The sequence below is a fragment of the Drosophila arizonae genome, chromosome 5 (assembly GCF_054131065.1).
Source record: "Drosophila arizonae isolate 15081-1271.41 chromosome 5, UAZ_ARI_1.0, whole genome shotgun sequence".
Classification (NCBI taxonomy): Eukaryota; Metazoa; Arthropoda; class Insecta; order Diptera; family Drosophilidae; genus Drosophila; species Drosophila arizonae.
In genome coordinates this window covers 20,560,497-20,704,675 of record NC_142925.1, presented here as the reverse complement: position 1 = coordinate 20,704,675, position 144,179 = coordinate 20,560,497, and the positions used below count along the sequence as shown (strand labels likewise).

At 40.3% G+C, this 144,179-nt stretch overlaps 5 protein-coding genes across 13 annotated transcripts in view; 3 read left to right on the top strand and 2 right to left on the bottom strand.

Annotated features, from left to right (window-relative positions):
* Positions 1-9,849, top strand: part of LOC108615012 (Enhancer of Polycomb) — a 13,372-nt gene extending 3,523 nt beyond the window's left edge. For all 8 annotated transcript variants that reach the window (XM_089471797.1, XM_089471793.1, XM_089471790.1 and 5 more), the window contains exons 5-11: positions 54-208; positions 279-446; positions 929-1,116; positions 1,177-1,547; positions 2,597-2,721; positions 2,781-6,379; positions 8,513-9,849. In XM_089471797.1, the coding sequence (XP_089327923.1) occupies positions 54-208; positions 279-446; positions 929-1,116; positions 1,177-1,547; positions 2,597-2,721; positions 2,781-6,379; positions 8,513-9,849 (5,943 nt within the window). The remainder of the gene's footprint in view (positions 1-53; positions 209-278; positions 447-928; positions 1,117-1,176; positions 1,548-2,596; positions 2,722-2,780; positions 6,380-8,512) is intronic.
* On the bottom strand, positions 7,034-7,887 carry LOC108615873 (translationally-controlled tumor protein homolog). The gene has a single exon (XM_018010706.2). It carries the CDS (start codon positions 7,644-7,646, stop codon positions 7,128-7,130), a length of 519 nt encoding a protein of 172 aa, XP_017866195.1. The 5' UTR covers positions 7,647-7,887; the 3' UTR covers positions 7,034-7,127.
* Positions 9,850-28,670: 18,821 nt separating the features above from the next.
* Positions 28,671-76,456, top strand: LOC108615011 (homeobox protein invected). 2 transcript variants are annotated; one of them, XM_089470153.1, is made up of 2 exons: positions 28,671-30,418; positions 75,462-76,456. In XM_089470153.1, the coding sequence occupies exons 1-2, from the start codon at positions 29,050-29,052 to the stop codon at positions 75,473-75,475; spliced, it is 1,383 nt and encodes a 460-aa protein (XP_089326279.1). In that variant the 5' UTR covers positions 28,671-29,049; the 3' UTR covers positions 75,476-76,456. The 2 variants fall into 2 exon arrangements, with proteins under 2 accessions (XP_089326279.1, XP_089326278.1); XM_089470152.1 differs by lacking the exon at positions 75,462-76,456 and adding an exon at positions 47,325-47,678.
* A 407-nt stretch (positions 76,457-76,863) lies between these two features.
* On the top strand, positions 76,864-77,673 carry LOC149268755 (homeobox protein E60-like; the record flags this gene model as incomplete). The annotated part of the gene is made up of 2 exons (XM_089470038.1): positions 76,864-77,031; positions 77,118-77,673. Coding segments are annotated over 2 exons (447 nt in total), but the record flags the coding sequence as incomplete, so codon positions are not given.
* Positions 77,674-99,109: 21,436 nt separating this feature from the next.
* en (engrailed) lies at positions 99,110-104,598 on the bottom strand. The gene is made up of 3 exons (XM_089470453.1): positions 102,631-104,598; positions 100,509-100,606; positions 99,110-100,138 (listed from the first exon to the last, which is right to left on the bottom strand). Exons 1-3 carry the CDS (start codon positions 104,072-104,074, stop codon positions 99,890-99,892), a joined length of 1,791 nt encoding a protein of 596 aa, XP_089326579.1. The 5' UTR covers positions 104,075-104,598; the 3' UTR covers positions 99,110-99,889.
* Positions 104,599-144,179: the final 39,581 nt, after the last annotated feature.

The window sequence follows — 144,179 nt, the reverse complement described above, 5'->3', positions numbered from 1 at the left end:
TCGTTTATTTAGAATCTCAAATTTAATATGCTTGCGTCGTTTTGCCTTTGCAGCAACATCCGCTGATACTCACCGTCAAGACGGAGAGCCGACCGGGGGCGAGTTCCAATAATCCCTATCTGGCGTTTCGACGACGCACTGAGAAGATGCAAACACGAAAGAATCGCAAAAACGACGAAGCCTCCTACGAGAAGATGCTTAAGTTGCGGTAATTGGACTCCTTGAGTCTTCCTCTTTGATCTATTTCTAAGCTATTCTCCTTTTTCATTGTGTTTCAGACGCGACCTGCAACGCGCCACAACTATATTGGAAATGGTGCGACGTCGCGAGGAGACAAAGCGAGATCATCTGAAGATGACGGTCAATATCTTTGAGAAACGTGTCGAGATGCGCGACTTTAACGGTGCAGTCTACTCGGAGCTGAATGCCCAATATAAGAACTCGAGGTGCGAATCAGTTCTATGGAACATTACGATATATATATATATATTGCTATTAATGATTATAGCCAGAATGCATTAAAAATAGGAAATCAGCGTGAAATAATTTAGTTGAAATGTCCGTGACAGGCAGAAGTAGGTGTGGCAGGCGTCATAAGAAATATATATATTTTTGATCAACACGACGAACTGAGTCGATATAGCCATATGTCCGTCTGTATACTCGTGTATAGCATAGTAAAAATTTACCTTTCGTTTTTTAACTCCTACAAATCGGTCATTTCATTAAGTGTTTTCTCCATACCTTGGACACCGTAAGCGCTAGAGTAGAAGTAGAGAATGATTAGACTAGTCGGGCAGCCTCGACTGGAGCACTTTTACTTGTCATTATGATCATCAGAAGTTGCTTTGAAGCTGACTTTAATAATGCCACTGGGCAGTTGTAGATGTTAGTAATACTTGAATAATATTTTAACGCTTGCTTTCAGACCCGTATACAATTCATTGTATACGAATCAATACTCACAAGGCGCACCGGCGGCTGGCACAACAGCGAGTGGTGCTCTGCTAGCTGGTGGTGTGCTGTCTCCTGGCATATTGGCAACGGGAGCAAACAGCAACTCGGCCGTCTATGGGCAGGCATCGCAGTACCTGAACACATCGAGTCTGACTATGGGTAAAATATAAAATTTATAAACATTTCGAGTCTGTTCATAATATGTTTATACATTTGCAGAGGGCATCGGCGCTGGCAGTGGCAACGGTAGCAGCAGTCGAAAGGAGAAACGGCCGTATAAGAAGCGCAAACACAAACTTCCGCGCGACAAGCAGCAGCAACAACACCAGCAGCAACAACAACAACAGCAGCAGCAACAACAGTATTTGCCGGGCATGAGCCTGGCGTCTTCAGCGTCGGGCATTTCACCTGCGCATCTGCATCGGCTTAATCGCCAGAGCTCATCGCCGGCAGGCAACGACTCAATTGCGGACAGCGATGAGGACGACTATCTTGCTGTCGGCGCACAGAACGGCAACAAGCTGGGCTCCGAGAGCGAGGAGGAGGCGCCGTTTGCATTTAGACGCAGGCCCAGGTGTAATTACCTGCGGGTAAGTTGACTTAAACCAAGATGGGGCTAAAGGTCAATCCATTTCTAGGATTCAATGGCACGTGCTCAAGATCAGCTTTTGCTTAATCTGTCATAAATCTATCCATAAGAGAGTGCTAAGATTTAATATAAAATGGGAATATTTTTAACCTAGAGTTCTATTCGAATGAATATAGTTTGCAAGAATGCTAGTTGTTGGGGAACATATCTGACATGTTAAACTTGATCTAGTTTTAGAAGTTGATAACGCCATCTATCTTTGTCTATTTCTCAAAGCTCAAATCTTTGCAATAAGTTATTTATAAATTTCAATGAAGGGAATCCAAAATTTGCGTGTTTATAACAGAGAGTACATTTTAGCTTTATGCTCCCATACATATTCAATCCATATATTTTACTGGCTCGCCTCCTGCTTCTTCTGGTATATCCAGGGTATTGTAAGCAGTTACGGATAAATTTCTTATAGATAAAAGATAATTCACATTGATTGCATATAAAAATGAATATGAATATTTAATGAATTCCTGGTTACTTTCAGCGCCTATATGAAGTAAAAGTAACAAGATCAACTTTTTTTTAGAGATAATGTAGTTTTTTTTTTCTTTCTCTCCCGTTCCCTATTTAACTTCTATTTCAAAAGTAAATATTATTTTTTGACAGTTCACAAATTGAAGCAACATGAAGCTTAAATTCACTTAGATTGATTCCTTAATTGAAAACGATTTAAGGTTTAACATAACCATTAAACGATTTGCAATACAGTAAAATCCCGATAAATCGAAATGGCAAGGGTATTGTTTTCTTTTTATTTACACAGAAATTCTAATTATCGTCAATTAAACAGAATGAATTTCTTTCAAGGGGATAGAATTTTTTCGATTTATTGCGATTTTCGATTTAGCGGGTTACAAATTATCAAAATTCGACTGTATTGCATCTTTCGTAACAGCTAGGAACTGTTATATACTCGTATATAACAGATTTAATTTACGTGTATGTGTCATGCATGAAAATAATTCTTAATTCCTTTCTCTTTTGCCTTTTCAACAGACGCGTGCCGTTGACGAAGGTCGCTGGCCCTGGGAAGCGCCCGCTGACGAGGATGCGCCGCCCGGTGCGGCCGGTGGTGTTGACGCTAAATATCGTTATACGCTAACATCGATCAACTATGACAGGTGCGATGGTTTAGTGAATTATATTACTTTGATAATCAATGGTTCATTGTTTTTTGCAGACCACGTTGCATAGGCTTTGCGCGCCGGCGTCTGGGTCGCGGCGGACGTGTGCTGCTTGACCGGGCCAGCACTTGTTACGACGACCTGTGGTCCCAGTTCGACTATACGGTGCTGGACAGTGTTGTGAAGAGCGGCAAGCCCTCGAAGTACGATCATAAACAGCAACTGTCCAAGCCCAGCTCCCCGCCAACCGTAGTTGATCTGCCCACCAGCAAGGCGGATACGGTAACTGGGGATGGCAGCGCAACTCCCGAGGCGGTCCTTAAGGTCGAGCCGGCCAGTGAACAGGTGCTGCCCAAGGAGGAGCGGCAGGAGGATGAGGAGGACAAAGATGATGAAGAAGAGGATGACCTGAGCACAGAGGATGAGAATGTGTCGCGTCTGAACATCTACAGCTCAGCGGTGACGTTGCAACAAAGTCCCTTCGATAAGCGCATGAAACGTCGTCGAATGCATCGCAAGAAGCAACAATTGCGGGAGCAGAATGCCGCGAAGCGTCTGAAGAGCGCTGTGGTGGATAGCGAGGACGGCGTGGCTATGGACGAGGATGCGCCGCGTCTGCTTCCTCTGCCTAGGTCATATTTGCAACGCTTGGCACAGGCACTGCATTCGACGACGACGGCTGCTACGGCGGCAGCGGCAGCGGTAGCGGCAGAGGCAACTGCAGCTGCAGCTGCAACGAAAGCGCAGACGGAAGTGTTAACGGATGCAAATGGGATGAGTTTGGAAAAGCAGCCGCAGCAAGAGCTGGAGGTGAAGCAGGAAGCATGCGATGAGCTGATAGAGCAGTCACGCCATGCGAATCATCAGCACCACCGTTCCAATAATAATAATAATAATAACAACAACAATACCGTGTTTAATAATAACAACAACAACAACAATAGTAGTAGTAGTAGTAATATGAATAAGAATGTTAGCATTAGCGAAAAATTCAATGTGATAAAAGTGGAGGATGAGGATGCGGACGGAGACGATGGGACAACTCGGATTGAGCAGCCAGTGGCCTCCACCTCAGCAGCGGCAGCAGCAGCACGCGCTGCCGAGGCGGCAGCTGCAGCAACAACAACAAATGCAATCGGATCTGCGAATTCAGCGAGCGAGGTCGAGGTCGAGGATGTGGCCAGGACGATAAAGCGCGAACTGATCGATGCCGATGACTCGAATGAGCCGTTGAGCAGCATACGTACAGCAGCTTCAATGCAGAGCAAGCAGCAGCCTCAGGACTTGATGGACGACGATGAGGCCGAGGACGATGTTAACCTGGCACAGCTCAGCAGCATTATAAAGCACACAGCCGTCAAGAAGGAGCTGCAGGCGCAACAGCAACAGCAGCAGAAGAGGCAAAGGCAGGAGGAGAAACAACAGCTGGAGAGCCAAACACGATGCTTCAATCAGATGCCCGATGTCATTCGTCTGCACAATAAGCAACTGCACATTGATGCTGGGGATTTGGATGCGACGGCATCCCTGCCAACGGAGGACGACTGCGAAGCCTATGACTATATGGGCGGACTGTCGCCAACATCTAGCCAACGCCTGGACATCTGCAATGAGCTGCTGTCGGAGATCAGACGCGACTGGCTGCACTTTCGGCCAAAGACGCCCACGGACGAGTTGTCGGACAGCAATCACGAGGACGAGGTCAATGGCAAGCTCTGCGATGCTGCGGTAGTCGACTGGACACAGGACACGCCCATTAGCATCGAGCTGAGCCTGTTGGGCAAATGCAGTGACGACGACGATCCCGCCAGCGAAGCCCACTTCATGAGCACCGCCTTCAAGTACACGGATCTCGACCCGGATGCTCAGCTGCTGCAAACCGCCTACGCGCTGGACTATGCGCGCGACAGCAATCGAAGTCCTGATCACACAAACGGCGACTGCTCCGACACTGGTTCGGGCTTGGGCTCGGGTTCAGGTGAAGGCTCTGCGCTGGAGTTCAATCTCAGCGGCGGCGATTCGCTCAACGACATTAATCTCTTGGGTGACGATCTGGTCAACAATATTCTGCACGAGTGCAGCATGGATGATCCCAAGAATCAGGCCGCCAACTTCTGGAACATCCTTGATGGCGAGGCGGTTGTCGATGATGTCGATGATGACTGCAAGACAACCACCGCCTCCGAACTGAAGCGTACGGCACGCCATCGTGCGCACCATCGCGGCCCATCCGCTCCCCTCGGTAGCTCCAGCTTCAGAACAGCCGATGTGCCGTCCTCCTTCTTTTGTCAAGCACCACCCGTCAAGGAGGAGCCGCCGCCGTCGTCGGAGGCATTGCCAGAAGCCGCACCACCAGAGCACACGCAACCCATCAAGGTGGAACCGGCGGAGGGCATAAGCACACCCTCGATCGTATTGCCACATTCAGCAGAAATCAGCCTATCGACATCCTCGCCCGCCAACGCAATGCCGGTTGGAGCATCAGCTCCTGCTGTGCCAGTGCCAGCACCACAGCTGGTGCCAGCCACACCAACTGCAGCGCCGCTGATTGCAACCAGCACAGCCGCCACCCATCTGCTCAACATACCCGCCCAAATCACAACGCAGCAGCAACAGCATCAACAACAACAGCAACAGCAACAGTTGCCGCAGCAATCGAAGCCTGCCCAGGTGGCTGTGACACAGCAGCTGCTCAATCAGTTTGCCGCCAGCGCGACGCCAGCTGCCACCCAGCTGATTGCGAGGACAGAGTTTGTGAGCAGTGGAACGGCCGTTGGGGATATTGTGACCATAACGCCGCATACGGGCAGCAGTCCGCTGCCGGCGTTGACACCGCAGCAGCAGCAGCTGCAGCATCAGCTGGCGCAGGCGCAGCTGCGCAATGTCACGGTGCAGCAGAGACAGGCGACACCCCAGCACCAACAGCAGCAACAGCAGCAAGTGCAGCAGGTGCAGCAGCAACAACAACAACAGCCGCAACAGTTTCTGCTGCAGATGCAGCGTGATATTGGTGGCTCAGCAGCTGTGATCTCCTCGCAGAGCATTGTGACGTCACGCAGCGGCAACCACATGATCTATACGACAAACAGCGGCGAGATCATGACCGCGGCAGGCCAGGTGGGCGCCCAGAAGGTGACATATGCCATACAGAAGAGCGCCGGTGGCAGCAGCGCCTCCATTGGGCCCAACACGGTCATCACGCTGTCCAACGTCAAGCTGCAGAACGACGACAACTCGGCATCCGCCTCGCAGCCATCGAGTGTCAACATCATCAACACCGCCAGCGGGCAACAGTTGGCGGTGCATAGCATCTCTGGCATACAGCAACAACAGCAGCAGCAGCAACAACAACAGCAGCAACAACTGCAACAGCAGACAACGACCAGCACGCCACTAATTGTGACCACGCGCAACAATAACGCCCACCAGCAGCAACAGCAACAGCAGCAGCATCAACAGCAGCAACAGCAACAGCTCGTGCAGCAACAACAGCAGCAGCCAATTGTTTGGCGGCAGGTGAGCGGCACCAACACGGCGGTGGCCACCACAGCGGTGCTCTCTAGCACCACAGCCGATTCGGCAACAGCTGTGGGCAATAAGATTGTGTGGACGAGCCGAGCCACCCAGAAGCGGCAGAACGGACCCGAAAACACAGGTGAGTGAAGCTGAATTAGCTAATTCAAGCTTGCATTGGGCAATTGCAAAAGTCGACGAATCAGCGAGCGAGTAAAGGATTAACATGAATTGGGCTTTGGGAATATTTCATTAAATTTATATTTATTTATTTTTTTGTATTCATTAAATTATGTTTGGGCTTAGTTTTGAGAAAATCCATTCATTTTATTTCAGTTCATTCATGATGGTTTTCTTCATTTTATTTATTTATATTCATTAATTTTGTTATTTTTATATATTTGTGTTTCACTTCTATTAGTTATCTATTATTTTATATCTATATATTATTCATTTATATTTCTTAAATTGAAAAAAAGAAATCTTTTGGTTCTCTAGCCTTTAGTCATTTAGAATAGTGTAGCATGCTACTTAGGGCACTACTGAAGTCTTCAAGCATTTCAGATTTCCTTTTATGTTTTACCATCTCGCATCTTAGATATTCGCCATATCTTCCATTAGACAGATATGATTTTATTAGTTGGTTATCTATATTATTGAGACTTCATTTTAATGAAATAAAAAGTTACGGTGGTTAAAGCGAAATAAACGTTTATTATCAAATGCTATAATCTGTAAACAGGATAGTTGATAGTAATTGATGATCTTCCCTAAGAGCCTATATAATAAAACTCAGTTATTCCAAGGCAAAGGCCTTAGCAGAAATTTTCTATTAATTTAGCGCACATTGGAATATAATTTTCATATAGTTTCTGCCAAAATAACAGAGCTTAAAGCTTCTCCTCTTGGAGGCCGTGCTTAAAAAACATGAGAACTGGAACGATTTCGCCATCCACTTGGCGATATTCGCACATGGCGACCATGCCATCGATGTCCATTGATTCGCCAGTGAAGAACTGCAGTTCCCTGAATCGCCCGAGAATGTCCTTCATCGCTTTGTTCATGTTGGTCTTCAGGACATCGACTTCTGCCGGAGCAGTCTGCTGCAGATGCTCGAGCACCTTTTTCATGTAGTCCTTGAGGTAGAGCGTGAAGGACTTCTTGTCGGTAAAGGCAAACGACTCCTGCAGTCGATGATTCAATACCACGTCGACGCCGCTTTCGACAGACGCATCGGCGCCCTCGTCCTCCTCCTCAGCCGATGGATTGGCACCGGCCAGCACGATGTTGTCCTGATTGCGTGTAACCAAACTGCCAAATACTTCATAGATAACATCATCGGCCAAATTCATTTTATACGTATCTGTGAACATCTCGTCCCCAGTGAAGATATCCTTGTACACTTTCATTCTGAATGTCCTTGAAGCGTGCGTTACAGGAAGCTGTCAATAAAGCGGACACCAAATATATAAACTATAGATAAGAGAGTTTTGAGAATTTTCTGTGCATGCTACTTAAAAAATACGTATTGTTCTTCTGACATAAAACAAAATGTTCTGAGCTGAAACAGAAAAATGTAAACAAATTAGATCTCCATAGGAAGGGGAGCAGAGTATTCAGATGTGTTCACAAAAATAGCAGAGCGACTGAAGACTTTGTTAAAATTTATTTAATGAGCACAATATTTTGAAAACAATATGAAAGGAATATTGATTAATACTTAGGAATAGATTAACTTAATTAATTTACTAATTTACTTATTTATAAAAATAGTAATAGCTACTTTTAAAGTTGAATAATGATTAACGAAGCAGTAGGAAAGAGAGATACATGAATGAAACATTTGCTATAAGAATTATTAATGAAAAACGAACTATGTAAAATTAGTCTAAGTTCAAATATTAGGTATTACACATAGTTCTCAATGTAACGTGGCATGGATGAATCTCTGGCATCTCTTCAGAGGTATTTGATGCCGATTTGAACAACAGACTCGATGGCAATGCAGTAGCCACATTTCTCTTGACAACGTCCTATAGGAATTCGATTAGCTGCCGATCTGTTTATTAACTGAGCTAACATGATCATGAAATATATATATATTGATTTGACTTTACCTTGATGTTGGCGTAGGTTCGATTAGCTCTCACTCTCTCACCACCCCTTCTTTCTCTCTCACTTCTGATTTGCAATTCTTTGCTCATTTGCACAATGTAGCAGAATTTGACTTACTCTGTATCACTACTGTAATATTTGTTGGGTTTGTATCTTGCAGATATTAACAAACTGCTGCTGAACCGGAAGTTCTCGCAGCGTAAGGTGGGGCAGCAGCAAGTGACGCAGCAGCAGTTCCAGTTAACGAAGCAGCAGCTGCAGCAGCTGGTGCAGCAAGAGGATGAGCTGGTGGCTAGCGGAGCTGGCGAGCAGCTGACATTGCAGGACGGCAGCGATCCACTGCAGCAGCAACAGCAGCAACATCTGCAGCAGCAGCAACAACAACAGCAACATCAGAACCTACAGAAATTCAGCAAGGTGATCAAAATGTCGCCGTTCCCGCTGATTGTGTCGGACCTCAATCTGCAGCAGCAAACGAATCAGCAGCAGCAGCAGCAGAAGCCCAATTCAGCAGCGGCCATTGCGGCGAATCACAACTACAGCCTGCAGCCGGCCACAGCCATAATCACCTCCCAGGCAGGACCGCAGCAGGCCAACAAAATCTTCCTAACCAGCAATAGCAGCGGTGGCAGCGGCGGCAATTTCATCGCCACGGCCAGCGAGCTGCAGGCGGCGGTGGCTGCCAGCAACGCGGGCCAGCAGAAGCTCCACTACAAGGAGCTGCCCAATGCCAATGTCAAGCTGAATTTTGTGAGCACCGCCACAACGGGCAATGCGGCCGACGCACTGGTGACCCAGGCGTCGCAGCAGCTGGGCGCCACCACAGTGGTGCTGAATAAGACAGGCTCACCGCTGCCCACCGCCATTCAGCAGCAGCAGTTGCAGCAGCACCAGAAGCTCAAGACGGGCGGGACGCAGGTGCAGGTGCCGGTCTCGGCTGGGGATAAGCGCGTGCTCTACACGAGCCTGCTGAATGTGAAGCCGTTGCAGAAGAACAACAGCGGCCAGATGCAGATGCAGCTCGGTGCCGCCGGACTGCAGCAGGTGTTGCGTGGACGGCTGAACAACTCGGCGATATTGACGCGAACCCTGCCGCTGGGCACCACGGTGAACAGCACGGGCGGCGGCGGTGGCGGTGGCAGCGGAGGAGGAGGTGGCGTTGGAGGCACTCCGACCACCATACGCCAGCTGGTCAGCAGCAATGTCACGAACAATGTGGGAGCAGCAGCAGCAGTGGCAGCGGATACCATTGGCAAGGAGGTGGGCAAGGTGCATGTGACTGTGGAGCAGGTGATTGCCAGTGCCAACAATGGCGGCGTTGTGTTGCCTACCACCACCAATAATAACAACAACAATAACAACAACAACAGTAATAGTAACAACAACAACACTGCAAATAGCAGCAGCAATAACAACAACAATGGCAGCGGCACAGGCGGAGGCGGCATGAATGCAACAACGAGCAATGTGAACGCAACTCCGACGATAAACAGATGAGACGCGGACGGCAGCTAACATCCAATGACACGTGGAGGCTGTTGCACGCTTAATCTGCCCAGCGGCACCTCGCTCAGCCTGGCGCCATCGGCAGCGGCACCGCGGTCCAGTCCGCTGATGGTGGCCCTGGGTCAGTTGCTGCAGCCGGCGCAGTGCTGCTGTGCCCTCTGCCTGGTGAAGCTGGGCAAGCAGACGTCTGCTTAGAGGAGCAGCGGCTGCTGGTGTTGCTGCTGCTGCAATTACTATATATTACTATATATATATATATACATAGATATTGCATATATCAAGCAGAAACCTACAAATATTCAATGTGAATTATTGCAAATTGTGAGACCCTCCGCCAGCCCCCAAGAGTGGATAATTGTAAAATAAATTGGAAATGGATTGGTATCGGTTCGGATCGTAGGAGGGATCTCAGTGGAGAGAGTGGAGAGTGGAAAGTGGAGTGGAGTGGGGCTGGGCGTTATGATTTATGTAACTCTTATGATTATTATGTAATATGTAACTTGTTTTCGGATAGTTGCTTGCACTTGCATACATACAAAACTAAACTAAACGAAACGAAATGAAACGAAGAGATGAAGTGTGTAAAGGTCGATAATTGAGAAGCCACCAATAACAAAAGTTCGCTTAATTTTAGATATGTGTGTAACGATTCAGGTCTTATTTTCAAGATCGCCTAACCCTAAAGCCTAAATATTAGCATATATGTATAAATACATACATATATATAAATATATATCTATATATATTAAACATAGTAGCGCTCAGCCCTGCATTGAGGAAAGCAACCAGCCAAGCAAACCAACTAAATTAGACTAAACTATACAAAAAATAAATAAAAAATAAAAATCAACAACAGCAACAACAACAACTCATGTGTTAAATAGCGAACTGTAAATATTTGATAATAACTTTGAATGATATAAAGCTAATAAATATGTTAAGTAATACAATACAAAATAATGTTAGTTGGCATCTTAACATGTACACACACACTTAAACACCCACACACACACACACTCACACTTGTACACTCACACACCCACACATTCATGAACCTTTGGCAATTGAGCTTTCCAGCTAAATGTCGTTTCAGAACCACGCGCTTTAGCAATGCTGCCACGCCCACTCGATAGGCGTTGGCAGCGTGCGTTAAAAAAAAAAAAAAAAAACAAAAATAAATAAATAAAAACAAAAATAATAAGAGAAAAAATCTAAACATAAAAAATTAAAGAAAATATGAGAATGTAGTGGAAGGAGTAACATTTTTCAATGTACGTAAATTAAATTAACTTATGCTGTAACAAGAATTAAACTACATTTAGGTATTTTAACTATGAAATACGGAAATGAGAAGCGGATAGAGAGGAGCAGTTGCGAATTCGATAAAGATTTATATGTGAGATCGATTAAGCAAGAGTAATTATGTAAACACACACACACATACCCCCACACACACACACTCACACACAGAAATTACACTATTAATGTATGCTATTATTATTAATATTATTATTATTATTATTTTTATACAAGGTAATATTTTTAATTGTAACTGCAGAAACTTTAATGCTTATGCATTCGGTAAATATTTTAAATCCAAAACAAAATGCGAAAAATTATAATACATATAAATAAATAAATATATATATATATCTACATATATATATATGTATACATAAAATTAATAAACTACAATTAATATGCGTAGCTGTACTTTCTTTAGCGTGTAAACGATTAGCATTGTAAGTGTAAGCGATAATAAATGGAAACACAAAAAAATGCAACTTAAAAATATATATATATAAAGAAAACAAACAAAATTAATAAAAAACGAAAACACAAACAAAAAACAAAAACAAAACAACAGCAACAAAATACATCATTGGAAAAAAGAAAACTCTTTAAAGAACATTTTTGGTTTGTTGATTTCTTTTTGTTGTTTGCATTGGATTTTCATTTAATAAACAATTCTTTCCTTTTCAGTTTATATCATAGAAATATATAATTAAATACGAAAAATGTACGCAAACGACGGCATTTGTGACAAAAAAAGCTTTACACACCGAAATCAACCCCGACTTCCGCTATATAGAAACTTAATGTCTCTTTGGCCCATATTACATGCATACATAGATATTCACTCAGTCACACACACACATAAATACATACAGTTCTTGCATTTGCAGCTGGCTCTGCGTGTTAAATGTGAAGCTTTATTTGCACACTCATACAAACATACACATGAGTCAGGTACTTATGTATGTATGTTATACATGCATGTACATATACATGCAGTTGCAGCTTTTGACTTGGATACGCGAAAAGTGTGAATAAACATGCACACACATACATTCATCTATAGCATATTGAGTGTACAGCTGCACCTACACACACACACGCATGCATATTGTCTATGAGTATGCTGTATGAGAGATAATACAGTCACATACATTTGCAGCTAGTTTGTATGATTATACATCCTTAATATAGAGCTAGTATGTATGTATGTATGTACCACACAAACACATATGAACATCCATACTCACATACATCCATACACACATTACATATATCTATGCATACATCCATACATACATGCATACATACCTTCATCAATTTACAGCGAGTATGTACAAGTATACGTAATGAAACATGAAAATACTGAATACAAACACACAAACAGCCTGCATACATACAAAGCCAGCTACTTACAAATGTAACACATCCACTCAAATATATATATCTATATACATATGTCATATATGTATGGCCATGCATGTTTTGTATAATATACCAAAAACTAAACTACATACAAACAATCTATAACAATGAACGTTTTTAAGACTTAAATACTCAATACACACACACACACACACAACAAATATATATATATAAATATACAGAATATCCATGAAAGGTTATCTTTTTGGATTTCTCGGCTCTAATTCTTCTCCATAAAAATAAATAAAAATGTGATGTTAAAAACTTTATGATTTGAAATTTGCAACTTAAAATACGGGTAAAAAAAAGCAAAGCAAAAATTAAAAAAAAAAAAAACAAACAAGAAATATAGGGAAAAATAATGGTATTTGAATATACATACAAACCTACACGTACATACTCACATATACTTACGGACACTCACACAAACAGACTGTTTAAATATTGTTTAAAAAAATAAAATATATAAAAAATTAATAATAAATAAATAAACAAACGATAAACATAAAATATAGATTTGAACTCTCGTTGTTGCATGTTTTTTTTAAACAAATTTTCTTTCGGTTCTTTTCAGCATCCAAGAAATCAGTATAATCGATCTTAGAGAACATATAGCTTTGATCGGATCCACAAGGGATCTTTTCCAGATTTGATTGATTTGATTTAATCGTTTCCAAGTTTTCACTAGTTGCTCACATACTCAAGTTGTATTTGTATATATGTATATGTATGTATGAGTGTAATGGAAATGATATAAATATATATATATATGTATATCATATTTTTTATATGTACTTAAAACGTTTTTAAGATTCTTCTTTTGCATGGGAAAAATATATATATGAAAATCAAGTAAACAGAAAACCATTTAAGTATAGCTTAAATAAATAAAAAATATATTAAACTAACGAAAACTTAATTTTAATAATTATTTACAGCGAAAAAGAAAACAACATGAATAGAAACTACACAGAGAGTAAAATGCATACACACACACACATACTGACACTCTGGCACACACACACACGTACTCTGACACCCACAAATCAGAAAAATTATATTACACACGCACACATTCAAACACATACCCAGCTCCACATACAAACGTACTCTCACACATTCACACACACAGCCATTATAAAATGTTGCAAATTGTTGTCCGAATCTCAGTTCGAAATTCCGTATATACCCTCCACTCATCCACATACACTCACCCATTCAAGCACTCTCACTCAGAAATAAAGCAAAAATGGATAAAACTCTCTGGAAATTAGAGAGCCGTATGTAAAATTACCAAACGAGTATTAATAGCTTAAATATGCATAGAGTCCTGTATAAAATTCCAACTATACTAAAAAACGGTAATCCATTACGAATATCTGTATATGTATGTGTGCAATCGCTGATTGGCTTTCGAGTTCGGTAAAGCGATTGTTTTCTAGAAGTATATATATATCTATGAATAGTTATTTGTTAGTAAATCAAATAAGAAAACTGGAAACGCTTGTTGTGGTAATTAAGAAAAAAAAAAAAAAAAACAAAAACAAAAACAAAAACATACAAAAAAAAATAAAAAATTAAAAAAAAATAAATTAAACGAAAAAAATATATATAAATATAAATATATATAAATAAATATCTCATATGATAATCTACATAATAGGAAACAAAACTTGGTACACTGTAAAAAATTAAACTAAAGCACAACACTTATAATATATAGTACATATATATATATATATATACACATATATATATATAAATAAAAAATAACAAAAATAAATTAATGTTTATAACAATAACGAACGAACAGCATAAACAATTTTAAATGTTTCTTGCAAACTCTGATCAACAAATTGAAATTAAAAACGAAACAAAAAAAAATAAAAACAAAAACATTTCAATATGCAAAATAAAATCTATGAAAATCGATTTGACACGATTCTGCGGGTTGATTCCCGTTCTCTTGTTTGATTACGAAAATACTGGGATTTTCCGAAAGAACATATTCTTTGGTTTTGATTATGCTCTCGGAGTGACAGAGCAGGATATTATCATAGATTTTAATTCAGAGAAAAGGACATATGTATAAAATGGTATTGTATAATGATGTAATCGGATGTACGTATGAAATTTATATAAGTTAGCTATATGAGATTCTTAGGATATATATTAATTTATTTCGACTGCTTACATCCAGTACTTCTAAGGAAAGGGAACACAAGATGTGAGAGCTCTGATCGCCTGCTAAAATACTCGAATCGGAATCGAAATCAATATCGTAGGTAGAGTAGGAGTTGCTTAGGTATATAGAATAGAAATGAATGCAAAGAGAAAGAGAATATGTGGGAGAGACAAGGTGAGAGACGAGAGCTTTACTTGGAGTCGAAAACGTAGCAGTCAAAGTAAAGTGCATATGGAATGGAAATGAATGCTCAGCTAGCCGAATTTAAATCGGAATCAATATAGTTGGTCGAGTCAGAGTTGCTAGGTATATGTAATGGGAATGGTTGCAAAGAGAATCAGAGAAACGGAGAATAGGTGGGAGAGACAAGGTGAGAGGCAAGTGCTCTAGTCTCCTGCTTAGATATGTAGACGAATCCGAATCGGAATCGAAATCGTAGCAGTAAAAATAAAACGTATAAGGAATGGAAATGAATGCAAAGAAAAGGAGAGGCAAGAAGAATAAGAGAGAAATGCAAGCAGAGATTTGGGGGACAGAGAGAGAGAGAGAGAGAGAGAGAGAGAGCTCTGCTAAGCTAGCCTAATCCGAATTGGAATCGAACTCAAAGTTGCTTTGGCACATGCAAAGCGCTCGCATTTGAACTGCGATTTCGCTTTTTATTCATGCAGTCGAATCAGCGGATCTTGGACAACGCACCTCGCAAGTGAAAAGCTCAAGTTGAGACTGCGGCTTCGAGTGCGACGTTGGTTTTTTGGCTGGCCTAATTGATTTTGGCACGTTAACGAGCCGCAAAGTAAACAAACAGGTTGGCAGCTTGGCGTTTTTATGGCCAGCTGAGTGCTAATTGAGCTCCAGCGCCTAAGACAGGTGCAAATATTCAATTTGAAGCTGGGTTTTCCGCTGTCCATTGACAGATTGGGACAGCTAAGCAACATCTACTTTAGCCACATTGGAAAAAGCCACTTAGAGTGCAGATAAGCAATATCGCAGCAAAAAAGTTGTCAGAGTAAGCAAAAACAGTTAAGTAAGTCGAATTAATTATAATATATATATGGCTAATACATATTCAAGCATTACCTGGATTAATTACTCCGAATCCTACTCTGACTGCTGCTACGCTTCCCGTTCGGACTCTAAGCTACAAGTTGCTCTTATGATGGATTTCAGTTTTTTCTGTTATGCTCGATTTACATTAGAAAATTAGGCACTCAACTCCGAATTCAACATTCCCTATTCTGACTATAGCTCAAGCTGTTTGCTTGTGCTCATTATTTCCCCTTTGTATTCTTATTTTGCTCTCATGATCGATTTCAGCTTCTTCTGCTATGATCGATTTACATTAGGAATTCGAATCCAAGTATAGCTTCACATTCGGACTCTAAGCTGCAAGCTGTTTGCATGAGCTTCTTATCTCTCTAAAATATTTCTGGAATTTCCCCCTTTCCCTCATTTAAATTTGGAAAATTCAAATCGCTATTTTATTATTTCTTTGGTAATATCTCTGGCATTTTGCCTTTTCCCTTCCTCCCCATTCTACTGCTTTTACGATTGAATTACACTCCGAACGTAACTCAGTTTTCTATTCAGCTACGCTTCCGATTCGGATACTAGACTGCTAGCCCATATGTAGTCAGAGTCCATCGAGTATTTTTCCCCAGCGTCTGCTTCTACGAAACTCCGTATCCTCCAGCTCAAACTTCAGCTATATACATATATCATTCGGAGTCAGAGCTGTAAGCCTGTGTTCATTATGCATTATCTCATTATGCCTTCTCTCAGAATTCTGTTCTTCTCTACTTTTTCTTCATCTGCTCTGAGAGAAATTCCGAATCTCATTCGGACTCCAGCTACAGTTAGTTGCCTATGCTCATTATCCATTACCATAAGCCTTTCCCTTTTTCTCCTGCAGCTTCTCTTTCTTTAAAAATCGATTTGCATTCAACACATGCACTCCAATCCGAAAACGAATTTCAATAGCAACTACGATTCCGTTTCCGACTCCTAGCTATAAGCTGTCTCTTCCACTCTCCTTACCTCTTCGTCCACTCGTTCATTTTGGTATTGATTTCCATTTGTTGCGTTTGGCCCAGGCATTTGCTGCAACTGCAACTTCAACTGCAACTGCAACTGGTGTTAAATATTTGAAAGCAGCTTGCGTTGCGTTGCAGTTGTCACTCACTGTTTGTTGTTGTTGTTGTTAGTTGCTATTGTTGTTGTTGTTGCGATCATTCGAAAGAGCAACAGAAGCTCATTTTGTTGTCATGTCGAGGTGTCATGTTGCAATGTACCAACTGCCCCCTGTCACCTGCCCCCTGCCGTTGGCTCAACTCCTGCTGCTTGCCGATAGCCGCTTGCCATTTCCAGTTTTCAGCTTTCCGTTTCCAGCTTCCAGTTTGGAAATTCGTTAACGGTACGTTGACACTCTCATATCAAGATCTGCCCAAGACATAGTACATGTAAATCTCTGACCTTTCGCCTAGCCTCATCTCTCCTCCCCAGCCCCATCCGTTGCTCTTCCTTTCGCAAATTAAATGCGAAGAGTCGCGATTAGCATATGCCCCACAATTGAAATCTCATGCACTGATTAGGCGGCATTAGATCGCAATTAACGAGAGATTTCCCTTAACATATATATACATATATGTAGCTATAAATGTGTATATAACATATGTGTATTTGGGTAATGGCGAGGGTTGCTCCAAACATTGTTTGAAGTTTTTGCTGGGGTATTTTTGGAATTCATTTATTTATTATTTGCTATAATTTTTATAAATAAAAGTTATAAGATACTATTAATATTTTTAAAAATTTAAATTCGAGGGATTCTTCATGCATTTATGGAGTTTATTAAATATCACTGTAATTATTATTATCTCCAGGGGTTTTATTAATTATTTTTTAATTTTGTTAACAATAATAAATTGTTAATTAAATATGACTTTATTAGTTATAATTAAACAAAACAATTTGGATTATCCATCAAGAGTAATACTATTTTCGATAACTATACTATATTATAAATATTAATTACATAAATTTAATAGTATTTATTGATTATGAAAATCAGAATTAAAAGCCTAAAATAATTTTTTAAGATATTTTAAAGGCTTTGAATGCAATTCAATTTATTTGAATAATTTATTTAAATAGAAAGCTTAGTTTTTATGGAAATTTAAAAATCAAATAAAAAATATATACTCAATAAAATTTAAGTTTATCTTTCATCCAATTAAATTTCAATTCTTAATTTATTTCTATTTTAAAATTTTTAATACCATTTCAATTAGTCTATTCACAGATCCTTTAACAATTTAGAATTGAATTGAATTGAATTGCGATTATTACAATTACAACAAGGTTAAGCAGCCCTCGCTGAAATATTTCGCGTATTTGCCATGCATTTCTCTGTGGGTCACAAGTTGCAGTTGGAGCACAATGCCTTGGGGCTTGCCTAATTTGATTGCGAGCCTTAGATTTGTGTGTCTGGGCTGTGGCAAACGTGACTCGAGAGTTTGGGGACTGCAGCGCACCCTCCTTTCGATTTGGATGTCTCTGCGCCTCGCGACTCTCAGCTCTCGGCTCCGCACAAAATTTTCGCTTGTCGTATTTCGCTTTTAATTGGCTACATGACGTGCCAACTAACATGGATTCCAGAATGCAAGACAAGACTCACCTTCCTCAGTCCTGCTACCCCGCTCGGCCCCGCTCTGCCCCGCTCGCTCCATTCTCTTTCGCCTGCTCTCCATATTTTGCACTCAATTCCAGCAGCTCCTCCTCCTCGGTAGCCTGGGCAGCCTGGGAAGGTGTTGCTCAGCTCCATTCGAGTCAGATTTTCACTCGTTTTCTTTTTGGCTTTTTTCTGTTTGCTGTGTTTGTTGATTTTTCATTTGCTGACTGCTTCGTTAAACTTGTCATGAGCTGATTTAAGCCACCTTTGTTAGCAGCTGCTGCCCCTGCAGCGAGTGTGAAATGGAGCTCCATTTCGTTCGCCTGTGTGACAAGTTCAACGAAATTCTTGACTGCTGCAGTTGATTATATAAATTAGAGATGGGTTTATATATGTCTGTATAGCAAATAGTTGTTCAGGAAATTCTGTTAATTCCCGTTCTGAAAGCAATAGAGTATATTGATTTTTAGCTATGTTTATCTAATAGTTACTCTATCTATCTACATTGGAGAGAGATTTTTAGGAAGATCAATTCAGTTATTAATCTAAATGAGTGTTAAGCTAAATAAGTATACGCCCGTTTTGACCGTAATATATTTATGATTAAAAGAATAAGAGTCTTCCATACTTGAGCAGCTGGAATTGTATAATAATATATACAGCTAAATCAGAAAGAAAACTTCTTACAGCTGGAATTATTAATTTACATATAATTGATTCTCTCTATTAATATATATGTACATATAATTCAGAAAAAAAAAAGTTTGCAGATGGAATTATGAACTTACATGTGACAGATCTCCCCTTTAGTCAAATCTATAAAATATATATTTAATTGTTATTAATAAGTTAACTGTTATAAAACTAGGTATAAAAAAGTAATATTAGTATTATCATTTTGTGTCGATTTTATATGTACAGAGCTTATGCAATTTTTAGATGATTTGCATTTGGGTAATCCATTAAACTAAAATACCAATTTTTAAATTAATGAAAAAAATTCCCTAATATTTATCAGTTTGTTGATTTTATTATACTTTATATATTTAATCTAAATGATTTGTAATGCATCAATTTGCCTCCAGAGTTTCTTTTTAAATATTTATTAATTTTCTATAAATAAACGATTATGTTTTTATATATTACATATTTAATGACCTACACAGGGCGATGCCTCAACTTATAGACTTGAAGACAGCAATTCAGAGTTGATTTAAAATACTGTTGAAATGAAATGAAATGAAATGAAACTAATCTTAAAAATTTCACGTTTATCGCATTAAACTAATTTTTTTTTTCTAAAAATTTAATATTTTTTTACGATTCTTAATAATTTAAATTATTTAAATTTTGTTATTAATTTTAAGTATGTTATTTTAGTATTACAATTTTTATAGTTATATATATAAATAATTATTTATTTTATTATTATTATTTTATTTTATTTCACATTTTTCATATTAAATTCATTTCACTTCAATTGCTTTAACTTCTTCACTTAGATTTTTTTTCCTCTTGCCACATATCGATTTGTGTGCAACTTGATTACTCGTTTCTAATTTGTTCTGCCATTCAATGGCTGTCGCTTTGGCTTGGCTGGGGTTCGGCTGTCGAAACTGTCAGCGGCATTTGGCTCAGTGTGCAAACAGCGATGGACTTGTGTTTGATTTCATTCGAGCCATGTTGACACTTTTGGCCAGGCAGCAAAGTTTAAATCAAACTTAAATGAGCTTCGGCTTCGGCAAGTTTGATCGATTTTCGGGGCAGCTCTAAAAACAAAGAGAAGAAGAAGAGTAGAGAAAACCAAATAAGATTTACCAATGATTTGCATGGTGTCAACTGTGGCTGCGACCTCTACTCGAACCGCCATTTTGTAAAGCTTTAATGAGCCAACGACCTGAGTCCGTCGCACAATTAACCGTTAACCGTTAGCCGTTAACCGTTAACCATTATGTGGGGAGCAACATTTTCGCTTAATTGCGAATCGGAGTCGCTTTCATCGCCGGCATTTCGCGCTGAAACTCTCCACATTTCCCATTCCGCGTTCCGTGTTCCCCATTGACCATTCTCCAATCCCCCGATTCCTCCATCCACCATCCCGCATGCCTGATTCCATGTTCCACGTTTCTCATTTCTGTATGCAGCTGCCACGGGGCCGTGGGCCAAACGCTTTGTATTTCAGTTGCGCCACACTGAGCGAAATAATTGAGTCTGTTGGGCAATTAAATGTTAATTAAATTTATTTAAAAAATTTTTAAATATATTTTTTTAAATTTATAATATATACAAATTTATTATAAGTATATAAGAATATAATATGTTCATTATTTAGAAAAATAAGTTAAAAATAAAAATTATTTAAATGGCAAAGACGCTAAATTATATCTAGACTTTGAGGTCTTTTTAAAAAAATTTTGTTTAAGAGCGTTTGCTTTGATTGTTTGCAGTGTTTGCTAAGCTGGCAGCAGCAGCAACTGCAACAGCATCAGCTTTGCCATCAGCATTTAAATTTGCATCTGCATGGCCTCCGAAATGAGTTCGTCATGAACAAATCAATTTTAGGCGCGCATTGAACCGCTTCTTCTTCTCCCAAAGACCGTTAAATGTGGCAAAAATGCAAATTTCCTGCTTATGGCAACGAGCATTCACATCTGTTGCACAGTTCCAGAGAGACAGAGAGAGTGAGAGAGATAGAGATAGAGATAGAGATAGTAACGTCGTCTGACCTTTGGCCCTTTGGCGCTGCTGCTCCTGCTGCATGTCGATGAATGAAAACATTTGTTGCTTTTCTCCGTTCTTGTTGTTTTTGCTGTTGTTGCCGTTGCCCTGTGGCAGGTCGAAGCAGGTGGAAAGATCATCACCATCGCCGTTTGCAATTGTTGGCGTTAATAGTTTTGTTGCTGTTGCATATTTTGCATGCTGATGATTAAATTGCGATAAATTTTGAAGCAAATTGCAATTCGTGTACAACAAATTGCAAAGGCGTCAGCATCTGGCCATCAGATACGTCGGCACAGATAGCCCCATCGACGTGGGCGTGCCAGAGGCTGGGTGAAAGCACTTCCTCACAGACCCACTGCCCGCTCGTCTCTGTCATTGGGCTAGGCAAGCCCCTATCAGCGATATATCAAGTATATATAGCCAATAAGGCGAGGGGGACGGGGAGAGAAGAAGGGCACAAGGGCAGTGCATGCGATGGAAATTGAATGGTTTAAATGGTCATTTCAATGGCTGCAATTTAACAAGCCATAATTAGTTGATTGTTGTATTTACTAAATAAACAAGCAACAACAACAACAATAACATACGACAAGTTTGTTATAAACGCCAACTGACAATTGACATTTGCATAGGCCGCGCTGTCGACGTCGTTGCGACGTCGGTTAAATTGAAAGGACTCCTCGCTGCCTGTTAATACATAAATAAACAGGCGTTACAAACTGCTCACACATACACAGACGGGGAGAGACACACATACGCACACAGCCATCACACACATGTCCATGTCACATGAAATCGGTTGGGCTCTGCCTCTGCCGCTGCCTTTGCTTCGGCCTCTGCCACGGCGCTGCGCTGTCAGCGCTTTCGCTTTGCCTTGTCGGCCATATTGTATTTGCCTCTCTTTGCGCGCGCTCTCTCACTCGCTCGCGCTCTCTCACTCAACTGTGGAGACACCGTTACGATTGCTGCTGTTGCTGCTGCTGCTGCTGCTGCTGTTGCCTCTGTTCCGTGCTATTTATTAACCTTTTATTTAATGCTATTTGCTTAGATGTTTCGCTCGCACGTCGTCCCAACAAATGCTAAAGGCAACTGATGACAGGCCATCGCCTTGCAATTACCCTTACCCACGGCTTGAGGTTGTGGTGCGCTTTTCTGTTCGAGTTGGATTCGGTTGGGCTGGGGCCGGAGCTGTGCCTGGGTTGAGTTGGACGAACTTGTATGTGTGTATGTAATTAGGTGATTGTCTGTCTGGTTCAAATGTCGCGTTTGTTTTCTTGCCTTACGTTTCTTTTATTGCCCCTGCGCCACCTATGCAAATGTATGTATGTATATGTGTATGTGTGTGTGTAACAGTTGGCAAATGGAAATGGAGCGCTTGGCTGATCGTTAAGGCGGAGCGCCAATTGCAACTAATGACAGATGATTGCGGCTGTTGATTGAATGTAAACTGAATGGAGTCGCAGAATGAATGCATTTTCGCATTCCGTATTTCGCATTTCGCATTTTAATTTCCCTTCATTTGTGGCCTGCCTTCATTTAAGCACTATAATTACCATCGACCGTTGAACAGCTTTTCAGGTTCACTCGCACCAATAGGATTGTTGACAATGATCCGAGTGCGTAATTTGCTACGCAAATAATTTCATAAGAGATTTTGCATTGTTACTTTGTTTATTCATTGTATGAATAAATATGATATTTGCCGGAGCTAACAAGTTAGTACACTGCTTATTGGATTATCATGTATGACGCTTATTAGACCGTGCTGTATTCTGATTGGATTGATACCCCTTGGAAAAAACTTGTACTTGTATATTGTGATCCCAAAACTGTGATATTAAACAAATGGAGATTATAGAGCGAAAGGTTTGGATTTGTGATTGGAAAATATTAATTGGATATATAGATTTAAATGCACATTTACTTATTAACTAAAAATAAAGCCAAAGCCAAGTTTATATACATATATTTATTTATATTTTTAAATTCCAGTTTATTTCTTCAAAATATCCAATTATTGATAAAAATTTAATTTTGATTAATCTTAATCTAATTTAAATTAATTCAATTAACCGAAATACAAAGTCTTAGTAAGATAAATGGCATCTAGCTTGAATTTCATCTTATCTTAAATCAGTTATATACAGAGTTATTTCTAGATTAATGTTGTTCAATAGATCAATAAAAGTTTAGAGTGAAACAAATGCTACTAATTGACTCTCCGATATAATAAATTGCCCGAAGCAGAAAAGATATTTGTTAAGATTAATCTAAATTGAATTAGAAAGTGAAAGGTATTGTTGACTTGGGTTTAAGCTCGAGCTACTGCTAACTCAAAACTAGAACCATTATAAAAAAATCTATCTATTATTAATGTAGAAATATTAAAAAATTAATTTGTGGATTTAAAATGGTATAATTCATGGCAGAAATTTCCAAAATTAATGCTACATTATATATAATTTAATATACAATAAAATATATAAGCATAAATCTAAATCATATATTATTATTCATGATTGCATAATTTCCAATTAAATTACTTCCTTTCCAGTTCAATTCGCTCACTCTTTAAACAAACAATTACCTAATTCCCTCCATTTTTGTTCATCTAAAATTTATAAACAAAACCGCCCATTAAAAGTGAACTCGAAAATTACAAATTCCAATTCCATTTGGGTTTTGTTTATAATTGCTTGTAACACACTCCAATTAGATAGCAGATACGCCTGCCCATCTAATTGGAAGCCATTTGTATGGCAAGTGGAAAATCGTTTAGCTGTCAATTACATTTTCACATGGGTTTTTATTGATTTTGCCTTTGGGCTGAATTCGTGTTGGTCGAATTGGAGGGCAATCAACGGCTGTTCATTATCATGTGTTAATTCCAATTAGAGCGGCCATGTTTGTGCGTGCGAGTGTGTGCGTGTGTATTTGTTATTCAAATAGCAATATATGTATAAGCATATTTGGATGTTTGCTTGTCAATGGGCAAGGCAAACATAAATTGAGACAAATGCCCCATGACAAGAAATCAAAGCAAAGCAAAGCAAAGTAAAGCAAAGCAAAGCGAAGCAACGGGGTAAGGGGAGTGCTCCAATAAGATTGCGCAATGCCGACACAAATTATTAATTTGCGCAACAGTTGCAGCCATTTTGTGCTCTGACTTATGACACAGTCATGTCCATTGTTTGCTAAACGGCATTAGACAAACAACAACGTAAACAATCGCGACAATCGGAACAATAAATGCTACGATTCGATTAAAAGATCAGCCGAAACGAGAAGACTGGCAGCAGCAGCAGCAGCAGAAAAAAAATGCAATTCCAATAAGATTGACAATGAGCGGCTGCCTAACGAGCCAGCTGTAGTGAGTGCGAGCGAGAGGGCAGACATGCAGGCAGCAGCCAGGCAGCCAGGCAGAAGTCTGGCTTGTTGTTGCTCTTCTCTTCTCTTATGTTGCTCGTTTGTAAGCAACATACATTTTTGCGCGTCAGCGCCGACAGCGGCTCTCGCTCTCCCGCTCTCTCTCTCACTCTCTTGCTGTGTCTTTCGCACTGTTTGCTTCGCAGCCTCAGCAGACTCCGAGTCGGTGACTGCGCTGCGCTGCGCTTTGTTTAAATAAAAGCCTCTTTAAGTTTATCTATCGGGGCGCATCTAAATTGTGTGGGGAGCCCGTCGCGACTGTGCGATTATGCTATTTGTTGCTGCGACTGCGCAGTCGACAGTCGGCAGCGACTGCCGCGATTCTCTTGTAATGTTTTGCCGGTGCGCTTTTAGTTGATTTTTATACCCTGAACCCATTGAAAATGGGAAATCAGGGTATAATGGTTTTGTTAAAAGTATGTAACAGGCAGAAGGAGGCGTGGCAGACCCCACAAAGTATATATATTCTTGATCAGGGCGACGAGCTGAGTCGATTTGGCCCTGTCCGTCTGTCTGTCCGTCCGTCCGTCCGTCCGTCCGTCCGTCCGTCCGTCCGTCCGTCCGTATGTATGAACGCGTCGATTTCAGAAGATATAAGAGCTAGAGACTTCAAATTTTTTTTAAAATGTCCGTAATTACAGCGCGCATATCAAGTTTATCATTAAAATTCGATAACTCATCCCGATCTTTTTTTATCGATAAAAAACCTTATCGAAAACCAGTTATAAAATTATATCTTCTACACCCTTATTGCTAGAGTCTCCAAATTTTTAATGTATGCTTATATGCAATTTATACAATTTCGGTTTTTGTTAAAATTTACCCCCCACCCTTAAATTCACCCCCTCACCATCACTTTTGTAAAAAGCGTATTTCAAATACTAGAGACTTGGGCTTTGGAATATACACACATATTCACCATATGATTACGCTCTAAAAGTTTCATTAGGATCGTATGTCTACAAAAGAAATTATTTAACAAATAAATTCTCATAATATTGCCCACACCGCAGCGCAGCCCAAGCGCAGTCGCTGCCTACTGCACAGTTAGCAGAGCGCAGGCTTATGCGTGCGTGTGGATGCATGTGTATGTATGTGTGCATAAAAGAAGTGCAGAATGATTAGAATATCAGCTTGGAGGGTTCAGGGTATCTCCTAGTCGAGCAGTCTCGACTGGAGCTTTCTTACTTGTTTATACCCTGAACCCATTGAAAATGGGAAATCAGGGTATAATGGTTTTGTTAAAAGTATGTAACAGGCAGAAGGAGGCGTGGCAGACCCCACAAAGTATATATATTCTTGATCAGGGCGACGAGCTGAGTCGATTTGGCCCTGTCCGTCTGTCTGTCCGTCCGTCCGTCCGTCCGTCCGTCCGTCCGTCCGTCCGTCCGTCCGTCCGTATGTATGAACGCGTCGATTTCAGAAGATATAAGAGCTAGAGACTTCAAATTTTTTGTAAAATGTTCGTAATTACAGCGCGCATATCAAGTTTATCATTAAAAATCGATAACTCATCCCAATCTTTTTTTTATCGATAAAAAACCTTATCGAAAACAAGTTATAAAATTATATCTTCTACACCTTTATTGCTAGAGTCTCCAAATTTTTAATGTATGCTTATATGCAATTTATACAATTTCGGTTTTTGTTAAAATTTACCCCCCACCCTTAAATTCACCCCCTCACCCTCACTTTTGTAAAAAGCATATTTCAAATACTAGAGACTTGTGCTTTGGCAATTACATGCAAATCCATGTTATAATCATAATCTGAAAGTTTCATGAAGATCGTACGTCACTGCCGCCCATGCGTGTTTATGCTTGTGTGTGTATATGTATGTAATTGTTTGTGTATGTGTGTGTGTGTGTGTGTGTGTGTGTATGTGTGTGTATGTATGTGTGTGTATGTATGCCTGTGTGTGCGTGCGTGCGTGCGTGTGTGTGTGTGCGTGTTTCTTGTGTAAGCTGATAGACGCGAAAAATTATTGAAATAGCTATTACTCCAAGGGTTCAGGGGATCTCGTAGTCGAGTAGTCTCGACTAGAGCTTTCTTACTTGTTTTTTTTTTGCTTTCTTGCTTTTGCTTTGGGTCTTTAGGTTGCCGCTGTTGTTGCTGTTGTTGTTGTTGTTGTTGTTACTTATTGCTTGCGTTGTACGCTTCATGTTTTGATTGTATTTATTTTAGTTTGAGTAACTTTACTTTTTGCTGCTGCCGATTCTGCCGCCACTGCCGCTGCTGCTGCCGTCCATTTCTGATGAAGATTTTCTGCGCGATTAACTGGCAAAGATCGCCTTACGCGCGCGCTCTACGCGGCCTCTTTTATGTGAAAAGCGTTTCGTGCGCAAGTTTAATCATGTCTCTTTTCATGGAACGTCGGAACGAGCTGGAACGAGCTGGAGCGGGGCAGCGCTGGTACGGGGTGAGAGCGCCTAATGGCGAACGGTTGAATTTCGCATTGTGCAGACATTTGAGCAATTGCGTTTAATGTTATTCATAATTCGTGTCTAGGGTTTCTCAACTGTTTGTTTGTTTTGGTTTTATTTTATTCGCTTTTTCTTCATCTTTCTTTTAATCGCCGTATAATTGTTGCTTGCCTTTGCTCTCGCACTCTCTCTCTCTTTCTGTCGCTCTGACTGAAATTAAGCTTGATTAATTTGTTGGTTGCGTTATCGACGCGTCGGCATCTGGGGCCCCAGACCGGGGGCCGCGACCTGCGTTCGACTGTGAGCGACTCGGATCGGGGCAACAAAGTTATTAAACTGGATTGGGTGTGCAATTGGGGCGTGGCAGTCGGCCCGGCCAGATAATAAACCGTGGACAGCTTTCGATGGACGGCGGCAAAGCAACTTCGGCGATAAAGTAAATAAGAAAAGAAAAAAAAAAATTGAGAAAGAGGAAAAAACAACACTGGAATTTCTATTTTATGGCCAACGGATGTTGTCTAAAGAGCTAAGAGCAACATTTTAATGGCCCATTTTGAAAGATGAATGCAGATAAGATAAATTTAGCTTATTAATTAGTTGCGTATGTCTATGAGTGTGTGTATGTGTAAGAAAATAATCAAAGTAATTCTAAAGGCTTTTCAACAGTACATTTCAACATAACCTCAATGAAGGCGAAGAGAGTCATTGACTGTAAGTATGTGTGTGAATATGTATGTATGAATTGTATGTACTAGAGCCCAATTAGACAAGCTCACATACACACAGATACATGCATGAGTATTTGTGTATAACTATCATCAACGGTCGATGTGTGAAGCAAAAAAGGCATCAAAAACAATTATGAAATCACAGCAGATGTTGGAAACAAAATTGTGGTGGTGATTTATAAAGCGCAGGGCTAAAAACAGCTACAGCTATAGCTACAGCTACAACAACAGCAACAACAATGACATCAAAAAGCGCAACATTTTTGTTGTCTTTTATTAAAAGAGAAGAAAAACGAAGAATGGAAGCAAATGGAGGCAAAGCATGTGGCATGTGTTACACATACACAAAAGCAAACACACAGACGCACAGGCATTTGTAGATGTGTGCAAAAAGAGGATGGAGTATGCCACTAAAAGGACTGCAGATGCGCAGCCACAAGCAAGAAACTTATGTACGTTGGAGATTTACGACTTAAATGCTGCAGCGCATAATCAAAAAGACAAGCGGAGATGAAGCTGGTATCGAAGCATCCGCAGGAATAGGACCAACAGCAGCAGTAGGAGCAGCGACAGCGGCAGCAGGAGCTGGAAAAAGCAGCGACGCTGGCAGTGCACTTAATTAACAAATATACAAACACTTAACATAACCTCAACTGACAGGCGGTCGGTCAGGCCAGGCAGAGCGTTGTCTGAGCGAGACAACGCTAGTGTAACATTTACCCCACACCCTCGTGCACACACACACATACAAAGTCAGTCGGCAGCTTGCGCAGCTCGCCGTTCATTGGATGTTCGAATTGTGCGAGAGAGCGGTGGAAAAGAGAGCGCACGAGAGCAGTATCTGCGCTCAGTGTGTGTGTGTGTGTGAGTATATGTTTTGTTCTTATTGCCGTTCCGGTTTTGGGCCTGTGGCCTGACTGGCGACTGCTCGCTCTTGCTCATTTTTGCCGTCTCGTTTAGTTGCAAGTTCGCGGGAGCTTCAGTTGGTTCAGCTGACTGGCAGAGCGCACGTAACGGAAACCGGGCGAGAGTTTTTATTGTTTTTTCGAACGTTGAATAGTACTATGTTGAATATTGAATGCCAGACGTGCGTGAGCGCCATCTAGCGGCGAGACGACCTAACGAAACGAAAGTGCTTGTGTGTGTGTGTTTGCCCGTGTGTGCATATCACACCGACTGTGTGCGAGTGTGTGTGTGCGTGTGAACTAATTGTGAATTGTAAATAGCGCAACATCAAAATGCCGACGGCTTTGCAGCCTCTAACCCTGGGCTAGGCGCACGTCTGACGCAGTGAACTGCCATCGAACACTGGCTACACTTATGTCCACGCTGGCCAGCAGCCGCCATCCGACGCTGAATCTGACACTGAAACGCAGCAACGAGAATCAGCATCAGCATCAGGATCAAGAAGCTGTGCCTGCTGCAATGCATCCCGATTGCCTGCCCCTGCCACTGCCCCTAGGTGCAGCTGGTGGCCACGGCAGCAGTCCGCAGCTGCAGAAACCGGACGATGGGGACGAGGACGAAGGCTCAGCCTGCGATGAGCATATGGTGAATATTTTGGATGACCAGGAGGAGCCCAATGACGATGACGATGAGGAGCTGGATGATGCGGCCAGTTGCTGCAGCGAGAACAGCGTCCTCAGCGTGGGCCAGGAGCAATCCCAGGTGGCAGCGGCCCAGGCCAGGCAGCGCCTGCTTATGAGCCAGCTCTATCGCCCGTCGGCCTTCAGCAGCGTGGCCAACAATGTGAATCCTCATGCGCCAGCCGCCGAGGATGCTGCCCATCCCATGCCTGCGCCGGCCAGCTTCCAGGAGGAGTTTCTGCGCAAGTCGCAGCTCTATGCGGAGGAGCTAATGAAGCAGCAGATGCAGCTGATGGCCGCGGCTAGGGTGAACGCGCTCACAGCTGCTGTGATGCCGCTGGGCGGCCTGCGTGGACCCAAGGTCACACAGCAGCTGCAAATGGCCATGGCGGCCATGAGGCCCACGGCCGGACAGGATGCACTGGCTCAATTGACGGCCACGGCGTTGGGCATAGCGCCCGCAACGCATCCGCATCAGCTGCTCATGCAACAGCAGCTGCAGCAGCAGCAGCAACAGCAGACGCAGCAGCAGCAGCAGCATCCAAATCCTTATCAGCCGTTGCAGAGCAATCACAACTACAACAACAACAATAACAACAACAATAATTTGAATGATAATGAACGCGCCTTGAAGTTCAGCATCGACAACATACTCAAAGCGGACTTTGGCTCACGTCTGCAGCAGCGTCTGGCCGCAACGGGCGCCGGCGCTGGCATCGGAGCTGGAACTGGCACCGGAGCAGCGCTGAAGACGCCGCGCAAAAGCCCGAAGCCATTGAATCTGGTGCAGCTGCAGACGCAAACGCAGCCCAGCCTGAGCTTCTCCAGCACCTTGGCCAACATCTGCAGCAATAGCAACGACTCCAACAGCACCGCCACCAGCAGCAGCACCGCCAACAATCCGGCAGCCGTTGACCTGGTCAAGTCGCCCAGTGCCACATCGCCGGCGCCAGCGTCAGCGTCTGCAGCGGCCACAGCAGCCACTGGCAAGGCAGCAGCCGATGATAACGGAACAACTGCGACGGCCACATCCACCAGCTCCACGCCCATTGTGTGGCCCGCTTGGGTCTACTGCACGCGCTACAGCGATCGCCCCAGCTCAGGTGAGTGTCCTTGCAGGGGAAAAGGAATAATATTAAATAAATATAAATGGAGATTGGTGTTTTGAATATGGATGGATATTCCAAGAACTATGCTAACTAAATGTTCTTTGTATAAATTTGATTACGTCTGTTCATAAAGCCTGAAATCTGGAACCAATCCCAGAAAGGAAAGATCTTCTGTCAAATTGAGTCAGATTCTAATAATTAGTTTTACATCAATAGGTCAATAGATCATAGGTCACTTATCTATAATTGCTTCAAGTATTCTATAAAATATAGAATATTTATAAAATATATATAATAATGATGGAATTGATAATCGATAGATATAAATATATAATGTAAATATTTTTATGATACAGCTGAAAGCTATAAACAATTTATATATGAGCAAATCTTTTGATAGGAAATTAGGAGTCATTTTCTATATTTTTGTAAATTTTAAGAAAACACTTTAAATTTTATATGATATGATTTCTGCTTTCATTTTTCATCTCAATATAATCGTTAACTGTTGTATTCAGCTAGATTATCTGCAACACTAAAATGAAATTGAAAATATATATATTAAAGTCTAGTAACGAGCTAATATATGAAATATGTATATAGTTATGTACATGTGTATTAGAAAATCTATAAAATTAGAGAATATTTAATTTCCATGCAGGAATATATTTTAATGTTTTTAATAATCAATTATCAATCATACTGTGAAGAGTTCAATTAAAAGTAAATGATTTTTCTATTCAAAATTGTGCTAAGAGTAATATAAACTTAGCTTTTAGAGTGAAAAGAATATTTAAGAAAAGAATATTATACATTTTTTTTTTTTTTTTTTTTTTTTAAAGTTATTACCACAATAACACTCAAATAAAATCGATTAAATAATAAGCTGTTAGAGTCTAAAGATATTATTCATTGATGCTGCTCAACTACGAACTAACCTCATATTCAAAAGGAGGAATATTTCGATTAGACAAATATAGTCCCTTTCCTCAAACACACACACACACACACACACACGCACACACGGAGGACTGGCAGTCAGACAGATAGATGGACAGGGTGTTGAGTGGGTAGTGTTGAGTGGTTGAGTGGCTCATAAACAGTTGAGCAAACAATGTGGCAACCACAGAGTACGCCGCACCGTATCCAGACAGCGGCGTCAATCTGCAGCTCATTACGTTGCAACCACCAAAAAAAATGAAAGAGGAAGGAAAGGGGCAACTGCCATGACACGCTCACTCCAGCATGGCACACTGCCAACCACCACCACCACCACCAGCACTACCGCACCGCACCCTCGCATCCTCGCCTCATACCCAAGCTACCCAGTTCACATTCGACTTCCTTTAGCCACTCATGAAGTGTTTGCTCGAGTGGTTTTTATGTCCTTATGGCTTATGTAACATAACTTAAGCTCATTATGCGCGTGCCTCTCTCTCTCTCACACACTCTCTCTCTCGCTTTGACACACCCCCTCCTCTGCCCATAATCATGGCACTCATGAATTTAGTTTATGCCACCGCAGGGAATTTTCGGTAATCGTTTGCCTAATAATTTTATGTGGCCAACTAGTGCCTGAGGCACTCGGAACTGAATATTTCCTTTGGCTTTGGGGTTGTTTGCGAGGGTCGTTTCATGTTTAACTTGTCATTTTGTTAGCTTTTCCCATTATCCACGCACAGCTCTCAAGTGGGCGTCACAATAATCAAATAGACTCGGTTTGCTTCTTTCCTTCCTCTTCTTCTTCATTTTTGATACTCTGATATTAATTAATTTTTATTATTATTTATGTTCGCGTTTTAGTGGATAAATAATGCGTAATGAGTAATGAATAATGTGCGTTAGGTAAGCCAGGTAATGAGGTAATGAATCTCTTGATTAGAGTGTAACTAAATTTGAAGATATTCATATGTATGTAAATGAAGAAAGGGAGATGGAGAGATGTGAGATATATATTTATATATACATAGATATATTGAGATATATTTATATATTTAGTATTATTAAGTAATTTATCATCTCTCTTTCTTTCTGTTTCCCTGCCGCTCTTCCTCTTCCTATCTTTCTTGCTGTTTCTGCCTCTCTCTGTCTTTCTCCCTCTCACTATCTCTCTCGCTGTCTCTCCCTCTCTCTCTCTCGCTCTTTCTGTCTCTCTCTCTCCCCCACTTTCCTCTTTCAATAATATATATATATTATACTGGAATGCTGACTTCCTACGCATATCAAAGATATTTAAATATATTGAAATTGTTTTATATACATACAATATATGTATACTCTTATACATAATAAAAAAATTAAAAATGCATTTGATTTAAACTATATATTATAAATTTTTATGTTTCCTAAAATACTTTAGTCTCTTAACACTCTTAGTTTCTTAACACCTTGATTCATTTGGTTATCTGAACTATTTGTCTGTTCGTCTGTCAGTATGTCTGTCTAGATGTGCTTGTCTTCTTCCTTAATATGTAGTATACTATATCATATACAGGTATCATCATCGTATTATATAAAATAGATGTTAATGTTGTTGTCAACACAAACTCTCACTTGCCCCATAGTTCATAGCTCTTAAAAGTTAAAACCCACAGAATTTCATTCTTCTATAATTGCTTGCTTATAATGCTGGACACAGAATATATATATTATCTATATCATATTGTTGAATATACAGTTACTTAGATACAATACATGTATATACATATGAATATATATAGTAATATATAAATAATATTCCCGTGATAAAAGTAATTTATATATTAGTTAAATTTAATTAAAAAAATAATTAATTAATTTAAATTGTGTATATCTATATAACTTAAATGATGACGATTAGTTAGGATAGGGAATGAATACTTTAACCTCGATTCAAAATCCAATTGATATTAGGCTACGTTAAAAATTTAGCTCTTCACTTATGAGTTCATTTTCCATCCCTGACATGCCTGCTGCTTCCATTTTATTCTTAGTTCTATATCAAGGAATATCCAGATCTGTAGTTATTAATAACTGTATTCTTCGCTTCCAAATTGGAGCAGATTCTAGCATATGTACTAGTCCATCACTTTCGTCTAACGAACTTCAACTGTTTCATTCTCGCTGAACTTGTGAAGCATAGTAAACTTTCAAGATGTTACTTAGCCTATTAGACTGATTAATGTGAGCTTCACATTTGACTTCCCGCCCAACTGAGTTCCAGCTACCCATCTGCCTGCCCAGCCCCCTATATATGGCCGCTCACTACGCTACCCCTTTCCCCGTTTGCTGCTCCCTCTCTTATCGCGCATTCAAAGCTAAAAGTTGAGTGCATAAATCGCTTTTGTTTGGGTTTGTCGCGCTCGCTAATTAACCAGAAAATGAAACGTTTTTTCCAACCATTTTGTTGTTGTCTCTTTCAGTTTTTTTAAGGTGTGTTTTGTTGTAAAAATGTATTATGCATTTTATTACAGTGCTTGTTGTTGTTGTTTGCTTGGATTTTTTAAATTTAGCGTGACTAAAACGAGATCTCGATCGCATTGCGGCTCCATAATTTGAATGAATGTTGTAGGCGATGAAGTTGAAGCCGGAGCTAAGAGTTGGAGCTGGATGGAGCTGGGGCTGCAACTGGAGGGGGAGCAGCGAGATTTCAGTTAACAGAAAATAAAACATGAAAAGAGAGAAGGGGAAAAATATTTAAATGCAACTCGAAACATTGAAATAAAAGTCATAAATTTAGAGCTTTTGAAAAATTGCCTTGACTACGACAAGAAAAATTATTAAATTTTATTAAAAGGTGTTAATTTGACAAATTAATGCGGCACATGTGTATGTGTGTGTGCGAGTGGGTGTGCTTATGCGGAATTAGCAGTCGACTGCGCTCATAAAACAGTTATTTATTGCAAAACATTTGAATATTATTTAACGAAAAACTTTAATAATTGCGAGACGGCAATCAAATTTATTGCATGTTGCTAGCTTGCTTCAAATATACTCGAAATAAAATCCTAAAAATAGCAAACTATTTTTATTGGCTAAATTAGCATTGAAGTTGAGCCAATTGCAGTTGCGCCCGATATAGACGCTTAGCCGATATTGATTTATTGTTGCTGCTTGTATACCTTATACTACTTGAATATGGAAATAAGGGGTATAATGTGCTTGTGTTTGCTTATGTAAGATACAGAAGCAGATGATGTAGTCTCTTTAATCTTTAATGTAATCAAATTTCCTGTCCCTTCTAGGGGCTTCTTTTGAGCCTAAATTTGCTTAAAATTCATAACTCTCTCCGCCCGTCCATCTGTCTGTATGACCGTCTTTCTGTCCGCTCGTCTGTTTGTCCGTCCGTCTGTTGTCTCGATCGAATGCTCTCCCGTTTGGCTTCCGTACGTGCTCATCTCTCTATTTGCCCGCTTATCCGCTTGTTCATCCGTTCGTCTGTCCATGCTTCTCGCTCTGTCCGTCTGTCCGTCCGCCCATCCGTCCACCCATCCGCCCAACCGTCCACCCTTCCATTTGTCGTTCAGTCCATCGTCCGCCTCTTTCTTATTTCATAATTTTAGTCTTGCTATATACTTAGCTATAGGAAAAAGCGTCGAATGAATACTATATATACTAGCTCTCTGCCAACTTCAGCATGTCTCCCAATGAGTCACTCCCCCTCTACGCTATTCTTCATTGGCTTTTTAAATGGGTTTTTGTGGACAATTCTTTATGTGTTACAGGGTTAAACATTTCCTAGTTTGGAGTGCGCTGGGAACTTCATTTCATTTTTTCATTGCATTTGCTGGCAGATGTTAGGTTTATATATTTATAATTATATAGCTCAGTGCCTACGAATCGAACCACAAATTGCAGTTGCTGCCAATGACATATATAGAAACGCAATATGCCATTTCATTGGTTAACTAAAAAGTGATCGACCACAAAATGAATGCGACTGGCTTTTGTTGGCCAGCTATCAGAAATATGTTGTTGTCTATAAAAATGTAATGGGCTTATAAATATGCGTTGTCAACACGCTTAAGCTGTTGGCTGCCGCAGCTGCCACACTGTTGCCACTTGCAGCTGAGCCAAGTCGAGCTCCAGCTCTAGCTCCAGCTCCAGCTTCAGTCTCTGCTCGAATCGCGGCAATTTTCGCATTTGTCCGGCACTTGGCGCTCATTTAACAGTAGCCAAACAGCCGCAGCCGTAGCCGGATCGCCACTGAACCATTAAGTAATTTTCAATCTGCCCCAGAACGAGGCACGGCCAACAACAGCAGAACAACAAACATGCGGCTGCTGTGGCTGTGGCTTTAGCTGTGGCTGTGGCTGCCACAACAATGACAACATAAACAAACGAATTTCAATTACCCATCAGCCTTAGCTGCAATTACCTTCAGCTCTCTCTCTCCCTCTCCCTCTCTAACTCTCTGTACTCTCTACACGCCTCAAGAATTTTCCGCGCCACGCAGCTGTAAGTTTTGCCTTTCTGTGCGCATTTTCCCAATGGAAAATTTGCTTAGCAAATTGGCCCCCCAAACGATTTGCTGGCACATCAAACAGCAGCTGAACACGATGAAGACGATGCGTCGTTGGGGAAGAATTCCCATTTGCCAACTCCCCATTAAAACGCTTCGCTTATCGCAATTTTACAATAGTTTAACGAAAATACTTCAAAATGTTTGTAATTTCCCATCGCAAATAGCTCGAAATACCCTGTAAAACAGGGAATGGCTGGAGTAGAGGGGGGCGGGGGGTGTTGCGCGTCAATTGGACGCCGGCTAATAGCACTTCGATTGCGATTGCTTCACGGAATCAATAAGTGGCGCCCGACTATCGATGTGCAAAATCTATTTGTTAGCCCATTTGCAACAACTACATGCAACATTTGGTGGCAAGTGCAAATGTGTGCCGCGCGGCACTTGTGTGAGCCAATTAGTTGGCTCCGTCCATGTGCTTGGACTCCCTCTGTTGCAGTCAGCTGAGCAGACGACATGATGTTGTAGGTGTGTGCGACTAGCAGATACCCTGGAAAGCTGAAGTGCACATTAGAGATTGAGTTGCGATTGGGGAGGAGAGAACACAGTATGTGTAAGTGAGCAAGTGAAATGAAATAAAATTGAAAATTGAAATTGAAATTGAATTGAAAATTGCCCTTGATGAGTCTTAAGAACAGAAATATTTTTGACTGGCGATGCTTTATGTAATCTAAAGGTGCCAAATCGAAAGCGACCAAGGCAATCGAATGAGAATATTGCTATCGTGTCGTCTAGTATTGAGGTGTTTCCAAAGACATCCATTGCCCGGCATTGCTCGAACCACATTACAACAAATTATCCGGGTTGACTTGCATTTATTACCGTATAAAATTGCCTGCGAACAGGCCTCGTCGATTAGAATGGGCCCAAAGCGATATTAGGTCAGTCGAATATGGACAGCTCTGTAGTTATTCCATTATTTCTCCCTCTCCACACATCCCGCTCTTCCTCTCTTTGTTTCAATTTCCTTTAAACTTTTGCAGATATATACATAATATAATAATATATATTTTAACATATTTCTCTATTACAAGAAACTTAGAATCAACTATTATTATGCCATTATTACTATTACTATTATCATGCTAATAAAACTATCCAAGTTCCCTTGTCATTTGCATTTGCAAACTTCAGCAATTCGTAGCTCAATATTTACGACTAATTAGTAAATCCGGCAAATTCAACGTTGACATCAATTAAATGACGTCATAAAGTTCTGTAAATTGTGTCAAAGTTTCGCAATTAATTTCAACCTGGCCAAGTTCTTGTGAAACAATCTACTAAGCTCCTGCTCGAAGCCAACAGAATTTGAAGTCAATTTGCTCTGGGGAGGCCATAGCCATAGGGCGGTAACGACAGCATTTAGTTTGAGGAGGTTTATGACCCAAATGCATACATCAAATATGAATACGAAGCTGTCACGTCATATGATAATCATGATATAGCCATAGAGGCAGAACTCGTCGGGGCTCTAGAAGTCGAGCAACTTCCTTCGGCGGCAGCGCCACAGCGCCTGCCGTAGAAGGCAAATTAAGCCATTGGAGCAGGCAACTTGCGAGTCTAACAATTTGCTGTTATTACTGTTGTTGTTGTTGTTATTGTTGTTTCTGTTGCTGTTGTTGTTGTTGTTATTAAATGAAAATGTTGCGCATTTCCTGACGCACGCTAAAGGCCTTCAACACTCAAACACCTAAAAGGCAGACGGCCTGGCAATAACAACGACTAGCACATGCTCTATCTGGCGGAGACTTTGAATGTGGGCGTGGCCATGTTAGCTCAGCGATTTATGAAGTGACAAAAATTAATTTTTTAACTGTTTAGCTATCGCAGCAGCCGAAGCAGCCGATGCGGCAGCAGTTACTGCAAGAACTGTAACTGGCAACGCCTTTTAAGGCACAACAACAACAACAACTGCAATAACAACAACAACTCTGGCAATAAAACTGTCCGAGTTGGGCCGCACTCCAAATCGAGACCATATCAGCTAGCAAAAATGTCGTTTAAACTGTGCTGTTGACCGCATTTGGTTAATGCGATCTGCAATTGTTGTTGTTGTTGTTGTTTTAGTAGTTGTTGTTGCTGCTGCTATTGCTGCTGTTATTGCATTTGCTGCACAGCTCTGACCCGCAATTGCTGCAGCAAAACATTATTAACTCACGCCGTATAGCTCTTTCCGTCTACCTCCCTCCCTCTCTCTCTCTATCTCCTTCCCTCTCTGTCTTTTTATACCCAGCAGTCACTGGGCACAGTGGGTGTTTAGCTCTAATTGTTATTGGAAATGTTAAGCGGTTTATGTGGTTACATTTTTGATTAGGATTACATTATTTATTGAATAGTGAAGTTATTAAATTAAATATAATTTTTTTTATAATTAAAATATAAAATTAAATACATATCTAATCAAGTTGCGGTTAATAGTGTTTTTATTAAAAATTTACTTCTTGTTTGTTTCTTTTTATAAACCATATAAAATGCTTTTGCTTTTGCTTTAATCAAAGTTAACAAATAATATACATAGATTAACTGTTGTAATATATAACTTAAATAATATGCATATAAATATTTATTTAATGTTAAATGAAATTTTTAAATTATTTATTAAATATTTAACAGTTTCAATTGATTTTCAATGCATTATAATGTTCAACAGAAAAGTTTTTAGGCAGCTCTATTTATCATTTTTTCAAAATTAACAATTTTATTGTTACCTAATGAATTGCTATGTTTCAGCAGCTGAATGAAGTAATAAAAATTGTTTAAAAATCTTATGGAATGAATTTAACATAATAAACATAAATATAAACTGAAGAGGATTAAATTTCTGCATTCAAATAAAGCAGCATCAATTTGAAGTTGAATAAATGCGTACGAATCTGCCCAAGTTTATATTAGTTAATTTGCTTAGCTTACACAATTTTCAAATTTTATTGATAGCTCAACAATTTCAGAATAGTTCCCCGTCTCTAATTATATATAAATTGTATTGAAGTATATATTACTGACTTTACATACAATATCATAATAATAGATATGTGCTTATTACATATTACTAAATGAATATATAATATATATACTGATCATATTATATGTATATGATATATGTTACATATGTATATATATAATTCTATACAAGTTTAAGGTCAAGTGTTCGTATGTATAATTATCAAATTAGCGAGGCTCAACACGCAATTTGTGAGCATTTTACCTGTGTATAACTCTATGAAGAGTCTCCCGGTTTTATCATCAGCAGATTTTGTAATTCACTGCTGGTTCGACTTCACTTTGCTACTCTGCCGAGCTGTAACCAATTCAGAATTGTATGATAGCAGCATCTGCAAAGAGAGCAAAAGTGAGTGAGGCCAGCGTCCAGTTTATCTGCGTTTGCTCAATGGCACTCAGTTCTACACTGAGAGAAAATTGCTCTTCAATTACTAAACAGAGGCGTGTAGGACTGTCTTTTATTATCGATTTGATTTATTTATTTTTGTATTTATTTATTTGGTGTGCTGCTTGTCTGTAAATTGTCAGAATATTTATTATATATTCTAATTTTTGTTTTATTCCATTTATTGATTTTTAATATAAGAGATGCCATTCTTCTTTACCATCGTCAATAAAAATAAGAGCTTGAGAAGCTTAAATCTTAAAATGCTTATAGATAAATATTGATGTTCTAGCTAGGTTTATTTCAGTCAAATCCCATATATTACCAAATCAACTAACGTCAAATATGAAAAACAGCTTCTTAAGTAGTAAATGTTGATAAGAAATCTATTTTTGTACTATATAATCATATCATAATCAATTGCTTAATTCTGGAATTGTATATACACACACATATACACACACATATGCACATCATATTCGAGACTCTATAGAAAATGCTCCTAAAGACAGGCAAAACTTAAAAATATTTTGCGCATATAGAAATAGCCCCTAAAGGGGGCTCAAATTAAACTCGCTGCTATTTACAGGGTATCACCTAATGAATGCCCCATATTTACATAAGCATCGCATGCCTATCAGCTATTATGGAGCATCTTATCGCTCGCAACGCTAGATTAATAATGGGCGTTGCTGTTCGACTCTGGGCTCGGGGCTATCCACCTTATCATTTGCACAATTTCACACTCATGGCCCCAAAATGTGTGTGTGGGGGCCAACGACATGCCGAAATTCCATAGTTGATTTCGTTACTTTATGCGTATACGTAACGTGTTCGCGGCTAAGGCTGGGCGCAGAGAGGCAGCGAGGCAGCGAGGCAGGGATCGTGTACCTTGGGGACCACCCAGACGGGGCACCAGAAAGCCAAAAAGCCAAAAAGCCGAACTCGACGCAAAAGACAAGTTTCCGCATTTGGATTCAGATGAATTCAGATGAATCGCATTGCTGGCATATAAAAATCATTTTTATAACTTCATTTGTGTTAATTTGGAAACGCGCCGCGCTGCGATCGAAATCGAGGGACAGACGGACGGACAGGCGGACGGACGGGCAGACAGTCCGCAAAGACACCACCAAAAAGCTCGAAATGTTTTACGGCTTGCCGTCGATATTTACAGCTGTCAAAATATTTTCTACAAGCAAATGACTTCATTCATCAGCTGCCCAAAGTGGGCAGGGCAGGTATTTCATATTCTCTTATTATTATTCGTGCTCATTTCGTGTGCGATCAATCTTTGGGCCAGTCCGTTCAGTCACTCCGTCAGTCAGTCCGTCAGTCAGTCAGTCAGTCAGTCAGTCAGTCAGTCAGTCAGTTTGCTGGCTGGCATAAACATGCATTAAAAGCCAACAAGCAGACAAATAAACAAATAATCAAAATAAGCCTCATTATGACTACAGACAGCAGGCGAATGCAGCAACAACAACAGCAACAGCAGCAACAACAATAAGTCGGGCAAGAATTTATTGAAAACTAATTAAACCTGACGGCAGCCACAATTCATTTGTTTGTGGCCTTTTAATCGTTTATTTATTACTCAGCCTGCGCTTGGATATGTATCTGTATCTGTATCGCTGTATCTGCAGCTGAGTATCTGTATCTGAGCTGCTTATATATATAACTTTGTAGTATAAAACTGTATAAATCATATATATCAAATCTAATAGATATATATAGATACATATAAGTATAAAGATATATAGATATAAACAGGTCAGATACATATATATTGTATTAGATATAAGTCGATATAGCTGTAAATGTATAATATCTTTTACGTATGAAATTTATATATCAATTAATCTATATTCCTACACATCTATATATCTCTATGTGAAATTCTATCTCTGTCTGTATCTCTATCTCGCACTCGTTTCTGGCTCAGCCTAGCCAAGCTTGCTTTTAATAATGAGCTCATATCAAGATGCTTGATTGCAGATCTTATCCAGTTCTTTTTCTTTACAAATTGATTCTTTATTTATGAATACGAGTATTTGATTATACGCAATCGTATTTCACTTTCAATTGATTTGTTCTCTGAAGTTTTGTTTGAACTCAATTGAATTGCACTGATTCATGAATATAAAATGCTTGGACAGTAAATTGTGTTACTAAAAGCCATATATTTTATGTGTAGCTCTTTAATGGGGCTCAGATGCTAATTGAGTACAATTTGAGAGCCAGCCAAATTAAATATGCAATTTTATTAGCCAAAGCAGACGGCTACAAGTGTTGCCTGAGCTGAGGCCAATATTTTAGCCTTGTCTTAATAAATAGCATCAACTCTAGATTATCATTTATAGATATATGTCGGGAGACTTGAGAGCTTGATAATCGAAACTTCTCTTTGCCTCGCCCCCCAAGCAGAAGATTTGTTGCCAAATTTTAGTGGAGCTGAGCTATAGCCATTAGGCTGAGCTGAGCTGAGTTGAATTGAGTTTAGATATCTTTATAGATCAATCAGTTCCGCTGAGTTTGTTTGCTCTTTGTGGGCAGCTTTAATGTTGCGTGGCGTTAATTGAGGCACATAACTAACACCCTTCGGATCACAGCTTCGAAATGGCTTCGGGCTGAGTGAGAGAAACCTGTACAGGAATTTGTGGCTCTCATTGACATTTTGATGGCTGCTAGCCGTTGGCCATTGCCTTGGCTGAGGCTGCGACTGAGGCTGATGCTGATGTTGTTGGGTCTGATGTGGTTGTCATACAGTTGACATGTCTGTCGTCTGTTGGATGAGGGGGAAAGCTTTGATTATTTTATGCCAGTGAGTGACGGGCGGGCCGGGCAGTCACGACAGCAGGGCTCAGTTCCAGTCACAGTCACAGAGAGTCACAGCGTACAATAACCGGTGACCGATGCCTCCTCGATGCTGCGATGCCTCGATGCTTCGATGCGTGCGTGTGGTCAACCGCATTTGTCAAGTTTAATTGGGAAGCGAGCTGGGCTTTTGGTTGCTTTTTTGATGGTTCTTGGTTTCACTTTTTGCTGTTGTTGTTGTTTCTGCTGCTGCTGCTTTGCATAGCGATCAATATACTCAGCTTCAGTCAGTGTGCCCACATTTGTTGGCATCGGCGTCGGCGTCGACTTGCTTATTGTTTGTTTATTACTTGTTTCGCTTTAATTACTTGTTCGTGGCGATCGTGGGGCGAGCGTCGTGCGGCCCGCAGTAAAACCGATAGTCACACTTATTGGAATTACTGCTTCATTATCATGTGAAATGATTTTGGGCTCCAATTGGAATTGAAATTGGAGTTGGAATTGGTAGTGGAGCTGGAGTTGGCCAACTCATAATCTCTTGACACTTGAGTACCATTCAAAAGAGTTCTTCAGCTGTGTGGCCAAGCGAATTCAAATCAGCTGAGATTAGTGAGAAACAAAGCGCTGCGCGATCGTCGGCCCACGGAAACAAGTTGAAAAGTTGTTGCTGAAATTTGTAGCTGAAGCTACGAAGCTACGAAGCTGATCTCCAAACGGTGTTGCCATCATGCCTCGAGTGCTCTGTAAATATTCGTATTCGTAGCGCACGATAATTGAGAGATTCTAAGTCTTCTTCTCGGAAACGATGCGGCGTGAGTGCCGCAAAGGGGCGCCAATCCACCGGCGGACCAGCAGCTCAACTTGATACAAATGCTCGAATGCATACCAATTGGTGTGCGTATATGTTTGTATGTATGTATTATTAATATGCGTATTGAAAATAGTATTCATACATATATGTAATATGGGCATGATATCATACGCCATACAATCAAGAGTGTTTCTATATATACTATATACAAAGATGTGTAACAGATATTCGATCTATCTATTATATTGTAGAGTTCGGTTATGACGACTCCGCTTATTTATTAACCTTTCTAGCTTATCTATTTAACCTTTTCTACATCTTATATAACATTCAATTCTATGTGAAGCAGCTTGAAAGCAATCCTAAATGTTGTTTAGCGCTGTTCTTTTGAGGCTAGTCTGGTCTAGTCTAGTCTGTTAATAACTAAGCAAAAAGCAGAAAATTAATTACATTGATTTTGCTATTGTTCACGTTCACAAAAAAAAAAAAAACAAAAAAAAAAAAACAAAAAAAAAATTAAAATAAAGAATATATGCTTTTAAAAGATTTTTGAATTTAAATATTGAACATTGAAAGTAACATAATTCACTAATAATATTGACATAAATAATATAATTCATATTAATAAATTTTAAAAGTCCAAAATCCTGTACAAAATTTCCAAATCAACCAACTTTCCTTTTAGATACGAAAGAAGCTTTCAACTTTCCACCTCTAATATAGGAACTCACAGCAATGTCTATATATGAAGAGAGAAGCATGAGTTTTAGTCTGTTAAAATATTGAAATTTATATTATTAAAATTTGTTTTTACATTAGTTAATTAGGTTTCATTTGCTTCGTTAGGCAAAAGCCATCTGAAAGCAAGATCTGGTAAATATCGTAATAATGAGGCAACTTGTATGGCTACTTCAGACACCTTCTAGAACTATCCTGAACAGAGTTCATTGTTGGAAATTGCTGCTTCATTACTGTGCTGCTCCAGCTAAGCTACAACCAGTTGATAATTCAATGTAGTTCAGCTTAAGTAAAGTGCAGCTCCCATATAAGTAATTATATTATGAATGACTGAAATATGAGCCACACTTTCCATATAAATATTTCATTAAATATTATAGAAATCTATTAAACTTTTCCATATATAACAAGTAAGAAAGCTCTAGTCGAGACTGCTCGACTACGAGATCCCCTGAACCCTTGGAGTGCTAGCTATTTCAATAATTTTTCGCGTCTTTCAGCTTACACAAGAAACACACACACATACACAAACACATACACATACAAGCACCCACGCATAAACACGCACGGGCTGCAGTGTGCGCTTACTATGAGAACTTAATTGTTTAATAACTTTTTTTGTGGACGTACGATCTTCATGAAACTTTCAGATTATGATTATAACATGAATATGCATGTAATTGCCGAAGCACAAGTCTCTAGTATTTGAAATACGCGTTTTACAAAAGTGAGGGTGAGGGGGTGAATTTAGAGGTGGGGGGTAAATTTTAACAAAAACCGAAATTGTATAAATTGCATATAAGCATACATTAAAAATTTGGAGACTCTAGCAATAAAGGTGTAGAAGATATAATTTTATAACTGGTTTTCGATAAGGTTTTTCATCGATAAAAAAAGATCGGGATGAGTTATCGAATTTTAATGATAAACTCGATATCCGCGCTGTAATTACGAACATTTTACAAAAAATTTGAAGTCTCTAGCTCTTATATCTTCGGAAATCGACGCGTTCAAACATACGGACAGACGGACAGACGGACAGACAGACAGACGGACAGGGCCAAATCAACTCAGCTCGTCACCCTGATCAAGAATATATATACTTTGTGGGGTCTGCCACGCCTCCTTCTGCCTGTTACATACATTTCAACAAAACCATTATACCCTGATTTCCCATTTTCAATGGGTTCAGGGTATAAAAATCTAAATTTGTCTCTAAAGTTGCGCTGAAACTGAAGGCGTGTTGCCTATTCCCACACATCTATTTAGCTAGAGCCGCTGAGTCGCTTTGTTGGTCTTTTGGCTAATTGCAATCATAATGTCAGGGCGCGATAATGCAGAGGCTGATGACTTAAGCAAGCGCAGTTCCCATAAGGCTATCGGATATTGTCTAACTCTGATCTATATTGTTGCAGCTGGGCGCTGTTGGGCGAGGGGGCATGTGGCATGCGGCATGCGGCATGCGGCATGTGGCATGCTGCGACGACCAGGCGATGGGCGCATAATAAAATTAAGTCAATGCACAAGCAGCAGCAGTCGAGTCGTTCAGCTTTTCAGCCTCATACAAAATTCGCGCTGCTGTGGTTGTTGTTGTTGCTGTAGTAGTTGTTGTTGTTGTTTGGTTGTTGCATGGCTGTTGCCTGGCTGTGGCTGACTGGGACCACCCAAGTTGACAGCGAACACGAACAGCGCTTAAGCTTGTCCAGAGACAGACTCTGCAGTTGGAATCGTAGCCAGAGCCAACGAGGAGCCACTCTAATAAAGCTCGAATGCTGCTGCTGCTGCTGTTGCTGTTCCTGCTGCTGTTGCTGCTGGCTCGTTCGACCACGGTCCACGTTCCAGTGCATACAAAATAAATTTTATTAAGCAGTTAGAAACGAGCATTAATGAAATGCAGCTTGCAGTGGAGAGAGAGAGCGAGTGGGGCAAGTGGTGCAGCTACTGATCCGCAGCGATAACTGCGTACGTTCAGCCAAAGTTGCACGAGTGAGACAGAGTGATAGAGCGAGAGAGTGCGATTCAATTTGCTGGCGTTGTCCTTAGCGTTCTCGAATGATGCTGATATATGTGATCGTGATCGTTGTCGATGTGCTCATTGGGGCTTCATTGCGATTTATGTGCGTAATAATTGTGACAATCACAGTCGAGTCGAGTCCAGCTGCTGACAACTGACAATGATCATCATCATGATTGCGATGATGATCATCTGACTGAACTCTAGTAATTAAATTGCATTTCTGTATCGCCAGCTTCAATTGAAAGAAAGACAGACAACGTTAAAAATTATGCAAAATCAATTGATTAAAATGATGATGAATGATTCATAAATACTGTGATGGATGAGCTGCTAGAGCTAGAGCTCAAATGCCACCCACATCTATAATTAACTGAGTTATATCATTTGTGAAAGTCTGCAAGCTGGGAATTGTGAAAACACTTAACAAAAAAACAAACATCAAAATTCCCAAATGCTAATTAATAAACGAATGATAAATTGTTTAAAATTAATTGAATTAAACAAATCGGCAAATGGGAATATCCCTAATTTAAAATCGACTCTCTCATTGCTCTGCTATTCTAAGTCAGCTGTGATAATTTCGTAATTTTTGATCTATTAGCGCTGATCTATTATAGCCAACACATACACACACACACACACACACACACACATGTACCACATCCAGCTCGTGGCTCGTAGGCTCGTTGAAATTAGTTTCAAAACTCAATTGGCAGTTACGCCTGCTCGACAGCTACGGCGTCTTAGCCCAGTGCCCCGTAGGCCTCAGTAGAGTTGGAATTTTGGTCTTGTTTCGGCTCAAAACGGTGTCAATAAGATTGATGGCTTGAAGCTTTGCAACAGCCCAGCTGAACTGAACTACACAGGCTGAGGCTCAGTTAGACAGAGGCACGTTCATAGATACACAAACACACACACACACATACACATACAGAGAAACAGTGTTGCATTTGAAACTGGCTTCAGCTGAGAGCAAAGCGGACTTGGCTTTGAAATTGCTCTCATATAAATATGTGTGCCTATGTGTGTGTGTCTGTGTGTGTGTGCGCCACTTAACTTTGGTGTCAGTCAGAGCTGGAGCTGGAGCTGTGCTGGAGACGACGATGACGATGTGGACCACACACGCAGGCAAATGTTGATTGCCGACTTGACTGACACTTTTTGATAAGTTGATTAAAATGTTTTTACGCAGCGGCGAGTGCATTGACATTGAGCTGATTTGATTGACTGACTGACTGACTGGCTGGCTGACGCACTGACTGCCTGACTGACAGTCGATTTGGTCTGGCCAGCTGTAAGAATAAAAAGTGTTCCATGGAACGCCGCAGATCGTCGTGCTTCAATTAGTCTGCTAGGCGAGTATCTAGATTCCAGGCTTCTCAGAACTCGAATAGGTTCAATTACCGCGCACCAAGCGCTAAAAGCGATTAAAATCGCGCCGACTTCTGTTCTATATATACATACATATATAAGTACACGTATCTCTATCTGTATCGGTATCTGTATCCGATGGCCAATTGTTTAATTGTAAACTAATGCTGCATGTGCGCGGCAGTGGCTGCGTTTTATTTGTTTATTTTGTTGCCGCTGGTCATTAATGCGAGTTGCCTTTTGCCTCTGTTCTTCTCTTTGCAGGTAATTGGCGCATTCGTTTATTTATTTATTTATTTAATTGGTAATTGTTAATTGTTGATGGTTGATGGTTGATTGTTGATTGTTGATTGTTGAGCCTTCAGCTTCAATTAATTGTGCAACTACAACAACAAATACAACAAAGTAGTTTGACTGCGATTTCCATTCCCATTTGCCATGTAAGTATCTGATTACCTCTGACTGTATCTGAGTATCTATATCTGACTGTATGTGTATGTGAGTATCTATATCTATCTATCTGGATCTGAAACTATTTGTTTCAGCATATACAATCTTTTCTGTATCTGTATCTGTATCTGTATCTGTATCTGTATCTGTCTCTGTATCTGTATCTGTATCTGTATCTGTATCTGTATCTGTATCTGTATCTGTATCTGTATCTGTATCTGTATCTGTATCTGTATCTGTATCTGTATCTGTATCTGTATCTGTATCTGTATCTGTATCTGTATCTGTATCTGTATCTGTATCTGTATCTGTATCTGTATCTGTATCTGTATCTGTATCTGTATCTGTATCTGTATCTGTATCTGTATCTGTATCTGTATCTGTATCTGTATCTGTATCTGTATCTGTATCTGTATCTGTATCTGTATCTGTATCTGTATCTGTATCTGTATCTGTATCTGTATCTGTATCTGTATCTGTATCTGTATCTGTATCTGTATCTGTATCTGTATCTGTATCTGTATCTGTATCTGTATCTGTATCTGTATCTGTAACTGTAACTGTATCTGTATCTGTATCTGTATTTGATTTTGAATCTGTATCTATGTATCTTTATCTATATCTGAGTATCTTTTTCTGTCTCCTATTATCAGCATCTATATCTCTCTCTTTTTTTCTCTCTTTGCTTCTGCATCAGAGCATTTGTAATTGTTCCTAGGCAATTGACTGTTGTCGCAACAATTTAATTGCCTTTTCAAAGGTTAAATTATTTTGTAGTTTATGCTTATATTTGGAATTGATTAATTGCAATTGACTCTACGCCTAAATTGGACACAGACTAAATTCTCAAATTTATTTTTTGTTTGCTCATTTTATTTTCGATTTCGTGCATGACTATAAAAAGTGTCGTGTAAAAAATAAACAGCAATTGAATAAAACAAGCGAGACAATCAGAAATCGGTTAACCGCAAAAAGATGTGTTTAAATATAAATAGATAGATATACAGATGTAGATGTACAGATGTGTGCGTGTGTGTGCAATGAGAATGCATGTAGCGGTGACACTTGTCCAAAATCTGTTCTAATTGCATGCACAGCTACAGTGAAGCTTGGCTAGTACATGTCTATTCCAACTTTTATTGAACTACCATTGATCGTCAGCTAATTAATTTTTTAGTACAGTCAGAGCAAATCATATACATATATAAAGTAGTAAAAAATAAATAAAATAATAATTAAAGTTAAAATATTATCATATATCTTATTTTCTTATAAATAAATATTTTACAGTTAGTGTTTATATTATTGAATAATTATAATTTAATTTATTATTTACTTTTCATTATTATTATTTATCATTTTCTATTTACATTATTTAAATGAATCATTCACTCAGAATTCACTCTATAAGTCAAAAGTTTGTGATTTCATTCGTCTGCTGAGAAAGTTTTGCTGGTAGCACTTAGTGGTGTATTTACTGTACCACAAGCAACAAAATTATGCGAGAACATCTTGTTGACAAGCAACTGATTATTCGATTAATATGATGCCGACAAATCCGCAAACAAAGAAGAAAAGGTACAAACATGCAAGTACTCATGCCCAGCATAGCTGTGGAGAAACCCTCGATCGGGTCCAATCAGAAGAATGTTGTCCATTAACAAGTTGTCCCCAGAGTACTCATGTCCTGTAGTCGGAATTAAATAACAACAACAGAAACCTAAAAAAAAAAAAAAAACATCTGCCTGAGATCTGAGGTCGATGCTTAAAATGGGTCTTTAGTCGTACTAACAGCTTCCTGCTTGCAGAGCTCCATTTGCATTTATACATCGTAATCATATTTTTATTATTCGCAGTTAGTTTTTCAGCATTCGCTGTGGAGTCGGAAAGAGTTGGGGCAATTTAAATGATTTAACTGCCTTTGATTGAAACATTTCATTATCAAGGTAGTCAGTCTCTCTCTCTCTCTCTCTCTCTCTCTTTGGCAGTTTTTGGGGATTTAAATAATTGGATATGCGTGTGGTACTCCGTGTGATGGAGCGGCCGACAGACCCACATTCATCCCTGGCGACGTTCATCTGCATTTAGTTGACGTTCCGCTCAGTTGAGCTCCGCTTCAGACTCACCTGAGCTCAGCATCTCGAGCATCTGCAGCTGGCCTTCAACGCAGCCCGTGGCGCCTGTTTTCGCATATTTTTGGTTTCTGTTGTTTATTTTTATTGTTTTGGGGCTTTCTTGTGGTTAATCTGCTGCTGCTCAAAGGCTGTTCCTCTCATTTGTGGCCTGCACTTACATTTATTTAAATTCCCAGCGCAAGTTTTGATTTTGAGGCTCCAATTGTGGTTGACCTGCAATTATAGATTAGTGAGCGTATTTCTGTGGTTTGCCAGGACTCGTAATACCCTTGCAGAGCTAATGAAAGCTTATAGCTTAAGCTGTTGCCTGAGTGATATATTACTCAATGGCGACGATGTTGATGATGAAATTAGAATCTCAATTCAATTTGGTAATGAGTTGTTAAATTAATGCTAGTGCTCAATGTTCAAATATTGTTAGCTTAAGATTGACGAGAAATGGCTAGAATAAATCATTGTTTTAGATTACATATTATTATTATTGTTACGGCCGAGATGGGACTGATTTGTTTGTAAGAGAAAGTCTAAGCTGATAAAAACTATGCTAGGGTCCGTCTATTGGCGATTTGTGATTAAATGTTTGATTCACCTAGTTAATTAATTTTTTTTTTTTTTTTGCCATATATAAAACTAGTTATGAAGAGAATATAGTATTTTTTCATAAAGTAAATCAATTTGTTTGGTTCACACTTGAAAAAAATATTTTAATTCAATTTGAGCTCGCATTTGCCTACCCAATCGTTAGCAATTTATCTGTTTTCAAAATTAAAAGTATATATATATATAAATTATATATATATATATATATATATATATATATAGTATATATATATATATAGTATATATACATATATATATATATATATATATATATATATATATATATGCTGAAACAAAGGCTGATCTGTGTTTAATTTGTTCTTTTGAAGAATATAGAAAAAAATAGAGAAAACTTGTAAAATATCTCATATCTACATATATCTCTATAAATATCTCTGATATACAAATAATTATTTTATACATATATAAATAAATTTTTAATATAAAATCTCTGTTAATATTTGTATTACCTACAATTTATATTATATATACATTCATTACACAACTTTTTCTGCGCTGCCTTAATCATATTTAATACGATTTTTTTTTAAATATCGAAATAAGTGACTTTCATAATTTTCCTGTGTCTCATTGTCGTTGTTGTTGTAAGCTTATGCCATATTTTTGATAAACAATTTAATGTCTTTTTAATGACACTTTTAATTTATTTATCATATTATTCTTTTTTATTGTATTAATAATTGCTAAACGAGTTGCGTTTAAACATTTTATTTCCACAATTTTGCGAATGGAAACGCGACAGAAATGACAGAAAATAAAAAACAAATACATGTAGTCAAAGAGTTATTTCACTCTGTGTGTGTGTGTGTGTGTGTGTGTGTAGATAATGTTTTATGCTTAATGATGTTGTTGCGCGAATGTTGTGTTGTTGCTGTCGTGTGTCGTGAGTGAGCCAAGACACAGACCCCTAACAGTAAAACGTTGGCCATTCGCCATCTCCTTGCGCAGTTGCCCAGGTGTTGAGACAGCAGCAACAGCAGCAGGTGTGCGTATATGTATATGTACATATATATGTGTGTGTGTGTGTGTGTGTGTGTGTGTAGCTCGTTCTTTCACTTGTTGTTGTTGGTGTTTTGACAAACGCGTTTGTTGGCCATGTTTTTACCATTGGAGCAATTATTATTTATTATTGTTGCCGCAGTCGCTTTTTTACTCGCAGTCGACGAGGCAGGTGTTAATTGTCCAGGTTGAGTTTCGTGAACTGCTGTAGCCGCTCTGTGCACCATTTGTCTCGACTCTCCACTCTCCACTCGCGACTCGACTCGACTTGAGTCGTTTTTTTGGAGTGCTTCAAGCTGCCATCACTCAAGAAACGGGTCACATCTTTAACACGTGTGCAAATGTATTTGAGCAGCAGCAACACACACACACACAGGTAAAATGGCTGCTACCTTTTGGCACCTGTAACTGACAAATCATGCAGTTGCATAACAAACTGCTTTAATGTGTGGCTGTTGTTAAATAACTCTATTAATTGATTGATTGCCGCTTTGTATTGTTGATTTAATCGAGCCGTTTGATCTCAGACAGATCACAGTGTTTAAACTAAATGTAAAGCTGCACTTAACATTGACCTTTAACATGTAGATATTAACATGCAGCTAAGCTGCTGTTAATAGTTCTACGACGTCAGCAGGTGGGAGAATAGAGTTTATGTAGGAGAAGGTTTAGCTTGATTGATCTTCCTCTTCCTCTTGATTGAAGAAGCTTACATTGAAATGTTAACATTAAATTACTCGACTTTATTTTCATAATTCTTTTCGCTCAACTAGTCCAAGTTTCATTTGTAATTCAAATGACCTTCTCATTCAAATGTAAGCACAACAAATCTTGGCTAAATATATATGTGTATATATGTGTGTGTATGCGTGTCTGTGTGTGTGCTTAATGTAAAATCCATCAGCTACACAAAATGCGAGCTGACAGTTTGTTTGTATGCCTAAGCGCTGAATACTCACGGCCAATGGATGGTGTATGGATGGCGTTGGATAGGAGGAGGGAGGAGGGTTTGGGGAGCATGAAACAAGTGCAGGTGAATTCAAGAAGAAGACGAGCAAGCGCAATGTGAATCGCTGGCATGTGGTAAACGGGGCACGCTCAGTGCTGATGCGAAATATACAGCAGTAGAAGAAGTACAAATTCTGAAATACCCTGCAAGTTCTGATTTAGCTTGAGTTAGGCTTCTTTATGTTTCAACAAATATATCAATTTGGGAAAAAAGATTTCTTTGCGTAAGTCTTGATCATTATAATAGTTATGTGAAATATATTTTGTAGCTTTATTTTATAATTTTTTATTAATTTTATAAAATTAATACAAAGATAAGAGATTTATTGATCATTTATATACAAAATGTATATATAAGAAATATTAAAAGAAAGTTCCTTAGGTCTTAAACTCACAAATTTATGGAGTGATTCTTATTAGTTTTTACTGACTAAGAATCCAGTGAAGAAAACATTTCTAAGATTATTATTACATAGACTCTGATATAGATTATATAAAAATATATATTATATTTAAGATTGCTATGCATTTTGTTATATATATACACCCGATACATCTAGATGTTTCTTGTTTTCTTAGTCTTCAATTCAGATATGCCTAAGCGCTTTCTTACCCAACTAAGTAACTGACTTGAGTAGAGATCTCTCAATAATTCAAACAGTTCTTATTATAGTCATCAGAGCTGTTCTGGTAACTAGTTTCCAGGGTATTAAATGCCCATTTGATGGAGCTAGCTAAATGCTCTTTACTCAACTGACAAACGGCGGCAAGTAAACAGAACTGGAAACGCAGGCAGCTGGAACCGCCGGAACGCCGCGCTCAAACCGAACTCGAACGAATCATTGCGCTCCAGTTGAGAGCTCAGCGCGATGCCCACTGGGACTGTAGCTGTAGCTGCAGCGGCGGCCACTAAATTGTGGGCGGCACTCGAGCTGCGTAACAAAATTGTCGTCAATTTGTTGACATTAGTCGGGGCGAGCGGTTGGAGCAGTCCATTGTGGCTGCGGCCATGTGATTATGTGATTATGCCAAACGAGGACTGCGGACTGAGGACTGAGGAGAGAGGCCATATCGCCATACGGTAGCCAAGCGAAATGAGTTATTTTTGTATCTTTAAGGCCAACGGGCAAAGGGGCCAACTAGCCAACTGGCCAGCTAGTGCACTGGCTGGCCAAATGTTTGTCATTAAAAATCCATTAAAACGGGGCGCGCCCGCAACTGTTGTCAAAGCTAGTGGCTCATTCAATAAGTGTTTCGGGCTAACACAGCGTCAGCTTGGCTCAAAAGCTGTTGTCGCTCTCTGTCCCCTTCTTCAACTTCTGGCTAACTGAGTCATGAAGACCACACACACACACACACACACGCCTACTACGACTAGACCTAATTCCTTACACACACATACACATTTTTCATTGTAAACCATTAAATTGTTAAGGGGGGCCACCCACAATGATTCCGTTTGCTGCCTTCAAAGGGCGCCGCTGCTGGCTGAGATTTGTGAAATATTTCACAACATGCGAAATGTGACGCAAAAGATGTCACAGAATGCTGGAAAACACTTAAACCAAAGCTGCATGCTGCATGTCTCTGATGATCTCTCTCTCTCTGTGTGTGAGCTGCGTGTGTGTGTGTGTGCTTGTGTGTGGGGCTCTTTGCATATAAATCATGTAGTCTTCCCCATTTTCGCATTGCAGTTTTCTTTCCAATTAACTAGAAGAGCCAACAGATTGTTTCTGTCTGGGCTCTCAGTTTCCTTTTGGTCTGGCTGCCACCGTTTGCTTGCCATGCCACACAAATCAATCGAAATCGATGCCACAACAACAACAACAACAACAACAGCAACAGCAACAACAATAGCAACAATGCCACAGCCAGGCGCCACACAGACTTAATTAAGTCATCAACCAGAAGGCAGGCTAATTGGAGATCTGTGCCGCGATCACAGTCCAAGCTGATGCTGTGCTCCCTATCTGCCTCTCCCTCGTCCACTCACCATCTCCCTCTACCGTTTCATCTTTGTCTGTGGCTCAGTGACCAAAAGACGCACCCGCAACTGGCGCACACAAGAATCCAATGATGAGCTTCACAAACATCATCATGATCATGTTGATATTCATTCTCCATTGGGTCGTGGTCGATGATTCAGTACGTCAGCGGACCACACACATGTCCACTTCCACCTAGGAGTTCCCTCTCTCTGTGACTCACTGTGTCCAAGCCAAAGTGAAACCAGTCGACGGCTTCGGCCTCAGCTTCAGCTTCAGCTTCGACTTCTACTTCGACTTGAGCTGGGCCTCAGTTGGCGTCAAAGTTTGGCAAATCCGCCAACAATGGGAGCAGCAGCTGAGGCAGCGACGCTGGCAGCAGCAGGACCACCAAGGAAGATCAGTGTAGGCAGCAACTGAAGCTGAGGATGAGGCTGCTTTAGGGGTGGTCTTTGCTCTTCTCTTGCTGTTGCTGTTGTTGTTGTTGTTGTTGTCGCCGTTGTCGTTGCCGTTGTTGTTGCTGTTGTTGTTGCTACTGCTGCCGGCTGTAAATGAAGGCCGCTAACCACAACAACAAAAACAAAACACAAGAGAAAGAAAGAAAGGAACGACAACAACAACAACACTAGTAACAGCACTATGCGACAAAAACAAAAAATTAATTGTCATTTCTTTGTATTTGTTTTTATTGGTTCGTAAGGTTGTAAGCTGTAAACATTAATGCAAGCAGCTTAGTATAATTACACTAGACAAAAGGGATATAAAGTATTTTGCTACTTGAATATTTTCTGCAATAAGAATTTTAATACATACATACATATGAGTAATAATAAAAATAATAATACACATGAATACGCATACCTATTGGAAATATATGTACTTTAAAAATAATACAAATATGTATAAAAACATAGTAATTTTCTTATAAATATTATAAATAATATTTATGTATGAGTTTCCCAAATATAAAAATTTTAATTCAGGTTTTTTATTTTTAAGTCTATTAAACAATGGTAAATGTAATACAAATTACAGTTATTCTCTCTAACCTATTTCTTCTATTTCCTCTACTTCCCATATCTAATTTCCTCTTTACTACTATTCAAATAATATTTTGCAAATAAGTTAAATACAATAAGCATATTATATTATATTATATTGTATTTTGCCATTTAATTTCCCATCGCTTTTTCATTCTTCTTCAATTCTTGGAGATCCCAATTTCAATCACTTTTGTAGCGCAGTGTAATTCACCTGATATCTATAGTTGTTGACGACGCTGCGCTTCTGTTTTTTGTAGCTTTGCTGCTGTTGTCATTCTCGATTGATTGTGGATTAGTTATCGTCGATGTTGTTTTTCTTCTGTTGGGTAGCTTGTTTATGTCGCAGTTGTTGTTGCTGTGGTTGTTGTTGGTTTATTGGGATTTGCATAATGGCATTTGGCAGTTGACATTTTTATTAACTGGTGGGCGCCATTGGCCGCAGCTTACGTTAGCATCAACCCCCGTCCAGATGCGCGCGCCGTAAAGAAGAAGTCGAACTAACCATGCCTGACCACACGCAAGCAGGCGGCCATAAATATTTACCCTCGATTGTAATTACAAAACACCGATAGGCATCTCGCTCTCGCCGTTTGCCGTTCGCCGTTCGTCGTTTGCTGTTAACCGTTCATCGTATTTCGCTCTTCGCCGCGTCGCTCTGCTCGGCTGCTGGTGGGGGTTGCATTCGTAACAATTTGCATTTCAGCGAGCATTTGGGAATTAAAGAAGAACGCGGGCGCCTCGCAGTGCCGCTGCTTTTCATTCCGGCGTTCCCTCTTGGCCGCATATAATTAAGCGAGGCCTCTAAATTGCAAAGCATGCAAAAGGGCAGCCAACTATGAGACGAAGAGACGTCGACTGCGACTGCGACTGCGACTGCCACTGCGACTGAGGCTGCAACTGTGGCTGCAGCGATAGCGGCAGCGGCAGCGGCAGCGGCAGCTGCACTTGGGTGGTCCTCTCGTTGTCAAAATGTGTGGTCTTTATTAATAACAGCGGAGCGACAGGAGCACAGCCAGCGGGTGCTGCAGTGTGTGAGGGTAGGGGTAAGGGCTGTGGGCCAGGGGGCGCTCTGTCGCCAATACAAAACGGATGTGCACTGTGTCCGATTCGAGCAGCAGCAGCAGCAGCAGCAGCAGCCACAGCAAACGCAGAAAACAAGAACAGCAACAACTCGTGTAATCTGCACGCTCTCTCTCTCCACCTAACTCCGTCTCTCTCGCACTCGCGCACTTAGCGCTGTGCTTCGAACATGTTGGAGCCGCATGTTGGACTGAGAGAGCGCGCTTAAACGAAGCAGCGATCAACGCAAATTGACGACTGTTGCTGCTGTTGTTGTTGTTGTTGTTGCTGCTGCTGCTATTGCTGTTGTTGGTTTTGCTGGTTTTTGGGGCTGCCGCGGCATTTACGCCTTTGATTTTTTCCGCTCGAATGGGCAGAAGCTGCAAATTAAAACATTTTTATTTTCTCGTAGTTGTTGCTCCCCTTTTTACAGTTGTTGGCTGTGTCGTCTGTTGCTTGTTGCTTGTTGCTTGCCCGCTTGTCGCTTTGTTTGTTTTTTTAGCGCCTTGATTCTTTGTTTGCTCTGCTGATGACGATCATCAGTTCGCATTAAGTTTAATTTAAGTTGAAATTAGTTCGCTAATGAACTCATCAACAGCGGACTCTTCAGACAGAGACCTGAGTACTGCATAATAAATATATGTATATATGCACGCATACACACATGTATATATACATATATACTTATATAGATGCCAAGATTTGGCGTATTCGATACGACAGTTTTCAGTTCAGCCGCTGATCATGTCAACTGGCAAATGTTAATGTGTTAATTAACGATGCCAAAAACGTTGCTGTGGGTCCACAGCAGCAGCAGCAGCAGCAGCAGCAGCAGAAACAACAATTTCTTTTACATGAACAGATAAACGAATTCGTTGCCAGCAACTGCAACAACAACAACAACAACAACAACTTTCAACATATGGCCAAGAAATGTTAAGCAAAACAAGAACGTATGCTCATATACATATGCATATATACGAATAAAGTCAACTATAAAATACCCTACAATTAAAAATTAAATGAACATGAAAACTAAATTAAATACTGATATATTATACAAAAAAATATAGACGAAAAATATTTATTTCAAAGAATTAATATTACTATTTCGGCATAGAATATATATCAGAAATTTTAGATTTAGATTTGGTTATAAAAAAATCAACTTATTTCCTATTTCATATTCTATGTTAAATTTTTTATTAATTTTGAAGTTGAATTCAACTTTTTTTTCAAATATAACTATAGCCACATATCTCCACATCTCCAGTAGAATAGAGTATGATGCATAAAAACAGTGAATTTTCGACTCAGATTTAAATAACTCAAGCGTATGAAAATAATGTGTGGAGGAAGCTTTTGCTGCAGCTGGCACTTGCTGGTGGCAGGGCCTAAGTAAGACGTCTTCGTCGCGGCTGTAGCAGACGATTGCCCCAGACCCAGAATCAGAAAACTGAGAGAAAGAGAGGGAGAAAGAAGAAGAGACAGAGAAAGAGACAGAGGGACAAAGGCAGACGATCTGGGCACAAGTGTCACCAAGGGCGCAGAGGGGACAGCGGAGAGATGTAGCGAGCTCCGTCTGCTCATATAAATTTCTAGCACGCGTGCGAGTAATTAAGCCCAAAGATGAGACATCTTTTTGTGTCTTGGCTTACACGAGTGCAAGGCACACACGTACACACACACACAGCTACTAGAATTGTATCTGATATCTTATCAGACATGTTCATCGCAAGGGGGGCTTAAGAATTATTGTTATGACGATGCACACATAATTAGTTGTGGTCTGCACCAGAGTGAGGGGAGTGGAGAGCGGGGAGAGTGTATAGAGAGGAGAAGGCATGCGGCATGTGGTTGCCTTAATTGTATGCTAATGGCCTCCAAATGTCAGACCTAAAGTACAATTGCAGTCGATGAGATGAGCGAAGGGAAATTCGTGAATTTAGAATTACAAATATCATAATTATATAATTAATAATTATTTAAGATATATTTAATTTCAATATTTTATATGTATTGGAATAAAGTATAGAGGATAATTAAAATTTGTATTCTATTATATTGAATAAAGATCAAGAATAAGATGTATATATTTTAGATAGATTTACGTAGGTTATCCAAATTTTCTTTGAATGTAGGGAAAGGAAATATTAATTAATATTAATATCGCATTTGACATTAATCATGCATAGTTCTCCAAGTTGATGTATTTCTTTCTTTAATTAACTGTTTACAGTAACTAAAAAAGTTGTCTACATACTGAGTATTTGTCCTCTATGATAACTTTCCAGCCTGCTTGCAATAAATATTCTTACAGACTTCTTTTTGTAAAGGCTCAGAGTATAACTGACGAGGAACTACCCTGACTACCCTGCTTGTCTGTCTTGAATGGCTAATGGCAACTCTAGCTCTCCCAAATTCCAAAAGATTTTTCTATAACTAATGCGAATGTTTTCCATCTATAAAATATTGATATATTTGTTTTTAGTAATCAATTTTCCAGCCAAAGCTAATGCAGCTGTGAATGCGAATAGCTCAAATGTTTCTCTGATTTATGTTGATTGAATATTGCATGGATTTTCCAATTGCTATTTCCACGGCTTGCATTTGGGGCAGGGACGTGGCTGGTGTTATAAATTGCGAACGAAGTGAACTTTCTATGCGAAATTCCCGGCATATTTTATGGCGCTAATTTCTTTATTCATGGCGCCATCAACAACTTTGAGTGGTTGTTGCTCATGTTGTTGTTGTTGTTGTTGTTGTTGTTGCTGTTGTGGCAACACCATTTTCATCAATAAACGCCTCAAATGAAATTTAGCTTCGGTCTGCCTTAATGAGCCCGTTTTACTTCCTCAATGTGGCGGCGCACATTGCGCATGCAGCACATGCAGTTGCCGCAGACAAATTTCGTTGCATGCCACAGAGTCCTGCAGCCATTGTCGACTACTTAATTGCTTGCATAAATTGTTGCAATTTCAATAAAAATGTTGCACAACTGGCCGGATCGATCGGGTTTGGGGCGTATCAATCAATGTGTGAGAGAAACTCAACTCGAGCTGAAACGAAACGAAGCGAAACGAAACGAAATGAAATGAATCGAATGGGCAATGAATTAAACGCTGTACGCTCTGTCCGCTCTGTCTCTCTGTCTCTGCTTGTCTGTTTGCTACTGCAGTTTTGTAATTAATATTCTGTGGCCGTGCAGTCTGCAGATACAACAGCTACTCAGCCACAGATACAGATACAGATACATATTTGTGTAGCAGACACATTTAGCGTGTTAACAAGCAGCTGCCAGTAGCTGCAAAACCAAAACAAATCAAGCAAGTGAGCTCTAGTCGTGGCTGTGCCTGACTAAAAGATGCCCTAAACTGCGCCAACATGGGATGTGAAATTAAATATATATACATATGTAAAGTTAAAGGTAGGATAGACCGACATAGAGGCATACGGATATGCTTAGTTGTAGACAGCATCTAATCCTGCTCAGTACAAAGACTCTACTGCCCGTTACATACATTTGTACAGAGCAAACATACCCTTTATTCCCACTTTTAATGGGTATTAAAACATGTGACAATTGCCAACTTTGAATAATGAATGAGTTCTGAATGGAAAATGTAGCACAATCTGAAATATATTTATACATATAGATATATATATACACATATATATATATACTATATATATCTGTGCAATTATTCATTTAGACTTTTGCGGCAATTGACAAATTTAATTGAAATGTAATTGTTGCAATCGTTGTTGTTGTCGTTGTTGTTTGTTGTCTTTGCCTTTGTCCAGAGAGCTGAATGAATTGCGCATACGCACTGTTGCCCCATGCTCAGCTTAGACAATAGACACAATAGCCAGAATAGCTACACGTGTTTATTCATACGAGGGTTGCTGCAATGATTGTGCATTCTTTAGCGTCTAAACTAAACGCTGGCTTCGGCCTTTCGAGGCGCAACAATTTCGTTGACTGTTCGCTGAATGTTTTGAAAAGCTTTCGCCCTTTTTCGCTTGGGTGCGAACATGACAAAGCGAATCGAATGCTGCTGTCAGGGATTACGCAAATGAAACGCGACGCTTGGCAGCTGCCAATTGATGGCCGGCCATTTATTGTGATACATTTAGTCAACAAGTTGCCACGACTTGGCCAAAACTTAATTAATTTTCCCGTTCACAATCAATGCAAATGAAAAAGAAGGAGCGGGCGAGGGTGACCAAAATGTGGAAGGGCAGAGCAATTTGTATTTGCTTTGCTTAAGAGTTTAATATCATTTCAGAAAGGCGAAAAGTATTTAGAGACTGTATATATATTAAATTTGTTTGTTTTATCTTAAACGAAGTGCAGTCATGTGAGAATAATCAGTTTGGAAAAATCAATTTCAGTTGGTCTGATTAACAAATGTTTGAAGGGTTTTAACTGCAGCTTAATATTGTTTGCTCCATTATATTATGTTTACATATATGAAAGTTATTTTAGAATATTGGTTGATATGAACTGAATAATAGCTCTATTACTGACCATATTTGCTTAAATAGATGGCTTCCTTACAGCCTTACAGATGACTGAAAGCTTATAATTCAAGACGTTCCCAAATGTTTGCTTAAAATTAAAAAAAAATAATAATAATAATTTAATTTAATTTAGTTATGACGGCCTTTTGAAGAAATTAACTAGAATGTAATGATAAATAAACTATTTTTTTAAACATATAAGATTATAGATAAACAGTAAAATTTTTTATAAGAATTGCGTCTAACCAAACTCTTAATACTAAGTCTAATATTCTATTTGATAATTGATAAATAAAATAGAAAGAATAGAATAGAATTCTCTCCAAACATCACGTATTGATAATTCTATACACTCCAATTATATACTTTATACGGAAGCTCAATAAAACCTGCATTAAGCACTTACAATAGATCTAGCTGATTTGCTATTCTAAACACTCCAATATAGGGTATCTCAACGGCATTATTAGCGCACTTACACTTGTTTCTAATTCAATAAAATACTTACACCCTTCAAGCAGTGTTGCCCTTCGGGCTGCCACGTGCGGCAATCAAGTGCTTAAATGGTCTCATGAATGCGGCTTATCTTGTCGACACACGCAGCGAGCTGTGTGTGCATGTGTGTGTTGATGTGTGGGGGTTGCTGGTTGAGGCTGTGTGCTGTGGGGTGCTGGTGGTTGGATTATTGACTCTGTTTATGGCCTTATGATTAGCGTGCAAAATAAACACGACTTACAGCATGTCAAACTGAACAGACATAGAGAAAGAGAGAGGGAGAGAGAGAGAGAGAGAGAGAGAAAATGAGCTGAGGTAAAATGTGTTACATCTAATTTGCGGCTAGGTCACTGCGCAAGGATGCTACAAAAGTGGGCGTGGCCATAATTCAGAGACAAGCATTTAAACTGGCAGCAGCAAAACTCGTTGTCAACTGGAGGCTAATAACTCATTTAAAAGTGGCTGACAACGTTGTTGTTGTTGCTGTTGCTGTTGTCGCTGTTGCAGCTGCAGCCAGCTGCAAGTGCAGCCGCTACTAGCCCCAAGAGCAAAATAACTTAATTTCATAAATGGCCATAGCAAACGGAGCCAATCTCTTGGCTTCCAGTTTCAGAGTCGAGTCGAGTCTAAATGAGTCGGCGTGCGGCTTTTAGCTACCAAATTGCTGCCATGTTGACTGATGCACGTTGTTGGCAACACACACATGCTCACGCATGCACACACATGCACACTCATGCATGTGTCTATTACTAACTTGGCCAATTCGTGTTCTTAATTATGCTACCAACGCTAGTTTTATGGCATTTTTTGCTATGGCTCTTTATATGCAAAAAGCTGTTGTTGTTGTTGTTGCTGCCGTTGCTGTTGTTGTCGTCTGTGCAACATGCAATACAACTGGCGCTGATTGTTGGTTGTAGAACAATTGCTGCCACGAAATTGCTGCCAGTCAACCAATTTGGCTCATGAAAATTATGACGGTGACATATTCATTTTGGCTAATTGAGTTTGTGCAGGTGGAAATGGAGGTGGGGCGTGGTGGGGTGAGGTTGTCAGTTACCTGTATCTGGTATGTAATTGCAGGCAAAGTGAGTCATTAGCTGTGATTTAATGGCCTGTATAAATAATGTGCAAATTGCAAATGGAAAACGAATTCGAATCGACAGCTGAAGATAAGCGACACAAATCTAGATAAATTGTTGAGCAATCTAAGTTTGTGTGATTCGCTCAATTATTTATTAATTGAAGGAGGTCATCAAGATTGAGTGTTAGTTATTGTTAGGAGTAGTCTAAAGAGATATTCTATACACATATTTATTTTATAGCTTTGATAGTTGATATGCCCTTATTCTACAAGTTATATATATTCTTGAATAGAACTTCAATCAGAGCTAAATTATCTATTTGACTATTCTTTGCGCTCACTGACACATTGCCTTATATAAGATACCTATATATAAGATCTAATATATATAATAAATGCTATATTTTGACCTACTTTTCTTTACGGCGTTCTCTTTAAGCTTATTAAAGCTAAGCAGGTAAATTCTCTGAATGAGCACGCAGATTTTAAATATTGATTTAAATTTTGAGCGCGGCATCTTGGCAAAATAAAAATAATCTCATATATACTTGGGAATCAAATAGCTCAAACGTCCTTCAACTTTAAGGTTTAAATTTAAATTATTTGAGCTGAATTTAAAACATTTTTATTTAATTTAGGTTGAGCAATTGAATTAAAGTTAAAGTGCTTAAAATAAAGTTTATACTGAATTTTATTTTATTTAAATTTACATATTTTTCAAAATTAAATAAGTATAAATATATATATTTATATACATATATCTATACCAATATTTCTAAAGCATCACATGAGCCTACATAGCTCACTCGTCAATGTCTGTTTGATGGGTTTTTCAATTTGCACACAGCCAATTAGAAAATTCGAGTTGCACTTTTTATGCGCTTCAAATGCGAACGCTGCGATTCGATTTGCATATTGAAAGCTTAAATAAAGCAAAAACTCAAAGTGAATGCATCAAAAATCAACAAATCGAAAATTGAGCGTCTGCAGACGAAGATACACACACACACACACGCAGTTCGAGAGCTGCCACACCCACACAAATACGCACACAGCCACACACACTTGCAGATATATCCACTCCCGCCTCTCAGAGCTATCAAAGCTGCATGGAAGCTGTCAGCTCGAGTTGAATTTAATTAAATCCTTCATGTCGGCGTGTCTGTTAAAAATAGACAAATGACAGTTTTTCTGATGCAGCCACCCAGCGAATCCCAACCCCAGCCCCAACCCCGACTCCAACCCTTATCCCATCGAGCTAGACAGTGTGATAGTGAGAGGGGGGTGGTGGATAGGCGGTGAGCTAAAGCAAAGGGAAATAAACTTCAGCTCCAATGACAGTTGAAATTGAAGCAGAGATTACGACTGAAATTGAATTGAATTTTTTCAGCTCAGTTTGTGTTTGTTTTTGCTGCTTCTTTTACTTTGTCTTTTTGTTTTGCCTCTTTTTGTTTGTGTTGGTTTTTCCTCTCTTACTAATTACTTAATTAAAGGCGCAATCGGTTGCCATTTAGGAGACGCAGACTTCAACATCAACAAACGATCGATTCAGCTGTTCGAGTAATTAAAAGTCGCCAGCGAGGAGCGTGAGAATTTTAACAAACGAATCGAACCGCAGATCCAATCTATAGGGTCGGCCAGGAATTAGCCTGGCATGCAGCAGGTTGTTTATTTATTAAATACGCTTACGAAGAAGTTACACAGACCTGGACAGGCCGCTGAGCGTTGCTAGAAAACAATTATAGATTCAATTTGTGATAGGCCTAACAGGGTACAGGCTTTGCTCTAAGAGACTAATAGAGATTAATGATATATATACTATATACAATATTTATATATACATCTAGAAGAAAGTTCAAATGCAATTTAGCACTCTAATATAAATAGAGCATTCATTAAGAAGAAATGATGCAAACTACAATTAAGAAAACTATTAGCTAAGATTTGGGCCCCATAATATGATTTCATTTCTATATAAAAAAAATTAAGTGTATGTATGAAGCATAAATATAATATCAATGCTCTATGGTGATAATCGGAAACTAATTTATATTTATATAAAATATATTATATATGAAAAATCTGCCTGATCATCATGATAGGCTGAAAAAAATAGTTTAATATAATTAAAATTATGAAATTTCAATTATTTAGTATTTGCAAATTATTTAATACAATATTTCAAATTAAAAAAAAAAAAACAATTATAATGATATAGATACTGAAAAATTACATTTCATGAGTACTTGCAACTAATATAATATTTCAAATTAAAATAAATAAATAAATAAATAAATGAACAGTATAAAAATTTCATTTGATTAGTATTTGCAATAAATTTTATAATTCAATTTTATGACCTTTTTAGCTTCAACAAGTGTCTTAATATTGTTATATAGTGTATTTAAAAGCATAAAAAATTAATTTTATATTTTATTATAAAGCCTTTATCGATGAATTACTGTGTATGTCTATATACATATATCATAATGAACAGAGGTATAAATTTATTAGTACATTTGATCGGAAAATCAATGTTCTTTTAGAATCTGACTTACCTAGTCAAATCTATTTAGTTCTGCTAGACATATTTTGATATGCAATACAGCAGACTTGGTTCGTTTCTCAATTCCCCTCAAGCTTAGGGTATGATATTGTTCGACTCGTTAGACACACACAATGCCTTGCCCACATTGTGCTCTTTTGTTTCTGTTTTTGCCTGCTCTGACAAGTCAGGCACATTGTAAAGACATCAGACAGGCAGCAGGAAATGGCGCACAAATTGTCAAGTAGCCACGTAAACGATCCACATTCTCCACTCGAAGCACACACACACATATATACTTTTGTACATACATATATCCATATGTATGCATCCTGTATGTGAGCTTCTATGCGCCACTGGCGCCAGCTGCGAATGCCACACACACGCACACACACACGCGCTGACGTCATAAAAACTTTGATAACTTAATTAAGAACAGAAGTTGTGAAGAAGGTCCGCTCGTCGGCATCGACTTCAATCAAGTTTTAGTTATTCGGTCACAGTTCCAAATACAAACAGAGGCGCCTTTTCTCTACTCTCTGATAGCCAAAGACATGCACACACACACACATACATTCGTATATGCTTTTAATTTGGCCAAGAATGCGGTAGGTAAGAATAAACCGAATTCGAAGTGATCGCATCATTTTATCGATAATTTATCAAAAAAAAAAACCGAAAACCCAGTGGCGAATACTTTGGGCCCATAAAAGCAAGAGCTCCGATCCGAGCCCCCTCGCTACAGCCCTGGCATGCGAAACACTCGACGTGTGTGGTCCACTCCGACTGTGGCTCTGGCTCTGGCTCAGTTTTAGACCCAACCTCGACGCGGGCTTTGAAATTAGCATAAGAGCAGACGAACGCAAAGAGCTGAAGATTTTCGTTGGCGTCGTCTCTTTTCAGCAAAGAGCGCCACGCTAAGCCAAGCCGAGTCGAGTTGGATCAGCTGCAAGCCAGAGTCAGGTTGAGAGACCCAGGGGCCAGATCTGGCTGAAGGTTGGCAGCGGGCCATAAATCCGCACGGGCAAAGGCCTCAGCGCCAGCCCCATCCACAGCCTCACACACAGGTGGTCAACATGGGCGGCTCGCCTGATATTTAAAACAATCTGTTGTGCTTTTCAATTACTTTATAGTACACGTACACGATATACGATCGCCATTGACTGAACAAAAAAAAAAAAAAAAAAGAAGGGCCATAAAAATCGCAGGTGCGGAATAATGAGGCTCCATATTTGGATACCAACAAAATGCATATAATTTTTGTATATTTAAACTTATTGGGGTATACAATATATTAGAAATTCTTCACATTTAGAGGCTTAGGCTTTGATCATTGCATTTTTCCAGCCCTGAGCGGCTGGTGGCCTTACTCCTGCTGCGGTTAAATGCGCTCCTGTACTCTGAGCTCTTCTCTGATCATGCGCTCAGCATAAAAACTTATGAGCTCAGCTGTGCTATTAATTGTTTTATTAAGACATTTTCAGATTTAACATGCCTCATACCCTACACTCAGCACAGCCGGTCTGCAACGACTGGTTAAGCAACAGAAAATATAGCTAGATGAGCATAATATTCGACTTCTTGCACAGCTATCAGCAGCACTTAGAGGAGAGATGATTTTGCTTGTCTTTACTTTCCTCACTGATCTACACCCATATACCCTAGCGTCACACTTGCAGCGCATCGGCTGCAGTTCTGAAGCTTCCACTGTGTGTGACCCAGAGCCAAACCCAAGTTCAGACACTGATATTGCTGCCCAGCGCAGTGAGCTCTGGACTGCGGTGGCCTCTGCCCATTTGAGACATTGTCTGCGTCTGCGTCTTCGGCTTCGGCTTCGGCTTTGGCTTTGGCTTCGCTTTCGTCTTGATCATCTTCTGCATCAATGCGCATCATCATGATCGTCGCTCGTCGTGATGATCATTGGGGCTGTGTCGGCGTCTGGTGGGTTTGTTTTGAGCTCATCGGTGTGGTCCTCAAGTGTTTTGCATCTTTGATCCGTGGAAGATTGATGTTAATGTTGGGTGGGCATGGTGTGAACATACTTATTCGCATATTTGTTTTCTTATGACTGCTACTCAGCCATAGGCTTGGTCTGTGCCTTCCATGTGCTGCCCCACACGTCGATCGTAATTAAAATGTGCAGCTTGGGAGCCGCCCCAGCCAGCACAGCTATCAGCATGGAGCGGCGAACGGGCCACTAATAGAGCCATAAAACGAACATTTATCGAACTACAAATTATTTGGAGCTGACGCCATGCCATGGTCCGAACTTCAGCTCTCAGGTGGGTCAAAAGTTGATTGTTGATCGTTGATCGTCGATCGCTGATCAGTGATCGCCGCTTGGGTCGCTCTTCTCGCCTTTAACAATGACTTTGAACGCGTTCGTAATCTTAATATTCATTAGGCAAATAGTCAGAGCATTCGAAATTGGAAGCTCGCGCATCGATCGCTCTCTTTGACTTAATTTTGTGTTTATAGCAACCGATTTTCGACTACCGCAACAAACGCATAAACAAACTGACTTTGGGGTGGTCCCATCCACAAGAACATAAAGATTTGGAGCTCTGATGTGGAGTGCTCATTAGAGTGAAAGTCGGTCAGTCTGCCGCTCAACCGTCGATCAATCAATAAGATGTGCCGATTGAACTCCAATGTAGCTCAGTAAGTTCAGGGAATTATTCAGGGAGCTTGTCAATCAGCTAATATGTCAATCAGTCTATTCATCAGTCATTCATGCAATCAAACAATGAGTGAAATTGTCAGAAAGTCAATCAGAATATGAAGCAATCAATATTTTAGTAAGTCAATCATTCAAGCAGTCATTCAAGCCAATCAGTCACTTTTTCTGTCAGTCAGAAAGGTAAATTTATCTGTCAATCTCATCAATCATTGAGCCCGTCACCTAATCATTCAAACAGTGGCTCGTTAAGTCACTTACGGCCAACCAGTTCGTTAATGAGTCAGACAATTGCTCATTCAATCAGACAGCAATTTCATCTTTATAATTAGTCAATCATACAATTATCAATTATAATTAGTTAATTATATAGTCATTCCATAATGCAATCAATCAGGGAATAAATGTTATTGTCCATCATTGAGCAAACAAGTGTCCTAATTAGTCAGACAATCAATCAATTAATTAGCGGTCATTCACTCAGTCAATCAGAAAGTCGTAAAGTTCTTCCGTAAATCGCAACCAATCGGACAGTGAGTGATTCAGTCAGCCAAGCAATCATAGCCTTAACCAATCACTCTGTAAGTTAATCATCCAGTCAGTCAGTCAATCATTTCGCGGTTTCCCTTCGATTCGAACTTGATCTAATGCCGCATTGCAGTAATCTGTGGGTTAGCGATTGCGTTAATTGAGATCCGTAGATGTGGCGCAGTCGGCGCTAATTTAGTCGAAATATCCATAGAAGCGTAAAATGTTCACACCTCAATTGCAAAAGCTGTGCGACGGGTCTATTAAGCCCGATACTAGATCCAGCAGCACCAACAGCAGCAGCAATACAAATGCCTTCACAGTCACAGATGCAGATACTTTCAGATACTTTGGCTGCTCGATATCGATATCGAAGCGGACCTCCATCTCCATTCAGGCAGCCACTAAGCCAGTAAGCCAACCACCTGATGGCATACGAAGCAGATTCGCTTCAGCCTCCTCGTATCGATTGCAGTTTCTTAATGAAATTGTTTGCTAATATCAGCGGAAAATGCGGTTTACAATTTTTTTCGATGTCGTTAACGTCGTTGCAGTTGCAGTCGCAGTTGCAGTCGCAGTTGCAGTCGCTGTGCGGTCTCACAGGGACCCAATCAATGTTATTCGCATGTATGTGAAATTGAAACCAAAAACCAAATAGATCCGATCCGATACGATCGCAGCACTTACTTACGATCGCGACTCGCCAACTGAAGCGTAAAGGCGTTAGTGTGAAAATTGCAAAGGTTAAATGAAGTTGTTTTCAATCGAATGCGGGTAATCGGGGGCAGGGTAAGCAATTAGCTAGTAAGAGATTAAAAAAGAGAGAGAGAGAGAGAGAGAGAGAGAGAGAGAGAAAGGGAAGCGAGATTTGAACAATTTATTATATTTGTATTTATTATTGTGTATAAATTGTAGGCAGCCTTTTTGAAAGCTTTTCTTATTATGAATACAAGAATATTTATATGATTCATTTATAATAATAAGTATAACTTGACTGTGGCCTTGAGACAGTGAACTTCTTTCCATGCAAACATCAAACTGAGAAAATATTTTGAGGAGTCATAGATATAGTTGAACAAAAATGCATATTAATTATTTATTAACATAAATTAATAATTCGTAGACTATATGAAGCATAACTTTTTAATAAATCTATTTTACTATTAGTCTGGGAGCATTGCAAATGTGAAAGCATTTAGCATTCGAATTGAGGCATGGCCAAACATGACTGTCCTATTTCTCCATATCATCTATCCATCTATAAGTGGAATAGTGATTTATTTAATAATGAAATATATTAAAGATTTAAAATAGATTTCCGCAAAGGAACAATATTATTGTTATCGTGAACGTCAGCGTGTACCGAGTAATTTCTAGTCGGGCAGTATCAGCTTTACCAGTCTTTTATTGCTTACAATTTTATTCAGCTAAACTTTCTGGAATTTGTTTCAAGCAATAAGTTTTATGTAGACTAAAAGTCTATGATATATGCTGTTCAGGCTAATTACCTATGTTAGTTCCAGCGAGTAGCATATCCCGCATATCCAGCATAAATCATAAGTGATTTTTCGATTCGACTTCAGTTGTGTAACATGTTTCTGACGCCTTTCACACAGCGAAGCAGTGCGGTTGATGAAAGGCTCAGCATTGGCCAATTGCTATGCAAAACATGGCCAAAACATGCAAATAGCCCAGCTGCAACAGTCAACAACGCCCAACAGCTAACAACAACAACAATATTGATAAAGCAATTAAAAATATATCTAAATATTTCCATGTGACAGCGCAGATTATGCGCTGGAATGTTGTGTGCGGAAAGGCCGACAAGTTTCAACTTGAGCGTCGTCGGATTAGGCCTAAAAGCCAAGCCATCTTAGCCATTTAGCGTGTTGTATCTATTTTTGATTTGCGCCACGATCCGATTGAGCGATAGACAAACCGTCGACAGTTCGGCTAGCCACCCCCTCTCCGCCGGCCCACAAGCATCGGCAACGGCTTCGGCATCGTTTGTCAACTGCCGACATCCAAATCATCGATAATATATACATAGAAATATATATATTTAGTTCTGGAGAATGTTAGTTGTGTCTGCGACTGCTACTGCGACTGCGACTGCGGCGTGTCAATCATTTCAATTAACGTGCGATCGAATCAATCGTCGTGTCAATCATCATCATCAGTGACAATGGCTGAGGCATTGGTACCGCAATCGCAATGCAATCGCAACCGCAGCGTTAATTTGCCTGTCATGCGATCGCTAGAGCATCGGAGAGAGATAGAAGGGGGTGGACTGCGGGCGTAACAGATAGCAACAGCAAATTGACGCAGTGATTTTTGTGTAGGTGCTAACAGGTAGAAGACAATAGGCCAATGCCGTGGAATGTGCAATAAGAGAGAAGGTTAAGATGAAAGCTGAATCAATTTCATATAAAATGCTTAGGTAGTTGCACGAAACGTCTCGGGATAATATTAGTCTAAGTGATTACATATATTAGTCTCAGAATTGAACAGTAAATGCTTAGTTTAATGGGAACAGATATGGGCAGTGACAGAGTATAAAACAAATGGCTATTTTGTTTTTAAGTAATATACAATTTTACATGAATGCGATTCCCCCGTAGGTAAATAGGTTTAAAAGATGTTTTTATAATATATATTAAACCAATTGCTTACAAAACTTTCTGAATACTGAGCGGATTGAAGAATGTAGTACAAAAGTAGTTGAGAATAATAAGAATAGTTCTTGAAGACACCGTCTACACTTTATGAAGCGTTTAACTTCTGCATTTTAGGCTAGAGTACTTCGAGTACCAAGGTGTCGGGCTTCAGATTTGATAAGCCTTTGAAAAGTTTAAACCTAATTCTCTGTATATATAAATAGATAGCTCACCAAAAATTTATAATATTACTATCTTGAGAGTGGGAGTCAAGATAATTTGATATATTATTATTATCTATTCATATATAATCTGATGCCTGAGAGGGCGAGCTTATTCTGCTATGGCTTATTTATTAAATGCGCGCAAAGATCACGCACTATGGAGATAAGAAGTATACCTTTCACTGTTCCCACGTGGTAGTGTTAATCATTTTGCCGGGCTCCATATGAAGAAAAGTGCATTTAATCAGTCAATACGTTCGTCACATATTTATGGACTGTCATAATGAATCGACTTTCACTTGCGACGCGTAAATTTCCATGGCAACGTGTTGTTTTTATGGCTTATTAATGAGCTGGCCGATCATTAGATTGGGCAACAAGATCCGATATCAGTCGAGAGGCCCCCAACGAGAACAAGAAAATTGAGGCAAAGCCTCGCACCGTCCCGCGTCCCTGCGACACTGTCAAACATATCGCTTACATGGCTCAGTCGCCGCCTGGGCCAAGTTAACCAGCTGCCTCTGGCCGGTTTCTCGCTCACTCTCCCCCTCTCCCTCTCCCTCTCTCTCTTCCTCACTGTCTCTCTCTCTCTCGTTCTGTTGCGGCTCCAGTGTGACGGCTGAGGCTGTGTGTGGCCCGTTAGTTTGAGATCTTTATAAGTCAATTTCAGTCAGTTATGTGTGTGCCAGATGATCTGGCCACATAGTCCTCCAAGCTGACCCATTTAAGACATTCAAATCGGAGTTCGGATATTATGTATTGTATGCTAACTCCCTTGGCATTTAATTGTGCGCTCATTCACGTTGCATCATTGTCGGCTGCCAAAATGGTAACTCATCTGCTTCCAGTCGAGTTCCTTGGCTCGTTTTGGCATTTGCAACTCATGTTAAGCATAAATAAAACAAATGCGCTTATTTTAAACATATGCCCAAATGGACAACGACTCCACTCCACTTCACTCCACTCCACTCCAGTCGAGTTGGACTCGACTTGACTTGGACTCTGAATCGGTTGACTTTTTATACTCATTCACGAAAGTGAATCAGTATATTGGTTTTGTGCAATGTCCGTCTTGCTGTCCGTCCGTCTGTCCGTCTGTCCGTCCGTCCGTCTGTCCGTCTGTCCGTCTGTCCGTATGAACGCAATCTATTTCGGCGCTATTGAAGCTAGAGACTTGAAATTTGGAACACATACTCGTGTATATCTCCGATTTATAAAGTGTTAAAATTTTCCCGATCCGCCCACTAGGGGCGTGGCAAATCGGAAAATGCATTTTCCGATATACCAGAAATCATGTTTGTTGAAGAGCTAGAAAGCTGAAACTTGGTATGTAGGTCCGCGTTGACCACCCAAGATCACGAGCTATGGCGGATATATCTACGCCCATTGGGGGCGTGGCAAATCGGATAAAACTGTATCTCCTAAAGTTGTAAACCTAGAATGCTGAAATTTTGCACGTCAGCTAATGGTATGATTCTATAAAGTCTGAAGATAAATTATAAGTCTACGCCCGTTGGGGGCGTGGCAAATCGGACCTGAAGATATAGTGATTTTTTAAATTCTCCTATATTTTGGACACTATTGATGGCAGAGACCTCAAATTTTGTATATATACTCGGACTGATCACCCAAGACCAAAAAGTTTTGTCGGATATATGTCCGCCCACAGGGGGCGTGGCAAACCGCAAAAGTTTATATCTCCTAAAGTATAATAGCTAGAAGCTTCAAATTTGGATAGTTGAGTTACTGGTAGCCTCCTCTATCGATTCCCCAAAAATAATTTTTACGCCTCTTTAGGGGCGTGGCATATCGAAAAATACCCTGTAATTTTCACATTTTTTTAGGGTAAGCATTCAAACTTTGCAGTTAGGGTAACGTTATCTCTTTCTAAAAACTGACAAAAAATGAGGTGTCTACGCCCAGTTGGGGCGTGGCAAATCGGAAAAACCTGTATATTCTACAGTATTAGAACGAAACTTAACTACTAAATTGTTGATGGGATGTGAATGAGTATTCCGCAGTCGGTAACGCCCGACTGCAACGTTCTTACTTGTTGTTGTTGTTATTGTTGTTGTTGTTAGCCAGTTGGCAGCTGGCAGCGGCTTTTACCAAGTTGGGTCATTGCGTTTAACAACCGAAGATGAAGACATCTTCCCGTTTTTGCCGCATTTTCTTTTGCTGCCTCTCAGTTGCTGTATCTCTGTCCTCTTTTTGCCCGTTCCCAAATGAACGCAATTTATGTGAATGCATTTGCGCGTTTTTAGTTTTGTGCATGTTAAGTCGATCAGTTATTTTGGTTGTCGTCGTTTTGGCAGACTCTTGCATAGATTTTATTGCTCAGCTGTTGACCAGAGTCAAATGAGTTAAGTTGGAAAAGTGAACAGGTATTGAAGCATATACAGATGGGCAGCTGAGAAGCGTAGAGAAAGGCTGAAGTGTTGTATTGCATTTTCTTTCATTCTTTTATATAAATTATTTCAGAAATTTAAATTCTAGAAAAGTACCGAATACCGAGCTGTAGTCTAATGAAATATACATATTTAGTTTCTACTTTGAGTACTAAACTCTTCTTAATTTTGAGTTAGGAAGAATATTTGTAAGCCGATTTTGTTGACTTTAAATTTGAAAACATCTAAGATACGCTTTAATATATGAAGTTGAACAAGTTGAAGTTGAAGTTGAAGTGAACAATTTTTGTTGACTTGAAAAAATTATTAATCGCTTGATATAACCAGACCCCCATGTTTGCCTACATGAAGACACTCGAATGGACGCAGGAATAAATGGTTTGCATTGAAATGACTTGAATATTGATTATGAGCCTGTTAAGAGTTTTGTCTTAAAAGTTATTTCAGTTTAAATGGGTGTATGAATAAACAAAGTGTTTCTAGATGGAGTAAGAGTAACCCACAAGCTCTATGTCGAAACACTATATATTATATATTATGTGGTGCGCCTTATGGGCTATCCAATGCATTGATTAGTTTTAAGCTGGCCCCCGCCTTGTTCTGTCAAATTATTTTCCGAATACATATTTTTGCTGCATTATATTACAAAATATAGTTTTAATTTTACACTAATTCTAATCTCTTATAAAAAAGTAAATATTATGAAAATTAATTTTTCATAAAGAAGTAACAGTAAACAATCCCTACATGGAACAGCCTTCGCTAAGAGCGCTTTAATACCTTATTGTTTATTCCTTCCCTTGTTCAGCACTTCATTTAAATTTTCTAATATATCTAACAGATTGATATACGCTCGTAAGCAATTAATATAACCTCTTAGCATTAGCATTGCCTAGGATTACACTCAGCTCCCTGCTAAGGCCTCTCTTCTACGCGAACTGGTCGCAGTCGTTGATTGAGTTCATATAATTTCTATTAAAGCCAATTTGGCAAAACCTCCCGGCGGACGCCTTTCAGCGCTCATCGTTCGGCCTGGAACAACATTGCAAGTTTTTATTGTGTCAAATTTGAACAGCAAGCAATGAAAAATTTAACACGCTATAAATCACAATTTTCACAAAAAGGGAAATGCCCAGCTAAGCAACAGCAACAGCAACAAAACAGATTTTCCACCAGCAATTGTTGCAGCACACAAGTGAATGTCAGGAGCAGGAGGCGGAGGGGGAGGCGGATGAGGGCCATTGGCAACCTGCCAACCCCTTGGCAATGTCCTTGCGACGCCTTGGTATGCAACTTGTGCCGGCTTATCTGCCCAGCAACATGCGTTCCTGGACTGGGTGGTTGTTCGCCCCTCCCTCTGCCCCCCGCGCCCTGTCGCTGTCGATGACGAGGCAGAAGTCGTGGCGTCGTCTCCTGGCTGTCTGACAGGTTCAAGGTCTGTTGTTTGTTGTTATTGTTATTGTTGTTGATTGTCGAGCTGCGTGTGAAATTTAAAACCGTGATAACACCTCAGTCACAACCAGCCCCCCTGTCTCGCCTCTCACCCGCTAGTCACGCCCCCTTTCTGTGAGCAGAACACGTGCAGAGGCCGGCACGTTCCCTGTTCCGTTAATGTTTTTGGTTTAATTTCGCGCCCGTCGTCAGCTTTCGGGCTAAAAATTGTTGACAAAATTGATTTGTTCAATTTTTCCAACGATTTAACTTTAGGTCCATGACTCGGTTGCCATTAGTTCCGGTACATTTGTTTTAAAGGTTGTTTGCCCAGCGCGCAGCATTGTATTGAAGCCTCTCGCTTCTCTCTTTTGGAATTTTTTGCACGTCTCGCAGAAACTTTTCGCTGCCCGGCTAAGGAATTTAATCAATTTTCGATATTTTATTGATTCGCGTTAAAAGCAAATTTAATTTTCAATTGCTCCAGCTCTTAAAAGTAACATGTTTTCCTTCCATTTCTTATCGTTGCAGGTCGAAGTAAGTAGAAGATGTTCAAACGCCCGGACGATGCGGGCAGACGGCCGCACTATGGACCAAAGAGAAGTCAAGCGCAATGGGATAGAAAAAGGAGCTGTGTTGCGTATTATGGGACTTTGTTTAGTTGGGGACTAATTAGAGGTTCAGTGGGTCTATTGAAGTAGGAGGAAATCAGCTTATGAGTTAGCCATAGTTGCTGTCTATGGAGAAATTTGACTTTAAATGGAACAATAATTAGAGAAAGACTGCAGATAACATTTGATTTAAAGTATATATAAAATTTATATACTTAGTATTTTTCATAAAAGATAAAGCTTAATCATGAGCAAATGAGTTAATAAATATGACAGATTATCTACTAGATCTAAAATAAGTATATAAAGTATACATAGTATACATACATCGTAGTACTAAACTAGTACTAGTACTTCTCTAAGCACTTCTGCTTATTTCTGAGTAAATTCTTCGCACTTTAAATATCATCTTCTCACTATTTCAATACCGAAATTATTTCAAAAATATAACTACACTAGAAATTTAGAACTTTAAGAACGAAGCAGAAGGGGAGAGGGGGAGCAGAGCGAATGGGCTTATGATGAATGAAAGCTGATATTACAAAATACTTTTGGCCAGCAGACGCTTGAAGCCGAAACCGAAACAGCTTGCGGTCGACTCGCTGGCAGTGGCAGGATGCATTCCTTGGTACCAGAAATGCCCATTAGTAAACCTCATAATTGCTTCATTTTGGCTCAACTATTTTCTTGAAATGAGCTTAACTTTTCGAAGTCCATTCGGCAAAACCCTTTTACGACAAAATTTTGTTATTTGCCTAGTGAATCGATAGGAGCTGAAAGTTTGTTTCAGGCAGAGGCGTGGATGGGGACGAAGGGTGCTGAAGACGTTGATTTTGTGCGCTTGTCTGCTACGCAGCTGTTAATTAAAAGGAAGACAACTCAAGTCGAGAAAAGTGGGCGTGGGTGTGGGTGTGGGTGGGTGTGGGCGGTTCTGTCTTGGGGGTTGGCAATGGAAATTAGCCACAGTCAAAAGTCATTGCGTTGATTACTTTTAGAAAATGACGCGCGCAAATTTTCGAAACTTTAATTGTTTTGCCCTCGTAATAGCAGGGGTGGAGTGGGCTGGAGGGGTGGGGGCTGGCTGCTGGCTGCTGGCTGCTGGCCAGGGGTTGTCTGGTACGCATTTAAATGTGAATTAATTGCTGGCCATAAGCATTGCATATATGAGCAGCAGGATTTATGTGTGCACGATGAGTTGGCAGCCGGCAGGCAGCTCCGTGGTCCGTGGTCCGTGGTCCAGTCATGTTGTTGCCATTAACTGCGCCGTGGAATTTTTATGACCTGCCGCCTCTACATACCCCCTCTCTCTCTCTCTCTGACTCTCTGCAGGTCCACGCACTCGCAAGCCCAAGAAGCCAGCCGCATCGAATGCTGCAGGCAGCAGCAGCGGCGACAAGTCCGATCCGGATGGCGCCTCCGGCTGCGCCGGTGTGCCGGAGGACAAGCGACCACGCACTGCCTTTAGCGGCACGCAGCTGGCGCGACTCAAGGTGAGTGCAGACACACAAAATTGAGCGAGGCAAAAGCTTAACTCTCTCTCTCTCTCTATCTGTCGCTCTCTCGCCTGCTCACACAGCATGAGTTTAACGAGAATCGCTACTTGACGGAGAAGCGACGCCAGCAGCTGAGCGGGGAGCTCGGCCTGAACGAGGCGCAGATCAAGATCTGGTTCCAAAACAAGCGAGCCAAGCTGAAAAAGTCGAGCGGCACCAAGAATCCGTTGGCGCTGCAGCTGATGGCCCAGGGCCTCTACAATCACTCGACGGTGCCGCTGACGCGCGAGGAGGAGGAGCTGCAGGAGCTGCAGGAGGCGGCGGCGGCAGCGGCAGCCACAGCAGCGCCCGAACCATCGTAGGCCGCTATATTTATTGTATAATTAACAATAATAATATTAATATTTAAATGTATGGCCTAGCGTGTAAGTTGCTTAACAATTAAGTTGTAAAATATTCTAGTCCCCCTCTCGGCGCACGCGACGCGATTTGCCCAAACGGATGCGGATGCGGATGCGGATGCGAATGTGCTGCGCTGCGTGTTTTTGTATAATAAATTTAAAATAAAACATGAAACGAAATGAAATGCAAACAAAAAACGTTCACAAGTAAAATAAATAATTTAATAAACACTTAAATTATACAGAAAACTTTGTTGTGATTTGCTTATTTCGATCTTAGCATATATTTACCATTCCAGCTCGAGTTCGAACTCGATCTCGAATTTGAATACAAATTCGAATTCGATTCGCCAGGTAGGTGGTCCACGGCGAGATCAGCAACCGATCACGTTGATTAGCTCGTTATCGGCGTGGCAGCTGCCGCCCTAATGGACCGTGGGCGTTAGCATTAATTACTCAATTAATGAGACGGCGAGATCGGTGAGATGGGAGAGATCGGAGTGATCGGAGAGATCGTCGAGCTCGGCAAGATGTGTTGCTAGATCGGGCAGCGACAATTGCTGGTATTACAATCGCATTAATTTCATTATGTAAATTACGCTCGAAGGCAATCTCTCTCTATTTTTTTTTTCCATAATCGCGCCTAAAACGTAAACGTTTTTCTCTCTAATTTAGCCATTAAATTTGCATACCAAGAAAATAATAAAAAAGCAACCCGTCAACTGTAAGAGTGTATATGTGTGTGTGTGTGTGGCAGCGGCAGAAATTGACACCTTGAAGAGACGGCAAATGCTTTTTAACTTTTGCCTGAATCGCAGCCTCGCGTAGGTGTTAAAAGCGAGTGTCTGGGGCTTTTGGGCAGGCAGGGTTCGGGGTGGGTGAAGAAACGAATTGCTGCAAGATTTCAAAATATGAAATACTCGAAATTATTATAATGTTGATGGAAATGCAATTGCGATAAATACGACACGAACTCATGTGCCACAAAATAGAGGCTGTAAAACGAGATTTTAAATGAGTTGATACAAAATGTTAATATGCTTAACGAATTTAAAGTACAGTAGATAATTACTATACTCAATTTTTTTTCAGAGTAAGTTGCATTTAAATAATCTGTGATTATTAAGCTTGAAGTAGAATTTGATCATTATAGTTAAATTTAAATAGTTATTAACAATAATAATCCCATATATAACATCTACATATTTTTTATTCACTTAAAGAGAGAATCATTTTCTTATGAGTAACTTATACTCATAAATGATATTTAAGCATTTTCTGAGAAATAACTGAATTATTATTATATACATTATATATTTATTATATATTTATACTGATAAATAATATTTAAATTATATTTAAGCATTTTCTTATAAGTATTCGAATTATTGTACTAATAAATAACAATTATATTATATTGGTACATAATATTTTAATTATTTATAAGCATTTTCGAATTATACTGATAAATAATAATTAAAGAATATTTAAGCAATTTCCGATAATTATAAAAACAAAAAATATATTACACTGATAAATAGTAATTAAATAATATTTAATTAAATAAAATTTTGTTTTAAATATTTTCTATCAGTGAAGATATATATATAAATAATTAGTAAAGAAAATTAGACTGAAATTATATTTTTATGAAATTATCCTCTAGATCTTGTATAGATCTTATATAGTTATGAATACACATTTTCATTTTCCTATGTACATTTTTCGTAGGATCAGCATTTGGAATGGAGTTATAAAAGCGGGAATGTCTATCTACCTCTGGATCGCAAGAAATCTTCCTTGAGCCAAAATTTATAAAATAAGAATATTTTAAAAGTAAAAATTAGCTAAATAATGACTAAAAATTGAGTTATTAAATTGAAATTTGCATATTTACTGCGGTTCAGTAAATTGTTATTATTTGTTTTGTTTTTTTTTTTTTATGTCCACAGTCAGACAAGAACAACAACAACAATGATAACTGAAAATAATAATAATAATAACAACAGCAGATGACTGTGCAAACATCTTAATTCCGTGGATGATTTACAGTTGGGATTGGGTTTCATTGTTTGGTGACATATTTCGGGTTTGCTTTGTTTTGATGGGTAGGCGAGGGCGAAGGGGAATCCGAACCCGAGACGCGTTGCTCACGATTATAACAAAGTGCAGTTTATTCGCGCACAGGTTGTTCAGCAAGGGGGGGAATGGGATTTCGATCGGACTGGAGAGCGAGTGTGCGATCGAGTTGAGTGTGGGTGTTTTGTTGCTTAAGAGAATTTTTATGGCACGCGCTGCGTGCAGATGACTTCATAAAAAGTCAATTTAAGTTTAGTAATATTTTGTTGAATTTATAGTTAAGTATTTTGTTTAAGCATAATTTTTTATTGCTCACACTCTGGCAGTGGAGTCGGAACTGGAACTGGACCTGGACCTGAACCTGCACTGGAATGGGAGTGGGGGCAGTGTCTCTGTGTTGCAAGTCTAAGAATGAGTCATGGCGCGAGTATATTACGATATAAATTCAATAAATGTGACCATAAAAAGCCCATTCAGAATACCTTGCGCGCTCATACATTAATCCCGCCAAATGCCCAGGTCCAGATCCCCGAAGTGCCGCTACCCAGTTCCCAGTTCGCAGTTCGCAGCTCTGAGTTCTCAGTTCCAAATCGCCATTTGCCGGTTGGCAGTGCGAAGCTGAGAGGCATATTACAACGCCTCGACTGCTGCCGCCGCCGCCGCCGACTGCTGGGCCCCCAAACCAAATGATTAATGTTCGGCAGTCGGTTGGCAGCAGCCTTGGCCCCAGCCGAAGCCTTCCCGGAATGTGAGCCCAAGTAACCCGAAAAAAGACAATACGCATAAATCTATGGGGTTGACACTTAGTACCGCTTTCGGCCCGAGACCACAGCCTCAGCTTCAGCTTCAGCCTCAGCCGAGTCGAGAGCTGCAGCTCCATGGACTTCAAATGAATCTGTTGGTGCTTCACTTGCCGCACGGTCCTCGTCTGCCAGATGAGTTGTGGCAAGGCGCGAGGTGTCATAAAATTGGCAACAAATTGTTTTTCACGCCGTTTTAAATACACATTTTCGATACTTGGCCATAATGAGCGCGGCCTCTGCCACGACTCCAGCTGCAGCTCCAACTCCAGCCCCAGCTCCAACTCCAGCTCCAGGTCAGACAAAGCCGGCATCAACGACATCATTCGACTTTGACGAACTGCAGCGTCCGTTGCGCCTTGTAACACGCTAATAAATTTGCGGCTAAGGAGATAAGCTTATAAATTTTAACTGTAATTATGCGACACAAGATTTATGAAGCGTTCGCACTCGCTCACTCGCACTCTCTCTCTCTCTCTCCCGCTCGGATTATTAATGAAACACAGAGTTACAGCGAAATGCGCTCAAGTGCCGGCATTACAAACGACAGACTCCACTCGGTATCTTTTGGCATCTCGGTTAGCCCGGTTAGTGTGTCTGTTGGCCTTTATCTGAGCCTTGTTGTTATTTGTTGCCCAGCACCCCTTGGCCAAAGATTTATTCGCGTGCATCTAATTCGTGGGGGCTCTCTTAATTAGGTTTCATTTCTTTTTCTTTTTTTGTTTGGCTCATGCAAATCTTGCATCAATTCTACCCCATTCGATCTACGCATGTGGGCGTGGGCGTGGCCCCTCTCAGTCCCTGCCACGGCTCCAAAGCCGACTCCCATTCACTCTGCACTCACAGAGTGTTATTGGCGAGACTACCCACGTCGCTGCAGCGCCAATCACATTTCGAGATCTGCGTATTTGACATTGCCTTTGTCTCATTACGCCTGCGCAGACAACAACAGCAACAACAACAACAACTGCCGCAACAACAACATCAACTTGAGAGTGTGAGTGGTAAGGCGTGGGAGCTAAAGCTGAACGCTGCTCCAGCGATAACTTGATAGACTAAATGAGTCTCATTCCGCCCGATTATTGAGCCATATATGTAAGTACTCTAAAGAAGTCATAAACTATGAACGTGTTTTCTTGCAGTGAGTGTGTGTGTCTGTGTGTGTGTGGAGCCCAGCCTTAAGTGAGAGTTGTTCCTTGCACAGAATCCAGTTCACGCGAATGCCTAGATCAGATTATATATATACACATATAGCAAGGCGTAAAGGTTATTGCTCGCTATCAAATTGCAACGGAATATTTTATATAGTTTAATTTTATTGTCACTTTATTTCAGTGTATCACATAACATTTAATGCCTAAGCTATTTTTATACCAGCCAAGATATTTTCCATATTAAGTAATCTTCAGATTTTTGTAATAAAATAAGACTTTATTTAACAAAAGAGTAGATATCGAGGGTTGCTCCAAAAGTACGTAAATAATGCGTTGATTGGTGTTAAATGATTTTACTACTGCAACTGTACTGTGGAAGCTATAAACAGTTTATAGTTATAAATTATCAAAAGTGAATTTTATCTACAGGCAAACCAATTATAGTCGACTCCCAAAAATTCCAGATGGCAAAAAATTTTTTTTTTCGATTTACACAGAAATTCAAATTATCGAGAATGAATTTTTGCAAGGGTATAGAATTTTTTCGATTCATCGCGATTAACTAATTATATATCAATATTAATTATACATTTTATTGTTGTTTATATTTATTAAATAAATATTTTACATCTATCCATTTGCGTTGTCCTCAACGTTCATCCTTAAATTAAATATTACTCTATGAAGCCTATACCCTATACAATATTAATTATAAATTGCATTATTATTTATATTAATGAAAAAAGTATTTTACATCCATCTATTTGCGTCGTCCTCAACATCCATCCTTAAGTTAAATACTACTCTGTGGAGCTCTATACACCCGAGCAACTTCATCAACAATTAAATGCGCATATAATTATCTATGATGATGATTATAGAGAGCATCGGCATTATTAGGTTGACCTCTCTCAGTGTTACCTGAGTTTTGTCCATTAAATTTGTTTATGGCACGAAAACGTAAGAGCAAGTAGGGTTGCCTTTCCCATCGTGGGGCGGGGTTAATTATGCAATAAAAATACTTCATCGTTGTTGTTGTTGCCGTTGGTGACATATGAAAATGTGAAAATTTCAGTTAAGTTCAGCCATTGAGCAAGCGACTACACGAAGTGGTTAACACTGCCGTTTGCCATTGGCCCGGAAGTATCTTGTTAACATGCAAAACAAGCTATTTACCTGGCCACCGAGCCGGGGGTCTTGGCTCTGTTGGCGCTGTTTATGAACCTGCCAAAAACGTGAATACCTTTGGCTAAATAGTTGGCCTAAGCCCAAACTTTGTCTATGTTTCAGTTTCAGTTTCAGTTTCAATTACAGTTCCAGTTCCAGTTCCAGTTTCAAATTCAGTTTCAATTCAATTAGAGACAGGAATTCCGAGTGTGTAGCTCTTCGGGAAGTGGAGCGGGCCCATAATGGGGCCGCATCGTAAAATCTAACGATGTGGCCCAACCCTTGAATTGCATTTTCATGGCACATTTGCAGCAAATTTTAATTGTATCAATGCGTCAGCCCCTGCCCGGCCCGGCCCGGCCCATCCCCGTTTCGGGCGGACAACCCTTTCGGGCTGGCATTCGTTAACGCGATTGGACACGCATGTCCAAGAGTGCCTGGCAATAAACACGTAACGCAAAACCCAAACAACATTGAAAGTGTTATAAAAGTGTCGCCAGGACAACCAGCAGATGTCAGCTGAGTGTCCTTCTATTCTATTTTTTTTTTCTCTCTCTGTCCAACTACTTCATATTGCCATTTGATCAGCGCTGAAGCGCTGTTTGATTAAACATCTGTGCCGGGGCTCAGTTCGACGCTGTCAGAGCTCTGGCTGCAACATCAATTAGACACACTTCAAGTCCCTTGACAGTGGAAACTGTCAAAACAGAAATTGATTGCGTCTGGGAATGGGCCTCAAAGGGGGCTTTCAGCATGCATGCCACAGCGTGTGGGTGTGCACACCTGAAGCCAAAGCAGCGCTCAATAGAGGTGTATCAAAACATTACTTGCATAAATTATGAACAATGCGAACCGCAAAACTCGAACACAATAGCGAATGCCACAAACAGTGGCAAGGTCGCACAGCAGGCACTGGCAAACGTGTTGCACATACGATTCCCAGAAGGAGAGGGATACGACGAAGAAGAGGCAAAGCAAGCGTTTAGCATTTAATGACACACACCCCAGTCAGGTCGCATCAACTCAGTCAGTCAGTCAGCCAGTCAGTCAACCAATTTCAGTTACACTGCGCTCCATACATAATTAAATAATATAAAATGAGCCCTAAATGAGCTCTGTCAGATCCTTAACCCCGACACAGAGCGGCCAACTAAATGATATGCACAGTAGCCAGGGCTTCATGGAGGTCCAATTAATCGACTCGACAGCGACTGCGAGTCGGACATACAAATTAAAAGTCATAAATCGGCCGCCGAGTCGTTGAAAGCCCCACCAAAAAGGAAATGTCACCAAAAATTATGAAGGTTCAGGTTTCGGTTGTCATGAAAGCAGCCCTCACCCCCGCCTGCGCCTTAAACCCAATGCCGATTCCGATCCCGATCCAAATGCGCATTAATTATGCTAAGGGCGTGCACATTAGAAGCCGAAGAACACGGGAAGCAAGAGAGAGAGAGAGAGAGAGAGAGAGAGTCGACGGCACGATCCACACAGAAATGTCCAGCTCTCAGTTCTCCATTCTCAGGGTTCATTCGCAAGTGCAAAGACCCACCGGCGAGTTGACAGTGGCTGTTGCAGTTGCAGTTGCAGTTGCAGCTACAATGTTGTTGCCACTTTACAATCTTAAGTCGGCCGACGCATGCGCGCATGCATATTAAGAGGCGATCATCGCATACCCAATGAGCATCGCAAGACAACAACCACCGACGAATCGTGCTCATCTGCATGCGTGTGTGTCCTGTACAGGGTATAAGGGTAAAGTGTAGAGGCGGCGGTGGAGGTGGAGGGTCGCTAAGCTGGCCCCGGCTCACTGCTCACATATGATGAGTGACATCTGATCTTGTTTTGTGTCAAATTAAGAGGCCACAGGCTACAGCTGGCGCGCAGATCTGTGCCCGTCGATCGGTGCCGATGATCGTGCGACTTTTTCTTTTGGAGACACCTGGAGCAGCCTGGCATATTTTTTCATCTTTTGTGATTTTGGCTGAGAGTCGAGATTTGTGTGTGGTGCGCCACACTTAAGCCGTTGAGTGCTTGATTCCTGGTACTTTGGAGGCGCTTCATCGAGGGCCACACGTACTGCAGGATCAGGCCAAGATCAGTGCGTTGTCATGTTTTGGCACTTGAGTGCCACAGCGTGGGCCACTCCTCTGCCGCTTGGGTTAATCAAAGCTGGCATATGCTCGATCGCAGCACCGTTTTTTTTTTTTTTGTTCATTGTTTTTTGCTGTTACCAGTGTTGATTTCTTTGCGGTCATTGATGCTGATGGCTCAATTGTGTGGACCACACGGACAGTTGCCACGAAATGTGGAGCAACCTCTGCATGTGTGTGCGTGTGTGTTTAGGGCACTTTGGCTGTTCATATGCAGATGATAGAGATTGCAGATCACCGAAAAAAAGGAAGAGCAAGACGAAGGACCACCATGACGACTTTTGGCATTAGCTGTGCGTGAGACTGCATACTGATGTGATTCATCAGACTTTGAGAAGATCAGCAATAAACAATTCCCAATATGATGATCAAATTAGATACCCCTAATATAAAAAAAAGATTAAATTCAAATATTCTTTACATATATAGCATATCTCAACCCAAACTAACTTTAGATCTATTCATTTGTATGCCCAACATAATTATATTCTGCATATTAATAGACTCGACTTCCTCAGAGAGAACCCCGTTAGGGCCCTCTCAATCCCTTCGCTCCGATCTCAACTGATCTTAATCAATGAAAGTGATTTGTTGTCACACATTTGTCACTGTACAAAACACTCATCAAATTCGTGGGGCGAGGCCCCGCTGAAGAGCTCAGAGCTCGTTCCCGATCGCGTCTATTGATAAGAGTCCAATACAAAATTGTGACTCACTTGGGCACTTCAACGGCAACCGATCGAGCAGGCAACACTCTCGGCCCTCCAATTAGATTAATTAGCCACGGCCGGTTGATGCATTGCTGTCGCATTGACTCGACTGACAATCGATGGACTGGATCAAGGCTTCGGCTAGAGCGCATGAAATGTCAGCCGGAGTCAACTTCTAAGTGCATTCAATTGTCAGCAATTTAGTTGCCGATAAGCCGCTGATTAATATGTTGCATGAATGAATAATGTCAACGTATCGTTGCGATAATTACGCTAGACCCGAACTGAACAGAAACAATTAAAGAAAAGGAGAGCTGATGACAGAGAGAGAGAGAGAGAGAGAGAGAGGGAGAGAGAGAGAGGGAGAGGCAGACAGGCAATATGCATATAGTTATGTATTAAGCAAACATTTCTATGTTTTTACTTTAATGAAGCCATAATTTATCGCCAACAGCACGCGGACACGCAGCCCCGCTAAAAAAAGAAAGAAAATAATAATAATATAAATAAGGGCCACACTCGACGCGACTTGGACCCAGCTACGACTCCGACTCGGCTCTGGCCCTAGCTCTGACTCTGACTCTGACTCTGGCTTTTGGTATCGGCTAGGCCCGTCGACAGACTGACACCTGCGCGTGTAAATTAGCCGACGTTCGGTTGCTGGCCCAAGGCGAAATGCCTTCAAAATTGCTCCACGCGACACTTGGGCCGTGTGCATAGAGACGACGGGTCTAGAGTGGTCTGGGGTGGCCCACAGTTGCTAGCTGCTCGGTGGTCTAATTAGAAATCAACTTGTCAATTAGCCAGGCAGCAACATACACCCAAACAGCCGAGATGTCATGTTTCCCAGTTCCCATTTGCTTTTTACCGAATTTGTGTGTGTGTGGGTTTTTCAGTGATCGATGCGAAAACACGGCCCGAAAGAAATTATATGGCTGCTGTTTGCTGTCGATTCAAATTTTTCAATTTCACGAACACCAGCGTTGCAAGTGTGTCCAGTTAAACCAACAAACAGCGACCAGCACATGTTGTCCGAGCCGGGCCTTCGATCGATTGTCGAAGGTGTCCCCAGAGAAGTTTCGATGTGCAGGTGAGCGGCAGTCGGAGTCGAGACTCGAGTCGAGTCTCGAGTTGCTCTCCCTCCTGTGTGTGGAATTCTCAGTTTACGTGGAATTTCGACGCTTAACTAATGATGCTCATCAGGCGCTCAATGGCCACGGCTACTGTATCTGTATCTGTGTCCGTATCTGCATCTGCATCTGCGTTGGCTTCTGCGGCAACTGCAGCGGACGGCATCTGTATCGCTGATCGCTTCTGGATCTTGGTTGACTTTCCTTGGAATATCGAACGCGAACGAAAATTAATTTTCGATACCGAAAATAACATTCCAAAACTTAATTAGCTGCGAGTATTATGAAAAATTGCAGTCATTAATGTGTTGTTGTTGTTGTGGTTGTCTCTTCTTCTTTTTGTTTTTGTTTATTACCATCAAATTGAGTTTTCCAATTCCCAACTGGACGCAGAGGCAGACGCAGACATTGGCCGCTGCTCATCAGGTACCGTGTAAAAGGCTTTTCCGCATTTCTTGCCACGGCCACAAAACCTTTGGCCTCCCCTTGCCAAAAGCCGCGACCAGCAACAGCAAACGATCATACAGAGCCACAGCCGACGTCTGTCTCTCAGCCTCTGTCTCGGGCTCTGTCTCAGCTTCGTACATGCCACAGTTGGAGCCACTGAGCCACAGACACGGCATCTGGACCACCCAAGTTGCGTTTGGCTTAAGACCATTGGCGAGTGGCAGTCGGCAACAGCAATATCAGCAACAGCAACAACAACAACAACAACAACAGCAACGGCGGCAGCGGCAGCTATTAAGCTTGCCCCAAGTTGAGGCACTCGATGATTACTTGAAATTCAATTGCAGTCCATTAGGAGTGATTAATATGTATGCGATTCGAAAGCGAAGAGCGCCACGGCCAACGAAAGAGCGCAAAAATGCATTGCACTTAAAATTATTGACACTTTGAATCGAATGCAACCCATTGCCTTGCCTACGTGATGCAGCTACTGTGCCCAGAGCTCTCATCTTCCTCTCTCTCCCCCTCTCTCTTTCTCTCTGTATTTCTGTCTCTCTTTGAATCGTTCTCTCTTAGCTAAGAGCTGAAAGAAGCTAAAAGAAGACATTGCCACATCGAGGACCACACACGAAGCCAACTTCCTTGCTCCAACGCCACAGGCAACCACAACAACTACAACAACTACAACAACAACAACAAGCAAGAAGAAGATGAACTGCAGCCACAGTAGTTTTGCGGCTCGTTACGTTCCAGTCGCAGGGCCTGCCCCAATCTCCTTTTGGCTTCGGTCCTGTCCTCGAGCGATCTTCATCATCGCGTTCGTCATTTGGCTGTGTCGTGGTGCGGCGCCAAATTGCAGCGAGGTAAGTAAAACAGCGTTTAGCTGTTGTAGCTGTTATGATCTCTGGTCAGGCAACAAACAGTCAGCGCCAAGAGAAACGCAAAAAACAGCCTCAGACATCTAAGAGAACATCCTCAGCCGCATCGAGTTGAGTCTTTGGACTTTGACTGTTAGGCAATTGCAACATAGTTTCGAGCCAAGTCGAGTCGAGTCGAGTCGATCAATAGAGAGTTTCTTATCACAGGCAAGTCAACTAGCGTGCGTGCTTGTTAAGTAATTACAGAGCTTAGTTAATTGATAGACAGGCTTAACAATCAGTGAATTATCTTGAGATTTGTAGAAGAAAAAACCATTTTCTTTGTATGTCTTTATGTTGTGGAAAGTGAGACGTGTTTAAAATTAATTCATTTACCAATCAATGGTATATTAAGTATTTGTTCAGATTCTTAATTATTAAAGGCATTTATAATAAATTTTTATCTCATAATAATCAAGGGACTTACCATCTATCTATTCAATATTACATTATACTGTTTATAATATTATTAATTAATTATTTATTATTAATTTTTATTTTTTTTTTATTATTTTATATTTATTATCTATTAATTATTTATAATATATTCATTATTTTTTATTCATTATTATATCTTACCTAGAATACAAAGTAAGATTTTCTTTGTTCATTTAGCTGGAAATACCTGAACCACTTAGACGATTCCACTTTCTCTCTCCATCTCCCTCCATCCCTCTCTCATGTAAAAGTGTTTTACAGCACGCTTCTGGTCCATTTCCATTCCTTTATTGAATCCGAGTGATTCACATTTTACTTTTTGTATACAACTTTTAGGTTCCTTTCTGAATTGAGCGTCATAAAAGCAGGGCTCGAAACTAGATGTCATAAAGCCGAATTGATTCGCATACATTTTAGCATCATTTAACAGTCGGCTTTAAACATTTTTAAGACTGCGAGGCATTAAAAGGTCAGCATGCTGATAAAATATCTGCTTACAATGCTGAAGAGTGCAATTATTTCAGTCTTAAGTCAATTGTCATAAATGTTCAGAGAAGTAAATGAGAATTGCTATACGATTCTAATTACAATTATGCAGCAATGGAATTCGCTCTCTATCGCTCTCCCTCTCTCTCTCTCTTTCCATCATTCTCTGTTTCACTTGTGAATTACATGCCATAAAAATCACACCAATTGCATCCGTTTCAAAAACTAGTTGCTATAAAACTCAAATTGCCTGCATATCTAATGTTGCCATCCTCTCTCCTTCTCTCTCTCTCTCTCTCTCTCTCTCTCTCTCTCTCACGCCCTAAAGTAGGTCTGTCTCCCCTCAATTTATTGTGTGCTCACTGTTCCATTTTCAGTTTCAGCTGCAACTGCAAAAAGAAAGCAAAAGAGTGCATTAAATCTCGCTGGCGAAATCCCACTTGAATTCTGCCAGTCTGCCACTCCCAGGCCCAAGCCCAGGCCCAGCCGCCCCCTAGCGTTTTATGCAACATTCTTGTTTCATTTTCTTCTCTCTCTCTGTGTGTGTGCGTGTGTGTGTAGTAGGGTAATTTTTCTGAGAATGAAAAGCATGAAAAAAGGCAGCGCGAAGCAAAAGCTCAATTTGTACCTCAATTAAGGCGTCGTCGAGGCATCGCCACCATGGCACAGTGGCGCGAAAGCTGTTCAACTTGTGCTTGTGGCGCATATCCGTTTCCGCACCACCCAAACACCCATACGCCCAATCAACCAAGCACTCAGGCTCCCAACCACCCTTCATTGAGTTATGGCCCCAACTCGTGCTTGAAGCGCTGCACGAACGCAGATAAAAACTGTTTGGCGCTGTTCGCCTTCTGCTGCTCTCTTGGGCTCTTGGGCTGGCCTCTGAATGGAGAGATAACCAACGGCGCAGCGCAATTTTCAACACGTTTCGCCAGGATACATACAACATCCTTTTTGCTGCGTTCACAGCACTTTATTCCACATTGCGCCACCTCCTCTCTGCGCCGTCTGCATTCGCGTCCTTTTTTATTGCGCCAATGTTGGAGCTGCAGTTTTTTGTGTTTTCTCTTCTTTTTATTTTTTAGCTTGTTTTAAGCTCTTTTTTGTTTGCCTTATTGAGCTTTCAGCACTTTCGCTTGTCTGCCTGGGCTGCCTGGGCTGCCTGTTGTTGGTAACAGGACAGCAAACAAGGGGCGGCCACTGGGGCTGAGACTGGGGACAGGTGAGGGACTAAAAAGTGCAGAATCAAATAATTTACTTTCCAATTCGCGCCGAGATCACGTTTTTAATTTGAAATTTTACAACTTGCGCGCACAATGTTTATTTTTCCCGCCAGCTAAAGGGGGCGATAGGGCGTGGGGTTGCAGCAGGGAGCAGCGGCGGGGCTACAGATTCCAATTCCGATTCCGATTTCAAGTGCTTTGGCTGGTTGGCTGCCCCAGCAATGGGGCGGCTGTTGGAGCCGTGCTGGGGTTGTTTCTCGTTGAATCAGAATCAGCCACATTTGTTTACATCACAGTTACATGTGTGCGTGTGTGTGTATGTGCTCACTTTGCATATAAACAATTTGTTTTGACACTCGCATGCATTTAGCCACGTTTCTATAGCGGAAAAAGTTGGAAAAGTAATAACGAAATTCTCGCTGTGGTTAACAGGATTTGCGAATAAGGAAAAGTCCGAATTGGAAATATCCTTTAACACCTGAAACTAGATTATGTTTGTATACAATTTGTATAAGACTCAAAGAGTGAAAAACAAAAACTCTTTTATCTCTGAGACTATCTCTAAGGTTCTCTCTCTCTCACTCTCTCTGCTTTTATTTCCTCACAAACTGAACTTTCTAGTTATTATGCTCTGTGACCTCTTTTGGCTGTTATGGCGAAACAATACAAAACTAATTTGTTTCATTGCGCAAATATTTTCATTTAATTTGAAATGCGAAATGTTTGTCTTGGGCTCGGTCAGTCGCCAGTGACTTTAACTCTGGCCCAGCTCTGGCCTCGGCTCTCGCGGCTTCACACTCGGCCTCCATTAATTAAACCAAATTTGGCTATAGCCCACCCACAATGGCACGATGCTTACGTGCGAGTTTGATATATGATCGAGGCTTATTCACAATGAAGAGAGCGAAAGAAAGAGAGAGAGAGAGAGAGAGAGAGAGAGAGAGAGAGAGAGTGCAAGAGATCGTTAGCGTTGCAAACAATTTTGGATTTGGGAACTCTTTTTGCATTACGCGGATTTCATCGCATGATAAATGACAAATTTCCGCCGCACTTTGCGGCGATATTCGAAAAGAGCTGAAACTCATTGTTTGTCATATATTCAAATGCCAAAATATTGTCATTATCGGGCTGCGAATGTCTGTCTGTCTGTTTCCCTGTTGCCTGGACATTGTGTTCGGTTCGCATCATTTGTCTTGCAATTGGTGTTGCCATCTTCTACTCCTGGGGGGCCAACACACAACACAAAGCACGCCACAGACAGCAGCAGAGGCAGAGGCAGAGGCAGAGGCAGAGGCAGAGGCAGAGGCAGACAGACGCCCCACTCGCATACTTATCCCCACCAGCTAATGCATTTCTGTCGCCAACAGTCAATAACCTTCTTCGCTGTGGCATCAGCTTGTTAGCCAAATGCCCTTACAAGAGTTTGCATAGTGATACGATCACACTTTAAGTACTTTTATAAAGTCTACAAATATGTTCTACTATCACCTATGCATATCGAGGAATGAGTAACACTTAATTTAATGTAATTTAAAATTGTTTCAAAAATCTTTGTTTCAATGAGGCAAATTAGCTTTGTTTACTTTTTGCATTATATTTTAATATCTGAGTTGTGCAGGAAAAAAAGACCTTTTAGAAAATTTTTTTTTTTAATCTTTTTTTTTTTTTAATTTGTTATTCAAAAGCCACATGCTTTCAATACCAATTCAAATTAAATACACTACAATTCCAATTTATTTTATATAAATAAATATATATTGTTTACTTTACAAGTTATGTTATTTCATATTTTTCTTTTTACAATATTTTAAAATACAAACATTTACATTTTTGAAATTTATTATAATTTATTTGAATTTTTAAATTATTATTGTTTACTAATTTATTTTATATGTATTTTTTACTGTAAAAAACATTTTATATATGTACGGTAAGCTCCATCAATGTCGAATACCCCCAACCTTCAACAGCAATATGTAAGTACAATAGAATACGGCTATAATGACTCTCAAGGGACCGTCGCGACGGTATACCTGGATGATAATATAACCGTTTAAGTTTGCTCATAAAAGTTTGTCTGAGGATCAAAATTTTCGTCGCAATAACCGTACGGAAAAACATTTTTAAAAATATTAATATTTTAATATTTATAATTTTTTTATTTGTTATTTATTTATTGAAATATAATTTGAAAACGTTTGTTTCCTTTTTCAACTAAAACCAATCTAATGCAAGCTTTACCTCTACTCTTTACGACGGGGTATTTCTTAGTCAGTCACTGTCCCATTACACCTCTTACGTGCTTATTAATTTCACAGCTCTGTGGGGCTGCTTGACCCACAGTTCAAATAAATAATTGTATTTCGTTTGTTACTTTCGGGCTTTGGTTTGTCGTCCCCGTCGTCGTTGTTGTTGTTATTGTTGTCGTTGTCGTTGTCTATTGATTTCCCGCCTTCCTCAATCTCCATTCGTATACTCAGTTCAGGTCCAAACACGAGTCTTTAAGATGTTGCGGCGCGCCTTGAGACGGCGTCTGGGGAAACACCTCAGTGACATTTGCATAAAATTCAATTGGCTGCCATATTTATGGCCTATGATTATTAAATGTGGTGTGTGTGTGTGTATGTCTGTCTGTGTGTGTGAGTGTGTGTTTTGCCATTAAACATTAATAAGCACAAAATAATGTTAATAATGTCATCATAATAGTCGTCGTCGTTGTTGTTGTTGTTGTCGTTGTTGTTGTTGTTGTTGTTGTTGTTGTTATTGTTGTTAGGGCCACCAGGAAAACTTCGACAATTGGAAATGATTTGAGACCTTTTCCAGCCGGTGTGTGGCTTGCATTTATTCATTATGTATTTATGGCTTGTTGGGAAATTCAATTTCGAATTCGTTTGCTAACAATTTCGATGCCTTCAATTACGACTATATCCGCTTTTTTCATTTTTCGGGAGGGCTAGCCATTAGCAGGTCTGGTGGTCTGGTGGCGCCACACCTGGACAGCTCCCAACGGGCATTTCATATTTCATATGGGCTCACATGTTCTATTAGATTTGTAAATTATTATTCACATTTGCTGTTATGGCCTTGTGAGGTCATAAAAAGAACCTTGTCTACTCGACGGGAATAACTGAATAAATAAAGTGTTTACCATCAAACACTCAAGTTGTTTGAGCATTAAGTGAAGCCTAGAAGGCGTTCATATTCCCTTTTATTATAGTTTACTTATTAACAGCTTTACTTGAGAATAGTAATAAATGAATATATGGACAAAAACGGGTTGAAATCACATAATATTTGAAATTCGTTTCTGAAAAAGAATTCATTCATTCGCCTGAAAAGAATAAAAATATAATTTATTCGTTGTCATAAAAAATCCCACACGGCTTACTTAATTTTATGGCATAAGGAAATAGAATTGAATAATTACAAAATATATAGATGTAAGATCTGTCCATATAATATCTTTTCTTTATTCTATTTAATATTTTGTATTATCAATATGTGTTCAAACTGTTGGGAGTTAAAATAGAATATTTTCTTTATCAAGGAAAGCAAATTTATTATAAAGCAAGTTTTTTGATTGAGTGTGCAGATTTTGAAAAAAGAATTGGTAAGAATCAGGAAAACTTTCTCTTTGTCTCTCGTCGCTCTCTCTCTCTCTCACACTCGTTCTCGCTTTCGCTCTCTCTCTCTCTCACTCACTCTTGCTCTTTGTCCCTCTCGATTTAAAAAGTACTAAAACATAAAATTATTCTTGGTTTTCACTAAGTTTCTTTATAATATAATAGAAAATGCAAATTAGTACGAAGAAAATACAAATAAAATTATTTTGTCTAAAAATGAAAAATATCTAATATTTTTCATTCAATTTATTAATAATGACTACAGAAAATAAGCCTAAAAACTAAGTAATTAGCAATTCTTTGAAATTATTTCAACGCCTTTTAATTTATATAACAAATAAATAGTCATAATTTTTCTCAAATTACATTTTTATTTATATACATACTTTGTAACATTATTATTATTATTATTTAGATGAAATCAGTTTAAACGAGTTAAAACGCTGTATTTTCATAATTGAAAATCGATTCGAGTCGCTGGCACGTCCATTGATAGTGAAATGGTCGAGGCGCCTTTGTTGACCGAGTCACTTAGCGGGGCATTGAGAGCAGTTAGCGGCTCACTAACAAGATACGAACGAAGCCCGCGAGCAACTGAGAGCGCTGCAAGTGCGAATTGGCAGTCAAACAAAGGCGCAAGCAGTGGAACAATTAGCGTCCTGCCAGTCCCTGCTTAGCACCCTCCCACCCTCGCACTGGGAAGACAATCAATTACAATTACGTATTTAATACTTAGTTGCAAATCTCACAAGTTAACAGCTCAAATATTGAAGCAACGCTAAGCGCCGCCAGATGGCATGGAATGGGTATGGTAGATGGAGATGGAGATGGAAATGGGAATGGGGATGGAGTTGGGGACTCGAGTCAGTTCCAGTCGCAGCTCTGGCTCGATCTCGGCCTGGAGCTGGGCGAGAGTCTTGAGCAAGTCGCTCAAATGCGTTGAGTCAACACAATTGACGTTTCGAGTTGACGGCAATGATGATGTGAATGTGAATGTGAGTGCGAGTGTGAGTGTGAGTGCGAGTGTGTGGATATGTTGGCGTTGACTTCTGCTGAAAATGTGGCCAAGTGTGGCTGCCGCCTGGCATTTGCCTCTCGCATTTGAATGTTTGTTTAGGCCAAGTTGGCAGCGCATGAGATACGCTTTAGCCTGTAGCCTCTGTAGCGCCAGAGCGGGACAGCAGCGTTCACTTCAAGATACTCGCTATCCCACCAAAGCCACGAGAGACTCCAAGACATCCAGACAGCCGGACAGCCAGACATCCAGACACCGAGCCGAGCCGAGTCAAACTCAGCGCCTGTCTGTTGGCCATAATTGAGTGCACTTTCCATGGAACTGGCAGCGATTATGAAATGCCATCAGCAACTGCGCCATCAACTGCGCCAGCACCATCAACTGCAACTGCAACTGCAACTGCAACTGCCACGGCAACTGCAACGGCAGCTATAAACGCGCAAATGGCGTACATCAGACATAAAAGCTGTGCCTCGCATCCCACTAGGGGCTGTGAGGCTGTGGAGCCGTGGGGATAGGGGTCGATGGGTTGAGTGTGGGGGTGGCATTTTATTATCGCATCGTAAATCAATTGATAAAGCGAAGCGGAAACAAGTGGCAGCTCCAATTGCCCATTGCAGCAAATAAATCTAGAAGACGCCGCTAACATTTTCGACATTTACTAGATGCACACAAACATAGAGAATATTATTGGCGCTGACACTGCAAGAAAATTAAGAGACACAAAACTCAAATCAAAGACAATCGATGAGAATGTGAAGAAGGTAAGGAAATTGTTAAATTATTAATGAATAAATAATAAATTAAAATTATAATATTGATTTATAATTATATATGTTACTTCTACAAACAAATCAATAAGAATGTGAAGAAATTAAGGCAATTATTAAGTTATTAATATTATAATATATATTATGTATTTTTATTAATAATTAAATCAATATTATTTTTATTAATTCTACAATAAATCGATGATAATATGAAGATGTTAGGAATATTGTTAATTCATTAATATTATATAGATTATACTATGTGTTTTTATTAATTAATGAATTATTATTAAATTTATCATTTCTATTTACAAAATTATTTTTTGGTATTTTTAAGTTTGTTACAATTGTTACATGCAGCTAATAAATATTTATTTTATTTCTTATTTAATGCCAATTTATTATGATTTAGATATTTAAGGACACAGTAATGCTAGCTGTAATATGATTACAAAAAAAAATATTTCTTCTATATTGAATCTGTGACGCCTTTAACTCAATCAAAACAAACTCAAAGTGCTAAAGAAAGAAGATGGAAAATGAATGATAATGAATTTGACTTTCAATGTAGTTTCTATAACGTTCAATTATATTTGCATAAAAGGCTTACACACATGCTCTAAGTGTGTCTGCAGTTTAATAATTGAATAAGTGCAAATTACCATATGAGTGTAAAAGATTTTTCTAGAAAGAGAGATGGAGAGAGAGAAATCTGATATATATAGAATGTTTTACAAACTTTTCGTATATTTAAGTAGCTAAGGCTTACTCGAATTTCTATATTAACTTAAATATAAGATGCATTAAAATTAAATGCCATTTACTACAATATATTTTCCCTCTAGTCACTGCCCTAGTTTCTTGCAGTGTAGTCATCTCAAAGCGACTTTGTGCGACCAGCAATTAATACGACAAACTGTAAAATGCCGCCTCGGAGTTTGTAGGCAACACCGAAACCGAAATGCAATTAGCGAAGGGGCTGCCACGTGGCGATATCAAAGGGGAAGATGCCAGAAGATTTTGTGCCTCAAAGGCGCATAAATCACAGATGCTTGGGGCAGGAGAAGGGATGCAAGGGGGCGGCCAAGGGGTGCTGCCGATCGTTGGGCGCCCACACAGCAAGCGGCAAGTGCAGATGGCTTTGGGTGGGGTGGGGGCGGTGGCTGGGCATGATGAGGTTGACTTATGTGGCATACGCGCACATATGGGATTTTGTGGCTTTTTAATAGCCGATCGCTACATTGTAGCAAAGCGCAATTGGAATTCCTCAAGCTGAAATGGCAAAGTGAAATTTAGTGTGTCACTTGGCAATTTCTGCTAATTAGAAGTGTTGAAAAAGACTTTAGACTAGTTCCAGCTAGCAGCTCCAGCAGCGCCGGAGCCAGCTCATTTCCGGCTCATTTGAGTCGAGTTGAGCCACATGCAATTGTCTAATTGGTTCATTACGTGCCCAAATGGATTTGCGCCTCTATAAGACGCCTGATTTAAGCTGCTTGGCAATCGCTTCAAGGGGGGCGGGCAGAGGGCAGAGGGCGGGCAGGCCGTGGTGTGCATGTGTGGTATGGCATGTGGCAACATGGCAACGCACATAATCGTATTTCTTTCATTTTTGTTGTGGCGAGCATTTGGCGCAATTAGCGTTGGCATTAATTCACTTTATGTGGCCCGATCTCTGCCAGATTCGCATCAGCATCAGCTGCACACATCAACGCTTGCCAGTAAATGTCAGCTGCCGATCTGGTTGTGCCGCCACCCGCCAACCCCCACCCCCATCTCTCCCCCTCGCTGCCTCCCACAACAACTTTGTCTGTCTATGAATTTTCGCATTTTGAAATCTTTGCATTTATTTTCAGCAAATTAACGCGAGTTGCAGCTCGCCCGCTAAATCTGTGCTAATAAATCATTTGATGTGGTTGTTGTTGCTGTTGCTGTTGTTGTTGTTGTTGTTCGGCTGGGTGCAGTTTCATTTGATGGCAACCGTGTTGTCTTGTCACAATATTTGTTTATATGAAGATTTGGTTTTTAATTAAATGGCAGAGCATCAAATTGAATCGAATGCTGTTGCCGTCACTCAACCCCATCCTCATGCTCGTTCTCCGACTCAGCCACATCATTCTCATTGTCCTCATTGGGCTGTGATTGTGCAATTAGCGAATCATATTCGCCCCTCCACCGCGCTGCTTCTCCTGCTCATGGCAGTTGTGTTCTCTGACTGGTTCTCAGTCTCCCTCTCACCCTCGACTGGTGACAAGTTTACATGATTTAAAGTTGCGCCGGCGACGGCCTTTGATGTGAATGCGAACGCGAACGCGAATGCGAATGCGACAGTGGACATGTCATCTGAATGAAGGCGCCGTCGCCTGTCTGCCTTCAGCTGCTGCTACTGCTGCTGCTGCTGTTGCAGTAGCTGCTCAGTGGATAAGGCGTTGGGAGCTAGCCTATTAAACTGAATGCAGTCACATCTCACACGACTAATCCGCTATTTTCATATCAAATATTTGCAGTCACAGCATGAGACAACGCGACTGCTCCGACTCCGACTTTCCGCGTATCAAATTAATCATTAGCTCGTATATCACTCACCTTTAATGCAGATAGAAACATTTACTCACGCCATGTTAACATTATATTATGCATATTCATAAGCGACTTTAAGGCTTTCCATAAATTACACAATTTTATATATTAATTATAGCAGGTAGTATACATATATGTAAATTATACCGTATACATATATTTATAAGCCATGTAGAGCGAAGGAGAAAAACTAGATTTTTGTTTTTTCATTTATTTATATTTATTTATTTTTTTTTTTTACTCATAAGGAAACTGTTTAAGAACTATTCCGATATAGTTTAAATTACTAAATAATGTGCAGTAACACTGCAATACAATACAATACAATATATAATAATTAATATATATTATATTTGCATATCTATAAGCGTCATATTGATAAATCAACTCGATGCAATCCTCATTTATGTGGCAATAGCAGCACAATGCATTAAGGTAACTTTTAGTCGAATATTCTAGTTAGTTTTGATGAAGTTTATACTGAAATCCTTATGATATTATTAATACTATTAGTTGTAGACAACAAAGAGGGGTTTCTTATTAGCGCATTGTTTCATCTGTTTTTTTAACAAACAAAATTCGATTTAATTGAGATATTGAACATTTGAACGTGGCATGTAAAAGGCCTGAGAATGCGTTTCCCAATTCGTAAGATATATATCATCTTAATTCAAATCAAAACGGAACTCAATTTAGATCTGCAAAATTTTAACCTAAAGCAAATACTTGTAGATGGCTATAATCAGTACCAAATTATATTTCTTTCAAATCATTTATAAGTTTTAGAATTCCAGGCCATTCTATTGTCATTATATTATTTTAAAATCTAACATCAAAATGCAGATATTTGGGCAGATTTATATATTTATTTATTTATAATTTTCATTTATCTTACTCAGCGATTCTCATAAAACGCGTAAAGGCAATTTTCCGTCTCACTTTTAAATGGAATAAATAAAAAATCACATTTTAATTTTTTCAAATATTATTTAATTAATTTTTTTTTAAAGTTTTTTGTTTGTTTTTAGGTTTTTGTTTTAGCACATGGATTTCGATAAATTGCTTTTGTTTTTGTTTAGGTGCATGTGAATTGATGTTCATAAACTTTGTATTTTCTTTTGTTTGTTTTTAAAGCATTTTTTATGTTTTTATACATAACAATTTCGTTTTGCGTCTTAAAAACTAGAAATACTTCTTCGCCAAAGCGCTTTAATGTGTATGTGTGTATGTGTCTTGTCTAAGCTAGAAATTAATCTAAAGAACTTTTAAATTACTTATAACATGTCAAGCATACATACATACATATGCATTTATGTATGTGTGTATTTTTATATATAGAATTATACAAGAACGTAGGTGTTTTATAGAAATAAGATAGGGTAAGCTATTCGTGGCAAGACTGCAAAAGCTTTAACTATGAAGAAGCTGGAGCTTGAGCCCAACTAAACGATAATACTTTTTTTATATAGTTGAAAATAAATACTTGCTAGAGGGCCAACAGCTTTGAAGAGAACTCGATAAGCTTAAGGATACGATATACGATATTACGAATTTACGATATTTTTAGAGTTATGTATATTACAATTATATCACATGGAACAGTTTTGTACGCCGCACAAATTCACGAAGATTCCAGCAGCCAGCGAAAGGCTGGAGGATGGCGCCTTTTCTTCTATATATTGCACACTTAGGACCAGCCGGGGAGTGTGGGGAGCAGGGGAGCAGGCGAGCAGACGAGCAGACGAGCTGGGGGGAAGCTGTTTGCCATTTACGGTATCTGGCCGTTCATGCGCATCTCAAGCTCCTCCTCCTCTTTGGTCAGCGGCACCGTCGTATGATTGTACAGACCCTGGGCCATCAGCTGCAGGGCCAGAGGATTCTTCGAGCCCGTCGACTTCTTGATTTTGGCGCGCTTGTTCTGGAACCAGATCTTGATCTGTGCCTCGTTCAGGCCCAGCTCGGAGCTCAGCTGCTGGCGTCGTCGTTCGGTGAGGTAGCGATTCTCATTGAATTCGCGCTGTAAGAGAGAGCGGAAGAGAGAAAGAGAGAGGGAGAGATGAGCAAATTGTGTGCGCAATAAAAGGCAACTAGGGTCGGGTCAGGTCTGCTGTGCTAGGTAGAATCTGAGGCAAATCAATTATTTGCGGTTTAGTTGAAAGACATGTAGTGTGAGTGAAATATGAGCATGTCTAATTGGCTTAGTTGAGGACACTGGCATGGCCATGCCGTCGCCGTCGCCGTCGCCGTCGCCAGGATGCAGCGCAGCAGGCGGCGCAGCGTGTGTAAAGTGTGTAAATATTTTGGTTGTAAATATGACACAACATTGGAGGGATAACTGAGATGGAGTGGGATGGAGTGGGATGGGCTGGTATGGAGAGGATGCTTACCTTTAGGCGTGCCAATTGCTCGCTGGAGAAAGCAGTGCGTGGTCGCTTCTCGTCATTGGTCTTGTCCTTTGGTTGCTTGGGGCGACGGTAGCGGGGTCCTGCAATGCCATACAAAAGAGTAGAAAGTTAGTCGAGCGTGTTTGAAAACGAAAGAATGTCTCCCCCTTCCCCCTCACCCAAAACTCGCATATAATTAATGATATTAATGGTTTAATTAGCATATAGTATGTGTGTTTGCCCCAGACGCTGCTTTCTCGCATTTACTTGTGGCATGCAACGAGCGAGCGGCTCTGCCGCGTGCTCAATTTGTCAGCTGTCAGAGCAGCGTCTAACGAACTAAACGGAAGCAACGTCCATTCCAGACACGACATTCGCCATTTCAGCTCGACTTTTAATTAATATGACGAGCGACTTCACAGTGAGAATGGGAGAGAGAGAGAGAGAGTGAACGAGAGTGCCAAAAGTCAAGTCAAGCGAAAATGACTTAATAATCCCAAACTGCTTAATTCATATTTAGCTAATTGACAAACGATTTCTACTCTTAGCTAATTGCCGGCTCAGGGTCTAAGCCGAGCTGAGGTTATTTCGCAACCGACGATTTGAATTTTGTTTAGCTTAGAGTCTTGGAGCAATCGTCGACACATTGTAAATTATAATTTAATTGCCCGATTGCTTAGATAATTTGATTAATCTCGCGCTACGTAATCGCCGGCTATCAACGCCTTGTTGTTAGTGGATCTTGTTGGGCTGTTTCCATCGACACCAAATTAAAAAACCATTTCGAGTCATAAAAAAGCACTTAACTTGTCAATTAACGCATCGCAGCAATAACACCAACACACACACACACACATGCTGCTTGGAAAATAGATTTTCCTTTTGCTCTCTGCTCTTTAATGGGCACTTTCTCCGAGCAACGGCAACGGCAGGGATCGTCAATCGTCAGCGCGTTTTAGTGGCAATCGAATATGAAGTCGATGCGTGAATCGTGACCTCTGACCTTCGACTGGCTGTCGGCGATAGCCAAACGAGCCGCCTGCGCTACATGTTGTCACATAAAGTGTCAGCTTCAAAAGGCAGCAGCAGCAGCAGCCGCGCTGCGTGCGGCCCGACCCGGAAGGCTCAATAGGGCCAAAGGCACCCAAAGGCCGACAATCGCCGATCGAGAATTGACAATTGAGAATCGACAATTGAGAATTGAGAAATGAGAATCGAGCCCCGAACACCTAATTGTTGCAGTGTCCTTCGGTTTTTATGACAGTCAACAAGACACAAAACACGTTCATGAAAGGCTGCCGCTGCTCACAGCGTTGGAGGTGGTCCAATGCACCGAAAACAAACACACCCATGTGCCCGGCGACTCATGTGTGAGCGCTACGAGAGCAATTTGAGCCTGATTTATAATTCAGAAACTAATAAGAGCAATCGATAAGACGAGCATACAAAATAGAGTCGGATTAACTGCCGTAGTAGAAGCCTTGACAAAGGGGTTCCGATACTAGCTAAACGCAAGCAAGGAATTCACTAAAGAATATTCCAGCTAAGAGGAAATCAGGGAAAGTCTAGAAGACAAGAAAAATTTTGCTTAGCTGCTGCCGTAAATGACAGACCTGTATATAGTATATAATGCAGTAACTGACAGTACTTTATAATAATATATGTATATTTAGTTAAATATATATATTTAGTAGCTAGAGTGAGGTCCTATATTTATATAAATATAAATAGCTAGACTGAAGTCCTATACTGATAAAGTATTTATTAACTTGGTTTCAAAAATCTACTTTTATAAAAAATGCATCTATTCAAAACAAAAAATTTCTAAAATAGACAGTAATTCTAAAGACCTAAGACTTTTATATACTTTGCCAAAAAAAAAGCAAACTTAAGATTTTCCTAATAATCTTAAAAGCCCCGAAAACAAATTACAGATTAAGAAATTCACTGGTATTACTTTCTATATAAGACTCACTTCTTTCAGTTAGACTCGACAATTTCTGTCTAAAATACGGATCCCCTTCAATTCGAAGATCATTCCAATTGCTTTTTATATGATCCATAATAATACCCATTTAATAACAACTCCCCCATCTGTCCATAACCATATATAAACAATACACACCTGAGCTGGGACGATCGCTGTAGCGCGTGCAGTAGACCCACGCGGGCCACATCTCATTTTTGCCGCCGTCGGTGGTGGTGGAGCCCGTCTCGGAGCGCGTGTCGTCCGAGGACTCCATGCCGGAGTCACGGCTGACGGCCGATGGAGGAGGTATGGGCTGCGGGCTGCTGGCATTGTTGGCATTGTTGGCTCCGGTCAGGCGGCTGCTGGGCGAGGAGTTGAGCGAGCTGGCGGAGGAGGAGCAGGCGCTGCTGCTGCTGCTGTTGCTGCTGGCCGCTGTGGAGGAGCTGCTGCTGCTGATGGTGGATGCATTGGAGGCGGGTGGCGGACTGGCCAGCTGGCTGGCACTGCTGCTACTGCTGTTGCTCGGCGTTGTTGCCGGGGGCAGCGTCGACTGTGCTTGGCCAATCTGGGAGACGGTCTTGCACAGTGATCCCAGAGCGGACTTCTCCATGCTGGACTCCGTCAGCTTAGCCGTCGGCGGCAGCACAGCATTCGGATTGCCAGCGGCGCTGCGGCGTAGCCGGCTCTGCACGAGCTCCTCGTGGATGCGTGGATAGGCAGCCGGATTGAAGCAGTTGAGCAGATTGGCTCGCTCCAGCATCATTGCAGCGGTGGCTGCGGCGGCCGCCGCCTGCTGCTGCCGGCTGAACTCTAGCAGATCCACACGCGTAAAGGCGGAGGGCGTGGCAGCGGCGGCTCGATTCGCCTCGAAGGGGCGAAAGATGCTGGCCGCAGCCGCAGCCGCTGAGACGGCGCTCGATGGTTCGCCCTGCTTAGTCTGCTTGGCCGCATCCCCGAAGCGATCGCTAAGTATGTTTGAGATGGAGAAGGCCAGCGATGGTTTCGATTGCTTGGACTGCTGGTGAGCTGGTGGCGGCAGGCGAGCTGAGCCGGACACCGAGGCCGTGTCGTCCACATCAATGTCATCGTCCTCCTCCTCATCTTCCTCGGTGGTGGTGGTGGCCGTCTGGTTGTGGAAGCTGTCGCCGAGTATCGAGTCATTCTCCTCTTCCTTGATGGTCAGCGTCGAAGCGGGCGTGGAGCAGGCGCCCGTCGAATGGGCACCCGGTGAGCCACTGGCACTCAACCGCTGCTGGAGTGCAGCCGCATGCAGAGCGGCTGCATCAAAGGCCACCGATGTGGCCGGGTGATGAAAGACGCCAGCCGAGGCAGCCAGCTGCTGTTGATGGAGCTGCTGCAGCTGCTGGAGCTGATGCAAGTGCTGAAGCTGCTGCTGCTGATAAAGCGTTGCCGCCGTAGCGGCTGATCCCGGACCCTGCAGACTCATGTCCAGGGCTGAGATTGATATGGGTATTGCGTGAATGCGAATGTTCGCCGGATGCTGCAGTAGATGCGGGTGCTGCTGCTGTGGAGGCGAGTGTGGCAAACAACCTGGTGGACTGGGCGCTGATTGTGGACTGCAGCGATCCTCAAGGGCCATTTGTTCACTTCACTTGCTCAATTCAATTTCTTCTTCTTCTTCTTCTTCTTCTTCTACTACTTCTTCTTGTTCTACACTTTACACTTCACTAGAGCCGTGAATTCACTTTGGCAAATGTTTGCCTCTCGTTTTTGTAATACGCCAAATTTGTATCTTTATTTATTTGTATCTTCGTTTCGTTCTCGTTTTGCTGTTGCTGTTGCTGTTTGCTGTTCCGACAACTGCGACGCGCACGTCTGTTCCATGCGAGCTCAACGACTAAATTAACTAATCACAGTTGCCTGCCGCTGCGACGAAGCCAGCAGAAGCAGCCAGCGACCGATTGAACTGTCAGCGCGAGAGCGAGATAGTCGCCAGTGTTCGTGTTCGCATGGGGTGCACAATCGTATGCATGCGCCTGTGTGTGTGCATCCGTGTGTGCGGGAAAGAGCGAGAGCGAGAGAGTGTGTCGCGTCGCGTCGTCGTCGTCGTCAGAGCTCTGACAGTGACGAAGACGATGCTCAGACTTCGACTGTTCAACTGTTCGACTGATCGATTGGCAGAGCTGCCGTCGCTGCTCTCAGCTCTCAGCACTGACACACACACACTCTCTCTCACTCGCTCGCTCGCTCTCTCTCTGGCTGTGACACTCTGCACTGTTGTCACCTGTAATCTGACAGCGAGACAATGTTTCCAGTCAGCGCAATACAAGAGCGAATCAACGTCGAACCGGTTTTTGGAATTCGTACTGAGTTTTTGCTCGCTCACTCGTTCGCTTGCCTGCTCACTCACTCCGCCTTCACTTTGCGTTGGGGCCCGCGCTTGTTAGGGCTCGATATGACTTTATTATTGGGAGCTGTCATGCGGTTGACAACTGTGTCGCTGTCTGCGTCTGCGTCGTCGTCGTCGCCGTCGTCGTTGCCGTTGTTGCTGCCGCTCTCTCGCAGTGGGGCGTTGCCATGCAGCAGTATAGCTGGCCTGCTTGCACACATATGCGCATGCGGCGGAAAATGGCTGCGTTTGTTGGTTTTGCTAGTTGATTTATCAAAGTTGACGCTGTCTCAGTCTCTGTCTCTGTCTCTGTTGAAACGGTTGACTGATGCGACACACTACACTACCCACCCCCCTCGCAGAAACACTCTTACACTCTCTATGCTCCTCTCTCTTTTACACTGATGAACAGTCCGCATTTAGTTGTGTTGATTTTGTTTTTGGCCGCGACGTTTCAATCTAAAAACAACAACTTTATCGACACTCAGACGAACAGAATGATCGACAATCGACACACGCACATATGTATCTACACAAATATATCTATATAAACCTCTACATATATATTTATATATATGTATATCTTGGATGCCTTGAATCAATTAATTGATTCAGTGAAGCGCTTTGATTGATATTTAATTGTTTTTTAATTTATTTATTTAAATAGCGCGCATTGCATATTGAATACACATTAAATATCAATTTATTTAGCGAAGCGTTAAAACACAAATAAAAATTCATATAAAGCTATCGAAATTTGGCATTGATCACCAAAACTCCAAAAACTCTTATCTAAATTCAAATCACGAAAAATGTGAAACATGTGTAGCAAATATATACATATATATATTTGTAGATATAACTGCTAAAATATATCAGATAAATCAAGAAGAAGAAGAAGAAGAAGAAGAGGAATGACCAAATCTGCGCTCGCTAATGAAATTCATTAAAATGTGATATTTATTGTTAATATTTCTTACTCTGCCTTCTTGTGAATGAGAGCTTTTGTACACCTGATTTATTCCGAATTAAAATTATTGTTAGATAAAAAAACAATACGAATGCCATTTCTGGTTTCCTATTTTCATTTATTATTCAGAAACGACATAATTAATAAGCCATAAGAACGCCCCAACAATAGCTCCAAAATTTCAAATTTCAGAATTTGAAATTTTTTTTAACCCAACCCGTTTTATGGTAAGCAACAAAAGTGTCACACACCCATATACACACGTAGAATTAATTTAATTTTTATGCGCATTTTTTATTTAAATTGCAGCAAATAAATAAATATACTTATTTAAACTAATTTTGGACAGTTAAATTAATTAAATAGCGATAAGCAAAAATGCATTAACGGCGCGCTTAACCGTTTCGGAGTTAACCGTTTCGAAACACTCACTCACTTCCAGTCCACTTGACGGCAGTCAGCCATTACGTGCCCACTGGAAAGTCGAAAATTCGAACTCCAAAGCAGGCTGCCACAGCTAGCTGGCCCGCTCGCACCCATTGCTGTGCTGAGCCACACACAAAGAGAGAGCACCAAAACAATGGCTGCTGCTGCTGTTGCTGTTGCTCTTGTTTCGGCTTTGCTGTCGCTCTGCTGCGCTGCGCTGCCGACGGCTCTGAGCGACAATAAAAGCAGCTGTTGATTTTTCCGCTTAGCGCTTGCCGCCAACCCCTTTGCGTTACGCTTTTATTGCCATGATTTTCAATTATTACTGTTGTCATGTTTGCTTCGGATTTGCGTGCTCGACAAGCGATGGCCACAAAGGGTTAAACAGCCGCCGACAGTTGCGTAAAAACGCGTTAATTAAACTTTTTTAACTTGTTTTTGATTACACGTACATACATTTTTTATGTCTCTGCGCTTGTATCTAACGAGCGCTGGGAGTTGCCTGCCAGCTGCTAATGAGCCAAGTTTTCTCCCCCTCTCCCATTCCACAAAACACACTTACTACTGTTTGCGGCTAATGATTTGCTATCTGTTATACTCTTATACTGTTATACTGTTTTTTTCACTACAGGCAATGAATACAAGTGCAAAATGCATTTTAATCTTAATTGCTGCGACAACTTAATTTGACCCGCGACACTTTTTCTGTTCGCTCGCTTATCTCATATGCAATTTCTGCTCTCCCCCAGCTCCATTTTTTAATATTTAACCAAAAAAGAAACGAAACAAAAACACATGTCTGACAAGGCAGCCACGAGCGCGCCCTCTGGCGGTCAACGACGCTAAATGGCTTTAACCAACGCTCAGTTTGGAGTCTTCCTTCTCTGTGTGTTAGTGTGTGTATCTGTGTTAGTGTGTGGGGGTAATTTAAAATTCATATTTTACACGCAGAAGAAACGCGTTTTCCATGCGTCGGTCTTCAGCTTGTGCTGAGTGCCAGCGTGAGAGGCGGCGAGAGTTATTAATGATGCCAGCTAAAGTCAGAGCATACCATATACATTAACACATACACACAAGTATATAGTTGTATTAGTGCGTTAGCATCAGTATTACGCCTCGGCCTGTACCCAATTTCCTAACTTGAGAGCCTTACCATCGGCTAAGCCTGTGTCTCCGACATCCATTTGTATATTTTATTGCAGGATAATTTGTAATCTTCTAATTGCAGTGTTCAACAAAGTTAAGGTAATGCATTTAGTAACAACTAGTATTAAATATGGTTAAAGATGTAGGTAGTAGCCCTAAGTAGTTAAAAAAAAGTATTATATAGTAGATATAGATATGTATCAACGCTTAGAATTGTATAAAGACACAAATTTTTTTGTTTTTATATTATTAAATAAAATTAGTAATATTTCAGTCGGAAACCAGCTAGAAAAATTCTTGTATAAAATGAAACATTAAACAAATTCAGATATAGTTTCGTAGTTTGTATCAATTAATAAATAAATAAAGTATAATATTTACTCTATATATAGTTTTACTACGATAAATGATAAATTTATATATTTTTTATACAAGCTACAGAATTTGTATATATAAAAAAACATACATTTAATCCTTTCATTAAAAATTTGTTACGGTAAGGCTATTGAAATTCGTTGTCTAAACAGAAATTAAGCTGTGCTTTAATTAAAATTGAAGTTGACTCGTTAATCGTTGGCCAACAACTTCAGCATTTGCCACACTAAATCTTTTCAAATAACGCCCGAAGCGCTCGAAAATAATTTAATTTTTTTTTTAATATTGATTTTTGTTGTGCTTCGTTTTCTTGCTTATTTCTTTAAGACAGATGTCGCCTTTGGTGGTTGAATGCGTTTAGGGTTAAATGTTAATGAACTTGTTGATTATGCGATTTGACTACTTTATTTGCCATAATGGAGGAGCGGAGTCAACTAAACGGGTTATGCGATTCGCCAGAGATAGTTAACGAACATTATATGGCCAATCGTGGAATTGGTTGTTATTAGTTTTTTTATTTTTATTTTTCAGATTTTACGACTCAACGAGTCTAATAATATAAAAAATTATAAAAACTGGAGAATAAATAAAACCAACCATATAAGCCGATGTTTGAGAGTCATAAATTTTTTATGACTTCATCACTTGAAGGCAACACGAATTTGCATTCGCTGGCCAGTTTTTCAAATTGGCCAAAAAGAAAACAACACGACAGCAACGCAACGTGCTTTCAATCAATTAACAGATCTTTAATCGTTGTTGCAGCTGTTGCTGTTGTTGCTGTTGCTGTTGCTGTTCCTGTTGTTATTGCATTTGGTAAACAAACTCGAGCGGATTTTAATTTGCGGTTGTAATTCAACAAAATTGTTTTTCGCTCAGCTAATTTGTCAATTTGCCTACGCTTGGCTTTGTTTCCAGCGCTGGCTCGTTAAAGTCGCTAATTGGAGGCAAATGCCAAAAAAGGCTAATATCTTACTTTATTGTTTAAGCAATTTGCTTAATTGTTGGCGCTTTCCACTGCTGCCTCTGCTGTCGTTAACTGAAATTGAAAGTTGCGTTCGAATTGTGAAAGCATTTGCTAACAACTTTTGTAGCTTACGAGCGGATGTTCGTTTAGAAGGTTTTCTATGGCTTAAGTCTTTGGCTTTTTTCAGACGTATTATTGAAAATATATATAAGAAAATCGTAGTATCAGAAAAATAAACTTGAAAAAGTTTGTATCTTAAGTCTTTCATCAGTCTTGTTTAGTCTTATTAAATTTATCCTCTCTAAAGTTTATTCCTATTCCTTTATTCGAGAAGATTCCTTACTCTCCCAGTTTGTGTCTTAAGCCTTTCGCTTGGTGAACTACCTTTATGTCTGTATTTAAGTTCTTATTCTAACTATCGCACAGGTCTATCTTTCACTTAAAAAATTTTTTGAAAATAAGGAAGGTTTGTAACTTAATTTTTTGCCTCCAAGTTTGTGTCCCAAGTCTTTAGATGCCCACCAAGTCCAGCTCAAGTTATTCTTTCTATTAACTAGGATTTCTCACTCATGCCTCACATCTCTCGTTTTTAATTGTTCAACACTTGCCAAGTTTGTGTCCTAAGTCATTCGTTTAGGTCCTGTAATTTTCCAGGAAATTTGCCAAGAGATTTTGCGGATTGCATAAGCCAAATGCCCAACATCGTCTTAACACACTTTTGTGTGGCCTAATCCAATAAAAACCGAAGGCAATTGTCTGAGCCGTGTGTGTTTGCAAACAGCTTGGCTAGATTTAAGGGATACACAGGGATATACTAGGATATACTGGGATATACTCGGGCAAATCTGTAAATTCGATTAAACCGCAAAGCATGAAAGCAGGCCGAGGCCGATTAGACAGGCATCAACAACAAATGAACCCAAGGCTTCGTCCAGCGTCCAGTGTCCAGCGTCTCAGCAAGTGCGGCCCGACTTGACGGCAATTGGCAATTGGCAACAGCGCGACGGGTTGTCCTCAACAAAAGGACCTTCTGAACCTCTGTGCATAATTGTGTGGTTTCTCAACTGGACGCAGCTGAAACACAGAAGCTGCTGCCAGCCGTGCAACAGCAGCAACTGCAAATGAGTTGGCCCTGACCTTGACTTGATTTGATTCACGGCCAATTGGCGTGCATGTCCTTGTTCATCCTAATGATGCCATTGATCATAAAAGTACATGTTACGTTTATGGCCCGCTCAAATCCTGGCCAAGGCCGCCAGCCAGTCATAAAGCAGTCACACGACCAACGGCAGCCGCTTGGGTGGCAATTGGCAATTGGCCATTGGCAGTTGGCCTTGACCAGGCTAGGACCTTCACTCTAAGCACTTGCTACAAACTTCAAACGTGGCGACGCCATTTTCCAGCTGCTGGGAATATTTATAGCCGAAAATTGTCTAAACTGGAAAATGGAAAACTATGAAAACTAATTTATGAAGCAAGAGCCGAGAACAGAGAGAGGCTAACAAATAACAACAACAACAAAAAGGCAGCCAAATGGAACACACCGAAAATTCAAATCATTTATCATGACACCCAGGTTCACATATAAAGTTAACATGGAGTACCTGGTGCGACTCCGACTCCGACTCCGACTCCTCCGACTGGCTTAATGATGGCAGAGTTTTTGGTCGCTGCGAGCCCAGCTGGAAAGCGAGAGAAATCCAATAACATTTTAATAACAAAGCTGCATAACACAGCGCCATAAATAAGCGTATTTCCAGGTAACGCAGCCCAATCCACACGCTCACAAATTGTATCTATATCTATTCACGCATAGACCGCAGAGCCCAATAAATAATTAGCTACAGCTACGCGCCTGATTGAGGACCGACTCTGGATGGGGGCGCATCAGAAGAAATGAGTATTAAGCCAAACACGCCCCTTCAACTCAAGCGATGCCCCAGCCCATAGCACAGAACTGAAACAGATACAGATACAGATACATAGCATAGATACAAAGATACATAGACACCTATGCGTGTGTATATACCTACAGAAAACCTTCAAGATGTCTCAGCTGCTGTCTCTATAAGCTGGTATCTAAGCTATACATGGTTTCTCACTTATTTACACACACACACACACACAGATGTGCGCCTGTGTGATCGGGCCCAGATTGTGTGTAGTCTGATTAGGGTAATCAATTTTTCATTTCAACCAATGCCCTGGCATGGCCATAAATTAAGAGACGCTCTCCTATTGGTGACTCTGGTCAAAAGGGTCACGCAGCGACAATTAGCCTGGACCCCGATCCAATGATTTAATGGAGAGCCAACTGGGGAGCAGAGATTATTATTTATGAATTGTTAATATTCAGGCTATCAAATGAATATGTCGCTTAAGTAAGATAAATGAGTGTCTCACATATGCAATGTATTATTTACCTATTTTAATATTCCATTCACATATACCTCAAAATTATATGTCAAAGGTATATAATATCATGTATGTATTCGTCTATTGCATGTCCAGTCCGTACGGACTTGATTGAGGGGTTCAGCTGAATGCCAATTTGTAGTTGCCTTATTCATATTTAATATTCATATATAATCGAGGCTTGACTCCAGTTTTACATTGTGAAAGCAATTTTAACAAATTAGTCATTGGCTAATTGGAAAATGACTTGCATTATTCACTGAACAACTCGACTAAGTAAAGCCCTGAAACCCACGTGACGAGCAGCTTTTAAAAAAACATTTTACATATGTAACGGTATTATGGGAATAGGGGCGAATGGTATATGTTATTCTGGCATGCGTTCTAGATTGTTAGACTGTATGATTGATAGATTGATATATCAACTATTGCTATATTGATGTATTTATATGTTAACATATTTATATATATTGATATATTGTCAAATTGACATATTGAAATATCGACACATAAATTGATTAATATTATACATTTATATAAGCTTTCAGTTAGTTATGTAATATCCAAGCTCCCCTAGGTCTTGTGATATATTTCATATACTAAATCTGTTGCCTATCTATTCCTTTATCTAATTGGCAATTGAATTATATTCAGATCACCCAAAGCATTTACGATTAGCTGCTGGAAATGAAACCCAAAATCCGATCTCCAATCTCCAGTCTCTGTCAGTGAATTTGCAAAAAGTCAAAGGCAATCGTCAGCTTGCGATTGGAGTTGATATCGATTGAGAAACCTGTTAACAGAACTATCAGAGTCAGCGAGCTACATTTATATTTAATCTGATCGTAGAATGGAATGCCTCATGCCGGCTGCCGAGTGGCTTAATGCTTTATGCACATAGAAACCGTTAGCAATCGACCGAGCAATCTGAGCAGTGTGTAAATTATAGACGCGCAAAATTGTGCGGTTAAGAAAAAGTCTTAAGTCCATAAATTAGCACCTCATTCCACATAATTGGCCCCAACTGTTGATTGAGGCCTTCAAATGGTCGACAAGGCGTGAGCAGGCGAGAGCGGGCGAGACGGGTCGAGAGGGGAAGAGATTGGGTGGGGGCAAGTGCTAAGTGCAGTGCAAATGTTAACAGCAGCCACGCAGCTTTTCCGCCTAACTAAAGTTTGTTTTTTATTCATTTATCCAATCAAGCGCAACCAGCTGAGACAGCCACTTACACTTGCCGTCCGAGCCCCATTCGACAGCCACAGCAAACAGTTGCCAGGCCCGCGACTCGAATCTCGAGTCTCCAGTCTCGAGACTTGGTCAATTCAATCAGTCAAACAGCACGCTGATTAGCAGCTAGCCGACAGTCTGGCCGCCGGGCCTGTTCATAGCTAAGCACGTACTAAATGGCTAAATGGCTAAATGGTTAAATGGTTAAAGCCAAGTTGGCGCACTTGCTCAATCAGATGGCAACCATTAAGTGTCCCCTGGTTCCATCTCCAGCATCTCGACCACTTCAACAGTCCAGTTCGTCAATTGGCAGAAAATTAACGCATTTCTCACTTTCATCAAACACTCTATAAGCTATTATGGTTAGATGGGTCTGCACAATGTTTATATAGACAAAATTATTTCCCGTTAAAAAAAAAAATGTAGGAATTATAAAAATGTATGTATATGTAATATTAGCTCTTCATAAATGTATAAGTTTTTGGATATATCCAACCTTACATAGACTAATGAGGGGAATGATCCAGCTACTTAACTACTCTGATCTAACTACTCTATCACCGCTTTCTACTTTCCTATGAAGTGGTATTCATAATATAATATAATATTATTATATTTAATAAATATTTTCTACGTACTTCCAAAAGTAGCAGATATACAAACACTCTTTTCTTACCATCAAAATATCTGTAGAAGCTATATACAATTTTTTATAGATTTCATTTCCCAATTAAATCATAGATAAAAGATTTTACGAAGCAAAATCAGGTAAACGTAAAAATATAAATAATAAAAAATCTATTAAAAATTATTTATATATATTAAATACAATAAAATATATAAATAGACATATATAAAAATATAAATATTAAGAAAGGTACTAAAAATATATGTATTAAAAAATATTTTTAAAATAAGTTTTATATAGTAAAATATAAAAAAAGGTAAATATAAATATAAATATATATATATAAATAAATTAAATATAATGACATTTATAAGCATAAAAAATATTAAAATATTAATACTAAGAATTATATTATATGTAAATTAAATACAATAAATACATAAGCAGACAAATCTAAAAATATAAATATTTAAAATTACATTATTACATTATAATAAATTGGTCTTTAAAAACAGGATATCTCACCGTCTAGCAGCTCTTTCTAGCCACACATTTTGATTGTTTTAAGCTCAATAAATGGCAGCTCACTAAGTAGCTGCCAAGCGAATTCAATCCAGTTTCCACTTAATCATTCGATCGAGCGAAAGCCAAGCAAAATATTGTTATTAGCGTTAATGATCATTAGCATTTTGATGATGACGATGATGATGAAGCTAGAGCTGAAGCCAAACGCCACAGCCTCCAGGCAGTTGATAATGGCGGCTCACCAACAACAGATGAAGAAGAAGATGAAAAACCCCAAATAATAATAGAATCAAAAAAGAAGAGAAAAACACACGAACGCACTTTGTAAAGCGCTGATAGGCAAAGCCGCTGCCCCTGCTGCCCCTGCAGCCCCTGCTGCTGCTGTCGTCTCTAATCGTAAATTATGAGAGAATCATAGAAGCGGACAGCCCAAAAGGGGCAACAAAGAGTTTCCATGCGGCGGCCGATCCGATAAGCGGCGACGAGCGACAAGCGACAAACGACAAGCGACAATGCAACAGGACATTAGTGTCACATTGAACATGACCGCAGCCTAAGCTGCGGCTGCTGCGGTTGCATTTTGGGAGCACTCTCGACCGCTTATCATCGACGGCACTCGAGTGGCTAACAACCTGCACCATTATTCATAGGGGCAGCTCCCGCTGCTGCTGCTCCTACTGCCGCTCCTGCTGCTGCTGCTGCTGCTGCTGCTGTCGATTGTCATTTAAATGCGCTCTAATCAGGTGCGTGCGTGTGTGTGGTCCGTCCTGTGACTTGTTGTACTTGGCAATTAAAAGCAACGAAATCGGCTTAAAGAGATGCTGCATCTGCATCAGCATTTGCGTGCGTGTGCATTTAATCGCCGCTAAGGTGCCAAAAGTATCTCTGGCATGCGTAGAATGTCATGCAACAACAACAACAACAACAACAACGATAGCAACAACAGCAGCAATAGCAGCAGCAGCAACAACAACAACAGCGATCTGCAACAGTTGCCGATTTCGTTGAAATTCAGAATCGTGAGAGAGTTGCCGTCGTCGTTGCGACTCATTTAAATCTCGTTTGTGGCAGGCCTCGCCTGGCCCTGTCTCTGGCTCTGGCTCTGGCTCTGGCCCTGAGCCTGCCAACGACTCTTGGGCCCCAAAGCAGCAGCAGAGCAGCAGCAGCAGCATCGTGTGTGGTCCGCGATTCTACAACAACAATCAGGCAAGGCAGTTGCTGCGACAGCAGCAATAAAGCCCCCAATCAACATGAGCATCTACATAAATACTCGTACGCAAGCTGCCATTGTCTCCTTTTTGGCACAGCTGCATTTCTCAGTTCGCATTTCGTATTTCGCAGTTTGCAGTTTGCAGTTTGCAGCTTGCATTGCGCGCAGTTTTACGCCTTATCAGCGCTGATAAGATTTCGCCCCCTTCCAGCGCCTGCCAATTAGACCAAATAGCTACACGCGCTCGAGTATCACAAGTGTGTGTGTGTGTGTGGCTAATGGCAAGTGCCAAGTGCCAAGTGGCTGCTAATTGGCATCTAGCAGCGCATATCTATCGCCCAGCCGCTGACAGAGTATGTCTGACTGGGTGACAGGCGACTCCGAGTCAGAGTCAGCGCCAGAGTCGAAGGCGAAGGCGAAGGCGAAGGCGATGTCGGTGCTTGAGCCCTGGCAATCTGAAACCGAAACCGAAACCATTTTGAACGTCAACACGCGCGATAAGCAACTAAATTATTAACACGATTCCCAAACACACTGCGAATTTCGAGTGCCGCCATCAGCGACTCCCTCCCGACATTGGAGGGAGTCGCTGAGTTGAGCCGGCTCCCGTTGTTATTTCTCTTGAATTCTCTGCACCCATGTTTGCAGTCGTATCGCATTGACTCATAAACTATATCGCTGACGCTGATATGGCTGACCCGAGCACCTGAGCTTCATTTAACATGAAATCGTTCAAAAATTCAATTTCAAAAGTTCATTTCATTTCAGCGGCTACTGCAGCTGCCTTTAGCTGTTGTTGTTGTTGTTGCTGTTGCTGTTGCTGTTGTTTTACGACGTGAGGAAATTTCAAATTTATAACACTGACATTGCCAATCAACAATGCCTACTAGCCCGGCCCAGACCCGCCCTGCGCCCACCGCCCTCCGACTACTGTTTCCTCACCTCTTTTTAACCGATCGTCGACCTTGTTATTGCCTATGAAAACTTAATTTGCCATTGGCTAAAAGCGTGACTACCAATTGAGTTGTGTCTGATTGGCAAGGGGGCGTATAGAGCAGCCAGAAATGTTGGAAATGTTTTCTGCACGTGTCAGCAATGTGAATAGATTTATGAAAGATGTAGATTGGAAATCAATAAATAGGAGAAATATTAATAAATATGGATTGGAAATATTTATGAGTGTTTCTTATATAATTGAAAATATATACAATATAATTTAGATAAGATTAATATAAATAGTATGATATATATTAGATGCCCTCTTTAACCACCTTTGCATTTCTGGGTGCTGAGTCCTAGTTACATGCAAATAAATTTTATTTAATTAATTAGTTTATTTAATATCTACAATATCTAATATCTATTTTTAGATTCATTTTAATCTCTAATAAATAAATATTCCATATTTAATATTTAAGTATTAGGTAAAGTTGAGCTTAAGTAAAACTGGGTGTAAATTTGTGACTTGATTTAATATTCTTTATATATCTAGAGCATGATTATTTTACATTATGATTTTGTTTTTCAATTGAGAACACTGACCTCATTGATTCCAACTCATACTTTAATAGGATCACACAAGGACGAACAGCTCGTCCTGCACATGAAACTCGCCTTTATCTTCGGATATCTATTTATGCTTTCTTCATTCTGTTACATTGACTTACCTTGACACTGCTTATGGAATATCAAATAACATTACCTTATCATAATACTATACTTTATAAACTGTTCATATAAATACTCCCACTTTCACATTTAAAAAATCTAAATTCTTATAGAAACTTAACAACATTTTAATTTTCATTTATTAATTGAAATTCTTAGTTTTCTAGAATTTGCAAAGGCCTCTAACACTGCACAACAATAGATTTATATATTTTCTACATATTTAAGCATTAATTATTGAAATTATAACCCATTCATAACAACTTAATTGTTTGGCAATAAAAAACACGAAAGGTTGCCTGTCAAACTTGAGCTGTCCCAAGAAGTTTAGCTCAATTAATTGCCAACATGTACTTCAGACCTTGTCTCTGACTGGCTGAGCATTGATTGTATCTGAATACCACTCTGGCTGAATAAAAATACAATTAAACTATCAAGAGACCCTCTCGATCCTCGGTCCAGATGCTGGTCAGTCGATGATGTATTGCCGCGCTGCTCCGCAAAAGCATCGTGTCAAAAATTTGCTACTGAGCGACTGCGACTGCGACGGCGACGGCGACTGCGAATGGAACTGCGAGCCGCACACCCACGCAACAGCGCCGGGGGCTGAATGTTGGGCATAATAAAATTATAAGCGGGATTAGTGTCGTGCTGCACAAAGCCGCAGCCAACGAATTGAGACAAACAATGACAGACAAGCCAACAGAACAGAAGCCCCAGTGGCTTCCAGGAAGCACAGCAACAGAGGCAGACTTTGGTGAGGGCTTAGCTTCTACTGTGACTGATTGATTTGTATGTCATGTAATATATATCTCTGCCTCTGCCTCTCCCTTCTCGCTCTCTCTCTCTATCTGTGTGTGTGCTTGTCGTTTCAAGGTGAGCTTGGGAGCGATTGTGTCTAGCAGCTCCCCTGGGAGACGGCGGCATGCGAAACTGTTGCTCATAAATTAATAAATTGCTAACGGGGCCTTCGACAAACGGGAAAAGAAAAGAAAAACTATGTGAGCAATTGCAATCGTCAACCTTAACAGACGTCGTCAAAGTCAAGGTCCTTTTGCCATTATTAGCACGTCCTTGTCCTTGGCGAGCTACGCGTGCCGAGTCGTGTGACCTGCCATTGTCCTGGCTGACTCAAGCGCGTGGCAAGTGCTACTACAATGTGCCATCAGTTGGGTTCATTACGAGCAACCTTCGATTTGGATTCGGATTCGGATTTGGATTTGGCCTTGGCTTTTCCGCTTTCCACAAATTGCATCAAATGTCCCTGAGTTTGCAATTTACAAGAATACGATTATTGCCTGTCCACACTTAAGACCAGGCCGAGCACATTCCACAGTCCGTCTCGCAAGTATATGCCCGCCATATATGGCTAGAGTTCGGGCTGGGTGGCTCCACTTCATTAACGGTGATTTGTTATGGGAGTTTCGAGCCACACTCTCAACCTGCCTGGCTGCCCGCTCAACACACTCGGCATCGATAAAAATCGTATTAAGCTAAATAAATGCGTTTGCCATACACGGAGCTGGAGCAGGAGTCGCAGTCGCAGTTGGAGTTGGAGTTGGAGGCTGGGCATTATTAATTTGCAATTGCGGCATGGCTGATGCGAGGCCATAGATCTTGCATTATATTGGCAGTCTGCGTGTCATATGCGTTCATAAGAAGCGCTTACAAATTGCCTTGTGCAATTATCGCCAATGCTGATAACGGACCTGGCCAAAGATCAACGCAGCAGGCGAATCAAAAGTAGCTCCAGCTCCAGCTCCAGCTCCAACTGCAGCTCGCAGTCTCCGCCTCGTCATCAGCTACTAAGCAGAGTTATGGCCAACCGATGAGCTGGCTAATTGCTTTTAACGGTTCCACGGCGTGAGAGAACAGCAATGCAATTACCCAGATGCATTTGGCTTGATTGCCACCAGTGCACCACTGCACCACCTAGTGGCTATATATCGATGCAGTGAAAGCGCTTTAATTATTGATGAAAACTTGAGAGCAATAGCTTGAGATATGTTTTATATTGAAGTAGATTAAAACTATCAAAGATTATTTTTCTCTTGGGTTATTTGATTTTAGTTTATAATAAATTAATCAATTCCCAATTCCTTTTATAGAAAATTGTTATTTGCCATATTTTCTAGACAACTTCCATCATTCATATGAAACTGCTAAGCGATGCCAGAGAGGCTGCGGACTTCTGACTAATAAATTCGTAACAAATCAATGACCTTACAAAGCCACAGGCGGATGGATGTCCAGACAACTGACAATGGGCCCGGACCGGCAATAAAACTACACGCATTTCTACTTTAGCACCAGAGAGGGAGTGAGAGGAAAGTGAGGTAGGCAGAGAGAGGGAGAGGGAGATGAGGCGATGGTACAACTGCAACTGTTGCAGCTGCAGCAGAAGCCGCAGCTGAGACTAGAGCCGAGAGCTCGTTCCATGTTCCATGTACTTGCTGTCCGGCATTGGCGCATTCTTCATGCATCTCAAAATATGTGTGAGGAGGAGAGGGGGAGGGGCAGAGGGTCCACTCAAAGTTGAAAATATGCACAAAAAGCGTAAGCCATAAGACGTTCGTTTCTCGTTCCCACAAGTTCAACTCTAATTGTGACTTTATTTGCGCATTTATTGCGACCGCGAACGCAGCCAAAGATACAGATACAAATACACACACACACACACACAAACAAACACAGAGAAAGAACAGCGGCTGCGGCAGTGGCAGAGGCAGCGACAGCGCCCTTAGAGCATGCGCATCCTGAGAGACGTCCACTTGGGTGGTCTCGAACAACTTTGCGGCGCATCTTCAAAGCCGACTCCAGCTCGGGCTCCAACTTGAACATGCAGCATGCGGCATGAGGCATGGCCAGAGCGAACCAGCGCGAACAAGAAGCAACCTGGAGGCAGCTTCGTTCTTGTCTTCGGCTTCGGATTCGGACTCAGATTCAGCTTGCATGCAACACACACACACACACACACACACACATTGACAAAAGCTGTGGAACAACGAGACACCCAAACTGAATTCTAAATGATCGTTGAAATTCTGTGGAACAGTGTTTCGTTGGAATTTGCAAATGAGTTGTGTTTGTATCTGTGTGAATATGTATTTGTAAGTGTATGTGTAGCTGTAGCTGTATTTGTATCTGTATCTGTGTGTGCGCTGCCGAGGCAGTTGCCGAGCGCAAATTCTGATGTAGATGCTGCGCTTGAAAGCCATTGCCAAGGCATGAAGGAGGCTCTGTCCCTGGCTCTGCCTTTGGCTCAGGCTCTGCAATTGCAGTCGGAGTTGGAGCTGGAGTTGTCTTTGATTCGAGTGCAAATAATAAATTTTCAGCTTTTGTCGGAGACATCCAGGAGACGTTGTAATCCGAATGCCGACTGCCGACTGCCGACTGTCGGCACTGACCCATTTAGCGCTGGGAGCTTGACTCACTGCCAGTTGGAGCTGCCTGCATTCGGCTTGGAGACTCGCCGTCTCTCATACATCGTCGCAGCTGGGCCCAACAAATGCAAAGCTTGTACAATTTTATTGGTATTAATCATCGTGGCTGGCCGACGCAGTCGCCATTGCATTTGCAGCCGGAAAAATCTTGTAATAGTTTTCATGTTGATTGATGAAGTTGATTTTCCGATTTTTATAAGTTTTTCAGCTCTTTTTTCCTTTAGCTCTAGCTTTTTTCTCTGTCGAGCCCAACCCGCTTGTCATAAATCAAATTGCCAAACTGGCGAACAGCGCGAAACTTTCGCTGACAACTTGAGCGAATTGACCCAGCCGAGACGCCAACGTGGCCCCATTGCTGGCACCTTAAACACGAAAGCCCCCAGCCCCCTCCAGCTCGTCTCAAAGAAATCAGCATTTAGAGTTAATTAAGGTCCTGCCTGCACAGCAATATCTTTTGCCAGTTCTGCTCATTTGGACACGTTCGCTGCTCGAGGCCCAGGCCTTGCCCCCTTCCATTCCCCTTTTCACTGTCTTTTCCTTTTCCTTTTCCATTTCCATTCCCAATTGATTTTGCATGTAGATTGCTCACAAATTAATGGTCGCTCTCGTTGACTTTTCTGGAGCTCTTTGACTGCAGCTGAGATTTATTTCGCTCAAATCTTGACCCGAAGCGCCTGTCCAATTGTGAGTTCATGGATAGCAAACGCCATTTACAGCCTTTGATCTGTGGCCCTGTTAATCTGCTCCAAGTTTCTATAATTTATGAGCTCTGCGATGAAAGTGTTTTTGAAATTATTGTAGGGAAATGCTTACACAGCTTAAACTAATCTTGATATAATTCTAGTTACGGCATTTAGCTATTCCGCAAGTCATGTCCATTAGCTGTTTAGTGATGAGGTTTAGTATCACATCATCATATTATCATATCATATTAAATACATAAATTCACATCAAAATATTATTCTCGCATGCAAGTGCTAAACGTGAAGAGCCAATAATTGGCCGGTATTATTCAAGTATTAAAGTGAGCTTAGCCAATTACCAATTCAATAAATCTACAAGGCGAAGCCAATAAACAACTTTGAACATCTGGTTAGCATGTTGATATAATTCATTCTCAGCTCTTTAAGTGGCCGCAACTATATTAAATTAGACGGTTTCTTATATCGATGATCAAACTCTTTATAGTATTTTTTCAGCTAAGAGAAAATTATATACAAGGCTGAACTTCTCATACACATATTTAAAAAAAAAAAAAAGAAAAAAAATGTACTTATCTTTAGCGACCTTCAGTGTGTGGTATTTTCTAATTAGTTTTTGAATTGCCTCTTACTGTCGCTGCATATTTCACGGCACTTGTTAGCCAAGTTAACAGCGAAGCGTTACTAATTCCCAGCTACTGCATGACGGCACGTAGATCTCCCAAATGCAAATGCAAATGCAAATGCCATGAAGCAAATGGCAGCTTAAATTAGAGATAAGAATTAAAGTTAATGGAGCTTCTATTATTATTTAATGTTTTATGTGACTTGAGTTGGAATTTATCTGTGATTAAATGTAGTTGATATAAATAAACTAATTTGTATTGTTTAATGAGTAAAATATTTATCCATTAAAATTTAGTTTGATGCAGCAGTATATACCAAAAAGATACAATAACCTAAATGATGATTATAGTCTAAAGATGTCTCTATTTATTTTGCACAAAGTGTGCTATAAATTAATAATGATTTATAGATGAATATGCTCTAAAGCCACGTTCTCTTAGATGATGCTGTGTATATCACGTTACGTTATTCCGAATTATTGATGTAAAATGGCTAAAATCGATGTAAAATGGGTGAGCAGAAACAGTGTTTTGCTCCAAACCTTTTATATACATAATTTGACGCTATTACTGCAGATGATGTATGATCTATAAATATAGAGATAAATTGAGTATGATATATATAATTTTGTTCGAAGTATATTTTCAGTATCAAATATTCTATTATTGTAAAACAAATGTTCCAGTGATTTCATTTTCAGTATCAAATATTCTATTATCGTAAAACAAATGTTCCAGTGATTTCGCCATATAATAATCCGAATTCAAGAACCTGCCCAATTTCAATAGAATCTGAGAGACGATTTTATATATAATACTTATATATAGCTTTTTTCTGAAAGCTTATTAATTATAAGCTTAACATTTCAGAAAATCTAAAATACATTATGGTATATACATATTGAAGTAGTTTGTATATTTCCATATTGAAGTCGTATTGCCAAAACTAATTTTAGTATGCTAAATAAGTTATATATTATGGTAAAAAACAAAAAAATAAAATAAATAAATAAATAAAATAAAAAAAAACTCTTTTATGATAAAATTTAATAAAATAAAAAATAAATAATTTATTTACTTATTTATATTTATTAATTTAGTATTACTAGCTTTAAAATCTTTACAGACTGATTTAGCATGAAATTTAATCAAAAGAACATTTGAATTATTATTTAATAATATTTAATTCAATATTTCTACGTATATTGAAATAAATAATGGCATTAATAAAGTCGAAATTATGTTACATTTAAACACTCATATAAAGAGTAGATTGTGGTTAAACTAAGATTTACTCCTTACGAAGATTAACTCTGCATTTCTGTACAAATATAGTTTTCTTTATTAATTGTAAATAAACTAAGAACTGTATACATTAATTGAGTTGGTCCAATGAACGTATTATATTACTACACACTTGTGGCGCCACCTACAGTGAACATTAGTCGTAACAACAATAAACAAAATGAAGGGTCATAACATTTACAATATATGTATATGTATGTATGTATGTAACTCTGGGGAGAGAGGTGGAGCATTGCAAACAAAACTGACATTTTACACCTTTTCATTATCTCAGCTGGGGCAAACAAATCAACAGACAGAAGACGAGCAAACAAGCTGCAACAACAACAGCAACAACAATGAGAACAATGCAAACATAACGAATAACGAACGCTGCACAAATAAGTAGGTGCAATGTATTATTTGTTTTATCGCTTAAATTGCGGCAACGCCGCCAAACAAGCGACTAAAAAGCGCTAAGCGTTGTCTGTCTCCCTCTCTCTCTCTCTCTCTCTCTCTCGCTCTGTCTCGCTCTCAATCACCCACAACCGTGCTGCTGCTGTTGGAGATATCTGAAGCCCTCTCCCACTGCCTCTGGCAATTTGTGTGCAGCAGTGCGCAAAGCTTCGCCTTCGCCGCCTCCGGCCGCCTCTTGGCCAACTTCTACACGGGCACAGGCCAAGAGCAGAAGAACCAAAGGCTGGAAGAACGAAGACTGGCTAAGCGAGTTGTCTTGGCTTGGCTTGGCTTGGCTTGGGGCTGGTTAGTGCATAATTAGCTTGGCATTGCATCTTCTTTTAATCGTGATCCATTTCCTCGACACTCGGGCAAAATGAAAACGTTGCACATAATTTATTGGCCGCCAGAATTGAGATGAGGAGCCGCGGAGCCGAGGGGTGCTTTCAGAGAGAGGAAATTAAAAACCTAACTCGATTGCGGCTACTGTGGAATTAGCAGGCCATTTGGGACTGGCCTGGGCTCAGTTAGCAGCGGCGAAGCGTGACAAAGCTAATATTAAAGCAAAGGTGGCATAAATTAAACAACACACAGCACACACACATACACAATACACATACATATGTACTTGGGCCACGTATCATTTAACAGGAAATTGCGACGTTTCGAGACGAATGCACAGCATTAAGTCATAATTGTAGCTGCTGCCTCGTCGACTGCTCTACAGTTGTAGAACGTGTATCTGTCAGATACTTTTCGAAGTTGGGGAAAAGGCGAGCAGAAGAAAAAACATCGACTCGTTCGAACTTCGAAACCAGTTTGAGAATGGAGAAAAAAACTCTCCACACTTCACACACAGACGCACACATACACACGCAAGCATTGCTCCTGCGCACACACAGATACAGCTTAAGCTGTAGAGGGAGACAGCATCAAGTGGAGTCTGCTTTTGGTGGTTGTTCCTGGCTGGCAGCTAAACGAAGGGGCGGAGCCAAGCACACACACACACAAGCAGCTAAGATGTTCATCTCATTGTGCGCAGCTCCTCAAGGATGGATGCCTGATGGAATTATCAACGTTTTATTTATGACGCACCTTGGCCACGGTTCACACACTTGCACGTTCCCAATTTAATTAGTCTTGCGCCAAAAGCCCCCACGAAACGAATATCGAGCCCCAAACATATGTACATATATACAACAGCAACAACAACAACAACAGCAAGCGGAATAGGTACTTCGCTGCGCACTGCGGCCAATTAAGCGATCTTACACACGAGTTGCTTGGCCAGCCAAACAACACCAAGCGAACAACTGCCCCAACAGCCATCGGGACAGCCAAAGCCAGAGCCAGAGCCGAAGCCACAGCTAAAGCCTGGGCCAAAGACAGAGCCAGAGCCTCGCACTTCTCCAATTTCCGTTGTGCCTTGTAGCGCTTTAAAGCAGCAAAACAGACGGCCAACAAATTGCGCACAACTTCATCATAATCAACGCTCAGCGCCCGGACTGACTGCGAACAGAAGAGGCATGCCAGGCGCAGAGATACTCTGTTAAATACGAAATTTTAGTTACTCGCTATATAAAGTCTATTATAGATAAAGAGAGACTTTTACTAACTAATATAGATACCTATGGAAAGTTTCATCACAAAGAAAAACTTTTAGAAATTAAGCAGACTAAATGAAAAGTTAAATTAATCCTTTAAATAACTGAAATATATACATATATGCAGATCTGTAGCTCCGTACAAATAGAATACCCATTAGCAACCACTGCCAGACTGGGCATGCCCAACTGTTGGCTAAACAAACAGCAACTGAATGAGGCTAATGAAAAACTAACTTTCAACTATTTCAGTGAAAAGTCTAGCAGACCTATAATAATACCCATTAGCTGGCACAGCAAACAAGGCATACCCAACTGGATGGGGGCTAGCGAAAAAGCTAAGGTTAAACGTTGGCTAAATTATTTTACGTGCCGTGGCAGAGGCCCCCCAGTTGGACCATAACTCAGTTATCGGCGAGGGACCGACGCGGAAAATGATGTGAAAATTGTGCCATAACTTTGGCCATTTGCTGCTGTTGCAGATGCAGATGCAGATGCTGTGGAGGCTGTTGGGGCTGGCATGTTGCATGTTGCATGCTGTTGCTGTTGCTTAACGCTTTGCTTTTGCGCTCTTTTATTTGTTTTAGAAATCGCAGCTACAAATCATAAATTGCATTTTACGATATTGATTGGCCAAATGATCATCCCGCTGTTGTGGCTGTTGCTGTTGCTGCTCGCTTGCTTTTATTTTTGTGGGCGTGTTCGTTGTTAGCTTTTCGCTTTTGCAAACGTTCGTTGCAATTTTTAGAAGGTGCACAGCGATTTTTATGTTATTTTATTTTTTATTTTTTGCTCTGGGCTAGAAATGAAACGCATTTATTTGTTCAAACGAAAATTATTATTATTTTTTTGCAGAGATTAAAAGTTATTGCATCGTCTCAATACAATAGAAACGTTTCGATGTCTAGATGTGTCTCTATCCGGTTCTTAATCAGAGAAAGGCAGAGAGTGGTAGATTGTAAAAAGTGAATTCCTTTTTGTGAACAGCCCTCACTTTGGGTTTTTCACAAAGTATTATGCGAGACAATACAAACTGATAGCAACTGTGTCACGTTCTGGATTTGAGAACCACAAAAACGGGGTTTATCATTGTATAAATCGGAGCAGCTGGTCTGGTCTCCATGAGACCCATCAGCGGCGACAACTTTATGAAGACATAAATTGGCAAATTGTAAAGCCTGTCCCTGATGATGATGAGCCTGATCAGTGGAGAGGCAGCTAAATATTAAAACTCATTCCGACACACGCTATGCAATTTAGTCCAGAGTGCCCAGAGTGCACAGAGTGCCCATCGCCATGCTGGATAGTTACGAACTGCAATTAAACCATTAAATTAATGAGCAAGTGCGAGCAGGACAGGATGCACTCGAGCAGGCTCTGTGCTGGTCCCGGGCCTTGGCCTGGCTCTCGGTCTCTCCGTCTCTCTGTCAGTCTGTCAGTCTGTCTCTCGGCCACTTAGGCAGGCAAATGGAAAACGCGTATCTGCCGACACGCCCACTTTTGGCTGCCACCCAGCTAATTGCAGGCGAGGCAAGTATGTAAAGATGAACAAGGCTCTGCCGGCAAGAAAATTGCATATTGCAAAAACTGGCAAGGAGCAAGGTGCGAGAAAAACATTGCAAATGTGGCAAGTGCTAAACGTGGCAATACCACGTAATTAATCAAAGTGCTGAGACTGAGTCGAACTAAGCGGGGTATTCGAAAAAATAAATAATAATAAAATAAAAATAATAATATTCATATATTAGTATATTTAACATAAATAAATATATAAGATTGGTATTCAAAATTTATCTAAATATAGTGATGCATTATAATTTTAAATATTTTATATTTAATTCAATTTATACATTTATCGTCAACATTTATTAAAATTAAAATTTTCAAGCCTAAATTGAAATAATACGAAAGAAACTTAGGCGACTTACCTAGAGTGATTTGTCTAAATGCAAAGGATTCATGTTTAGTTGGAGATGCATGTTTAAACTGAAGTAAAAATGTTCATTGTGATACAAAACAAATTAGATGGTAAATACTTAAAATAATACTTAAATAAATATAGAAATTGCGTCTATATATTTTGTAAATTTTCCTCGGTATTTAAATTTGCATATGCATCTGAATCTCTATTTTCGAATGTATTTGTATTTGAATATGCATCTGTATTTGTATTTCTATAACTTATTTTGTATATCCATATAAACTGCTTGATATCCCTGTTGTTGTCAACTTTCCAGGGTATCAAAATTGACTGGACATTGCAATTATGCACTTGATGGCAACTTTGTTGAGCGAGTTGTTCTTTAGTTGTTGCTGCTGTTGTTGTTGTTGTTTTTGCTGTTTTAGTTGTTGTGGCTACATTTTTATTAAATTGAATTGGGTGCTTAAATAAATTATTTAATAAGCACGTGATCTACACATTTAACTAGTTTTTGCTTTTTTATTCTCTGCTTTTTTTCTGGGCCAAGGGCCACCACGCCACGCCCACAGAGTGTTTTCTTTTCTTTTTTAGGCGAATGAGTGAGTGAGTCTTCATTTTGCAATTTCGTTAGTATTAAATCATTGCAATTTAGCAATGAGCCAGCGAAGGGGGTTTGGGTTCAGGTTGGCAAGGTGATCCTTTGCTTTTATAATAACAATGCGGATGCCGCCATAGCTGTTACATGGCCAAGGGTGCCCAGCCGAGTGATGCTCATATATATTGTATATGTATAAATATATATGTATACAATACTTCAGTTTATGATTCTGCTCAGCCGAGAGCAATGCAGCAGCTTCTGCCCGCCTCCTGCTGCTCCTTCTTCCTGTTGCCTGGACTCACAATCTTTCATTTGATCGAACGATCATTTTGCGCGTACTTGCAGCGCAATTTAGTGGCCATCATTGCGCAGCTTGCATTGCTCTGCCTGCCTCCACTCAATCACTGCTGCACCCTACACCCCCCGTCCGCCACACCTGCCTGGGATACCACCTCGCTAGGTGCCTCGGGCGCACTGCATTGTAATAACCATAATGGCGCGCACGATTTATGTTTTAATTTTGCATTTAAGCGGTTGGCCAGCTCAGGCACCACGAGATAGTGGGGCTGTTGGGGGACATGGCCGGCATGGACCACTCGCAGATCGAATGCGGTTGTGGTCTTAACTCCAGTTTGATTGGCGCTGATAACCATGCAATTGATGCAGTTGCTCGCTTTCCAGCCATGGCTCTGCCTCTTGCTTTGCTGTTGCTGTTGTTGAATTGGAAATTGTGTTTGCGGGCGCTTCAAATCGATTAAGTGATCCTCATCAGCTGCAACAGCGCTGCAAGCTGGAATTGGCTGGGCAGGTGAGACCACGATGGCCATCTCCATCTACCCAGATGTGTGTCTCATTCACACTGATAGCAGAGATTGAAAAGAGATAAGGGAGAGTTGAGAAGGAAGCTAAGTTTAGCCATAAAAATTGTCAAGTTTCTCAGATATAAATAATAATTAAGGTATACAAATATAAAGAGTTATTGTAGGCTAAATTTTGACCGTGTGACAATAAAAACTGTACTTAAAAGTTATATAAATATATTTATACTTATATAAATAAATAATAAATATTGATAAGTAAGACAGAATAAATATTATATAATTATATATACATTTTTTATACATAATAAAAATTACATAAATATATTTGTACTAATATAAATAAACAATAAATATTAATAAATATAAAAAATTAAATATAATATATTTATATATAAATATATAAATTTAAAGTAATATAATAATATTTATATGTATTTATATAATTTTAAGAAACAGCCTGGATTCTGACAGAGTCAAATTTTACCGCACAATGCAATGTAAAAATATATATATATTAAAATGAATTTGAATTAAATCCTTGCTTTCAGCCTGGCTTAGAGAGATCACTCGCATTGAGCTTCATTTGATAATCTTTCAAATTCTCCAAAGTTGGGCAGGGAGCTCCGAGCCTATCTTATATTCACTATTATTGCTCTTCATTTAATTTGCATATTCTCTCTATTTGAATTTCTTCTCTTTACTTCTCATTCTGCTTTCTTATTGTTTTTTTTTTTTTTTTTTTTTTTTTTTTTTTTTTTAAATATTTTTTTTGTTCATTCTGAAGATAATAATTAGAATTAGTATAATTGTTATTAAATTATTATTATTCTTCGATATTTATTTTAAATTAACTTTCTGTCCTTCAAATAAAATACCCCCGTCGGGTAAGTGGCATTATTGTAATAGTATTCTGAATTTGTTTAAGCTAATATTTTCAAGTTTACCCAAGCTGCACTCTAGGTTTTGTTAATATATTGTATATCTTTAAATAAATAAAAAATATTTCTCATTGCCTCACAGATTTCATAAGAAAACTCTACCCACTAGCTCTTACTGGGTGAGGGCATAATTTAGAGCTTAGTTTCAGGCTGCATTCCGTATAACAATTGAAAGTTCATGTGGAGCAACGGCAGCTGGGAAGTACTACCAGTAACCTTTGGCAACAATTTAGCATCTAGCTAAGACGAGAATAGGCGCGACATTCTCTGCACCAAATGCAGCTGACTATTGGCAATTGGCAATTGGCAATTGGCAATTGGCAATTGGCAGTTGGCAATTGGCAATTGTCAGCAATTGCATTGCAGATCGCAATTGTAATTCCAATTGGCCTGGCCCGACCAAAAGACGTTGGCCAAATTGTCAGCGTGCAACAATCTACACCATTAAACAAACGATGCCAACGCTCGCTCGACTCTGCCCCCATAAAAGGAGCGCAGCTAAAAGCTGGCAATCTAATTAGTGTTCGCTTTGGCCAGGCCACTGCGGCTGCCTTTTAATTACGACTAGGCCAAAATTAAAAGCCAAATAGCGAAAAGCGACGCAATTAGAGCAACTGAAATATGCTTGCGTTGCGGCCAAAGGGGAACGTGAGAATCACCCCGGCTCCTGCCACAGACTGCAGCGGCGACTCAACTGGAGGCCAAGTCTCGACTAAACATTCGGTAAACCGCAGCAGACGCCGCATGTCACTAACCGCAGAGAATTTAATTTGCTTTGCTGTTTCTGTTGCTGCGCTGAGCGCAAAAAGTGTGCAGGACACCTTGCGTAAGCTGCTGCGAGGCAGGACTCTGGCCAGGCAGCTCGAATCGCAACTGGCCAACACATGTCTGCTGCACAGCAGGACGCCGCTTCGTTGCAGCCGAAGGACAATACATTGACTTCTTGTTGGCGCAACAATGATTAGTTTCGGTCAAAGTCAAAGGCTCAGGCAGAGGCAGCGGCAGGGGCAGGGGTAAAGGCGAAGGCAGGGGTAGAGGCGAAGGTTAAGACTCGTATCTAAGGATACGTTGCACTCGACGACAAGGCCCAATGCGTGCCGCCTGTCCACTATTTTGATCTGCAGCTTGTGTGTGGGCCCAGCGAACAGGAGTCGCCCTTAGAATCCGTATCCGAATGGCCAGGTCAGGTAGAGCTCTGCCTGCGGTCGATTTTGCTGTCAAAACAACACGATTTATGCTTTGTATTGAGAGCAGTCGGGATAACAAGATGTTTGCCGACGCCTACAAAGGTGCATTGCGATCTCATGTGGACCTCACTCTGAATGTGGATATGTGGATAGGTGGATATGAATGTGGATGTGGCTGTGGCTAAGGCTCAGGCTGAGCATTCGCTGTCCACATTGCTGCTGATGTTGATGTATGGCATTTGATCGTGCATTAGATGCCATCGCTGTGCATTTAATGACCGAGGCAATTAATCTACTTGCATTTATTCGTAGGAGTTGCCGTTGCTTCACCATTTTGTATTGCAGTTCACATTCCACGAGGGTAGCTCCAAATAATTGTAAAGAATATATGCGTTAGGTTAGTAGTATATATAGTACAGATCATAATAGTTTAATTTAAAATGCAGATCTATTTATATTCATATTAAATGTATTTTAGGCAAATGCCTTTGACTTATATTTTTCAGACCAATTTTAATATGACAACTAAAAGTATCAAATATGAAATTTCTATATATCGAACCTAAAATTATAAATTTTGATGAATATATTAATCTTTATATTTTATAATATTTAATATTTTATTTTAATAATATTCTAAAAATTATTTAATAATTATTATATATATATAATATACATAATAATTATTTTTTCAATATTTTTAAAATTATTTAACTTATTTTTTGAATTATTTAAGACTTAAAATAAAATATTTTACATGAACACTTCAAAAATTATAGTTGTATGCTCGACATGTTTATTATATACATATATATTTTTTAGAATATTATTGAAATAAAATAAATATTAAAAAATATATCGAATAATTAACATTCGCATTCAGGAATAAAAAAAAAGAAATCATCGCACAACCCTCGCACGTGTTTTATGGACAGCAAAATTAATGCAACAAAGCGTCGTTATCAGACTGTTTCGGGGCTGTGGACTGGGGACTGTGGTCTTGTATGTAAGTGGCATACACTGTAAATCTCTTTAAATGAGCATTTAAGCGCTGACACAGACACCGATCTCGATACAAAACTCTTGTAGCCGGCGAGGAGCAGGACTCGGAGCTGGAGTTGGAATTGGACGTGGATGTGGATGTGAATGTGGACTTGGGTTGCAGCCTGAGCCCGAGTCTTCGGTGTCGGTTTGGGGGCACAGTTTATGTGTGACTGTAATTCAATGCTCAATGCGTTGATAGCATCGAGCTGCTAACCCTTTCGGCACTCGGCACTCGGCTGCAGTCGCAGTCGCAGCGAGAGGAGACACAAAGAGCCACTGTCATGGGCAGCCGGCAGGAGCCGATCGCTGATCAGTGATCGCTGATCCCCCTGCCTTAACTTACCCTTGCCTTGCCTTGCCTCACCTTACCTTACCTGTTGTCCTCAATTCTTGTCGTTGGCAGTGGCTGATATTTATTGTATTGTTGCCTGCATTTGTCGCTGACTTCTGCTGCTGCTGCTGCTGCTGTTCAAGTTGTTTGTTTGCTGTTGTTGTTGTTGTTGTTGATTGTTTGTTGCTGCTGATTGTTGTCGTCGATCGATCGAACGTACGATCGATTGATCGTCAGCGAATCGAGCTGCAAGTCGTTTTGTCGCCTTGACACTTGGCCAGCTTTAGTTACAAGCTGTTTGCCAGCTTGTTGGCCGCTCTTGTTAAACAAGCCGAATAGCTGACTCCGACTCTGAGTCCGACTCTGGCAAATGAGCAACAATTGCGATCACCCACTGACTCGGCAATTACACAAGTCATATATCATGGCATCGTCGCACATGTGTTGCTGTCCAAAGATCTGAGCCAAGATGCCGCGCCACTTGTTGCTGGACCACCCAAGCCAGCTGCCCTGCCCTGCCCTGCCCTCTCCTATTGCTGCCTATTGTGGTAATCACCCACAAAACTGGGCATTATGTCGGTCAGTTAACAACATAAAAACCCAATAAAAAATCCCTTTGACATTTTCGGGCGCGTTTGAGCAAATGCCGACATAATTGTTGTGACAGCCAAAAGGCACAACACAGCACACACGACTCTCAGGACACCGAGCGCAAGGAGCTGCATCTAAAAAGGACACACAAAGTCTAAGCAGATTATATATAGACTGACAATAGTTAAATTAATGGCTTCGGGCTTCCCTCTTCGGCATCGTCGTCGTAGTCGTCGTCGTAATAAATGGTCACTTACAGAGGCTCAGCCAATGGACGGCCAGAGAGCAGAGACTACCTGGGGGAAAGTGTTTTTCCTGCTGTCGGCGCGCCTGAATTGCATCAAAGAGCAGCCACAGATGCTTTAGCTGCTCTCGCACAAAGGCACTGAGAGCCCAAATATCCCACGGCTAAAACGTTAAGTCATCTTGCCGATCAGCCAATTGTCCAATTGTCTGGCCGATCTGCCCGTCTATCGGCCGTACGATCGCTTACAGGAAGTCTTGCTGTGCGCATAAATATTTTGACACTAAGAGCTAGCAGGCATTTATCTCGCTCTCTCTTTCTCTCTCGTTCTCTCCTTCTCTCTATAGTTACTGTAATTTATTTCGCCCAGCTCATCTCGATGTCGGAATTTTCTTTCATTTGCTGCGTCTAAGCCTTTTATTGCATTCGCCACACTTGCCGCATTTCCTTTTCAAATTTTATTTCTCCGATCGCGCCCACTAAGCGGCATTTAATGACCGCCATAGTCGAAACGGAACTGCCTTCATGATGTCAGCCCCCAAGCGTAGCTATTTGTAAACTTTTCCATCCCAGAGCTGAGCTCATTGCAATTGCATAACTCTGCAAAACTAACTGTGAGCAAAAGTAATCGATTGAGTTAAATTGAATGAACCTATGACAACTCGAATAGTTAAAGAGAAAATGCAATTATTTATGGGTAAAAGCGAAGAATCAACTTATTATAAGTAGCAAAAATTTAATATAAATAATTTAAGTATTACATAATAAAAAATATTCTAGGCATGAGTTTTATATAGAAGTTTTGGAAAACCCATATGGAAATCAATAAGATTTTGTAATTAAATATAATTTAATATTTTATGCAATATAATATATTTATAACATATAATTTTTTATAAATAATATATAATATAAATAATTCATGTTCTGTGATCTCAATTAATCAATCTATATATTTCAAGCCAATTCATGTATCCAAAAATGTTTTCCAAATCCAAATTTACAAGGATCAACAAACTGGGAGACCTTAAAATTGATCTGTAGTCTCTCGTTCGCAATTCGTTCGTCCCAATTCAATGTTAAGAACTGAATGGTTTCTTTTTTGGGATGGCAGTAAAATTGCAGATATAAACGAGAAAAAAATGGGGAACAGCCAGCGTTGTCTGGCCGGGCAGCAGGCCGAAAGACATTTTTCAGAATATATTTTTGTGGAACTCGAACTGAAGTCCACTTCCTCCGCCCGGCCCTCCCAGAGCCGTCGCTTGAGCACATTTGAGGAGACAGCGACGAGATAATTTTGCAATGCTTATGGCCGCCAATTTGCGGAAGATCGCCGTACAAGGAGCGCACGCAAGCAATCCAACAGCAGCAGCAGCAACAGCAGCAGGAGCACAAGTTTCGTCTGGGTCTCTGTATCTTGGATCCACACACACACACACTGGGATTGGGGCTTGCAACACGTGTGTGTTGATTGGTTCATAAGAAAAGGCAGCACAAACAAAAACTACAGAAAGAAATCATTTAAAACAGCAAACGGCGATCGTGCTTAAATATGCCAAAAAATAAAAAGCAAAGAGCGATACAAAGAGAAAAACAACTCGAGAACTGGCAAAGGCAAAGGCTCAGGCTCAGGCTGAGTCGAAGGCAACAGCAGGCAGCTAAAATGAGAAGCAGCTACGACGAAGTGCAGCCATGCCAGCAATAGCTACAACTATATAAAGGCCCAAAAGGAGCTCAGCCACCCCGGACATCAGACATCCGACAACGGACAGCCGACAGTGGACGGTGGACAGCGGACGAGCACACAGGGAGCACTCAGTGAAGCCGCGAGGCAGACAGGATCAATATAGCAACAACGTCGTTTCGGGCTTGTACATAATTTTGCATTTTTTATAGGGTACGTGGAAGGGAAAACAAAATGTCGGTTACGCCAGAAAACCATTAAAGGCAAACGGCAACAGCAACAACAACAACAACAGCAGCAGCAGGCTGTCAGAGGATGCTGCTCGAGAATCGAGAATTGAGAATTGAGAAAATTAAGAAGCGACGCGGATCTTGACTTTTATTTTGTTGTTCTTCTTCGCTTTTTGTATACATTTTTGGGTTTGTTTCTTCGAGATCTTGTTATTTGCGACGGTCTACGGCTGCTTTGGTAATTATATATATATATATATGTATATATAGATATATGTATATGTATATGTGGGCATATATAGAGTTGTGTTCAGTCCACCATGATGAAGATCATTTCAGGTTCTACACACACACTCACGCACACACATGCATGTATTTGTATTTGTTGCAAGTTACTCGACTCGCATGTCATGTCCGCGCGCTGGGGCTGTCAACAGCCCCGGGATAAAATGATCAACATTGATCGCATAATGATCAAGCAGCCACAGCAGCCGCAACTTTTTTTAAATGCTCTCAGCTACATACATTGCCTATATAGATACACATACCTATACAGATACAGCTGCTCAGTGGCACAGATTCAATCATCGATCGCTGGCAGAGATCACTAGGCCGAGGCCAGAAGACTTGGGCTTGGGTTTGGGCTTGAGCTGTAGCTGACGCTTTTGTTTGTTGTTTGTTGTTCGTTGTTCGTTGTCTGCGTAGATTGATGATTGAGTGCGTGGCTCTATGGAACTGGAACTGGAACTGAAACTGGCAAGGGAGGGAGCGCGAGCGGGATTGCAGAGGTGCCAGCTGCGTCTCGGCCCAAGCTAAATAAGCTATTATGCGTGCTTCGAGCTTGGCTTGGCTTGGCTCTTTGGCCGGTTCGCGTTTGCTATGATTTTGATCGCCACTTTTGTAGGCCCCGCATAATTTACTTAATTATATTTAATTGAATTTTAAAGCTACCGGTTAAAGCAATCGACAGCGGTTTTCTTTTCTGGTTTCTAAGCATTTGTAGTCTTCAGACTTTACACCTCACACTGCCAGCCAGCTTCCCAGGCCTGAGCGAACGTGCTTCGCTGCGGAGCTGACAAATTTACGCCCTTTGCTTTGTGTTTCATCAGGATAACAGGATGACACTCGAACCATGTCCAATCTGAATCTGCGCAGTCAGTTTATTATGGCAATAAACGATACGGAAAAGTCAAACAAAACCCTTTTTGGGTCGAGGCGGGCTGGCGCAGAGCGGGGCGGCAGTTTCCCAGGACGCGTGACATAAATCAAAGGCCACACAGCCACGTAATACCACAAAGGGGATTTGTTCGGCAAATCCTTTGAGAATTGATTCGTGCACGCTAATAAGGCCAAACAGAAAACTAAATTATGCCCCGCACACCCATCCAGAAGCAGACAATGGGCTGCCAGAGCGATAGACAGCATTCGGCAGGACGAGGAGGAGTTGTTCTCCCATTCGATCGTTTCCTGTATCCGGAATGTGGTTCTCTAAAGCAAATGACATAATCATAATGAGATTGCCTCCGAGGCACTGAGCCGGGTGACTTCACCTCCTGGCGGCTGCTATGAATTTCAATTTCCATTTCCATTCCGATTCCCCTTCACATTCCCCTTCCCATTCTCATTTCAACCACCCCGCGATTGCGCTTAAGGGTGGCAATTAAAATGTTTGCTTAGCGCATAGCAGAAAAGAAAACATGAAACAAAATGGCCGCCGCTGCCGCGCAATGAACAATGGCTAGACGAATTCCGTACACCCCTATTCGAGTCGAATTCGCCAGTGTTGCAAGCTGTGCGGGCGATAAGTGAGCATGACGGAAGGTCTCGAGTGGTTCAGGGAGGGCTGCGCACACTGGATAAACTTGTTTTTATTTAACCAATATGGGGGATTATAATGAACCACTTTTATGCTTGCAATGATGTGCTAGTTGATGTATAATTATTTTTATTTTTTGTAAATTTTAGATTAAATCGAGTGCTCTTGAGCTCCTTATTTCTATTGGAACTTCTTTTTCAGTATACGAATATTTTTATATATATCTATATTAAGCTAATACCAATACATATTCACTTATTGATTTTATTCGTATTCATAAATATATACAAAAAATTTGATTAATATTAATTAATTTACTTATTTATTTACTTTAAATTTTTTGGCTATCGATTCATAAAATGTTTAATATTAATGAATGCAAGTATTTAAAATATATATTTACTCACGCTTTTAGTGAGTTTGTCTACTATTAATTATTGTATATGATACTTCTGATACTTTCCATATGATGAAAATTGCTCATACATTGTGATATAGACCATAAATAAATTCGCATATTTCTAAAGTTAAAAATACCTTTAAATTTCTATATATAATAAAAATTAATATTCATATATTGTTTAAAAAATATGAATACTTTCTGAATATAGATTCTATAGATGCATTAATTTAAAGAAAGTTTTAATTAATATATGTATTTAAGACAAGCAAGAAATTCAAAAAATTATGTATTTCGTCATTTTATTTATATTTTTTATTATTTATATACCTTGGCTTAAGGAATACATATCGAATTATAAGCTCAAATCAATATAGAAATAAATATGAAATCATTTCCTTTGTATTCCATATAAAAATATTGGCAAAAGCTGCTGAGCGATTTATTGAAAATAGTTTATACATATATAATTACTATTATTTACTTACATTTAGTGGAAATACGAACAAAGTATTCCTTTTTATTTGCTGCTAAGTACCTTTTGTTGTTTTGGTGTTAATCTTGATTCATTATCTGCCTGCATTGGTCATAAATAAATTTTTTTGTTTGGTTTTTGTCTAATCAAAACAAAAATGGCGATAACGAATCTTCAAAGACTTACGCCCAACTACATTCTATTAGCCATTTGAAGGTGCCGCGCCCATTTGGAATGCCAACAGGCTGTTTACCCCCTGCCTTGTCGTTGTTGTTGTTGTTGCTGCGTTTGACTCTTACCAACTGGCGGCGTACATTAATGTCCAATAAATTGTTGTCAAATGTCGCGCACCCCGTTGATTTTAATGTGGCTTAAATAGGATAATAAAACTAACCGCAGAGGAGATCGAAAAACAGAGACAGAGAGAGAGAGAGAGTGAAGACGACAACAGCAGACTGGCCAAAAGCAAGCCTGCAACAGAGGCAGTGCCCGAGCCAAGAATTTATTGTTCGCTTGTATATAAAATAGTGCGTTTTATATACCCCCACACACACATATGCACACACACATACGCACAGGTTGCTGCGGTCTGGGAGAGAGAAAAACCTATAACTTTTCCACTGAATAACAGTTTGATGTTGCACTCCAGCCAGGGGCAGCCAAGCGGATCGGAGCTGAGCAGAGCAGAGCAGCTAACAGGTGCTTATCGGAGTCTATCGTGACATTTTATTGGCTGCCCCAGCGGCTATATATGATGTTTATCAATGACCCAATGGCCAACGGTAGAGGGCGAGAGCCAGGGCAAGGGACAGACAGGCAGCTGTGCCTAATGGAAATGGAAATGGGAATGGAATAGGGAAATGGAAATGGAGAAGCCGCTGGAGCTCCAGCCATTGAGCATATGGAAATGAAGGTGCACATAAACAACGTTTTATGACTGACATGGCTGACAGTTCGTAAAACCGAAGACAGTCGCAACTGGAGCTCAAGATCGAGCCCAAGCTCGAGTGTGAGTGCGAGTCGGAGCTGGAGTTCGCTGGAAATTTACATCTTGGCGCGTAAATTGTTATTTTAATTAATTTTCTTGAATTTCATGAGCAAGGCGCACGCGTCGCTGCCAGTCAAAACAGATCACAACAAAACACTCAACGAGAGGGAGAGGGTGAGAGAGAGAGTGAGAGGGGGCAGAATAAGCTTGAAATTAATTTGGCCAATTTGTTGCCATACCCAAATCAGCAGCCCGCTGGGAGTTGATCAATTAACCATGTCCGAGTCTGAGTCGGCGTCTGAGTCGGCGTCGGAATTGGTGTCGTTGTTGGTGTCGCTGTTGATGTCAGCTCGAGTGCGAATCCGAATGCGAATGCGAATGCGACCAGTTCCGAGTAGGGGGACCACTTACTGCTTCAGAGGCGCCGCCTTCGCACATCTCTCCCAGAGTCCGAGTCCGTCTCAGTCTCAGCCTGCGTCTCAGCCAGAGTCTCATTCCCATTCACATATTCACATTCACAATTCACAGTCTCAATCTGGACGCGATTCCAGTGTCGCGGTGCTCAATCACAGACCACCCAAAAGGTCGGGCCTCCATTTGAGGGATGACTGTGAAGAACTGCGCGTGGGTTGCCCAAAAAATTAATTAAAGCTTTTTTAATGATGCCGACCGTAGCCGGGGCCGTGGCCGAATCGAGCTGGCCACGAGCAGACGCTGCCTTAATGATTGCTTTTCGCACCTTTTTGATGTGGCCAAGTGGCGGCGTTTTATCCCTCGCATTTATTAAGCAAATATTTTGACTCATGCAAATTGCCAAGCGAGGCGTGGGACATGCCTAAATAGACACCTGAAATGCGTTGAGCCAGGCAAACAGTTCCGATTCTCATTTTCTCTAAAAATATCACACACACACACATACATTTGTATGGGTGTATAAGCATATTCAAATGGTATATAAACTGATTGCTAATTGGAGCTGTTTTCATTGCATTGTTGGCATTGTTGGGCATGCAAATTATTAGCCAAATATATATCTGTTTGGTGGCTTAGTTGAACTTTGATATATTATTACTTGGATTTTTGCTATAAATTAAAAATAAAATTTGAAGTTTTTAACTGAATATTCATTTAAGGCTTTTCAGATGCTCTACAATTATTATACATATATACAATTATTATATTATGCAAGGACCATTGGAATAATATAGAAACAAGTTAATTTGTCGCTAGAAATTTTAGAAAGCTGCTACGAATTGCATTAGACATTATGAATAAAGAGGCTTTGCATATGTGTTGTATAAGTGGACTAATGGTAAACGACTATCAGACCAATAAAGTGAAGGCAAACGTAAGCGAAATTATAAGAAAAGCAACTCTTAACTATAGTTCCCAGTTTAACACATTTTAATAAATTTTAGCTTAGTTATTTCAGCGCAGAGCTTACATAATAAATACATAATAAATAGAATTAGAGCCCATTGAATAATCGAATATTCGACTGAAGAATTCATATACTGAATATAATTACAATATTTGAATTTTTTAATCATAAAATATTAAATAGAATTGTTCTGTCCTTTGTACATTTTTAAACCGAATTGACCATTAAAATAAATATTGAACTATTGCTTATAAAAAAATACTGGTTTTTCTATGCTTCTCGTTCATAAATATCTTATAATCATATAATATAAAAATATAATATAAATATTTATATATATAAATATATAGTAATTATATTTATATAAATATAAAGTATTTATTGTGTTGTTTATCTCAACCTAACTTTACTCTTCAGTTCTTTTCGAAAAATATATTTAATATTTACATATTTTTTAAATGAATTCATTTATATTTTCTCATTTGAATACAAATGATGGCGAAAATTACAATATTCAACTTTCATCTGCCATTTTGATCAATATGTTTTACTTGAGCTCTTTGATATATTTATGAATGCGAGATGCACCCCAGCGTAGCCCAATGGCAACAGCTGCACAAACTAAAGCAATAAACAGTAAGAAGAGCAAGAAGAAGCAGATAAGAAGATGACGAGGAATGAGGGAAGCGTTTTCGGCTTCCATTCAGTAGGCAGGTGACCAATCCCATAGGGCCAACAGCCAATGGGAGCACAAACAGCACGCGCACAAAGTTTTCTTTTCATATGTGAAAGAAAATTAATATTTGGACGCAAAAGAAAAGCAATAGAAAACTACAATAAGAGCCAAGAGAGAGGAATGGGATCTGTGGCTGCTGGCCAAAAGTCAACGGCAATAAAAATGCAGGCACAGCAGCCACAACACGAGCAGGAGCAGCAGCAGGAGCAGAAGCAGGAGTTGGAGTTGCGCGTCATGTTGACAACAAACTAAGGCAATAAAACCGAAATCAGGATAATGGCACAGCCGTTGCCATTGGCAGCCAGCTCGATGTTAGCAAATTAAATAAATCCCCCGAGCGGCAGATGTGCAGAGACAACGGACACAGGCCATGAGGCAGCAGCAGCAGCAGAAGCAAGAGCAAGAGCAGCGGCAGCCAGCAGGGCTCTGCCTGCTCATCATTAGGCCTCGCATTGTGGCCAGCGAAGCGAGCAAACAAGCAAAAGCAACAAATGACATTTCCAGCTATAAAATCAATTACATAATGAGCACGACGAGCCAACGGGGCTGGCTGGCAGAAGAGTACAGAGCACAGTAGAGCGAGAGAGCGAGAGAGCGAGCGAGCGAGTGTAGGGGATAGATTGGATTAGAGATTTGACTTGACATTAGGGCCAAGTCGATACAAAGGATCCTTGCGGTACATTTTTGGCCCATTTTGACTTCTGTGCGGTTAGGCGAATCAAAACAACAAAAACAAACGAAGAAAAAAGGCAAACGCATCCTGTTTGCAAAAAGTAAAGTGAGCACAATGCCAACGGCCACAGACAGAAGCTGGCCTTGCAGGATGCAGCGCAGCAGGACACGTGTTTGTTTGCCAAATAAAAAGGAAGGAACAAATGGCTATAACAAAAACTAGTTACAAAGCGACTTCTGCCACAAAAGCAAACAAATTTCATTAAGCAAAAACTGCCATCAGTTACACTTGCCAGTCGCCAGGACTTCCGAGAAGCCAACTCCTTGGCCCGACTCCCGCCTTAAGTTGGCCAACCTGCCAATGGCCTCAGGCTGGCTGCTTTGGTAAATTGAGTTTTTCTGCGGCTAAGGCAATTCGGGGCCTGGTTTTTTGGCCAAATTGTTGCGTGACTCAAATGTTTTCATCATTTTTGGTGGAAATAATAATTTGCCGTATAATATGCCTTAGCTATTAAATTATACCTCAGCAGCAACAAGGACACCAACGAACTCGGCTATGAGTAATGCCACGCGCGCCAAGTATTCCATCTGCCTCCCCCCGAGCAAAGCTGCCCCCAAAACTGCAGACATGTGTCACATTTTCCCCGGAGTGGGGGCAGCCCGGCATGAACAACTAAAATGTCAAGAAATGTGACAGCCAAATGATTGCGACGGACCCAATATGCTCTGCGTAATGGCCTGAAATAAGCAATCCAATTTGGCAGCAGGACGAAACTAGTTTGTCTATGCGAGCTGCATTCACCGTGACTCACTAATCGAACTTAAGTGAGCCATTATCAAATTAAGCTCCTTATTTGCTTAGATTATTGACCGAATGGGTCGGTAGATCAATCTTATGTTTAATTGAAAATAGTTTACTTAATAATACTGAGCAGAAAAAATGATTGACAACGGAAAATGCGTGCGGTTAAATGATATGTTTATTTGCTAACATTTTATTAAGTTTTTAATTAAAAAATAAAAAATATTATAATAGAAACACTTTCCTTTATGTTTATTTGTATAATTTAGATATGTATTATATGTTTAAGCTAGCTATCGTATACTTTATATAATCATAAACATTCATTTTACATATGTTTACATTTTTATTTATAAGTATTTTCCGTTTACTGAACTAGATAAACTTAAGATTATGCCAGCTTAAGATGGAAAAGCTAAAAATCAATAATAATTTGAAAAGAAAACTTTGAATAGATATGAAATGCATTGCAATGAAATGCATACTTGAATGGCCTTTGTTTTGTATATATGTATATGTCCAATATCAATAAAATAAATATTTATATATATGCTTTGTGTATAAAAATATATCAGAAAACTTTAGGTGAAAGAAATATAGTTATATATTATTGAATAGTTGGTTTTATGTAGGCTATATAGTATTTATATATTTTTTTTAAATGTTTTCTTTTTTAAGTTGACTATATATTTGTCAATATTCTCAATAAATAAATGCATATTCATATTTTCCAGTTCTTTCTATATTGCTTAACAATAATAAAAATATTTTCCAGTACTAAATTTATATAATACATATTTTACATTAAAAATTAATAGACTTAAATATAAAAATTTTATTTAATATCCAAATAATTTATGAGTTTGGTCATTTTGGGTTAAATAATTAATTTGAACTTTAACGCGCTAAAAAAAAAAAATGATATATGCATAAATGTTATAATAATTAAACACTATAATATTAAAAAAAAATATTACAGATATATTATATACATTATGATATATTGTATATCAAATAATCACTTAGTCTTTCAGCCTACATATAAATAATATCCAATATCCACAGAGCATAATGAAATAAAAAGAAAGAAGCAGATGAGCAGCTGCTCTAAGCGCTTTTATGATATTTTCAGCGCAAACCAATCAATTTTATAGCCCTGTTCGTATATATAAAGAAAAAATATAAGAGAAAGATGTGAAACGCAAATATTGGAGTGACTGCAAGAAACGAACTCGTAAGCGGAAGATATACGAGCGCCAATCAACCATTAACATGTTCACTAATTTTACGATCCATATTATAAACGTTTTCAGATTTTTCTTCTTTTTGTTACGTTTCGCCTTTGTTTCTGCGAGACTCGAAAATGTGGAATCACAAACCGATCATAAAATATTATCGGGCGGATTATAAAATTTTATGCGCAATTGGAAACAGTTAACAGCAAATTCTCAGATATGAGAGTAAAATCCAACTCAGAGCTCATTTCAATACAAAAGCCGCCTCCAGCTTGGGCCAAGAAAAGAACTTGTCAACAATATTTTACGAGCGCGTCGAGAGTTGTTTTGTTGTTGTTGTTGTTGTTATTGCTGTTGTTGTTGTTGATTTTTGTATACAGAAAAGAAAAGACTGTAAAAGCCAAATTCAAAAATCGAAAATCGTTAAACGCGCTGACGACGCCAACAGCTGCGACTCTCTCGCAGAGCAAAGAAGAGAAAGATATGGAGATATGGAGATGTGGCGATGTGGAGGAGCCACCAAATCGACGACAGCCATATTGAAAAACTTGGCGCGGGAACAGAGGCAAAATGGAGTTGCCTCAGGGGCCCCCGAGCCGCATGGAAAACCCATAAACATAAATAATATTACTATATATACATATGATACACAAGAGCGAGGTAACTCGCCGGAGCGATCGACACAGATGCATAACATATGTATAAATTACTATATAGACATACCTGTGTGTATCGCTATACCTGCGATACGTGCATTAAATGGGACTTGTATATTTAATTTATGATGCTTCGCCGCATTTTTGATTGTGCCCAATACAACAATTTGATCGCTGCGCTATCAAGTCGAACGTTTTGTAAATGATCGATGATTGATTTGTTGCCCAGTCCGACCCCAACCCCAACTCCAACGGCGACTGCGACCCTAGCGGCTCTCGGCTGCCATTGACTGGCGTAGCAACAAATTATGTGGCCATACTTTGCATTAATGTGTACAGCCCGAAAACGGTAAACAGCAGCTGCAATTAAGTCCAACGCGTTCGCCGTAGCTGCAGCAGTTGGCATCACAGCCTGGGCCGAGCCGAGCTGCTGAGGCGGCCAGCCAGCAATACTTTTAATATGGCGTCTGGCCATATGCGCAGCAGTTCCTAATTGTGCTCGAGCTAGTATAGAGACGTCCCGGACCAAGCAGCAACCAACTGCCGCTGAGAACACCAAAAGCGAAACAGGAACCCGCCATAAACAGTTTGCCCGCCACAAGGTTTATGAATATGCAAGCGAGTCGTCGGGGCGTGGAGTCTCTAAATAGGCGCTGACCGCTGAACAGACTCCGACATCGACTACATGGACTCCAACTTTTACTGACTCCAAAAAAGGCAGCAGGCAATAATCCTCGCACAGTGGATTCTAATAAAAATGACAACAGTTTAGTCGAGAATATATTAGAAATCTATATAAAGTATTGTATGATATATGAGTTTTTGAATGCCCAAACTGCAATACGATATATAAATGTAAAAGATATACAATTATTATATTAATATATTATTCTGTAGTATTATAATATAGTATTTTATTACACTATGTTAGTAC

Coding starts and splice junctions, on each gene's coding strand:
- LOC108615873 (XM_018010706.2), bottom strand. CDS start 7,646: ATGAAAGTGTACAAGGATATCTTCACTGGGGACGAGATGTTCACAGAT.
- LOC108615011 (XM_089470152.1), top strand. CDS start 29,050: ATGTCCACGCTGGCCAGCAGCCGCCATCCGACGCTGAATCTGACACTG. Junction 30,419..47,324: donor CAGCGATCGCCCCAGCTCAG/GTGAGTGTCCTT, acceptor TTCTCTTTGCAG/GTAATTGGCGCATTCGTTTA.
- en (XM_089470453.1), bottom strand. CDS start 104,074: ATGGCCCTTGAGGATCGCTGCAGTCCACAATCAGCGCCCAGTCCACCA. Junction 100,607..102,630: donor CAGCGATCGTCCCAGCTCAG/GTGTGTATTGTT, acceptor ATGGCATTGCAG/GACCCCGCTACCGTCGCCCC. Junction 100,139..100,508: donor AGCAATTGGCACGCCTAAAG/GTAAGCATCCTC, acceptor TCTCTCTTACAG/CGCGAATTCAATGAGAATCG.